We start from the raw sequence: 144,179 nt of genomic DNA, 5'->3' as shown, positions 1-144,179 counted from the left end.
GCTCAATGCAGGCCCATTTTATGTCTAGGCACAATGTTGTATTAAGGAACACTAGTTTGAAAGTAAAGACTAGTCTATCTTGTTTCAGGAGAGCAAAGGCTTTGATAGGGGATATAGGCAATGTAATATCATTCATTCAGTAAGGAAAATGGGATCTTTAAAATTGAATTATTAGCTTTAAAGCAAATATATAGCTTTATACAAATATGAGGAATTATTACTCATATCTAGACTGATGAGTTCAACTAACTATTTCTACCTAATAATAGAATTTCATTTCAAGTACCCAATAATTAACCTCTTACTTCCATGTCACTTTTATTTAGCAAAACTTTATCCAGGCATCATTTGCATGTCAAGTATTTTCAGGAAAATGAGGACTGTGATACTGTATAAAATTAATAGTGTCAGATATAGGTTTGTTTTTCACATAGAGACTATATGAAAGATGCCTACAGGGGCATAAATAGATTTAAATAGATTCAAGTGTTACACTTCTCTTACTCAGAACCATCTTGCTCTCATTACACTCTTTGCAAAAAACTCCCAAATAAGAATAGCTAATTCTTAAAGCCTACACTGTGCCATACTCTATACAATATAGATTAATTATATTCATTGAGAAGGTGAAGAAGGAAATGTAGATAAATTAATAAGGTAACTATCTAGAGTAACTCTCCTCCAAGCAGAGGTTGGGTCCAAGATGATTTATCTTCCAGCTCCATTTCTCAACAAAAGGCCTTCTTCAGGCTGCTTATAGGGAAGAGAAATTGAGTCTTGGGTTTTCACTGCCTTAGGCTGGAAGTGAACGGAGTCACATCGGCTCATGGCCCATTGCTCAAAAGTTACAAGGCCTGACCAAACTTTAAAGGAGCTGAGAAGTGTGGGTCTTTTATGTGCCCAGGAGAACACAACAACTAGAGTGACATCCACTACCACATCCACAGACTGTTCTACAAATGTTTCTGGTTGTCCCAGGAAAAGTAAGAAACCTTTCCTGAGTGATCTAGCAGTCTTGTCAGTCTCCTGAAGAGGTATACCATGGGAAAATGTGTAGTTTAGGAAAGAAATTGTGCTGAAAACAGGTTGAAGTAAGTATATTTGAATGTCCAGAGAAAAAGATCAGGTTCTGCTAAGATGACCAATGAAGATTTTAAGGGGGAACTGGCACTTGAGAATTTAAAAAGTAATGGTAAAAATGGAAATAAAACCAAGTTAACATTATTGAAAACCTAATTATACCAGAAATTTTCCTAAATACTCTGTATGTGATAAAACTGTCAGGGATTAGAATAAGTCCAAGAGATTTTTGTTCACTCAACACTATTTACCAAATCCCTGTTGCACAGCAAGCCAAAGTCTACGAGTTGAGTTTACAGCAGAAAGGAAGACAGAAAATGTCATTGCTCTCTGAGGATTACTTTTTACTAAGAATAAAAATTCTATTCTCTGAGAAACTGAGACACGAAGAAGTAAAGTACCCTGTCAAAAGTCACATACATTATCCAAGCCAAGGTTTGATTACAGGAAGTAAGGCATAGAGCAACCCAACATGGGGTGATACAGTGATAACAATAAAGATAACAGTAGTGTCAGAAAACATTTTATGGGCATTTAGTATATCACAAGTACTGTGCAATTTCCCATGGGCTATTTAATTTATTCTGCAAAATACCATGAGTATAACGACTGGAATGAATCTATCAGATGTACTTTTTAATCATACCATCATATTTTAAATCTTTGTACCTTCTGTGCTTGGCTAGCCACTTTTCCCATTCATCAATTTTCTCATATGTAAGCCAACTAATATAACTAGCCAGTACCAAAGAAAACTGAGGTTTTGACACTAGTAATTTTACACGTCTCTGTCTTCTTTTTTTCTTTTTTTTTTTTTTTTTTTTTGGTACCCAGGATGGATCTCAGGACCTCATGCTTGCCAGGCAGGCACTATGCCACTGAGCTAAATCCCCACCCCACCCCTGTCTTCTGTAAGTGTTTCAGAGTCAGTGGCATGTCTGAAACCTTGTTCTGTCCCAGTGCCCCAAACATTGGAACTCTACAATGAATGGTTGATCAATAAATACAGAATTGGTGGAATGAAGGACCCTTATTTTGTTAAAGCATTTTCATGAATCAGGCCATATGATATGTGCTGTATGACTCGGGGAACTTCCCAGCAGCTTAGAAGCCACCATCCATTTGAAGAATTATCCTCTGTTATATTAATTAATATGGGACTATATTATATTATGGGCTCACCATAAGCCAAGGTGAGTGCCTGTGGCTGCAAGGAAGACCTGTGTACACCAAGGGACATAGCTGTGTAGTGCAGCCCAAGGGAGGCAATTTTCTCTGTTTCCCTATTGACTTTGGGCCCAGTTACAAAGAAAGAGGCTCAGAAAGTAATTTCAACATGCAAAAATTTTCCTAGCATAAGAAAAAGTGCCTTGCAGTAGAAATCCAACCAGACATTGTACTTGTGCATCATAATGCAAGCCATATCCTGGTATTCTAAACACATTATTGAATCCTCAGTAATTGCAAGAATCCATTGCTAAGAGTTACAGCTAGGCCATTTTCAAAGTTGGCGTGGAACAGAGAAATGATGAACTCAAGCTCCATCCATTTTCTTTCCACTAATGAATACTCCTTTTGTTCCAAAGTCTCCCCAGTGACTCTCTCTGACAGTATAGGTAATTAATGGACCATTCTTCTTCATTCAGACTCTGTGAAATATGGGAAAGGGCTTGATAATTGAATCTGTATCCAAACTTTCCCATTATCTAAATGACTAATAAGTGTACGTTAAATTAATAATATTTTGGGAACTTTTTTACAGCTTGTTGATAACATTCTTTGGACAACACAGAAAACGTCAGTAGAGGAGCTCTGCCAAATAAGACTGGAGCAGAAATTCCTTGTGAGATGAGATTTGTGATTAGAACTGACTAAAGTAAAAACATTCAACATCCTCGAAAAGCCTCACAAAATGCTAGAATTAAGTTATTAAGTAATACAGCTTGGTTCAAAAGATTTTTTTAGACATTTTAATGAATATGCTTAAGGTTTTGTAAACTTTTGGAATGAAAAATTTGGGATTGGATAATTTCTCAGGTCAATAACAACATTTAATACTCGTGATATAAAACAGTATTCAAAATCAATTATTTTGAAGACTGCTCAATAATAGGTACTAAAATCTACTTGGCTCTGATACATTTTGGTGTAGGTAGCACAAAATGAGACTCTACATATTAAAAATGTTTGAACTATACAGAAATCTACCTAGAATTGGTCTTAGTGAGTGTTAGCTCACATATCCCAAATGCACAGGACAGAATAAGTGCTAACTTAGAAAATACTCTAGGTTAAGAATTATTCTGATTAAAGTTTCTCATAATGAGGAATCTGGGGACATTTTCTTTCATTTAAGGCAATGTGCAACATACAGAGAAATAATAGATTTTACAATTGTTTTAAAGCTATTCACAATAAAAATATCCCAAGCATTGTATTAATCACTTGAGGAGACACAAGATGAACAATAAATAATTGCTCATAAAGAAAATGTTATTTGTCATTTCATGTTTTTCTGTAGTATTGTGGGAAACACATGGAATAAAGTAGCTAAGAAAATTATTTTTGACTATGTTTTAGCAGTAATCACTGAGACATACTTCTCAGGCGAAAGAAAGAAAACTGAAGAAACTAGAAAGGAAAGGATGTATTTGAGAAATAGGAAGTTTACTGATAATTTGAAATGCCATTATTCAAGGGTTCAGTAACTGTGGCAAAATGAGAAGGACTGTAAATATGTTGATGCTGAGTAAGTGCAGTACAGCAGCTTTTCCTACCCATCACTGTCTCACATGATATTAATTGAAATTCCTCAGAAAGGTACACTTTGTGGTCACATAAGCTTGTAAGATAGCGTGTGCTAATCCACCCTGGAGATCCAAAATGCACACTAGAAGGTAAAATTTGTATGAATCTTGGAGGAATTAAATCTATTTAGTATATTTTAATCTAACATTTTCTAACTATTTTATTATGGAATAAATCTGTCATTTCACACACACATGTACACACAAACACATGCTTGCTTGCACATACATACATTCTTGCTTTCCTTTAGCTATCTTTTCCTGAATATCAACTAATATTTACTACTATTCACAACTGTGAGTTTATTGCAGGCTTTTACTAAGGAGAATGACCATCAAGCTTGCATCAGGAATATGACATCAAAAGTGGATCCAGTCTAGACCAGAGAGACTAAATTGGAAGTGACAGCATTATTTGTGACTAGAATTGATAGAGCATTTGTTGTTTGGCACCATGAGGTAGCCATAAGAAAAAGAGAGAACAATAATAACTCCAAATCTGCCATGTATAACGGGTACTGACTTTAAGCAAAAATGTGTATTAGTCACTTTTCTCTCATTGCTGAGACAAAAATACCTGTCATCCAAAGTTGAAGGGGAAGGGGCTTATTTGGCTTACAGTTCATAGAGGTTTCAGTCCATAGTCGGCTGGCTCCAAGATAGGGATGGCAAACAAATATCACAAAGGAGAAACAACATGGTGCACATAATAGCAAAGACAACAAGAGGACTTAACAGTATCTTTCTGCCCCTTTTATCTTATTCAGACTACCAGGATTAGGGTGGTGCTAATCATTCACCTGTAGTGGTTTAGTAATCACATGCCCTTAACCTCAGCATCACATATTCTAGATTCAACTATCTCAGAAAAATAAGTCCCACCTCACCTTCTTGAGGATTTAGGGGGACATCTGAACATCAACCATAAAACATAGAAAGACCAGGTTCATGAGTTGAACCTTGTTCACTATTTAGCTCTGGAAATTTATGGTTTCTCTTGCATAGTTCTGGGGAATTGCCAAAGAACCCAGCTAGGATGTTCAGAAATGATTCAAAAATTCACTTGGGTTAGGAAACATTAACATTTCATTGATACGTGAGTCACTACAAATATTAAACTTGTAAATCAGCATATCATTGGCATGAATTTTAACGTACTGCAAACCAAAACCTGCAGAGTCTATTAACTTGTAATAACATTCCAAGGAAGCCAACTGACCATGGAAGCATATAGGATAGCCAGATACTAGGCATTATTTAAATAAAAACCAAAAGGGGTATGAATAAGTCTTAATTTGTCAAAATTATAAACCCTATCAATTTTAATAGAAGTCTTGATCTTTTCCAAAGTATCCCATTTCTGTGAAATCACCACAACTCATTTGTGTTCCAGAGTAAAATCATTTTTATTTCTCTATTTAGACCAAAATCTATTATTTCTCTGTATGTTGCACATTGCCCTAAGTAAAAGAAAATGTCCCTGGATTCCACAGTACAAGAGACTTTAATTAAAAGAATTTTGAAGCTAGAGCATTTTCTTAGCCCTTTTTCTGTGGGCTAACTTCATTCATTTGGGATATGTGAGCTAACATTCACTAAGGCCAATTCTAGTCTGGTAAAACTAAATCATCTTTGGGTTCAAGCTTCCAGCTTCGTTACCTCCTTGAAAGCCTTCCTTTTCAGAGCTGCAATACTTCACACTACTTCCGTTACAGCATGCCATACACTACCTTATTATTAATTGGGTTTATGTCTTTCCTCCAGTTGTGTCTTTCTTCAAGTTCAAGATCTTGTCTTATTTATCTATTATTCTCCCACTTCACCATCTTTCCCTTGTGGCTGGCAAAGTCATTCAATTCCTGTTGAATGCATAATAAATATCTGATGACCAAACCAAATAATGCATGCACTATGAAATGTATGAAGGCAGGAATAAAAAACTGAATGTGTGTGAGAACTAGCAAATGAATGAAGATCTATAATGGCCAACACTACCAGAACACTTAATTTGGTCCACTTGGATCATGCAATTTGCTCTTTGGGAAAACTAGACAGTCAAGGATTCTGAAGCTCCATGCATGGGATTTTAGGAAATGAGGAACAATCCCTGCTCATAGGGGTGCAGGGGGACCCCACTTACTTCATTATAAACAATGAGTTTCTGGTTGGAAAACTTAAGAGCAAGTCATGTTGTACAAGTTTTAGATGAAGACAAGGGGGAAAGGTTATTTACATGGTAATAACTTTTGCTCAGAATATCGCACTGAATGTGGAAAGGCCAAAATCAGTGGAAAATGCCAGAGACTAGCAAAAAATATTATGAAAGCTGAATATATAAACCTTGTTTTGTTTGATGGGCAAAGACTGTAATTCACAGCTCAGGTTCAGATTTCCTGTTTAAATATTGTTAGTTTGAATATTAATCTGAGTTCCATATTTGATTGTAGGATCAGGGCTGCAAATATTGATTACCATAAAGATGAAGAGTGAGATTCTTTGCTGAAAAGGAAGCTGAGAAATACACTTATGTGAACCCAAGTAACAAATACTACCTTGGGATTCTGTTTCATTCCCAAACTAAAGTGTAGTTATTTCCTCTTTTATGCTGCTTCTTCAGCCTCTTTTCACTTGAATGCACATCCCATATCTGGGCACATGTACAAAAGCTAAAATAAATAAGTCAAGTAGCCAAATACCATGACAGCAAAATCAAACTTGAAACCACTAACTCACAAAAATAAATCTCCACTGATTTAAGAGCCACTACCAGGTCTCCTGCTTTGTCCTTGCATTATGAAGCCCCACTTTCCTAATGAACTACAGGGAATCACTACTTCATGCCATACCTCCTAATAATTGACAAATCCAGCTTGTGATACATAGCAAAGGAGAGTGCTCTCAACAGAGAATCCCAGCTGAGAAAATCCTGCTACCTCAAATGTGATTTGCTTTTGCAAACAATCAAAGAGTTCAGGTTGGAGGGGGGAGATGTAATCTTGCAGAATGTTAATGGGCTAAAAACTTCAAGGTGTGAGAGATGACAATAGAGCAAACTCTGACATTATTCTTCCTTCAATAAATCCCTTGTACACTAAATGCTTTGATTTGCTACATATTTTGTATGATCTGGTTGGGCCTATCATATTTGCGTGTAGAACTTTTATATGTGATTGAGGTATTGAACTTGAGAGGATATAGAGAAATGAGGAATAAACTTTGATGTGGTTCAATAGACAAACAATTCCATGTGAACAACAAACAAAATTCAAGCCAGTTGCACACCTCATGTTTTCCTTGAAGCATTCAATTTTCCTAAATTCTGCTCTTTTGCTTTGTCTATTGGAAAAGAGCCCAAATGTTGCATAGATGCAGCAGAAGTGTATTAATGAGCTTAGCATATCCATATTAGTGAGTTCCAAATGTTAATTAAGGTACAGAATATGACAAAAATTCTCACCACCCCAAGGAAAAGTAGTAGAAAATAACAACAGTAAATAAGCTCTTCAAAAACTAAATGAATAGCCTTAATTCTTTTTTCAAAATGTTATTTTTATTAGTACGTTGGTAGTATTTGATTATACCAAAAATATTCCTTTGGACTTCATTGATATGAAAATGTCCTCATTTCTATGCCACAAAAGTAGGAACCAAAAGCATTATAGCTTTGTTTGTTTTTGTATTTGTTTATCTTACTTGACAAAATAATGAAAGCAACTCTGCAACAAATCCTCAAATTAAAAACACATCATTTTGTAAAATAAAAATATAGAAATACATTGAAAAAATATAATAAATATTCACAGTATTCAAAATTTTAATTCACAATTATCAACAATGGTTAATCTGGTATTGTTTTTGATTTTTACATAATTAGGTGAAACAGAGTCTTCAGCTGCCAATCTCAGTGGACAATGAGTCTAGGTAACATAACCTGGACTACCTTCCTGGTCTTTATTGACCTACTCAAACTCAAGGAGGCTCTTGGCACAAGTTGTAATTGATGCACAAAAGAAACATGGGTGTTCTGAGGAAATGCAAAGTGCCAGAAGAAAATGTGAAAGTAAGAAACATAATTGAGCATTGTGTCATGTATTAGGGCCTCTGCTCCATCAAAGACTTGCAGTTCCAAGATTTTCTTGAGCAGTGAAAGCTCAAGGACAAATTTTAACATTTCTACCCTCATAACCCCCAAAAGCATCATTTTTGACAATTATACAAGACAGCACAATTTTTGGAGATCGAGAGTCAGGAAAAGAAGTTTCAGCACACAGCTGATGAAAAAAAATCCAAGAATAGATACACTGATGAAGGTAAGAATAATTTTACTTTACCTACGTCACCTCTCCCCAAAAGTGGCATGGCTCAATGCCAAGAAAGATCCCTTCAGTCTGCAATTTCTCCCACAGAGAGCATGGAGAGTGTAGTGCATGAGAACCCAACTCCTTCAGCTGTGTGGGACACTGCTCAAGTAGGCTTACTTCCTTTTTGCCCCACTGTGATGGTTGATCTTGGTGTCAGCTTGACTAGATAGAAAGACACCCAGGAAATTGGTACCAAGAAGTGGGGTCATTGCAATGATGACACCTGAGATGGGAAGCCTTTTGGAATTGACTTGTAAGAGAAGCTTGGAGATGCAAGCCAGACAGAGACCAGAATTCTCATAAAAATGAGGACAGTAGAGTTATGCTCATGATATTTCAGATGGAAATAAGGATGCTACGGAGAGTCAGACTAGAGGCTACCTTTTTAACGTCATGTCAAAGAATTTAAATGCATTTTGTTCATACCTAAGATTTTGGGGGAAGCCAAGTTTAAAGATAACAGACTAGTTAATCTGGCAGAGGAAATTTCAAGGCAACATAGCAAAGCCCTTCATGGAATGAATCCATCAAAGGGTTAATATATTGAGGAGATAAGTACCCTCATGAGCCAATCACATCTGAAAGGCACTGCCTCTGAACTCTGCCACATTGGGGAACAAGCCTTCAACACATGAGATTTTGGGGGACACTTAAGATTCAAGCCATAACAAGAATCTTGAATGAAACAAAGCTGGAGGCAGCACACTTTCTTATTTCAAATTACATTACAAAGCTCTAGCAGTCAAAATCTTATAGTTAATGGCATACAAACAAATGTATAGATCAGTGGAGAATAGAAATCTGAGACATAAACCATGCATGTAGGGTTTTCAAGATGCCAAGAATACTCAATAAAGAAAAGATAATATATTCAATACCTGGTATTGGGAAAACTAGATATCCACACATGAAAAAGTAAAATCATGTCCTTATCTTGCAGCATACCCAAAAATCAGCACAAATGGATTCAAACTTTAAACATAAGACCAGAAATCATAAAACTGTTACAGGAACACAGGGGACAAAGCTCCATGACTTACTCTCAGCAATGACTTTTTGGATATGACAGAAAAAGTACCAGTAACGAAAGCAAAAGTAAAAAAATACAATCACATCAAATTCAAAACACTTCTCCATATCAAAGAAAACAATCAATACAATCAAAAGGCAATCTATAGAATGGGAGGGAATATGTGCAAACCATATACTCAATTAAGAGTTAATATCCACAATAATTAAAGAACTCACAAACTGAATAGCAAAGATCAAGTAACCTGATTTAAAAATGAGCAAAGGACTTGAATAGACACTATTTGTAAGAAATTATACTGCATTCAACAGGTATATGAAAGATGTTCAATACTTCCAGTTACCAGGAAAATGCAAATAATAACCACAGTGAGGAATTACTTATTCCTTTCACAATAGCTATTATCAAAATTTCAAAAAATAGTAAGTGTTAGTGAGGATGTGAAGAATAAAGAACTTTTATACATTATTGACAGAAATGTAAAGCAGTACGATCATTAAGAACAAGAGTGTAGGGCCCGGGATTTAGCTCAGTGGTTCCGGCGCCATCCTCGAAAGCTCAAGGTCCTGAGTTCAATCCCTGGTACCCAAAAGAAAAAAGAAAAAGAAAAGAACAAGAGTATAGAGTTGCCTAAAATAAATTTAAAATAGAACTACCAAAGAATCAGCACTCACGCTTCTGGGTATATACCACAAAGAAAATCAGTATGTCAAACCTATGTGTTCACTCCCCTGTTCATTGCAATATTATTCACAAATAGCCAGGATATGTAAACAATCTTAGTGTCTGCTGATAAATGAATAAAGAAACTGTGGTATACACCTTTACATACACACAGGACACACCACACACCATGAAATACACTTCATCCTTTAACAAGAAAAAATCCTGCTCTTTGTGATGGTATCAATGAACCTGCAGAACAATATGCTAAGTGAAATCAACCAGAGACAGAAAGACAAATATGGTATGATCTCGCATATATGTTCTCTTAGTCACTTTCCTATTATTGGAAAAAGTAACTGACACCCACAATTTAAAGAAGAGGTTTAGTTTGGCTCGCAGTCCATTGTTGGTGGCTCCAAGGCAGAAACAGGATGGCAGAAGGCATGATGGAGGAAAACAAACATGGCAAGCAGAAAGAGAAGGGACGAGCCGGGTGAAGAATATATAGTTCCTTTCAGGTCATTTCCCCAGTGAGCACCGCCAGCCAGGCCCCTGCTTCTACCAGAACATTCAGCCATTGGACTTATCAATAGATGAATCCACTGGTAGTGTACTGCCCATGACCCAATCAACTGCCACAAACATGAAAGTTTTGGGGGACATTTTAGACCATAGTATACGTAGAAATGTTTAAGTAGAACTCATAGAAACAGAGTGGAAGGCTAGTTACCAACAGTCAAGGTCAGGGAAAAATGGGGAAATATTGGTCAAAGGGTACAAACATTGTTGTAACAGTACATTTTGGAGGCCCAAAATTGGAGGGCCAAAATGAATGATGACTAAAATTGATTGTAATATATCGGTTCTTGAAATTTGCTAATAGTAGATCTTAAGTAGTCTCTTCTCTGTCTCTCTCTTTTTCTCTCACCCCCATACACACACCCCCATATGTGATGGATATGCTAATTAGCTTGATTATTTTAATTATTATGGAATGTATATCAAAATATATTATATAATCTAAATGCAAGCAATGTGATTCATCAATTATAAATCCATAAAACGGGAAAAAGTAAATTCACTGTTGAAGAATTAAATGAGACAACATATGCAAAGCATTTAGAAAATTACTCAATAGATGCTACCAATTATTTCTGCTATCATGTGTTTTCCTTCACCAAGTTTGTACAGGAATTTTTACTCTAAAGTTTACATTCTTCAACTGCTGAGCTCATTTTCCTTGCTTCTGTCAAGTCTCCTAACATAAACCAGCCCTTAGCAATCTGTCCTAACTGATCATTTAGTATGATTTAGCAAAAATTTTGACATGTGCAGTCTTATAACCCAAACGCACCTTCATTTATTGTGGATGATTCCTTGGACTGAGGTTTACCTTGAAAGTCAAGGTATACTTAATTTAATATATCATCTAAGGGAAAACTATATAAATGCTCAATATACAAAATTTAATATAAAAATGCAGAGAATTAAGGTATTTTTTGATAAGGGTCATCTAAATAGTGTGAGCAATATCCTTTGCTTTCAGCATGATAATGAGAGTTCTGTTGGCTGGAGAACTGCGGGATATTTCATAACGGAGAGGGGCCACAGTGGGGCCACTAGGGATGAATAGGATAAATAGGATGAGTTTGGCCAAGATGGGGTAGCTACAGAGCAAAATGAATGAACAAACAATGGTAGCAAACCAGAAAAACTATAGCACAATGGTGTCAAGCAACATGAGTAGAAATAAATCTAGATGTTATGTAGTTAGACTGAGGCCAAGGCAGTAGAGGTGTCAAATCTCCTAAACACCTAGGACTGGGAAAAGCCATCATTGGGCAGAGATTTCCTAAACTCTGCCTTGTGAAGCACTTCACACTCACTCCAATTAGTTCCCCTTAGTATAATCATAATACTCTTTTCCAAATATTTTGCTGTAGATATATTTTTTTTAACTTCTCGTATCTGCCACTTTTTCCTTCGCTGCTGTAGCCTCTAACCTGCCTCCACCCTATTCCAGTGCAATGCTTCCTCATCACAGTTGAACTATGCCCAACGTGACACTTCCCTCCTTCCTCTCTCTGTAGATCCATAGAAGATCAAGACTCTGATTTCATAAACCTGTTCCTGGGAATGTAAGGGTCTGTGCAAGCCCAATCACCAAACCGAGACTTGATTTGCAAGAGAGCCACTCAAGCATGAAAGAGAGGATTCAAGGTTGAAAAACTGTTGTTGATTTCTTCATGTTGCAGGACTTCAAATACTTAGAATTCTGCTGCCCACCTAGACCAAGGATCCAAAGCATCATGAACAAAATCAGAAAATATTTAGTTCAATCATACCCTCAGTCCATGAGCTCTTGCACTACCTTCCATTCATTGCATCACCATTTAGCGCTGACTTGTTGGGGCATGTTTTTTGTTTTAGTCAGTCTTTACTTGCAACATGAAGTTCTCACACATTTACTTGGACCCCTTCTATTGTTATGTCTCCCTTCTGCCGCAGTTGTTCCCCATGAATTGTTTAGCCACGGCTTACATTTCCCACTTGACATAGAGAGAGCCTATAGCAATTGGTGCACAGGCCTGTGAAAACAACCTGTGTTAAATACACCTGAAATTTGGCTGCTCACCTGTGAAAATTTGAGGCTTGTTTATGTTCCATGACAATTCACTGGAAAGACACTTAGACAGAGTCCTAAAACAATCCACACATGGACTCCTACCAAACTCAACACCAATAATGTTCATATGGCCTCTAAATATTTCTAGATAGTTTCTCACAAACCATATTTGAGAAATTAGATTTCTAAAAATTTTCTCCTTGTATTGACTCATTGCTTTCCAGTGTTTTCCAATTATCTAATCTTGTTTTTCAGAATCAACAGAATATTACCCAGGACTGGTAGATAGGAAAGTTTAACAGAAATAGTAAAGAGGATCTGAGCACATAAGAATGAAGACCAAACATCTACTACTTTGATACCCCTCTTCCTTATAAGAGCCCATCTTTCTATTGTAGACAGCCCTTACTTCTCCAAGGGCTCTTCTTACCACTACACTTGCCTAGTTCTTTTACAACACCAAATGTGAACTCAAACCTTGCCAGACATGAATAAAACCCTGCTGTTGCTGGTCTATTATCTGTTGAATAAAGATCTCTGTTTGGAAGATCACCTTTAGGTTTACCTAGATAAACCTAGGAATAACAGTGAAGTGAAACTTTCAAAGAAAAACGTTCAAATGATTATGCATTATTCTTCAATTCTCCATCTGTCAGCTGCAGAAAGAAAAGATGGTGCCAAAGGATTTTCAGAGCTGCTCTCTGGCAAGGCCACACTGTCCACAGGGAAACATTTCCCCAGTCCAAACCTTGAGCTGTTTTAACTTAGAGAGTTGAAGTTTGGGCTATAATAGTTTTCAACTGAAACATGTTTATGAAAACAGCAACTTGGAACTTGAGGAGATTTTTGACACCAAAAATGGTTCAATAAAGGCTGAAGAGTACATTTCTAGCCTTCGGAAAGGTCACCCTTCCTGTTTTCAGGTTTATGAGCTGCAATGTTTGTTGTGGCTCTGTTTCATCTCTTGTTTCTTTTTCCTGCAGGGCATTTCTGTGTAAATGTCACTTTCTCTAGCCAGTGTGTAGAAGAAATAAAGAAGACCTTTGTACAGATATTCAAAGTCCTGTTCACCTGGTATGGCTGTGGGGGATTGTTCCCCATGTGTTTTAATTAATCTTACTTATATAGTGCTGTTTGCAAAAGGATCTATAATCACAAAAGAAGATTAAAACACTATCAAAAATATGAGAAAAGGAAAAACATTGAAACAAAGTCTTTGTAAATAGAGAAGGGTGGAGGGGGTGAAAGGAGGGCAGGGGAATGGGAAAAAAACATGAACCAAGATACATCAAGCAAAGGTACAAGATCCCAATGATGAATGTAACAGTATTGTATACCTAAAATGTACCAGTAAACTAAATGGAAAAAAAAAGAAAACAAACATAAAACAGTACCACAGCACCATGTCTACACAAGCCAATACCCAACTTAGGGGCTTACGTTAGTAATCAATCATATTTTTTTTTGCACTTTATTAAATTCTTTTATTGGTACACTGTAGGTATACAGCACAATTACATTTCTCATTGGGAATTGTACCTTTACATAATGCATCTTGGTTCTTATTTTTTCCCCATTCCTAGCCCTCTCTTCACCCCCTCCACCCTTCCCTATTTACAAAGACTTTATTTCCATTTTTTCCATTTCTCATCATTTTTCCTTTCCCTTCTTTCCTTTCCCCACCCCCTCCCACTACCCCTACCCCTGTGCACCTTTTCTTCCTATTTTGCATTATCGATTATTCATTCTAATCATAGGTACATTTTAGGTATACAATATAATGACATTTATCATTGGAAATTTGCACCTTTACACAGTCTCTCTTGGTTTTTATTTTTTACCCTTGCCCAGCCTTCCCTCAACCCCACCATTCCTCACTATTTACAGAGATTTTGTTCCTATTTTTCCATTTTCTCACATTAATCCCACTCCCTTCTATCCTTTCCCCTAGCCCTCCCATTTCCTTCCCCTTTGCCCCTTTTCTTCCTATTTCACAATACCTATTATACATTTAGTCCTTATTTACACTTTCAGTTTCTCACACCAGAGAAACTATACGGTATTTATACATGTGTGTCCTATTTACTTCACGTAAGAGTATCGATTCAATGTGCATCCACTTAGGTATAAATGTCTCTAATTTCTCATTTTTTATGGCTGAGTAGTACTCCATTTTATTAAAAAACCACATTTTCTTTATCCAGTCTCCAGTTGATGGGCATTTGGGCTGTTTCCAAGTTTTAGCTATCACAAACTGTGCTGCTATGAACATGGGCACACATATATCACTGTGGTATGATTCTTTTAATTCTGTGGGGAAGATCCCCAGCAGTGGAACAGCGGGGTCAAATGGGACTACCAGTTCTAGTTATTTGAGGTATCTCCATACTGATTTCCACAGTGGTTGCACCAGTCTACACTCCCACCAGCAGTGGAGCAGGGTTCCTCTTTCCCCACAGCCCCAACAGCATTTGTTATTGGTTGATTTCATGATAGCAGCCATTCTTGCTGGAGTGAAGTAGAATCTCAGCATTGTTCTCATTTGCATCTCTCGAATGACCAGTGATGTTGAACATTTTTTCATGTATTTATTTGCTATTTCTACTTCTTTGTCTGAGAAATATCTGTTCATTTCAGATGCCCATTTTTGGATTGGGTCTTCAAATTTGGGAGGTCTGATCTTTTTAAGTTCTTTATAGATTCGAGATAGTAGACATTTGTCTGAGGAAGAGCAGGTGAAGATTTTTTCCCACATTGGGTGTTGTCTCTTCACACTGCTGGTGGTTTCTCTTGCTGTGTAGAAGGCTTTTAATAAGAAGAGATCCCATTTGTTAATTGTTTGTGCTAGTTCACGGGAAACTGAGGTTTTGTTCATAAAATCTTTTCTTACACCGATGTCTTCAAGGGTTCTACCTAACCTCTGTTCCAACTGGTTCAGGGTTTCTATTTTAATATTTAGATCTTTAATCCATTTTGATTTTAGTTTAGTGCATGGCAAGAGATATAGGTCTAGTTTTAATCTTTGGCAAATTGAAGCCCAATTTTTCCAGCACCGTTTATGAAAGAGGCTATCTTTCCTCCACTGAGGGTGTTTGGCTCCTTTATCGAGGATGAGATGGCTGAGTGTGTCTGGTGTTGTTTCTGCATCTTCTAATCTGTTCCACTGGTCCTCAGGTCTGTTTCTTTGCCAGTACCCTGCTCTTTTTAACACAGTAGCTTTGTAGTAGAGTTACAGGTTGGGGATTGTGATACCCCCTCCCATGTCTTTGTTACATAGAATTGCTTTTGCTATTCTGGGTCTCTTCTTGTTCCAAATGAATTTTTGGATTGTTTTCTCAAGGTCTGTGAAGTATGCTGCTGGGATCCCAACTGGAATTGCATTGAATCTATATAGCAGTTTTGGAAGTATGGCCATTTTCACTATATTAATCCTTCCTACCCAGGAGCAGGGGATGTCTGTCCATTTTCTGATATCATCTTCAATATCTCTTTTCAGAGTGCCATGGTTTTCAGAGAAGAGGTCTTTGATTTCTTTCATTAGGTTGATTCCTCGGTATTTCAGTTTTTTGGATGCTATTGTGAAAGGAATTATTTGCCCTATTTCTCTCTCAGTGTGTCTGTCATTTGTGTAGAGGAAAGCTATTGATTTTTGTGTGTTGACCTTGTAACCAGCTACTTGACTGAATTTGGTTATTAAGTCTAGAAGACTTTTGGTGGAGTTCTTGGGTCTTCTATATGCAGTATCATGTCATCTGCAAATAATGACAGTTTGACTTCTTTGTTTCCTATCTTTATTCCTTTTATTTCTTTCTCTTGTCTAATTGCCGTGGCTAATGTTTCCAGAACTATATTGAACAAGAGTGTTGATAGTGGACATCCATGTCTTGTTCCTGATTTTAGTGTGAAGGATTTCAGTTTTTGACCATTTAGTATGATATTGGCTGTTGGTTTTTCATAGATGGCTTCTATCAGTTTGAGATGGGGCCATCTATTCCAATTTTTTGTAGGGTTTTTGTCATAAATGCATGTTGGATTTTGTCAAATGCTTTTTCTGCATCTATGGAGATAATCACATGGATTTTGTCCTTGGCTCTATTGATATAGTGTATTACATTCATTGATTTGCATATATTGAACCATCCCTGCATCCCTGGGATGAATCCCTCTTGGTCAGGGTGTATGATCTTCTTGATGATCTTTTGCATTGTTTGCCATTATCTTATTAAGGATTTTTGCATCTATGTTCATTAGTGAGATTGGCCTATAGTTCTCATTTTCACTTGGGTCTTTCTCTGCTTTGGGGATCAAGGTGATGCTTGCTTCCAGGAATGAATTGGGGAGTATTGCTTCCTTTTCAATTTCATTGAAGAGTTCAAACAGTAGTGGCAGTAGTTCCTCTCTAAATGTCTTGTAGAATTCAGCAGTGAAGCCATCAGGGCCTGGGCTTTTCTTAGTTGATAAATTTTTAATTACATTTTCAATTTCATTGGTTGATATTGGGTTGTTCAGAATTTTTAGGTCTTCTTCGTTCAACTTTGGTAATTCATATGTATCTAGGAATCTGTCCATTTCTTCTGTGTTTTTCATCTTATTGGCATGTAGGTTCTGGAAGTAGGTATTGATGATCCTCTGGATTTCTGCTCGGTCTGTTGTCATTTCGCCCTTTTCATACCTAATTGCATGGATTTGGGCCTTTTCTTTCCTTTTTCTGATAAGGTTGGCTAAAGGTTTGTCAATTTTGTTGATTCTTTCGAAGAACCAATTCTTGGCTTCATTGATTTTTTGTATCGTTCTCTTAGTCTCCATTGCATTGATTTCTCCTCTGATCTTTATAATTTCCTCCCTTGCATGAACTTTCAGGTTGTCCTGCTCTTTTTTTTCTAGAAGCTTGAGATTCAGCATCAGGTTGTTTAATTGGACTCGTTCTGTTTTCCTAATATGCATATTCACTGCTATGAATTTCCCTCGTAAGACTGCTTTCATTGTGTCCCATAGATTCTGATATGTTGTATTGTCATTGTCATTTAATTGAAGGAACTGTCCGATTTCTTCTTTAATTTCCTCTGTCACCCATTGGTTATTCAGAAGTGTTTTGTTCAATTTCCATGTGTTTATGAAATTTTTCCAGTTTCTTTTCCTATGGCTCTCCAATATCATTGCACTATGGTCTGATAATATACAGGGAATAACTTCAATTCCTTTGCACTTACTTAAACATGTTCTATGTGTGAGTATGTGGTCTATTTTGGAGAATGACCCATGTGCAGCTCAGAAGAATGTGTATTCTGATTTTGTGGGGTGGAAGACTCTGTAAACATCTGTGAAGTTCATTTGTTCAAGAGTTCAATTGAGTTCTAGTATTTCATTACTTATTTTTAGTCTAGTTGATCTATCTATTTGTGACAGTGGGGTACTGAGGTCCCCCACTACAATTGTATTGGTGCATATATGACTATTCATGTCCATTAGTATTTGTTTTATATAGTTGGGTGCACTAGTGTTTGGTGCATAGATATTTATGATTGTTGTCTCTTCCTCTTGGATTGTTCCCTTTAAAAGGATGTAGTATCCTTCTTTGTCTCTCTTAATCAGTGTTGGTTTGAAATCTACTTGATCTGCAAAGAGGATAGCTACTCTTGCCTATTTTCGGGTTCCTGTAGCATGGGGTATTGTTTTCCACTCTTTAACTTTCAGTCTATGGGTTTCCTTTTGAATTAAGTGTGTTTCTTGTATGCAGCATATTGTTGGATTTTGCTTCTTGACCCATTCTGCCAGTCTATTTCTTTTGATTGGTGAATTGAGACCATTAACATTGATGGTTATAACTGAAACATATTGACTTATCATTGTCATGACTTTTTCTTTTTGTTGGGTTCTCCCCCTTTTACATTTAATTTCTTGTCATGCCAGATGGGTTCATTCTGCTTTGCTTCCTGGGGTTGTGATCCTCAATGTCTGTTCCTAGGATATTGTGTAAAATTCTTTGGAGTGCTGGTTTGGTATTCACGAAATTCCTAAGGTGCTCTTTGTCATGAAAGTATCTTATTTCTCCATCCATTTTGAAAGATAGTTTTGCAGGGTACATCAATCTTGATTGGAGGCTGTTTTCTTTTATTGCTTGGAATATGTCACTCCAAGCTCTTCTTGCCTTGATGGTTTATGTTGAGAAGTCTGCTCTGATTCTGATAGGCTTTCCTTTGTATGTGATTTGTTTCTTTTCTCTAACTGCTTGTAGAACTTTGTTCTTCTGTTGAGTGTCTGGAATCTTAACAATTATATGCCTATGTGTAGATTTTTATTGATCAAGGCTATTTGGAGTCCTATTTGGCTCACTTATCTGTATGTCAAGCTCTTTTTCCCTGCTTGGGAAGTTTTCTGCTATTATTTCTGTGAAGAGATTTTTTATGTCATCTCCCCTCTCTCCTGTTTCTTCATTGACTCCAATCAGTCTTATTTTACTCTTCTTTGCATCATGTAGCAGCTGCTGGATTGATTTTTCATGTTCCCTTATAATTTTGAAGCAATTTTTCTTTTCCTGGTCACTAATTGCAATCTTATCTTCTATATCTGAAATTCTGTCCTCACTTTGGCTCATTCTGTGACTTTCAATGGAGTTTTTCATGTCCTGGAAATCTATTTGCAACTGTTTTATGGATTCCATTTGTTTCCTATGTTGGGATTCCATCATGTTCCTGAGCTCCTCTCTAGATTTATTAGTCATGCCTTGCACTAGGGGCCCAATTTCTCCTGTTATCTGAGAAATTATTTCTGAGTTCATTTTTTCCAGATCCCCTTTTGTTGCCAGTTCAGTGGGTCCAGGTGGTTGAGTATTAGAAGAGTGTTCCATCTCATTTCCCTTTGGGGTTGCTGTAGGTGATCTGGAAGTCTGGTTTTGAGACTTATTTACATGTTTTCTCATTTTGACTGGGGCGGGACATGTTGGTGCCTTCACAGATTACCTCCTCTGAGCTGGGAGAGGTGGGACACGGGCCAGGAGCAGCAATAGGGATGGTGGCCCAAAAGCCCTTCTTGTGGGCTGGGAGCAGCGGGAGGGTTGGTGGCCAGGAAGCCCCTTCCTCTGGTCCAGGAGCAGTGGGATGACGGCTCAGAAGCCCCTACCTCTGGGCCGGGAGCGGTGGGAGTTATGGTGGCCTGGAAGCCCCTTCCTCTGGACCAGGAGCAGTGGGACGGTGGCTCAGAAGCCCCCACCTCTGCGCCAGGAGCAGCGGGACTCAGTACCATGGTCTGGTGGTCCAATGTCCTCTGCGTCTTTGTAGTGTGGAACCAGGTGGCTGTACAGAGGAGCGGGGGCGGGGGGGGGGTGTCCAGTGGATTGTTGCTGGGATGTGGGCTGATTCGGCATGTTCTGCACTGGAGACCTCAGTAGGGCATGCACAGAACTGCCTGTCTGCAGCAGGCTGATTCGGTGTTTCTTTTTTTTCTTGAATTTAGCATCTATTAGGATTAGACATAGGAGCTAATGGTGGAGAACAATGCATTACATTTTTTAGAAAACATGGTGAAATTAGTGTGATTTGGACCCAAAGATACTGGTATTCCTAATTCTCTTTCCATAGAGCTGCAGCATTGTGGGTGGCTTCTTCTATGTGATGACAAATTCCTAAAGTAGAATAATTTTCTAGGGGATAGAGAGAGAAAGAACAAAAAGAAAACCAAGATTAAGACACTTTAGCTAGTAAACTTGGAGCTCTGTGATTTTAAATAAATTACTGTCATCCTTAGTCTCCTCATTCATAAAATGAGCCTTCTGAGATTTAAATGAGATGATCAATGTATTATGTTTTGCACATATTGAGAATTCCATAAAAAGTAGTTTCCGTTGTTCAGAATATCAGTGTTTTACTGATATTCCCATCTTCAGCCTACAGATCCTTAGGACTCAAGGATTTCTTCTTGCTCATACCTTGGCCACTGAGTTCCATAGAAAGATCAGATGGCCCAATTCTAAGTGTGCTCAAAAGGAATATTCTTGACATTATTTGGTCATGTAAAATTTAAGGGATACCTCTTCCCTATTAGGCACAGTATCAAGCACAAAAAAGATCTGGAATTTGGAAAGAGATTTTCCATAGAAATAGTAGAATGAATGATGGGGGTGTGTATTATGGTGAGGAGATATTACTTTCTCTATATCCTTTGCTAAATTGTTTATGTGACAAAGTATCAAGTTCCAAATAGTCAATAATAAAATGAAACTTGAAGGCCTTAAACTATCCCATGTTCACAGGATATGCCAACCCTAAAAAGGTTATACATTATAACACGAAATTTAACTAATATAGTAGTTTACTTCTTTTTATCCACATTATAATAGAAATTTTAAAACTTATAAGTTATAAAAGTAGTTTCCAAGGCTTTCTGAGACCTGGGGAAGGAAACAAACTATATTTAGGTTGTTCATCTTTCCTAAATTCAGTAAACCAGATAGAGGGGCACAATACAAACTAACTCTACACACTGTTCCTTAGGGATCTACTTGTGAATAATTAATGGTCGGCAGCATTGGATGAAGATAGAACATCAAATAAAGTCTTTTTGTTCAGAAAAATCATTACCCTCTGCAAAGATCACATTAAATACATTTTAAACATTTAGTTCATGCTTAAGGGTCATGTTTGTCCTATCCATCCTGGCACATTTAAAAACATTAAATTACAGCCTCTTTTCCCTATTATACTTTATGTAATTAAAATGGCAGAGATGATGTGAAAATATTAGGATCGAAGTAATTGGGAGACTGACAATTAGCAATGATAAAATTGACAGTACATTTATATCTTCATTAACTCTAAGAGAATTACATTTCACAAAGAAATATTTACCTGTCAAGGTAACATATTCAGTAATGAAATCAAGATGGCTGACTTCTATAGTGACTACTTAAGAAGCTGAGTATTTAAATGGTGACTTAATCACAAGTCAGACTTCTGGAAATGTCATTAATTATTTCATTCATTTATTTACTCATTTGTCACAGAAACATTTGTGCCAACAGTATGTCAAATGTTTGAGAAACAGATGTGATCAAAACAGAAGATTTCTTCCAATCTGGTGGTAGGCATAGCTTTGGCTAAAAAAGTAAATTTGAGAATTCCAGTAACAGATCTAGCACTTTTTAAATTTTTTTCCAGCTCTTTTTAATGTATGAGAATCATTCAATCTACATGTAGATATCATTAACTCAATTTACTAACAAAAATAACAAGTCTGTTTTATTTCCTAATCATCGGCCTTTTTTAAGCAGACACTCTTAGTTCCATTATTTTTCAAAACAAATAACCAATAACATTACTTGCTACCATTTACTAGATTCTAACTTACACCCAAGCACTGGTATTCATATTTTACATATTCTAACACATTTAACTTCACATACAGGGGCCAAATGGAGTAAAATTGTTTAATGTTTCCTTTCTTTGTTCTGATTACGCACTGTAGTTAATTATATAAATAACTGGGAAAGAGAAGAACTAAGGATAAACATTAGATGATCATCTCCTGTTAATACTATCATTTGGTTAGGAAAATATTCCCATCTTACTCATCAAAAGCAAGCCTACTGCATTCTTTTATTGTTGTACATTAAGGCCTGAACTTAGATAAGTAAATGGTTTTGAACATCTTTGTTCCAAAACACCGTATGGCAATGAAACTTCTTTGTGCAGAATTGGGTCACTTAAATCATCAATATTACTAAGGCAGCATAGAAACACTTCAAATTTTCATAAAAATTAGGTAAGCAACTTGGCATGACAACTTCATACCTTTCCGGCCTTGGGAAAACAAGTCATTAGAGTGTTACAATCCACAGTTACCTGTAAATTTGTATGCTCTCTATACTGCCAAGCACATAAAAGTATTGTTAAAACTGTAAAATGACTTGAGAGTTGTGAAAGTGCTTTATGAACTCTGGATAGATTCATTTTTATTCAATTCATGATCATTTGTTGAGTCTCTTCTATGTGATAAGACTATAGTAAGCTCTGAGGTTGCAAAATCAATAGGATCTAATCTAAAGCTTTAAAGGATTATTATTGCTAGCATGTTATTTTAAAACCCTATCTATGACAAAATAGAGCCATGTTTTATGTGTAATATATACAATTTACTGTACATGTGGACCTCTTGTTTCATAAGTATTTACTGTGAAGTATATGTTCACTTTCTAGAACATAAGGCATAATTTTACACTTTAAATCATTGTTGTAGCTTTATGTTTTCATAACATACTAATCATCATTTCTGTGATTTATTTGTTGACAAATCCTTGGTTGAAAATATGAATGTCAACATTGCTTCCATAAGAAGCACACTCCAGTTTATAACATGTGTCCTTAGGAACACATTTCACTCTGATGTGGAGACTGCCTATATTTTGAATTCACTTCTCAAGTCAAAGCCCTATCACTGAAAAATGAATATTTTCTTGGGTAGAACAAAATATGACATCTTTAGCAAGAAATACTGGATATTCTTCAATTCTGTTCTTCAATTCAAGACTTTAAGACTGCATTTGTTATAATTAGATATACATTTTTACTCTTTTCCTCCAAGGGAGAGATTATCTTATTTATTTATTTATCAATCATTCATTTAAGAAGTATTTGGGGCATAATCACTATGTTCCAAGCACTATTTTATATGCCCTAAGGAATACAAACAACTATAAAAACACTAAATGAATTAATGAAAGAACTCCACCCTTGAGGAGCTGCTAAAAATAAACATTCCTTGGACTAGGATGTTAAGAATATCTCATCAGAAATAGAAGGAGCCTGGTCTCCAGAAGAGACTCCATACCAGCCCTGGAATGTCAACCTGAAAACAACACATTTAAAAAGAAAAATAAAATTCCTTTGAATTGACTGTTTGGGGAGGGTTCTTGTTATTCATAGCTATATGCAAGTCATAACATATGCCGATCTTATTCACATGGATCCCAAAAGAGAAAATGCCCCCAGTAACCCTCCAGGCTGAACCAAATGTACAGAAAGATGCTACCTTGAAAATATTATAGGAAGCTGGGAAACAATATAACATTTCCTCAAAAAATTAAAAGTAGAACTACCATATAATTCAGAGATCTTGCTACTTTACTATTAAGGCAATAAAAATATCTAAGAGATAACTGCACTTGCATGTTCATTGTTGAATTATATGTAATAGCCAAGATATGGAATCAATCAACTGTCCATCAGAAAATAGACAAAGAAAGCACACTGGAATACTTTTTTGTCTTGAAAAAGAGAAGGAAATCCTGTCATTTGTGACAACATACATGAATCTCAAGGACATTAAGTAAAATAAGCTAGGCACAGAAAGACAAATATATGATCTATCTTAAGCATGATTTACCTCATATGGAGTTAAAAAGGATGAAATTCATGGAAGCAGACAGAAGACTGGTTAGAAGGATTTGGGAAAGACTAGGAAGGGCCAGTGTTGGTGAAGGAACACAAAGGTAAAAGGAATAAGTTCAAGATACTTATTGTACCACATGGTGACTAAAGTTAATAACAATGTATTGTATTTTTGAAAGTTGCTAAAAAATTTCTACTTCCACAGAAAAATGATACATGTGTGAATCGATGAACATATAAATTGGTTTTGGCCATTCTACCAGATATACATATTTCAAAATATCATTTGCATACCATAAATATATACAATTTTAATTTGTTGAAAGAAAGAAGCAGGGAGAAAGTAAAAGAGTTCGGGAGGGAGGAAGGACAGAGCTAGAGAAACTTTTACAGAGCATTAAAAACTTTTAAAATTCAAGTTGTGAGTATGCATAGGATCTTACTAGAAGCAAACTAAGGAGAAAAGCAATCAGATAAAGATAAAGGCACAAGCAAAGTAGTGAAAGTAGGAAAGAATAAGGCAAATTTAAAAGCGGATATGTCCTTGATGTGGCTGGGATTTGGTAACTATGAGAAGAGCTAGGATATGTAAGTGGCAGCAAGTTTATGAATTGCCTAGCATGCCATGTTAAGGAGTTGCAGATTTAATCCTCAGCCTTCTAGGAAGGATACCAAGTTTCCTCACAGTTAGAGATAGATACATGAACACAATGGAAAAGCACTAGGCTGGACTATGGCTCCTGGAACGCTTATTACAAGAGTGCACACGTCCTAATAAGGGGAAAAGGCGGGCAGGCCCTTGTGTTTCAGCAGTACATCACTTGCCATTAGCCTTCCCAGAGGCTGCACATGAAAGCCTAAAGAGGTAGGTTTAATTTTATCTACACTATTGTGAAACTGTGAGTTACTTTCTCTTCTTTAAAACTTGAGCCTCCATTTTCTCCTCTATAAAATCCACGTAACATAAACCTCATAGAGCTTTCAAAAAGCTTAAAATAATCATACATCAAAAACATTCAACCTATGCTATGTGCTCAATAAATAGTAGCATTGAGCAATGATAATGATGGCAAAGATAAGAGTCCCTGGTTTTAGATTAGCTCCCTGTTTCAAGGTAATCATGTAGAAAATAAGTGGCCTTTACGAGTTCTATCAAAGAAAGCCTGTGAGACACTAAGTTGCCCTTTCTAAGTTATGGATTTTTTGATTCATTCCAAAATGTGACCAAAGCCATGAAGGTGATACTTGTCACATTCTTATAGCATCAGCTAACCTGATGGTCTCTGATATTTATTAAGGTTCAGTTCAACAATAGCTAAAAGAGTCGACAGGAAAAAAACTACGAGAGCTCAATAAATACAATGTGGAAATTTCAAAGGTATCAAAAAAATTACCGTGAAGGGCTCGAAAAGTAAACTTTTGGTAGATAACTTATCTCTAGAAGTTAGGGTCCCAATGCTTCAACTCATTCCTTATCAAAGGTCACCACCAATGTCCACTGGGGAAGGTTTCCTGAATAGGAAAAAAAATCTGTGATATTAGCACATTAGTCCATTAGAAGACTGGGATCAACATTTTGGAATTGTTTTAGCCAAATTATTTAGGAGTGAATCCATTTTCACATATGAAGCATGGTACTGTATGCATTTATTGAAATTGAACTAGAATTTTACATTAGGCCATGTAAATTAAGCCTTAAGTAAATTCACAAAATGGTGGGCAGATATTTTATTTCAATTTTGTGTTTAAGTTTTTGCATTTTGAGTATGCTTTCTCCCGTACTTAAAAATATAATACCTATAATTCATGTGTAGCTTCCACAAAGACTTATCATTAATTACCTCTGACTTAAAGGAATGGTTTTTTAAAAATGGTTGAAAGGAATTCTCCAATAGGGATAAATGTCACTTGCTACTTTATAAGGCTTGAAGACTACCCAAGAGCTTGAAGGGAGGCCCAAAAGTTTCCATAGTGGTACTGGGAGGTCTTTCCACTTGGAGAAACTGGAAAGTGAAGTGAGGAGACTATGATTTTACTTCTTGTTTTGGAAATCATTTATTTTAGCACTTGTGAAGGTTATTTAACTCTCTGGGCCTTGGTTTCCTCTATTTTAAAGTTGAATATTTGTACTTCATGATTTCTAAGGACTTGCAGGCTTACTCATAAAGGAAGAGAATCTGCACTATGAAGGATATTAGGAAAGCTTACCAGAACCTCCTTATGTGTTTTCTTTTCTTTTCTACTGGTACAAAAATACCTCAAAATCCACAATTTAAGGAGAAGAGGTTTATTTTGGCTTAGACTTCAGAAATTCTAAGTGGATAGTTGTCTGGCCCAAGTGTGGAACTGGTGGAGGGGCAAGAGCTGCTGTGAAGGAAAGCTGCTCACGTCATGGAGCCAGGAAGCAGGGAGTGAAGGGAGGAGGTGAAGAGTATGGGGTTCCCACCATCCTATCACTTTTCAAACACATGAGGCTTTCAGGGGACACCCCACCACAGCACTGTGTAACAGGCCTCTTCCGCTAGACTGCATTTTCCTACTGCACCCACAATTTGATGCATTCGACAAGGTGACAAAACAGCATTTCTGTAGCTAGTTAGTCTGACTTGTAATCACTGAGGAATAATTTATGACAGAGCCACAGAGGTAGACATCAAGTTGGCCAGCAAGAGATCCTAGGAAGGCTGTCTCTTGCCCCAAGAGCACTATTTACTCAGTTGTATAAATTTAAAAAACCTGTTATTTTTTTCAGTGTTTTCTAGGTGCTGTGGACTCTGTTAAGTGGTGTATGTGTATTACTTGACCTCATCTTTATTAATTCAATAGTTGTCTTTAGATGCTAGCTTTATTCCCATTTACAAGACAGTAAAATAAATCAGAAAAAGAATTAAACTGCTAAAGGTTATATACTGTATTTAGGAGCAAGTTTCAAAACCAACCTGTCAGATTCCAATCTATGTGCATAAATGTTACTCTGCTATTAGTTCACTTCAGGCTAATGCCATTAAATGACTGAATTACACTCCATTTTGTCTTTACAGATTGTGTATGTACGTGCTTTTGTGGACAGAATGTCCAGGTTGCAGAAACCGGAAGACTCTGAGTATGTTGCGTTTATGTAATAATTTCTAAAAATGGTACAAAATGGGAGCATTGAAAAATGTTGTTTTCTAGGCTGGCAAATAGAGTCAAGTCTTAGTTCATAAAGTTATGGGTAGGTCAAGGCAACTAGCTATCTACAGACCTTCTGTACATAATCACATATTATGTGGGCCTCGTTTATTTCAAATTTATATAAGTGCTTTGGTTGTGCACAAAAGAAGCATGAATAAATCATCCAAATTTAAGTTATTCAGCTATTACAAAACAAGAAAGTCTCAGTTTTACTGACTTGAGATGTCAGTGGAGTTCAATAGTGAGAATGGCAAAAAATTGGGAGGAGGAATCCTAGTATCATTTCTTGACTCTGAACTTCATGTATTCAGGTTCCTATTCATGTTTGTCAGTAAAAAATGCTATAAAAGAATACTATAGCTTGGGTGGCTTAAGCAATGTAAATTTATTTTTCATATCTTCGGAAGTTTGGAACCCTAAGTTTTAGATGTTTGCATGGATGGTACTGGTGACATTCACTTCCTGGTTTAAAAAGGACCATTTTCTAATTTTTAACTTAAATTTGACAGATATACAAACATTTAATCTATATCTCAGCCAAGTGACAAATGGAAAGCTGAAAGAACTAGGCAAGTATTTTAGCTGCTAATCATTGCAATAGAAACAAATTTTGACATTTGAGTTCTGTCATGTTAGATGGATTTGCTAAACATTCCAGTCTTTCTACAGAGTTGCACTATCCAGGATTAAAATAAAATATATGTAGAAGTTTGGTAGCCATCCACCAATTTCCATGCTTGTAGAAACAATGCACAAACTTCTTTAGAGGATATAACAGAATTAGAGACTCTAGCAAGTAGCAGCCACAATATCCTCTACAAAGAAAAAGTCATCAGGCACATGAAGGACAAAAAATGTAGTATATAATTAAGAAAAAAGTAGTAGTGAATAGGAACACACTTTGGGATGACTCAGAAAAGTACTTTAAATCAGGTATTATAAATCTACTCAAAGACTTAAAGGAAAGGACAATCATAATGAATAAATAGATGGGAACTCTCACTAGTAAAATGGAGCTACAAGACAATATCAAATTTAAATTAGAGAATTGAAAAAGAGAATCCATAATTTTCAAACAGCTATTGATGAGCTTAACAGTGTCTTGGTAATGTGAGAAAAAAGATCAATGTGCTTCAAAGTAGGTTAATGTAAATTATCCAATCTCAAGAAGATAGAAATATTTTAGAAAACAATGGAAAGAGCTCCAGTGACTTGTGGGAAAAGATCATGTTCAATAAGTTTCAGGACACCTACCGATAACTGTCAATACTTTCCATCATTTCATTTCATTTTTGTCCTTTTAATTTTAACCACATTTACAATGATCTCACATAATAATATGTTTACACTTTATTATTTTTATGCGTAATACATATGTGAGGTCGCATTTGACAATTTACAGGTTTTCTGTGGCTGTTCACTTTTATGGGGTTAGGAAATCACACAGGCTTGCCTTCTTCTAATATTAAGACTAAAAAGTGATGTAGACAGAGTATTGGACTTTAAAAACTTTATTTTTCAAAGCACATTTAATTTTCCTTAACCAATTGTTTCCTAAATAATTATACATAAGAAAAACAAATAAGTGATAGTTCTTCTACAGAACACTATTAAAAAATGGAAAGTAGGTATCCAGACAGGGTCCCTCACCTGTTTCAGATCTGAGATTAAGAAGAAATTGAGTATTTTGGTTCACCTTTGAATTTGCCTGTAGTTTTTTGTTTTTGGTATCGGGGGTCAAACTCAGGATCTTGCACTTGCAAGGCAGGCAGCAGAACCACTGAGCTCAATCCCTGGCCCTACCTGTAGTTTTTGATTGACATGTTTTGCCTAATCTGCCTCTAATGAATAGCATTAGCAGTTTGAATATACTGAAGGCTACCAATTATTCATTCATTCATATATTCATTAAATTATTTGATCAAATATGTTTTTCATTTGTTATGCAATTTTAAGTTCTTACCAGGTGACAGGTATGTATGTATGTATGTTTTGGTTTATACCAGTGTGCAAAGTTCCTTCTTGTGGAGTTTGTGTTCTCATAGTAACAGGAAATAAAATGAATTATTTAAGATAGTGCCAAGTGTTTATAAAAATTTCAGACAAATTAGGGGACAATTAGGCATGTTAGGCATAAAAGTTGCAATAGATTAGTCAAAAAAGGACTGATTAAGAAAATATTTCAGCACAACCTTAAAGTGTGTGGAGGTGGTAAAAATACTGAAGGAAAATAGTCTTGTTAGGTAGAATCAGTGTGAGTCCCTGAAGTGGAAGATGTTTGACATATTCAAGGAAGACTGAAGAGGCCAACCAGTAGAACATAATGCAAGCAGTTTGGGAGAGAAAGCCAGCAAGCTCACTAGGTCTTATTGAGCATGATGAAATCTTTGAGTTTTACACTAAAGAAAGTGGGAAGGCAGAGGAATGACATTAGCTAGGTTGAATTTTGAAAAAGGGTCACTATTACTTCTCTTTTAAGAATGGTCTATTTGGGACCTAAGAATAGATGGAAAGATTATTAGAAATCTATTGCAATAGCAAAAGAAAGACAGAATTTTAATCTTTTGACACTAATCAACTAAGGGTACTTTTGCTTATTTCAGGTGGAAGCCATTACATTAGCATGTCTCTGGATAGGGTCTAAGGAGGTCACCCACATAGGATACTGGGATTGGAACTGAACTGGACACTCCCTCCCCATGGGAAATAAATTTCAAAATGTGTAAGTGAGAGGCATAGGCAGGTAGGTTTATTTGGTATAAGTAGAAAGTAAGAGAAGATAGACAAGGAGTTGTAATTTGAAGATCAGAAGTACAGCTCTGATAAAGAGGAATGGACTCTCCTTTTAACAAAAGAATCAAATTAGCTTTTATTGATTCACTGGGGTAGGTTCAGGGCTGGTAGCACCCCATAGGTTATGGTTATGGTTTTGTGCTTTAGGAAATTTCCTTCTAGTGTAATGTGGGGATCAGTGACCATTCTTACCACTGCCAATATCTGGGCACACCCTCTGCTACTATAGAGCATCTGACACTTGTAATAACAGTAGAAGAGTAGGGAATGGTCATATCCCACACATTCACTGTTGAGAAGGAAAGGCAAAGAAAAAGAGAATCCATTTTTCCTATCCCATGAAGGTATCAGTCTTATTTCATCTCCCCTCTAAGAGACTTTATCCTCCTTAATTTTAAAAGAACTAATCTGAAGTCTCCTATCTTCTACAAGATATGTATATATAGATATGCTAGGCAAATATAGATATAGCTATGCATGTCTAGATACAGTCTTCACATATCAAATGGAAACTGTTGACAGTGTAGGCACTTAGTGTGGAATGAGTTGAAAACCATGGGAGGATCATCAGGTTTACTTGAAAATAGTGATGTCTGGAGTGTGCACACTTGACAATCATGCTATAAACAAGCAGGGGCCAAATATTAATAGTAGAATAAAGGAGAACAGTGGCTCCCAAAAGTGATATAAGTCTGATGAACTTTGAAAGCATTTAGCATGAACCTTTTATTCTTAACATTGGCCTCTATTTCAATTGTGCTTGCTTTTCTGGGCTATAATACAGCCAACAGTCCTGAGTGTTTACCCAACTAGAACAGAGAGAGTTTAGGGGCATACACATCTCCCCAACTTGTCATGAAGGAACCTAATCTCCTCCTATTTTTATTATAATAATGGTGAAGAATAAACCTGTGTTTTGTGTTATCACCATTACTCTGTTTTCTGGCCCTAATTTCCTTCTGGATGTTTAAGAATGAAGAGATAGCCCTTATAAAGGTCAAAAATTAGCCTTTTTCTTGTTAAGGTCAGTCCAGATTCCTTAGGGGTTACTTTTGGACCTTGTGAGAAGCCTTTCGGTGCCCTCAGTCCTTTTCCCTCTACCAGCTGCCAGGAAGGGTCAGTGTCTTGGTGATTATGTGACTTTCCTTGGAAGCTTTGGGGATTCTTTTAAAATAACATGGTGACAGTCAAATTGTGTTTGCTTCTCTGAATTACAATATAGGCTTTTTAGGCAATTTCTTACTTTTTTATTCTGTATAAAGACTAAAAATTGATTCATGTGTCAATAATCTTCCAAATGTTTAGGGTGAACCATTTGGGATAGGCTAGATTGAGGGAGAAACACCCTTGAATTATCTTTCTTTCTGAACTGATGACAATTTCAAGGTCTTTGGAGGGAGGCTGATATGTTTCATTTAATTTTAATATATAGCAAAATTTCCTCTTTTCCATTTTCAAAAATGGTGAAGGCTTTCATTCTTTTTAACCTGAAGTTATGGCACTTTTAAAAAATTAGTTTTGTGGGGTTTTTTTGCTTTTCAAATACAACTAGAAGCACTATTTTAGTTAGAGAATGAACACAATCTTTAAGCATCTGGATGTCTCATCACTCATCTTTCATAAGCATATCACAAAGTCATGCTAATGTGGTTTATATTCTTTAAAAAATAAAGTTATAATTTCACCTACTTATGCTTTTGAAAATGAAACAATGTTTGATAGTTACTTTGTAGGACTACAAATTTTCAATCAGAGCAGTAAAGTTGTGTAAACAAAGTCCTGCAAAGATACAAGCATATTAGTTAGGAACATTAGAAAATACACGTACATGAACACACATACCAATCACACCAATATCCCCATCATCATGCATTATAATGGAAAATGAAGTTGGCTTCTTTATTTCTGCTACTAGATATTTTCAGGTAATTAATTATTAGGCAAAAAATGATTTCAAATGTAAAATGCTACTAGATCTTGACATCAGGATAGGAACTGAGATAATTTTGTTAATGCATATATAAATTCAAATTAAAGTTTTATACTCAGTATATGTGCAAACTTGGAAAAATAATTAACCTCATGAAACTTTAATTTCCTCCACTCTAAAATGGATATAATTTTAGTCTCTATTTCTTTGACATGAAGAAACTTAAATGAAATTGTATACATGAAGAGCTTTGTCCAGCAGATATTCAACAAAGAATAGCCATCATCATTGTTATTTTCACTAATGTAGCCCTTCATATTAAGATTGTATCCAGTACTGGGAGTGGCATTTTAACCACATGAGAGAAAACAGCATCAGTGTCTCTTAATAAAGATGCTTGAGCTTGAAATAAGTATGTATATTATAAGCAGAAGATAGAGACAATTTTAAGGAGTTATATGAAATTATAAAAATTATACCAGTTGAAATCAAAGTATGTCTTCTTTCTTTTTTTAATTTAAAAATCACTTTATTATCAATCACACACACACAGAAATTAAAACCATTCAAAGAAGAACAATACGAGGGAAGAAAAACTACAATAATATTCAAATTCAGTAGAACTCAACCAAAACAAAACTGAAAAGCACTTAAACATTTTTCCATATAACTTAAGAAAACATCTCAAGCACCAACAAGACATCAGAGGATATGAATTGTTTCAGAAAGATCCCCAAAACCAACATTGAACAAATAGTGGTCTGGGAAAAATACTCCAATTAGCTAGAAGACTCCACATAAGCCAAACTTCTCCCTAATTTAAATTTCAATAGAGTCATATGACACATAATGGAAACACAATCCAAGAAATATGTTATTAGGTCATTTCATATGTGTGTATCCTTAACTACACTTTCAGTTTCTCACACTAGAGAAACTATTCGGTATTTACACACGTGTGTCCTATTTATTTCACTTAAGAGGATGGCCTCAATATGCATCCATTTAGCTATAAATGTCTATAGTTTCTGGTTCTTTATGGCTGAGTAATATTCCATTTTATTAAAAAAAAAAACCCACATCTTTTTTATCCAGGCTCCAGTTGATGGGCACTTGGGTTGTTTCTAAACTTTAGCTATTTCAAACTGTACCTTTATAAACATGGGTGCACATATATCACTGTGGTATGATTTTTTAAAATTCTTTTGGGAAGATACCCGCAGAGGGATAGCTGAGTGGAATGGGACCTCCAAGCCTAGTTCTTTGAGGTATCTCAATACTGATTTCTACAGAGGTTGCACCAGTCTGCACTCCCACCAACAATGGAGAAGGATTTCTTTCTCCCCACACCCCCACCAGCATTTGTTATTGGATGATTTCTTTATAACAGCCATTCTTTCTGGGGTGAGCTGGAATCTCAGTGTTGTTTTCATCTGCATTTCTCAAATAAACAATGATGTTGAACATTTTTTCATATATTTACTTGCTGCATTTACTTCTTTGTCTGAGAAATGTCTGTTCATTTCAGATGCCCATTTTTGAATTGGGTCTTTGAATTTCGGGGAGTCTGATTTTTTTCAGTTCTTTGTATATTCTAGATAGTAGTTCTTTGTCTAAGGTATAGTTGCTGAAAATTTTTTCCCACATTGTAGGTTGTCTCTTAGCTCTGTTGGTGGTTTCTCTTCCAGTGCAGAAGCTTTTTAATAAGATGAGATCCCAGCTGTTGATTCTTTGTCCAAGTTTCTGTGCCACTGAGCTTTTGTTCATACAGTCTTTTCCTATGCCAGTGTCTTCAAGAGTTCTACCTATCTTCCAGCAAATTTAGGGTTTCTGTCATGATATTTAAATCTTTAACCCACTTCGATTTTAGTTTAGTGCTTGGTTATAAGTATGGGTCTAGTTTTAATCTTTGTCAGGTTGAAATTCAGTTTTTCCAACACCATTTATTAAATAGGCTATCTTTCCTCCAATGAGGATGGTTGGCTGCTTTGTCAAAGATGAGGTGGCTGAGCATGTCTGGAGTTGTTTCTGCATCTTCTAATCTATTCCACTGATCCCTAAGTCTATTTCTTTGCTAGTACCATGCTGTTTTTATGACAGTAGCTTTGTAGTATAGTTTCAAGTTGAGGATTGTAATACCCCAGCCATATATCTGTTGCCTAAAATTTCTTTTGCTATTCTAGGTCTCTTCTGGTTCAAAATGAATTTTTGGATTGCTTTCTCAAGTTCTGTGAAATATATTGTTGGAATTTCAATCGGCATTGCATTAAACCGATATAATAGTTTTGGAAGTATGGCCATTTTCACTATATTGGTTCTTCCTATCCAGGAACAAGGGATGTCTTTCCATTTTCTTATATTCTGCTCAATCTCCTTTTTCAGAGTGCTATAGTTTTCAGTGTAGAAGTCTTTTGCTTCCTTTGTTAGATTGACTCCTAGATATTTCATTTTTTTGGATGCAATTGTAAAAGGAATCATTTCCCTAATTTCTCTCTTAGTTTATTATTTGCATATAAAAAGGCTATTGTTTTTTGAGTGTTGAACTTATATCCAGCTACTCTACTGAATCTGTCAATTAAGTCTAGAAGTCTTTTGGCAGAGTATTTTGGGTCTTCTATGAAAAGTATTATATCATCAGCAAATAATGACAGTTTAACTGCTTCCTTTCCTGCTTTTATTCCTTTTATTTCTTTCTCTTTTCTAATTTGTGTGCCTAATGTTTTGAGAACAGTATTAATCAGGAGTGGTGATAGTGGGCATCCTTGTCTTCCTGATTTTAGCATAAAAGTTTTCAGCTTTTGACCATTAAGTATGATGTGGGCTGTCGGTTTTTCACAAATAGGCTTAGTCAAGTTGAGATAAAGACATTCTATTCCAATTTTCTGTAGGGTTTTTATCATGAATGGGTGTTGGATTTTGATGAATGCCTTTTCTGCATCTATTGAGATGATCATATGGTTTTTGTCCTTCACTCTGTTAAAATAATGTATTACATTCATTGATTTATGAATGTTGAACCACCTTGCATCCCTGGGATAAACCCGACTTAATCAGGGTGTATGACCTTCTTGATGACCCTTTGTATTCTGTCTGCCAGTATCTTGTTGAGGATTTTTGCATCTATGTCATTAGGGAGATTGGCCTGTAGTTCTCTTTTTGGGTTGTGTCTTTCCCTGGTGTTGGAATCAAAATAATACTTGCTTCCAGGAATGAATTTGGAAGTATTGTTTCCCTTTCAATTTCCTTAATGAGTTTAAAGAGTAATGGCTATAGTTCTTCTTTAAATGTCTTGTAGAATTCAGCAGTGAAGCCATCAGAACCTGGGCTTTTCTTTGTTTGTAAATTTTTTATTACATTTTCAATTGCACTCATTGTAATTGGAGTGTTTAGAATTTCTGTATCTTCTTCATTTAACTTTGGCAATTCATATGTATCTAGGAATCTGTCCATTTCTCTGTGCTTTCCATTTTATTAGAGTACAGGTTCTCGAAGTAGGTATTGATGATACTCTGGATTTCTGATGGATCTGTTGTGACTTCACCTTTTTCATTCTTGATTGAATAGATTTGAGCCTTTTCTTTCTTTTTTTGATAAGGTTGGCTAAGAATTTATCAATTTTATTTTTTCTTTTCAAAAAGCAACTCTTTCCTTCATTAATTTTTTTGTATCGTTCTCTTAGTCTCCATTGCATTGATTTCTCCTCTAATCTTTATAATTTCCTCTCTTATACAAGCTTTGGGTTTGTTATGCTCTTCTTTTTCTAGGAGCTTGAGGTTCTACCTTAGGTTATTTATTTGAGTTCTCTCTGTTTTCCTAATATGGGCATTCAGTGTTATGAATTTCCCACCTAGAACTGCTTTCTTTGTGCCCCATAGATTCCTGTATGTTGTACTGGTATTATCATTTACTTTAGAAACTGTCTAATTTCTTCTTTAATTTCCTCTGTGACCCATTGGTTGTTCAGGAGGGTGTTATTCATTTTCCATGTGTTTGTGGGGGTTTTGCAGTTTCTTATGTTACTGATCTCTAATTTTATTGTACTATGGTTTGATAATATACAGGGGGTAACTTCAATTCTTTTACATTTACTTAGACATGTCCTATGAGCTAGAATGTGGTCTGTCTTGGAGAATGACCTTTGTGCAGTCAAAAAGAATGTGTATTCTGATTTTGTGTGGTGGAACACTCCGTAAAACATCTATCAAGTCCATCTGTTCAATAGCTTGGTTCATTTCTAGAATTTCATTGTTAAATTTTTGTCTAGATGTTCTGTTTATTTGTGATAGTGAGGTATTGAGGTCCCCCACTTCAATTGTATTAGTGCTTATTTGCTTTTTCATGTCTCTTAATATTTATTTTGTATAGTTGTGGGCATTCATATTTGGTGCATATGTACTTATGATTGTCATCTCTTCCTCTTGGATTGTTCCCTTCACAAGGATGTAGTGACCATCTTTGTCTCTCCTTATTAGTTTTTGTTTGAAATCTACTTTGTGTACAAATAAGATTGCTACCCCTGCTTTTTGCTGGGTTCCTGTGTCATGGAGAACTGTTTTCCATCCTTTTACTTTCAGTCTATGAATTTCTTTTTGAGTTAGGTGTGTTTCTTGTATACAGAATATTGCTGGATTTTGCTTCTTAATCCATTCTGCCAGTCTATTTCTTTTGATTGATTAATTGAGGCCATTAACATTGATGGTTATAATTGATAGATATTGATTCATCCTTGTCATGATGTTTTATTTTTGTTGGCTCTTTTATTTCTTATTCTTCCCCCTTTTCCTTTAGTTTCTTGCCTTGCCTGGTGGGTTTCCTCTGCTGGGCCTCATGGACCTGTGACCTTCATTGTCTTTTTCTAGGATATTGATTCGAATTATTTGGAGTGCTGGTTTGGTGTTCATGAAATCTTTCAGGTGTTCTTTGTTGTGGAAGTATATAATTTCCCCATTGATTTTGAAAAATAATTTTGCAGGATACAACAGTCTAGGTTGGAATTTATTTTCTTTTAGGGCTTGAAATACTTCACTCCAGGCTCTCCTTGAGTAGAGGGTTTGTGTTAAGATGTCTGCTGTGATTCTGATGAGCTTTCCTTTGAAGGTGATTTGTTTCTTTTCTCTAACTGCTCGTAGAATTTTGTTCTTCTGATGGGTTACTTCTGTGAACATTTCTTTGTGTGTCAGTTGTAATTTCTCTTGTTTTTTCATTGACTTCTATCAGTCTTATGTTATTCTTCTTTGCATCATCTAGCAGCTGCTAGATTGATTTCTCAAGGTCCTTTACTATTTTTAAGAAATCTCTGTTTTCATGGTGTTTAACTGCCATCCTGTCTTCTATATCTGATATTCTATCTTCAGATTCCCTTAATCTGCTCTGCATGCTTTCAATGCAGTTTTTAATCTCCTGAATATGTTTGAATCTGTTTCATGGATTCCATTTGTTTCTTATGTTGGGTGATCCTGGTTTCCCTTTCTTTTTTATGCTGGGCATTCATGGCCTCCAGCATGGTTCTGAGCTCTTCTATTTTTTTTTTTTTTTATCTGTTTCTGTTCTAGAGCCTCTAATCATGTCTTTCACTCTGCTCACCATCTTTGTAGTTATCTGGGAGATTATTTCTGTTTTGAATTTTTCTAGAGCCTCATTCATCTGTTTTGTTACTTCCTGTCCTAACAGTTCAGGGTGTCCAGTTGGTAGATTATCAGACTTTTCCACCTCGTTTCCCCCAGAATTTGCCTTTCGTGGGGTGGAAGTCTGAGTTTAAATGTCTTCTCATTTTTGTTTTTGGTACTGTCCTTGGTTTAACTCCTGGGTTGACACTTTGAAATTGCTTATTGTAAGTATCTTTGTTGCTTGTAATTAGAACCCTTATAGAATGATTGCTTCTCAGAGGTGTCTTCCAGATATAGCTGGCCTTTAAGTTTTGAGTCTCTAATGACTCTGAGGCTATCTCATTTTCATTATACCTGGAAGGATCACTGACTAGATCAATCACAACACCTTAGCCCAAGTGATACAATCAGCAACACCATTGCATCAAGTGTATCTTAAAAAATGAGATTTTGTAGTAGTTATTAATCTGTCACCTTTAACTGTGTGAATTAAATCAAGATCTAGGACCAACCCAACATATGTTTATAGTGAATAAACTCTTCAATGTAACAACTTTACCCTTCGGGATGGGGAGTTAGAAGGAGTTGGGGAGGGAGGGATAGATAGGTAAAAGGATAGGGGAAGGTTAGCAGTGAGGCCAGAGGACACAGGCAAGAAGGAAAAAGAGAATAATAGAAAAATAAAGAACTCTGAATGAGGGCCAGAACAGGGACAAAAAGGGAGATGAACAATGTGGAATAATAAGAGAGTGAGTGTAAGAGAGAGAGAAAGGAAAGAGAAAAGAAAGAAAAACAAAAGGAGAGAAAAACAAAAATTTGCAAAGAGTAGGAAAAGTATTAAAGATAAGAGGAGAAAAAGAAAAGAAAAGAGAAAAAAAACCAATAATACTAATTTTGGAAATAAAAAATAAAAATGAAAATGAAAGGCTTCTTTCAGGGTATGTCTCTGTTGTCACAATAGACAACGTGGGTAGCAGTGTGCACATATAAGTCAATGAGTCTCAGCACGCCAGTCACAGACCTGTGAGATTCAGGCAGATTTCTGGCTGCAAGTCCCAAGTTGAGCTCCTTGTCCTCTTGTAGGGTTGAACTCTGGAGGGTTGTACTGCAGGTTCCACTTGCCCTTCCCCTGAAGATAGTCCCAGTTCAGATGGGCAGTGATGATCATTCCAACTTACCCAGTACAGTGGTCTGCTGGTCCAATGTCCTCTGTGTCTTTGTAGTGTGGAACCAGGGGGCAGTACAGCCAAGAGGCCAGAGGTGGTGGTCGTGGCAGGGGTCCAGTGGATCAGCATGTTCCCCACGGCTGGAGACCCTGCTATGGAGACCGCAGGGGTTAATAAATTTTTTTTTAAAACAATGTTGGCACCAGTGTCCCTCGTCCAAGTCTGGAAATCGTCCTGGGAGATCTATGTGCTGTCTCTTTTACTCTGAGTTTGTCTCACAGGCAAGTTCATTTATGGATCCGATTCACATCCACTTTGGGTGCCAAATATAGAGAACAGGGAAAGGGGACATTACTGGAACCTCTGCAGTAAGTCCTAGTCTCCTGCTAGCCACAGCAGCACAAGGCGAATTAACTTATTATACAGGAAAAGTAGAAAAAATGAGACTTGAAGAAGCTGAGCTTTGAGCCTGATCAGTGCTGCTCTGGGCAGCAAAGACTTAGTATATCTTCTTACATGCTTTATATGTTCTTTGGCCTATTAGTAAGGTTTTAAATTTATATATACGATAATTTGTAATATGATACGATAATATATATATGTTTTAATTTGTATATATGATATATATGATAACTTTATAGGGTCGTATAAGATAACTAAATGAATCTGATGCTGGAAAAATAAAAGGAGGTAGAAGGAAGGGGGAAAAATAATTGAAATGTATTATATACACGTACCAATTCCCTACAGTGAAGGTATTCATTACATACTGCAAATCTGCACTAATGAAAGTCAAAGAAAGAAGTGATCACAAAAATGTACTTTAATTATTAAATGACAATTGTACATATTTATGGAGTACATTGTAAAGTTTTGATATATGTATACTTTGTAAAGTTATTAAATCAAACAAGTTAACAAAAAATAAATGACAAAAACACCAGTCATGTTGACTAATATTTCTTCTCTGGAACATCTGAACAATGCTACAGGATATTAATCTGATATAAAAGAAATGACAACTGTGAATGATAAGCAAAAATATAATTAATTAAGATATACTTATATATATAAATCTCAATAAACCAATTTAGAGACTTGTAGAATTGTAATAAAAATTTTAAATAAGGTAGCTGATACAAAGAAATGTTCAAAAATTGAGAGGATTGTGTCTTATCTAACAAATGCTGCCTCTGTAGGCTCTTATTGATCTGTCATCTCTTGCTCATAACCCCTATAATTTATTTTCCACAGTATAGGTTGAATACTTACTTTAAAGCAAATTGGTTATGACACTAGCCTGCATAATGTCCTTCAATAATTTCCTATTACATCCTAAATTAAACGCCTAACCCAGCCTTAGCATCCTGTTCAGCATCATCTCCTTTCTCTACCTCTCACTTGTGATGATTCAGGGACCTTTTGTTATTTAAGATTCTCAAACATTCATAAGTATTTTCACCTCAGGAGTTTTGCATGTCCTGTTCTGATTGCTTTGTATACTCCTTCCATGTTGGTTGGGTGATTGGGTCCTTCTCATCCTACAGACCTTAGCTTAAAAGGCTTCTTAGAGAGTCTTAGACTTCTTGAAACACTCAGGTTGGTAGGGTAGCATTCTTCTTAGACTTCCCACATCTCAGGTATTCTTACTTCCAATCAAGAAATATTTATGGCTTTCTATGTATATATGCCTATCAGAAACCATGAATTTATCTCTTTGTTTCTATGTTTACTGTTTCCCTCCCTTCATAGATTATATTTCACTATTGTGGAAAATGTACTGCTTCCATGCAATTCCAGTAAAATTCCTTAAGAATATTAACAAGATGTTTTGACATTTGTGAGAAATTATAAATAGATAATGATGACAATGATAATTTGATAAAGTGTAATAAGAAAGGTGCGTGAAGTTTTACATACTAAACAAAATTGCAATGCTGAAATCATTAAGGTAATTAAAACAACAAACCTGAGATAATTGCTAGTAAATGCATTATTTAATATAAAAGAGGTATCACTCAATAAGTAAAGAAATGGATTATTAAGCCAATATTACTAAAGAATTTGCCTATAGGAAAACATTGAGGACTCTTTATTATCTATTACAAACAGAACCTAGAATAAACAAAATCTAGAATAATTTATCTGCTAAATGTAAAAAAATAAGAAACAGAAGGTAGTATTGGAAAGATCTTTAACATCTTATAATAGATAAAAGCTTTCTAAGTTTAATTGTAATGAATGAAACATGACATCTCCATATCAAACATAATAATGGAAAGTTTCAAATTACAGTTACTTACCAGAGAAACTATTCACAAGTAACTGACAATAGCATAAAATTGGTAATGTATTGGTAATGCTTATAAATCAATTAAAAATCATTCATATCCTAAAAAAAATAGAGGAAGGTCATTAGTACATAATTTATATAAATAAAATGGCAAATGTGGTTATATACTAGAAATTATTAATATCAGTAAACAAATAGAAATTTAGTGAACTAATATTTTTCAAGTATCAAAGCAATAAAAGATTTTTAAATATAATCCTAATGTAGACAGGGATGCATTAGATACAGGCACTCACCCACATATTAGATAAGTAAGGGTAAATTAGCACAACTTAATAAGCAATTTGGCGATGTGAATTGAGTCTTTAGAAAGTTTATATCTGGATAGTCAGTAATCTTCTAGAAAAATATCCTGAATTCATGAATACACAGATTTATTCACAAGAATGATCAATTATAAGGCTCCATACAACAGTGGTGGTTCCTAACCAGAGATGATTTTGCTCACCTCTCCTCCCCACCCCAAGAGACATTTGGCAGTGAAGGGAAAAACTTTTTATTTCAGAATTAGTGTTTAAATGCTGTTGGTACCTAGTACAATCTATGCAGGGATGGTGCAAAATATCCTATAATGCACAAAAAAATCCCTCACAACAATTAGCTAGCCCAGAAGTCAATAGTACCGACTTGGAGAAACCCAGACCTCAAAGGATGGTTTTAGGAAAGATACTCAGCTAAATTCTGAGACTCAGAAGCTGTATTTCTAAAATAATGGTAGTAAAACTTGCCTTAGATGCTTGAGGAAATTAGAGGAGTTGTAGGTGTTACACAAACCAGGTGTTCAGTCGCATAGGCACTCTTAAATCTGAGTTTTATCTTCACTTAAGCAATTACTCCCTTGGGCTCTGTCTGTCTCAGTTTTGCCAAATAACTGTCTACATTCAGTCAACCACCAGACATCAACATCCAGCTAACATTGAACAACTTGTCTACCAATCAACTTCACCCACTAATATTTGAGTTGAACCAATATTTGTGTTATAAACCAATAATAAAAAAGTAAAATGCTAAGGTAGTACTTAGGACACAGGAATATATTTCACTTCTAGATTGTGTGGCTTCTAAGACAAAGATCATGAACATGGCCAAGGATTTATCTACAAAGATGTTTTTTACAGAGATTTTTATGGTAGAAGAAAAATAGCAACAGCATAAACATGCAATAGTAGCAATAGGTTAAGTAAGTGCTAGAAAGCCCATTTTATGACATAAAAAATAAAAAGCAAACTACAATATAGTATACAAGACACAAATCTTAATTATACCATACCATTAAATGCCAAAATACCTGACAAGACAGCCATCAAAGTAGAATTAGTATTTTTCACAGAGTGGTGAAGAGACACCTAGCTTTTTGAGTATATTTACTATAAGTTTCAAATTTTCTAAAATTAACTTATACCATTGCTTCAAACAAAATGAGAAAAATAAACAGTATATAATTTGGGAGCTAAGTGTATACTTTAATTAGGTTCAAAAACAGTTGCACTTTATTTGAATAAAAAAATTCAAAGAAAATCTGAAAACATGAGTCTGGATTTTCTTAAGAAAAAAAAATGAGAAAAAAGTTACTGAACCAATGAGAGAGACACTGTCTCTCTGGGAAGTTGCCAAATTAATTGGTTGCAACCAAACAGTGAGTAGGAAGATTTTAGCTCTCATAGAGGAAGCCAGATTCCCTTCCCAAATGCAACATTGTTCCTAGCTAGATTTATTTATTTTTCTCCTTTATAGCCTCAAATGGCCATTTGCCTTATCACAATTGAGAAACTGGCATGTCTGTGTCTAAATTCTCCAAGTTATTGTGTACAAATAATCTTAAAGTCTAAATGTAAAATGCCTCTGCCTTTCTTAGGCTTCCTTCATTTATGTGTGGTGACTAGTTTTCCATAATATTTTTAAGTATACCACCACATAAGAATTAAAGAGTGAAAACTGTGAAGTGTTCCAAGAGCTTTCAGGAAATGCTTCTAATCTGTAAGTACTTCAATGTGGAACTTATGTAAATTGGGGAAATAGCAGTTTTGCAGTGGATCCAACCAGCAAAAACATTCACAGCTCTCCTCCCACAGTTAGGCAGCTTCTATACCATATATGTTTCAAAGCAGAATTCCTAAATCCTCCCCCAAATTTTCCATACCAACAGATTCCTATAATTCCAGATGTATTGATCAAACCATCGTGAAGTAAAGACCAACAACATGTGCAACCCAGTGCAACTTAACATGGAAGTCCTAACATTCTCACCTTTTGGCTTTTGTTTCTTGGTGTGTACTATATTCCTATGCTACTTAGATCCTTATCCTTAGCGTTCCTCTTATTTTTAGCTCCCTATTTGCCTATGGGACATGACAACAGATGTGCCTTCTTTAGTCACAACCAAGAAACCTCTCTTGATACGGTTTCATACTTGCCTTCTGAAGCCTTCCCTCCCTGTTGCTTTGGGTTGGGTGGCTACCTGAACCTATGCTATATGCCTGGCATAGATCCATATAAAAAATACACCTTACCCCCTCCACCAGAGAATGGACATCTGCACTTTTAAAGGACATTTTCAAGACCCTACCATACAAGAATTGAGGAGTACAGATTACATAACTGGCAATGCCCTCCCAATCATCATGAGAAGTAATTCCATTAACAGTTAATATTTTGGTTACCAAAAAACCCAAGTAGTACATGTGAGTGATTAATTTCACATATTGTCTAGGTCTTAGTACTGGACAGATAGGTTCCCATGTCTGATACTAAGTGACTGGGTAATCTTGAACAAATGATTAAATTTTCTATGCTGTAGATTTCTTACCAGCAAAATAAAAAATTTGGATAAAAGCAAAAAACTTTGAAGCTCTCTGTATATAGACAAGACTGAGGTCAAGTAACTGGATTTGAATAGTGACTTTATCTCTAAATCTTTGTGTGACATTGTACAATTTATGTAATTTCTCTGACCTTCCTTCTACTCTTTACTTAAAAATCAATAATTTATATTATTGAGTAGATTTAAAAAAACATGAAAAGTGTTTGATACTTTAAAATCACTATATAGCACTAAACGTTACTCTAACTATATAACATAAACATACCACATATTTACCATGCCATAATCAATGAATGGCTGATATTATGTAGTCTAGAAAATTACAAGAAAAAGGTTAATCCTGTATATAATTTATTGCAATTCAAAACTGTGAGTATAAACATATGCCCTCCTGTTATTTAGACACAGTAATAAAGAATATTATAGACCCAGGAGACTAAAATGTCATGTACTAAAATTCGGTAAAGAAGAAAAAAATCTTATACAAAATGTCTTAGTTACTTTCTCATTGCTGGAACAAAATACCTGACACCTAGGACAAACTAACTGATAAATTAAAGGAGGAAAGATTTATTTTCGCTGAGAGTTTATAGAGGTTTCAGTCCATAGTCAGCTGGCTCCAAAACAGGGTGGCATGGCAGATGTGAAACAATTCATGGTGTGGCAGTCAGGAAGCAGAGCACACTGCTGGGGGTAAGAGGTACACATATATTCAGGCTATAACACAGTAACCCACCTCTTCCCACCAGGCTTCTCCTTCCAACATCAAACACAACTATAAACCCTTCAGTGGACTAATCCAGTGATGAGTATCACATGCTCATGATCCACTATCACACACCCATGATCGAGTCATGTCCCCAACCCCCGCTATGAGTACACAAAACTTTGGGTGGATATCTAGGTATAGACATAAAACTGCAGTGAAGTCTTCTGAGTTATTTCTTTTTGACCCTATCACTAACTAGAATTGTGACCTTTCAGAAGAATGACAAATGTATCAGTCTCTTTCAGGTAAATAAAAAAACTTAGTTTAAGATTTAAAGATTGTTATTAACAGGGAAGGTTAGATTTAATCTTCCATGCAAGTGTGCCTAAGATAAAGGATTCAAATTATATAGTGGGTATATATATATATATATATATATATTTATCTCTCATAGATTTTCCATATAATTCGTAATCCAAGACTCATGTCCCATCCACCAATGGAAATGTATCTTCCCATAAGGCTGTGGCTACAAGAAAACAATCACAGTACAAGTTTCAATTGGCTTTTCTTGGGCCATGTTCCTATTGGTGGACAAATAACATTGTGGACTAGGCAAAAAAGAGGGTGGTAGTTTATATGAAGCCAAGGTCCCTCATAGTTTATTTTCTCTGTTTTACTATTCTAGGTCTTTTTGCAAATAAATAGCTGAAAAACAATTTGAAATCTGAAGCAAAGAGACATTAACATGACAAAAGAGTGGAAATATGATATTCTGGCAAAACCAGAAATGTTACACCTGTTTACATCTGTCTGAGCCATCATGCTGCTTGATGCTTAGTGCTCTACTAGGCTCTATTGTGAAGACATGTGTGTTTGAGTTGGAAATGCAGAGATAAGGAAAGAATGCAGAAACAATATGGTACAGCTCTATAATGAAACTGGCTGGGTTTCCAATCATTAAACTTACCTCCTAGGGACATAACCTCATGTAATTCTCTGAAGTTCCCTGTATCGGATCTGTGTAACTGCTGCAGTAGCACCAATACCTAACTCTCCAAAAAAATTCAAATACCAAATGAGATGACTGTGAAAGCATTTAAAAATGTAATAGAGTAGAGATCTAACTATTTTCGCAAAACATTTTAAATAGGTGCCATATTTTATGGTACAACATTCATGTAAAACAGCAGGCAGTGGATAACAATCTGATCATAAATGGAGATGTGATTAGAATAGGGCCTGAAAACATGGGTGTGGTTTGGAAAACAGAGAAGACAAGAAGTCTACTGTAATACATGAAGTTTTACAACTCGACTGGGAACTATGAGAAACTTCCAGCTTCATAGTTTTCTACCTCATGCTAGTTCACGGTCAAGTTCACAGTTCTCCTTTTATCTGTTCATTGTATTTTGCTTTGAAAACATGGACAAAATCCACAAGCTGTTGACGAAGAAAGCATTATATGAAAAGTGTATACTAGAAAGAAAGTATCTCAAATGTTTACAGAAAAGAGCAGAGATTTGCCAGATAATCTGCAAACAATTTGGAGTCTGGTATCAAGGACTTCTTGGAAAAAAGCTTCAAAGAACCAAATATTTAATCTAATCCTTGGCATTTCAAGAGACAAATGTTACATGGAGAAACTAGGGAAATTGGGCAATAGATCTTGCATTTGCAAGAAACATTAGCAATGTTTCTTTTCTCTATGCTTTTATATCTTTCCTACTCTTGTACTCTACTGCTCAACAATGATTTAATATGTCCCTCTTTGTTCCAAGAATTTTCTGGGTTCAAAGGAAAAAAGATGAAGTCACTGTACCTAACATCAAGGATATTCCGTCTGATGACTCAGGCTAGAATGACAGTTGAAGAAAGATAACAAAGGAGAAGGATGAATTCCATTTTAGTAACCTTACTTTTTTGAACAGGGATTACAAACCCAAACCACATATTAATTTGTAACTTGAATTGTATCCATTTTACTGATGAGAATTACAAAGCCCCAGGGACTTGTATCAAATAACATAATGAAGAGGTGAATTTTCTGATTATAAATGTTGTAACCTTTCCACTGTACTTCCTTGTATGATTCTACGTTGTTTATGTGTTTGTCATGCCCTCACTATCTTACCATTTTGATTTCGTGAGGGGAAATGTGTGAATTAATTGGTCAAATTAATATTGAGCACATATTATCAACAGGGTGCTGTGCCAGATAATGAGGTACCAAGATGAAAACAATATGGCTCTTTTCAACTTCAAACAACATACAATTTCACATTACACACAGCACTGTAATATGGTATATAAGAGCTATATTTTAGAATAGTGATAAAGTAAAGAAATATTCAAGAGGTAGCAATCATTAAGTCTTATTAATTGATTAGTGCTTTAATCCATTTTCTCAATTTTTCTGATTTTATTTTTATTGATTTAATCATTTATTACTTCTTTACTCATTATTATTTTTACTTTATTTGTTCTTTTTCTATCTTATAGGGTAACATAAGGGTCACTGACTATAAACTTTCTAACATCAGCACTTAAAAGTTCAAAAATTAAAAAAGACTTGGGTATACATTATTTTTCAAGGAATATTATGTAAAAGGCCACAAAGCACATGAAAATACGCTCAGTGTTACTAATAAAGAAATACAAATCAAAACCATAATGAGACATCACTTCATACCTATTCAGATGGCTATTATCAACAGAAAATAAATGTTGATAAGGCTGTAGAGAAATTGTTGTCCTTGTGCATTGTTAGTGAGAATGTAAAATGTTACAACTGCTATGTAAAATAGTATGGAACATCATTAGAATCTATATAATATAGATAAATGTTATAGAAATGTATAGATATTATATAGATAGATATTATAGATATATTATATAGATACAGATCTATCATATGATCCAGAAATTCCACTTCTCTATCAAAAGAATTTAAATCAGGGACTCTAACTGATGCCTGTACATTAATGTTCATAGAATCATTATTCATATTAGCCAAAAATTGGACATACCCCAAATATCCAACAGTGCATGAATGGATAAACAAAATTAGTTATGTACATACAATTGGTACTATTCAACCTTAAAAAGGAATGAAACTTTGCTGAAATATGAATGAACTTTGAAAACATTGTAGTGAATAAAATAAGCCAGATACAATAGCATAAATATTATATGATTCCACTTGTATGAGGTTCCTAGAATCTTCAAATTCCTGAGACAGAGAGTAGAACAACGTTTGCCAGGAACTGGGGTGCAGAGGGGAAGGGGAATAGGGAGTTAGAGTTTAATGTGTATTCAGTTTGAATGTGGAATGATAAAAGAGTCTGGACAACTGTTTTGTTTTTGTGTTAGTTCAAAAACTAAGCCATATCAAGGATGGAATATTTTGGTACCTGCCCCCATCTCACCAGATTCATACAGCAAAGGCTTAATTCCCAAAATGATGGTATCTAGAGATGGAGTTTGGGTGATAGCTAGATTAGGTCATGAGGGTCAGTATTAGAGGGTTAGGGTTAGGGTTAGGGTTAGGGTTAGAGGACTAGGGTTAGGATTAGGGTTTATGATGCAATTACTGGGCTTATAAAAAGAAGAAATATTCTCTCTTACTCTATCCATCCTTCCCGCCTTTCTTTGTTCCCTCCCTTCCTCTTCTTCAACCCTATCACACAAGCAAGCCAGAAAGAAAGGCCTCACTAAGAAACAAATCAGCTGGCACCTTGGTTTTGAACTTGAGCTTCTCAGCTTCCAGAAGGTGAGAAACAAACCTTTTGTTACTTATGCAGCACAATCTATGGAATTTTGTTACGGTAGTCCAAATAAACTAAGACACTGCATCCCACAATTTAATGGTCTTTATATACATAAGTTACAATGTTTTTAATTTCTCCTGTAATTTCTTCTTTGATCCATGCATCATTTAAGAACACATATGGTATGGTCGAAAACTAAGGTAAATGTTCAAATGTTTAAAAATAATTTACAGTAAAAGCCATATTACTATTAATTCCCCTCAAAATAGTCCCCTTCTCTTTGAATGAATACTCCCCTTTATTCTTCCACATTCTGAAGCAGCTCTGGATGTCTTCTTTTGTGAGTCTCTTTAGCTATACTGTTGCAGTTGCATGGATGTTCTCAATTCAATTCAAATTCATCAATTCAAATTGAATCAATTCAAAACATTTACTTTTTGTAGTCACTTTGACTTCGAGGAAGACATAGAAATCCCATGGTGCCAGATGCAGTGAATAAAATGGATTAGGACACACTGTAATGATTTTGAGACTGCCTTTCTGTTGGCTGACACTTGGCAGCAGCATTCACCGTATTTTTGAACAAACCTCATAATGACACTCAGTAAAGAGGACTTTCAGAAACTGCTTCAGAAGGCATCAAGCATAACATGTTCAAAGGAGGGGAGAGTGTTTGAAGGAGGATTAATGGTAATTATTTTACTGTAATAAATTTTTTTTTCAATTCTTCATTTGTATATGTTTGTAGTACATAATGTTTAAATTACTTGTGTGAAATTGGTACATGTACATAATTCATTTTAATTACTTTTTTCATCCTCTTCCCTTTCCTTCCTCCCCCTTGCATCCATCTCTTGATCCTTTTTATTATTTTTTATTCATGTTTGCAATATGTAATGTTTACATTCCTTGCATGGAGTCTTAATTTCTTTTCTCAGTGCCTTTCCCTCCCTCCCCTCCCCCCAAAATGTTCACCAAATATTTCAATCACCTCCTGTATTGTTTCATTTCCAGATAAGTGGGGATTCTCTATGCATTTTTATTGTTGATTTCTTAGTGAATTCGTGTGTATCAGAAAATATAGTCTGTATGATTTCAATCTTTTAAGTCTATTGAGATTTGTTTTGTTTAAAAAATGGTATATCCTTGTAAATAAGAGTCTGTATTCTTGAGCTTATGAATAAAGAGTTCTATAAATATCAATCAGGTAAAGTTGGTTGATAAATTTTACAGCTCTATTATTTTCTTTCTTACTGTTATACAAATTACCGAAAAAGGAGTGGTACAATTTCCAACTATGTATATGAATTTCCCTTTCTTCTTTCAGTTTTGTCAATTTCTTTTTCATGTATCTTAAATATTTGTTATGAGGTTCAAACAAATTTAATTTGATTATGTCTTTAGAGTGAATCCATATTTTTATTATTATAAAAGATTTTTTCATCATCTCTGGTAATAGTGCACAGAAGTTTACTGTATCTAATATTAATATTACCATCCCAACTTTCATATGACTGATATTATCATGGAATATCTTATTTTTATTATTTTAAAATACATTTTATTTTTGGAAATATTTTTAGAGTCATAAAACAATTTACTTTCTAGTACATAAATTGTTTTTATTTTATTTAATGTTTCGTCTCTGCTCTTTATAGTTTTTATTAATATATTTCAAGTTAATTCATCTTTTCTTCTGAAACATTTAATTTCTTCTAAGAGTATTCAATGACATTTTTTATTTCAGAGATTATTTTTCATCTCTAGAGGCTCCATTTGTTCTTGAAACATTTCTCCCATGTGTCCTCTTTAGGTTCCTGTTTCTTTAGTCATGAGCGTATTTATAAACAGCCTTTTAAGATCCTTATTTTCTGATGGTTTCATATCTGTTATTTATGGACCTGTTTCTACTGCCTTATTCTTTTCCTGGCTATGGATGACATGCTTTTGCTCCTTCATATGTCTGCTGTTTTTTGATTAAATGCCAGACATAGTGAATTTTACATAGTTGAATGTTAAATTGTGGTATAGTCTTTGAGAGTTTTGGACTTTGTTAAAGCAAGCAATCAGTTTACTTGGTTAATGGTTTGTTCCTTTTAAACATTGTTTTCAAGCTATTTTCTGTTTAGTCTATGGCAGATTCACCTTATAGGGAGAATTTAGTGCCATTAAGACGTTACTCTTCCAGGTTTTCGCATAATTGTCTCATAGGTTTAGCACGATCTCCACATTCTAGTGTGAAAGTTAAATGACTCCCAGTCCTTTGCAATTCTGGGAATTTTCAGCTTACAGATGTTAGGTAATTTTTTCCTTCTAAAGTCATTTTATGTCCCTATTTGTGGAATTTCATCCAATACATAAATACACCAAAGACGCATGCTTTTTTTTTTTTTAACTTCTTCTTTGCTTAAGCTCAGTTCTGTCCAGAATTCTGGCCTGCAAGTTCTTCAACAATGGGTTTCCCCAATCTGTAGATCTCTGTGTTTACAAGGACACCAGGGGGCTCTGCTTGAGTTCTCTTTGACTGTATACATTTGTACTGAACATTCCCTCTAGGCAGAAAGTAGGAGCACAGTAGAGCTCATTTCACAGGTTTTTCTTCTTTGATGGATGCAGATTTTATGCTGCCTGTTGTTTAGTGCCTAAAAATAGCTGTTTTTGTCCAATTTTTCTAGTACAAATATAGACCTTCTTACTTTTTTACAATTGGTCAGATAGAAGGAGAGATGGATAGAGGCAAACAGGCACAGAAAGGGAAAACTCATGCTGAAAATTATTAGAGGAAGCATTGAAGCGCCCCAAATCATGTGACCAAAAGCCAAACATATTTTGGCTATCTCAACAAAGAACACATGGGAATGAGGTAGAGGGAGATAACTTGACAGCCAAGAACAACAACAAAAAAAAATAGCGCACCGCAGCAGATGCCAGCTCGGGACCAAAGCCAACATATATCAGTTCCCTTCCTGTAGACTTTTTCAGCGTGAGATCTTATAATAGGTCCCTGTTTCTTGCACCGGTTAGGGAGAAAAAGGATGAAGGAAATATGTAAAATGAAAGAGAAAAGCCCTAAGTGACTGAGAATATATAAGATAGTCAGAACGATCAAGATTTCTGACACTAGATAAAAGAAATTCAGTTGTAGAAACAGAAATCACACCACCAGCCACCAGAAGATTCCTTAGGGGCACATCATAGGGCCCTCTAGTTACCCTTGGACACATAGTTCACTGATTGCTTTAGGTATGCTCATCTTGCTTCCTTCTTGAAGATAATTTTTCACCTTGTGTTCCTCTCTAAATACTCCACATCCTGCAATGCAGAGACCACAAAAGATGTGCCATGGCCATGTGAGTGTTTACCTGCAAAGCACCTGCCTGTGTTTCTTTATAGTTCTTCCACAAAGTTGCTTCAGAACTTACAAACATCTCATTTTTTCTCCAATAAGAAAATTATCTATATTTTCCTGGACCACTCTGCTGGCCATAATATGAACGTTTTCCTCATTGCCAGACAATATGACAATTTTTCTTCATATTTTATTCAGAAAAATATGAACATCATGTTTTAAATCACTATGAAAACTAGAATCTTACAAAATTTTTAAATTCTTAAAAAAAAACCCTACCACGTTAATGAAATTACCCCATGCACCCCTCACTAGAGAAGCACTAGATAATTTGTCAAGTAAAATATAAGAAAAGGAAGTTTAAAATAATTTTCAATTTTCTTTTTTTTAATTCTGAAATTTCATTACACAGCATTAGCAATACATGAAACATTCTGATTGACCAAAGGAATATCATGTATTGGAATACAATTTTATTTAAAAGACACGATTGTGGGCCAGGGATTTAGCTCAGTGGCACACCACCTGCCTGGCAAGCATGAGGTCCTGAGTTTGATCCCCAGCACCAAAAGCAAAAAAGAAAACAAAAGACACGACTGTGTATTATTTTTCTCAGTTGCATACAAAAACCATGCCATAGGACCTCTTCAAGAGAAAACAGGGTGGTAAAAGCACTTACTGGCTGAGGACCTTAGTGTTGTAGGAAGAAGATACCTCAAAGCTGCTTCATTTACATTGACAACAATCAGCAAAGGTTGTGCAATTGATTACACTTTTTTAAATAGTAGCAGCAGATCATTGGTGAGTAGACTTTGCTGTGAAATAAAACTTTTAAAAGATGAAGTTTTCTGGCTTTCATACAGGGCCAAAGGAGAAGTTAAGCAGTCCTTGGGAGTCAGTGGTTACCATAGAAACATTATAAGTTGATCTTTCTGTGCTTAGAGGTGCTTTGCATTCAGGCCATCTAAGGTGAGGCAAATCCTCGAGAGACAGATGCAGGCAATGCCAGCTAATTAGAACACCGCCGAAGAACCAGAAGGGAAGAAAGGAGGGAGAGTAGAATAATGGCCATTGTACTATGAATTAGTTCATTTGATACAAAGGGTATTGTCTTAACCATAGTAAAGACTCAGATATGCTTTACCATATAATATGTTAGTTTCCAAACTCAAAAAGTTCTACATGCCATTTAGTAGATATTTACCCTAAACAACAAATCTAATTTCTCTGAATATTCCTTTCATCATCTGTAAAATGAGGATACTCATGCCAACTCTGCAGGGTATTTGCAGATTTAAAAGGGAAAATACATGTAAAATGCCTAATATACTTCCCATAATATTGCAGGTGTCCAATGTTGTTAGATCTTTTCAATAGCTCAATGAAATCCTGTAAGACTTAGCATGCTCCTGAAAAAAAAGTTTATGTGGTGAGTCTCCCTACTCCATTTTTGTTTGTAATTTCTACTAAATATTCATAAAATATTAAAATGTATCTGATTTCTATGTGGCCTCTCACCTAGTCAAACAATTAATTATATCAACATACAGAGATCACGATAGTTGAGAAATAGTATGTCCTACTCAATAAAATATTCTCATATACAGACAGAAACAACATTCCAAATAACTTTATACAGCTAATATATCATTCATACATGGGTTGAGTATAATTGAATTGTTTTGATGATTTAGAGGTTGCTTTGCTTCTTTTAGGTCAGGGATTGAGAAATAATCATTTCACAGAAGAGCTGAAGCCCAATTAGCCAAATTGGTTTGAGGAGACCGATGGAAAAAATGCATTTGTAAATAATTTTTGAGAATTTGTGCTCCATAATGTGCAGCTATCTCCTCTATCAGGCAATATGTAGAAGGCTGAGGTAGGAAAATAAATCTGGCTGGTTACAGTCCAGGATAAGCTCATTAGAGGGAATGAGGGAAACACAAAACAGATGTGAGCACCCAAAAGTTTTCGATGCAATTATCAAGAGGAGCACAGAGATTAGGCACAGAGTAGGGGCATTGTAACCTAGCTTGCAGAGGCATCAGGAAAAGCCAGATTCATCTACCTAAGGCATAGTTTGGAACATAAGACAACAATCTTGCTCAAAAGTTTTCATTTTGTCTGCACGATCTAAAAATTAAAATGGCATTCTTTAGCCTGACAGGTAAAGTTTGCCTCTGTAAAATTAAAACATCAGCTACCCTTCAGCCTTCTCTGTTTTGACTTTTGAAAAGATACTTTCCATAAGTGTTGTCCAGAACACTTGAAACTTTTTGAAAAAGCATCAGGGACCCTGGCTTCCAAACTTTTTTTGACTCTACCTTCCACCTTCACTAAGCACATAAATATAATGGAGCTCAGAGAGATACAATAGCTGAGCAGAGACATGAGCAGGAAGTGGGAACCAATCAAGACTGTCTGCTGTCTCCACAACTATCTTGACAAACTGACAAGCTGAAATATGAATTCCTGTCTTTCATACTCTTTACTGGAGAAGATATATTATACTGTATTAATTTATGGCTCTGAGAGTGTATCACTCCCCAGTTCACTGTCTCATGATACCTTGTTAATCAAATTTGCTGGTAATCAGGATTCCCATATAGATATCCTGGAAATTGTTATGGCAGAGACAATGTTAGGTGTTCAACACATTTTGTTTTTCTGGTTCAGTAAGAATTATGGTATTTCTCAAACTTCCTTGGCCATTACAATGAGGTAATATAAATAAGGTCTGGCCAATGAGCTGTAGCAAAGATGACATAAGCCCAACCTGTCTATTTATAAGTTTGCTGAAATTATCCAACCCTCTCTGTTCTCCACATGCAAACTTAGAGACCACGTGTCTCAGCAGGCCTATAAGATGGAAGAGGGCTCCTTAGCTTACATTAGAGTTCATGCAAAGGAAAACAAACACAGTCAAATCACTTTCAGCAAGTGTTAACTACCCTGACAAGCTCAGCCAGTAAAAATATCTGTTCTTCAACTTCAAATAAAATTTTCTGCTTCTGATCTTTTCTTCTACTTTCTGGTATGCTAAATATTCCTAGTTCTTGAAGAATTAGCTGAATCTTTACCAATTGACTAAGTCTTCTGGCTTTAGATTTTAATTTCTCACAATTATTATGTGTGAAGCACATAGAGGACTGTGATATCTAAAGAGAAATAAGGCAGAGTATTAGCTTTGCAAACTATTTCACTCTATGGAACATGCAGTAAATAAAAATATTTTGTGTGGCTCTATAAAGCAGATGGATGAGGCTGGTTTTGAATGATGATAACCATCCAGGGAACTTCATCCACCCCCAAGATCTATTCAGCTCCCTGGGGGTAAAAGAGATTTGATAACCCAGTACATCTTTCATCCATTCACAGAATAACAATATACCATGGTCCATTGCCTAGGAAGTTTTGAAAAAGAAGAAACTTTTTCAAGCAGAGTTTTACATGGTAGAATTATTTTGGTTCTACCACTGTACTTCAGAATACTAAACTTTTTTGTAGCCTCTTCGTATACTTCATCATATTGCCATGCTAGGAGATTCTGCTGAGTACATTATGCATCAAATTGCCTTATCAATCCTCACAACATATAAAAGTACTCTTCATCATTTGCAGTTAGATGAGGGAACTGAAGCTCAGAGAGGCTGAGTAATTTTCCCATGGCCAAGCAATTTTGTGAGACTCTCCACTGGAACTTAAGTAGGTCCAACTCCAAAGCCACATAGCCTTTGTCAAAATGCTTCTCTTTATCAGCAAATTCAGAGCAGTTACACCACTCTAACTTAATGAAAGGTATTCCATAAATTAGAGTACTGATTTCAACTTCTCATTATATTCTATCTCCTCTCAGTTCTCAGAAGATAAAAATTGGAGGCCACTGAAATGTAATACCCTACACGGTAGCATAGTTTTGCCTGTATTGCAGTAAAAAGGGCCAAGGTAAACTCTGTGGAGCAAAGTCTCAGAACAAACAAGAGTAGAACTGAATAGGCCATCTCATAAGAAGTGCTCAATGGAGAGAAAAGCAAAACGAAAGTCCATGTAGAAGGCCAAACATGAAGAAATGAAAGAGTAATGAGGAGAGAATGTTCGATTCAGGTGGAGAGCCCTAACTCGCGTAGTCAGCTAAACTGGTGGGCAAAAGAAGGTAAGAGTCTCTGAAAACAAACACAAATCACAAATCACAATCTCTCCCTTTCAGAAAGGACAACGTGGGAACCAAATATTCCAGAAGACAGAGGCTTGATGAGTATAGAATCTCAACAAAGATGAGAGGAGAAGCATTACATTAGTCATCAAGTTAGCTTGATGGAAGCTTCCTAATAAAGACAGACTTATAGAACACATCAGATGATACAACACAAGTCATTTGTCTTTCAGTAACATCATCTATCAATAATGACAGAGCCAGGCTGACTATATGGCCCTAGCCTCTGCACCTTTGTTCCTGTCTTCAGCATGGCTCCATTCTGCTCATTCCCTGACTAGAAGTCAGAAGAATTGAAAAAACCCTGGCACAGTCATTGTTTGTCTTAGACCTTTTGTCATTAATTTCATGTTTTTCTGGTAAAGCACAGTTATTTTCTCCTTAGAACCACCACTCTAGCTGGGAAAGAACTCACTCTCTGGTTAACAAACTTATAATATTCATCCTGAGAAAATAAATAGTAAAATCACATGAGGAAATTTTTAATATTATTGAGAATGAGACCCCCTTACTCCAGAAGCATAGAGAGCTAGAACTGATAATGAATAGTATGATGTGATGAACTTAAAAACTTCCTGAGAATCAACTAGAAAAAGAAGGGAGCCCAAAGTGAGAGTACATGCCTATAATCCCAGCACTCAGGAGGCTGAGCCAAGAGGCTCACAAGTTTGAGGCCAGCCTGGGCTATATAATGAGTTCAAGATCAGACTTGTATATGTAGCAAGACCCTGGCTTAAAAAACAAAAGCAAAAAACAATAAAGAAAATGAAGTGAATAAAAAGATGAACAAAATAGATTGAGGATAAATCTTAAGCACCTAAATCCGACCACACTCATTACTTTTAACTTTTAGCTGTGAGCTGTAAGCGTCTTCTAATTTTCTCAAGTGAACCTGAGTAAAGATAGAGGTTATCATTCACGTTGTGATTAGATCAACCTCAGAACTGTTGACCAAGACGGCCTTAGCTTTCCTCTCAGCTTGACTAAATATTAGGCATGATTTCTCCTGACTAAAAGTCCCAAATTCCCTATTAAAAGAACATTTATTTTTGAAATCTAGCAATTATAAATTCTTTGCCTGCCTTTTTGAGATATAAATGTGCTCCATATTAGTTTTATAACTCATGACTGTCTTTCTCCAGGACCTGGGAGCCATTCCTCTGAAATGTAATCATCAAGGACAAGTCCCTTGTCTCCCTATCTCTGTGGAAGACTAGAGGCCTAACTCTGATATATATACTTTCATTAGTGCACATTAATTTTACAAAATACTAGGTTTATTATGGCATTGCCATTCATGCATATGCCACATTTTAAATTTCCTCTCTCCATTTCCCTGTTCCTTTTCTCTTGTCTAAAGGATCTTAACTTTTTCTCTCTTTTTTTTTTTTGATGATAGTGGCAATGGAGATTAAACTCGGGGGCACTCTACCACTAAGCTATCTCTCCAACTCTTTTCACATTTTATTTCAAGGCAGAGTCTCTCTAAGCTGCCCAGACTGACCTCAAACTTGTAATCTTCCTCCCTCAGCCTCCTGGATTATACATCAAAGAACCCAACTAATGGGTGAAAATTAGCAAACTCAGATGACCTAATCATATTGACCAACATCTCCCAGTGTCCTCCAACACTTTTCCATGAGTTCAACCCAGAGGTTAAAAAGCCTCCACCTTCGTGCTTCAGCAAAGCTGAGTTAAATTTCTCTCCTCTGTTTTAACAGTCTTTTTTATGATTACATGTTTGCAGTACCTAATGTTTACATTCCTTTTCTGGAGTTGGTACATGCACATAACACATGTTAAAAGATTTTTCCCTGTCTGTTTTACTCCAACTTTTCTTTGACACTTGGTTTATGTTGGAACTTCCTTTTGTGTATGATCTTGCTTCTCTTTATTTAAGCAAATTGAGTTACATTTTTCTGTTACAACTAAAAATAACATACAGAATTTTCAACATTTATTTTCTTATAAATTCTTAACAGTTTTTAAAGGACCCAGAGGTCTTCCTTCTACATAACCTTTTATTAGAATTTTGTGCCTAGCCCTGCTTTCCTTTTCATGTCAGCGGGAGTCAAAGTAGCTTTCTGTTACACCCTTTTTAAATTGTCTTGTTCATTTCAAGTGCTTCCCCATATACACAGCTGTATGTATAGTGTATATATTGTATAGATATGTATATGTGTATTTTTAGTATATATGTATATATAATATTTATAGTACATAATATATATGTGCATATATGTGTGTATATATTTACTCCATAACTGGAATAAAAGATTTTGCTATTGACTATAATTTCTTTAAAATCTTCTGTTGCTTTTGTCAAAAGAGGGAGATGCATGGAAGAGGAGGAGGAGGATGAAGAAGGAAAAGAGGAAGGGGGAAAAACAAGGGAACTAAGAAGGAGAAGGAAGAAAAAGGGGAAGAGAAGAAGACAGAAGGAAGAAAAAGAGAAAGGGATGAAGGAAAGGAAGGAAGAGACAGTGGAAAGCAGGAGAGATAGAAGTCAGAAAAGGATATAGAGGAAGTAGTGAAAGCAAAGAAGATATGGAAAGAAGAAAAAAAGAAAGAAGAATGCTAACAAATAGTGGGTCAATATGGCAACAGTTTGAGCTCTGTGACTGAATTAATCAGATTTCCTGTTGCTCAGACAAATTGCTCAACACTCACAACGTAGGAGGAGGAGTTTCTTTAGTTCACAGTTTCAGAGGATTCAGTCCATGGTTGTCTGGCTCTAAGGTAGGAATGTCACGGTAGAAGGGCATGCTATAACAAGGCTTCTTAGTTCACTGCAGCCAGGAAGCAGAACAGAGGAACAGTGCCAAGAAGAAGAGGCCAAAGACCAGACTTAGACCCCAAAGTCATTCCTCCACAAACCACCCACACAAACTCAGAAATGTGCCTTACTAATTCTCTGGGCAGCTCCCCAGGTGATCAAGTTGACAATCCACTTTAACCGTCACTCACTATGACTATTTTCTTGTAAACAATTCTCAGAGAAAAGTAGAGTGTTCTATTTCAAAAAGAAATAATGATCTAATGTAGGGCAAGGATCAACCACAGAGAACGGTCTCTAAAGTAGCCATACACAGCCCACCTAATGAAGCACTGATGCCTAAGAACATTTCTCAAATCTACTAGCATCAGAAATACCTGGAACATTTTGAAAGTAACCATGAAGAGTTCACACTTCAGTTGGGCCCTGGAGTATGTCAGTTGCAAGGTGAAGGTGAGGAACTAAGGGAAGGAAGGGAAGGGGAAGGGGAAGGGGAAGGAAAAGGGAAAGGAAAAGGGAAAGGGAAAAGGAAAGGGAAAGGGAAATGGAGGGAAGAGGAGGGTACCCTGAGGACCACAGGCCCTAGAAACAAAATAAGACTCAATGTAGATTTCATGATTGGAGTTGGAATTCCATAACAAGCTTTCTAACTATTCAGTAAAGTTATAAAAATCAATCAATCATGATGGTTTCTATCTCTGGACTTCATCAAATTTCAGTAAAAGTAATTTCTTTTTATGGTTCACAAAGTCTTCCATATATATTCTATGTGAATTTCTCAATATTTCCTCAAGAAGTAAATCACATATTAAATTTGCTACTTTACAGATAAATATACTGAGGTTCAGAGATATTAAATGATTCATCCAATCTAGTAATTAGGAGAGTTGGTTTATAAGTCTTGTGATTTCAATTCCAGCCATCTCTTTTGGATTTTATATGCTACTGCTTCTTAGGAAGCTTGGCCACCATAATAATACTGCCAACCAATAGCTTAAAACCCACCATCATGTCAGCACAGTATTCCAAACACGATGATGACGGTGTTTGTTTATGAAATATAAAGGCATATGTTGGCCTTACTCAAATGCTTATCATACTGCCCAGACAACATTAATAGGCTTCTAACACTTATATAAAGCAACTTATTTTCAAAGCATTTTATTTTCTTGTATTCATCAGTACTTATTTCATCAGATATAAGTTCCTTCATGGTAGGACTCTTTCTATCCCCTGTATTTGACACTAACTCTGCCACTAAGTTGGAAACCGAATATGGTTCACTCTCTGGTTTACTATGGAGCATTCAAAAAATGTGGCTTTACTCAAGACCAGAGTGAGATGACTTTTTTCTAATCCAAATCTCGAACTTTCAGAAGAGTCTCCGTATCCAGCCAGCTTCATATATGGATAACACAGGCCTGCCTTACACATTGCCACATTTAGGACAGATAAATCCAGTTGGGAGACCAAGTGCAGATGGACACTGGGAATACTGATTGGTCTGAGTCAGACAGGAATAGGATAAAATGGAATTTTCTGTACGTGGAGGCAGGGAGAAAGGGCAGGCAAAAGGACAGAATTCTTCCTGCACCCTGTAGGGGAAATCAAAGAGAAGTATGTGCCTGCATCCAGCTTCAGGACACATCAGTGGCCATAGCTAGGAAGATAGTCCCATTGGAGATCTGGCTTTCACTGAAAGAATTAACTACTCCTCATTTGGGGGAAAAAAGTAAATGGAAAAATTGCACTGCACTTCAGTGGGAGTAGAACAGCAGCATCCTCATGGGCCAAGGTCAAGATGCACAGAGTGGAGGAGAGAGAATCCACCTCCACTTCCAAAACCAAGGTACCTAGTCAACCTAGGTTTTCTCACCCATCCCATCTCCCTTAATTTCTAAACTACAGTCTTTGTTTTAGCACTGTAGGAGGTATAGATACTGGTAGGGGCTAGATAAGAGAATAAAGATGGATCCAAGATGAGAAGATGACTTCAAACATAAGTTTATGTTGAATATTTTTCAAACTGATTTAGGGATGTTGTTATCTTCATTGGCTCATCAAGGAATTGATAAGGCAGGTGAAATCAGAAAGCAAATAGTAAATGTGAAAGGAGAGCTTCCATAAGATGTAATTTTAATCTATTTTCCCTCTCTTTTGGACAAAGTATCTTTTGAACAAAATAAAAACTAACATAATACAAAACAAAGAAGTAAGCTTTCTAAACAGACCATTGCTAGTGGAAAAAATAAAATGCTTATGATCACTCCAGTCCCCCTTGAAAGTTGACCTGTCATTTGGAGTAAGCTTGCTTTGTTTAAGCTAGAATTTGCATCTTAGTAGAAGCTAACAAGCATGTAACCTGTGAGAGGATGGTTGCCATGACAACATTAATGAGCCTGTCCTATGACCAGAGATATCTTACAGAGAATGTTTGTGCTCCTACTTATTATCAAATTGGTCTCTGTTTTCTGGACAGGAAGAGCTGAGAAATCACTTTAACAGAAGGAAACATTTATTAATGGTCTCATTGCAAGGCATTTTAAACTTTGAATAAGAGTAGAACTTTACAACATTAAAAACAAAGGTCTGCCTAAAAATCAATTAGATAAAAAGTGTCTCGTGTTTATAATAGGCTTCTGCAATAAAACCGGGAACTATTCTGTAACAAATAGTGTTGAATTTCATGTTAGTCTAATTTGCACTGATATGTATGCTTATAGAATCTTCCTCATTGAAAGATTTTAAAGTATTTTTATTTGATAATTAAATTGGTAATTTTCATATGCCTCTTCACTAAACAGTAAATATTTATTAGGAACTATGTATTTAACACATAGTATGTTCCTGTGACATACGGGCTCTTCACAACAACACAAGGCTTTTCAGCTTTAGGTCGAAATCCCAGAAAAGTGATTTGCAGTTAGTCTCTTGGGTCACACAGCTGAAAATGCCCCGAAAGGTAAAGGTAGCCCATTTGGAACTGTTACACCTTTTCTCACCAGCACCATTGCCTACCCCGCCAAGGTGCTGAGCAAAGTGTGAGTTAGACAAAAAGCACAAGAGGAAGTTCCCATCCTCAAAAACCTCTTAATCCAGTCAGATCATAAGTATAATTAAGTTAGAAAAATTCTAACTGAGTCTTGAGACCAGGATTCATGGACCAAATTATACCCTAACTTGCTAGACATTCTTCCACAACATGTACATTATTGTCCTGCTTAGTTGTCAGAAATAACAACCTAATAAAATCCAAGTAGTTATACAAGAACACTCTGAAGCTGGATTCCCCCAGTTCAGAAGACCAATGAGCATCTTGTCATAAAAACTACTGAACAACCCCACATAGCCTGAGGCTGAGAAATAAAATTCAGGTGTAAGAGATGGACAACCAAACTCAGTTTAAACCACTTCAGTCAGCCAGTCAATGAAGAAGGCCCTGACCTAACAGTGAGCAACTGGGAACTGACAGATACTTTCTTGGTGCAGTTACTCTTTAACAAGGGCTTCAGTGCCCTCAAACCCATCCACAATACAGTGATGTACTCACGCATAACATGCAAGCAGATTGTTTTCTACTTTCCCTTTAAATATTATGTCCCATGAACCAAACGCTGCCACATTTTGTAATTTAAGTGACACAGACATTTTGTGTGAGACTTCAAACACAGTGCCTATATTTGAGAGGTCTATATGACTTATTGAGAAGACCCGAACCAGTTCCCTGCTGTGGGGAAGCTGATTCTTAGCCAGTGGTGGTGTTGTGACCACTGAATTCACTCCAACCAACAGATTCAAAATGAGAATGAATGTTTTTCCTTTATAGGATTGTCTGGATTTTTTTTAAGTAATTGCATCAGTTCAACCACCTCATCATTAATAAGTGAAGGATACATTAGAAAATAAAATAATTCACTCTCCACTAGGAACTTTTGTAAAACAATGCCATGAACAAATTCTTTAGTACTCAATGTTTCTGGACATTCTCTTTGATAACAAAAAATAAATGTTAAAAAGGAAAAAACATTATTGAACAAGAAGCTGAGTGAGCATGTCACAGTTAATTCTACACTGAAAAATGTATTTAAGCAGAGTAGTGTGTGGATTTTAAATCAATGATTAAGAGAAATATATTACAATATCAGTTATGACTGCATATTTGTTTCTTTCAGTTCTATTAATTTTGTCTCACATAATTTAAGGCTATATTAATGATGTATATAAATTTTGATGCTGTTATACTATTGGATTAACTGCATTTTTATTTTGAAATATTCTTATCACTAGTATTGATTCTTGCCTCTAGCTTAATATTTTTATAACTATTCTGCCTTTCTTTTAGGTAGTGTTTGTATGTTCTATAGCTTTTTGTCATTTTACTTTCAATCTCTTTGTCTTTGTATAAGGAAAATGCATTTTAAAAAACTTTTTCTGCTAATTCATTCTCTATCTCACTCTCTTGCTCTCTCTCCCACCTTTCAAATATGTCATCAAATTCAGCCAAGCACTGATCAAAAATATTCAAAAACAAGCTTCTGTACAAAACATGTAAAGACCTTTTTCTTGCAATTATTACTTACACAATGTAGCATAACAACCGTTTATGTAACATCTGCAATTAAGAAATGACTATTTATGACATCTCTTTTTTTTTTTTTTTTTGGTACTGGGGATCGAACTTGGGTCTTTGTGCTTGCTCAGCAGGTGGCAAATGGCAAAACCGCTGAGCTAAATCCCCAGCCCGACATCTCGAATAAAGCAAAAGTAACACCTATTTCATCCATAAACTAAGAGGGACTTGTCTGTGGCACCCACACCCAGAATCTACTGTCCACTGGACTCACACAGACATTTTTCTTGTTATTGAAATGACATGCTTATCGGATATAGTGTACTTGTTCCTAATTTACAGCTGTATTTATTATTTCAAATTGCATAATTTATTCAAATATTTGTATAAACTGAAAAAGAGAATGTGATAAGAGGCAAGGTAATAAAAAAGTTGTCCATCAAAACAACTGTAAAAGACTGGACAGAAGGGGGTATAAAACATATGGATTCAAATTGCTAAAGCAGCATCTTTGGGTTGTTAGTCTACTTTGGAGACAGTGAAATGGAAAATCATAGAGGATGCATGATTAGTTCACCATGTGAAGCTAGTTGTGCTCAGAAATAACCAAAACACTCCAAAATATGGGAGCTGATTGAATAACTCCTGGTATTTCGGGGCTATTACACCATGAATTCAATAATCCATCATTTAAATTAAAATGGGAAAACAATTATATGAGATGGTCACTCTACATATATAATGTAATTTTAAAAAATATAGGTGACAATCTTATATTATCAAATATGTATGAATCTCTGGACAATCACTGTGTTCGCCAGAACAATATCTGGAAAGTAAGAATCAGTGAATATTTATTGACTAAAATGACTGATGTATGCATGAATAAATGGAGAGCAGGAGAGAATGGGCAAAATGGTAATTGTAGCTATCACTTGGCAGTGTTGTTTTGCTACAATTTTCTTTTATTTTTGTTCTTACTTGCTGTCTTAGTTACTTTTTCTTTTGCTGAGACAAAATACCTGGCACCCAAAGTTAGAAGAAGGAAGGTTTATTTTGGTAGACAGTTTGTAGAGTTTTCAGTTCATGGTTGGCTGGGTCCAAGGCAAGGTGGCATAGCAGAGGAGAATTGCAGAAGAAACAGTCTGTGGTAGACAGAAGGCAGGAATGCAGCAAAGCAGTGAAGTAGCAAGCAGTAAGAAAAAGCAATGACAGCAAGCCTCTTTCTGTACCTTATGTCCTATATAGGCTACATAGCCTTAGGATGTGTAGCACTCACACCCAAGATGAGCCTTCTCATTATCCACATCCAGAACTGTGCCAAACCAAACAGTGGCCTAAATTTATTGTTAAATTCTTTTCTTGGTACATTTTAGGTATACAACACAATTACATTTCTCATTGGGAACTTGTAACTTTACATGATGCATCTTGGTTCTTATTTTTTTCCCATTTCTCCCTTCACTTCCTCCACCCTTCCCTATTAACAAAGACTTTATTTCCATTTTTTCCATTTCTCAGCATTTTTCCTTTACCTTCTTTCCTTTCCTCTGCCCCTCCCACTACCCCTAACCCTTTGGACCTTTTCTTAATATTTTGTATTATTGATTATTCAATCTAATCACTGGTACATTTTAGGTATAAAATATAACAACATTCATCATTGGAAATTTGCACCTTTACATAATCTCTCTTGGATCTTATTTTTCACCCTTGTGTAGCCCTCCCTTCAACCCCTCCAGTCCTCCCTATTTACAAAGATTCTGTTCCTATTTTTCCATTTTCTCATATTAATTCCATTCCCTTCTATCCTTTCCCCTAGCCCTCCCACTTCCTTCCCCTTTGCCCCTTTTCTTCCTATTTCACATTACCTATTATATGTTTTTTTCCTTATTTACACTGTCAGTTTCTCACACCAGAGAAACTATATGGTATTTATACATGTGTGTCCTATTTATTTCACTTAAGAGTATCACCTCAATGTGCATCCACTTAGCTATAAATGTATCTAATTTCTCTTTTTTATGGCTGAGTAGTACTCCATTTTAGAAAAAAAAAAAAGCCACATTTTCTTTATCCAGTCTCCAGTTGATGGGCATTTGGGCTGTTTCCAAGTTTTAGCTATCACAAACTGTGCTGCTATGAACTTGGGCACACATATATCACTGTGGTATGATTCTTTTAATTCTTTGGGGAAGATCCCCAGCAGTGGAATAGCTGGGTCAAATGGGATTTCCAGTTCTAGTTCTTTGAGGTATCTCCATACTGATTTCCACAGTGGTTGCACCAGTCTACACTCCCACCAGCAGTGGAGCAGGGTTCCTCTTTCCCCACAGCCCCAACAGCATTTGTTATTGGTTGATTTCATGATAGCAGCCATTCTTTCTGGAGTGAAGTGGAATCTCAGCGTTGTTTTCATTTGCATCTCTCGAATGACCAGTGATGTTGAACATTGTTTCATGTATTTATTTGCTATTTCTACTTCTTTGTCTGAGAAATGTCTGTTCATTTCAGATGCCCATTTTTGGATTGGGTCTTCAAATTTGGGAGGTCTGATCTTTTTAAGTTCTTTATAGATTCGAGATAGTAGACATTTGTCTGAGGAAGAGCAGGTGAAGATTTTTTCCCACATTGGGTATTGTCTCTTCACACTGCTGGTGGTTACTCTTGCTGTGCAGAAGCTTTTTAATAAGAAGAGATTCCACCTGTTGATTGTTTGTACTAGTTCACGGGAAACTGAGGTTTTGTTCATAAAATCTTTTCCTACACCCATGTCTTCAAGAGTTCTACCTAGCCTCTGTTCCTACTGGTTCAGAGTTTCTATTTTAATATTTAGATCTTTAATCCATTTTGATTTTAGTTTAGTGCATGGCAAGAGATATAGGTCTAGTTTTAATCTTTGGCAAATTGAAGCCCAATTTTTCCAGCACCATTTATTAAAGAGGCTGTCTTTCCTCCAGTGAGGGTGTTTGGCTCCTTTGACGAAGATGAGATGGCTGAGTGTGTCTGGCATTGTTTCTGCATCTTCTAATCTGTTCCACTGGTCCTCAGGTCTGTTTCTTTGCCAGTACCATGCTGTTTTTAGCACAGTAGCTTTGTAGTAGAGTTGCAGGTTGGGGATTGTGATATCCCCTGCCATGTCTCTGTTACCTAGAATTGCTTTTGCTATTCTAGGTCTCTTCTTGTTCCAAATGAATTTTTGGATTGTTTTCTCAAGGTCTGTGAAGTATGCTGCTGGGATCCCAACTGGAATTGCATTGAATCTATATAGCAGTTTTGGAAGTATGGCCATTTTCACTATATTAATCCTTCCTACCCAGGAGCAGGGGATGTCTGTCCATTTTCTGATATCATCTTCAATCTCTCTTTTCAGAGTGCTATAGTTTTCAGAGAAGAGGTCTTTGATTTTTTTCGTTAGCTAGATTCCTCGGTATTTCAGTTTTTTGGATGCTATTGTGAAAGGAATTATTTGCCCTATTTCTCTCTCAGTGTGTCTGTCATTTGTGTAGAGGAAAGCTATTGATTTTTGTGTGTTGACCTTGTAACCAGGTACTTGACTGAATTTGATTATTAAGTCTAGAAGACTTTGGGTGGAGTTCTTGGGGTCTTCTATATAGAGTATCATGTCATCTGCAAATAATGACAGTTTGACTTCTTTGTTTCCTATCTTTATTCCTTTTATTTCTTTCTCTTGTTTAATTGCCATGGCTAATGTTTCCAGAACTATATTGAACAAGAGTGGTGATAGTGGACATCCTTGTCTTGTTCCTGATTTGAGTGTGAAGGATTTCAGTTTTTGACCATTTAGTATGATATTAGCTGTTGGTTTTTCATAGAGGACTTTTATCAGTTTGAGGTAGAGACCATCTATCCCAATTTTTTGTAGGGTTTTTATCATAAATGCATGTTGGATTTTGTCAAATGCTTTTTTTGCATCTATGGAGATAATCATATGGTTTTTGTCCTTGACTCTGTTGATATAGTGTATTACATTGATTGATTTGTGTATGTTGAACCATCCCTGCATCCCTGGGATGAATCCCACTTGATCAGGGTGTATGATCTTCTTGATGATCTTCTGCATTCTGTTTGCCAGTATCTTATGAAGGATTTTTGCATCTGTGTTCATTAGTGAGATTGGCCTATAGTTCTCTTTTTCAGTTGGGTCTTTCTCTGCTTTGGGGATCAAGGTGATGTTTGCTTCCAGGAATGAATTGGGGAGAATTGCTTCCCTTTCAATTTCATTGAAGAGTTTAAACAGTAGTGGCATCAGTTCCTCTCTAAATGTCTTGTAGAATTCAGCAGTGAAGCCATCAGGGCCCAGGATTTTCTTAGTTGATAAGTTTTTAATTACATTTTCAATTTCTTTGATTGATATTGGGTTGTTTAGAATATTTAGGTCTTTTTCATTCAACTTTGGTAATTCATATGTATCTAGGAATCTGTCCATTTCTTCTGTGTTGTCCACCTTATTGGCATATAGGTTCTGGAAGTAGGTATTGATGATCCTCTGGATTTCTGCCAGGTATGTTGTAATTTCACCCTTTTCATTCCTAATTGCATGGATTTGGGCCTTTTCTTTTCTTTTTCTGATAAGGTTGGCTAAGGGTTTGTCAATTTTGTTGATTCTTTTGAAGAACCAACTCTTGGCTTCATTGATTTTTTGTATTGTTCTCTTAATCTCCATTGCATTGATTTCTCCTCTGATCTTTATAATTTCCTCACTTGTATGATCTTTCGGGTTGTCCTGCTCTTCTTTTTCTAGAAGCTTGAGGTTCAGCATCAGGTTGCTTAATTGGGCTCATTCTGTTTTCCTAATGTGGGTATTCATTGCTATGAATTTCCCTCATAAGACCGCTTTCATTGTGTCCCATAGATTCCAATATGTTGCATTATCATTTAATTGAAGGAAATGTCTGATTTCTTCTTTAATTTCCTCTGTCACCCATTGGTTATTCAGAAGTGTGTTGTTCAATTTCCATGTGTTTATGAAATTTTTTGAGTTTCTTTTGCTATGGATCTCCAATTTCATCACACTATGGTCTGATAATATGCAGGGGATAACTTCAATTCCTTTGCACTTACTTAAACATGTTCTATGTGTGAGTATGTGGTCTATTTTGGAGAATGACCCATGTGCAGCTCAGAAGAATGTGTATTCTGATTTTGTGGGGTGGAAGACTCTGTAAACATCTGCTAAGTTCATTTGTTCAAGAGTTCGATTGAGTTCTAGTATTTCATTACTTATTTTTAGTCTAGTTGATTTATCTATTTGTGACAGTGGGGTGTTGAGGTCCCCCACTGCAATTGTATTAGTGCATATATGACTTTTCATGTCCATTAGTATTTGTTTTATATAGTTGGGTGCACTAGTGTTTGGTGCATAGATATTTATGATTGTCATCTCTTCCTCTTGGATTGTTCCCTTTACAAGGATGTAGTGTCCTTCTTCATCTCTCTTCATAAGTGTTGCTTTTAAATCTACATGATCTTCTAAGAGGATAGCTACTCCTGCCTTTTTTTGGGTTCCTGCCGCATGAAGTATTGTTTTCCACCCTTTCAGTTTCAGTCTAGGAGTTTCCTTTTGAATGAAGTGTGTTTCTTGTATGCAGCATATTATTGGATTTTGCTTCTTGACCCATTCTGCCAGTCTATTTCTTTTGATTGGTGAATTGAGACCATTAACGTTGATGGTTATAACTGAAACGTATTGACTTGTCATTACCATGACTTGTTCTTTTTGTTGGGCTCTCCCCCTTTACATTTAATTTCTTGTCATGCCAGATGGGTTCATTCTGCTTTGCTTCCTGGCATTGTGATCCTCAATGTCTGTTCCTAGGATATTGTGTAAAATTCTTTGGAGTGCTGGTTTGGTATTCATGAAGTTCCTAAGGTGCTCTTTGTCATGAAAGTATCATATTTCTCCATCAATTTTGAAAGATAGTTTTGCAGGGTACATCAATCTGGGTTGGAGGCTGTTTTCCTTTAGGGCTTGGAATATGTCACTCCAAGCTCTTCTTGCCTTGATGGTTTGTGTTGAGAAGTCTGCTGTGATTCTGATGTGCTTTCCTTTGTATGTGATTTGTTTCTTTTCTCTAACTGCTTGTAGAACTTTGTTCTTCTGTTGAGTTTCTGAAATCTTAACTATTATATGCCTATGTGTAGATTTTTTTTTTGATCAAGGCTATTTGGAGTCCAATATGCCTCACTTATCTGTATGTCAAGTTCTTTTCCCCTGCTTGGGAAGTTTTCTGCCAGCACTTCCGTGAATATTTTTTTTATGTCATCTCCACTCTCTCCTGTTTCTTCATTGACTCCGATCAGTCTTATGTTATTCTTCTTTGCATTGTCTAGCAGGTGCTAGACAATTTTGAAGCAATTTTTCTTTTCCTGGCCATTATTTGCAGTCTTATCGTCCATATCTAAAATTCTGTCCTCACATTGACTCATTCTGCTGTGTAGACTTTCAGTGGAGTTTTTCATCTGCTGGAAATCTATTTGCATCTGTTTTATGGATTCCATTTGTTTCCTATGTTGGGATTCCATCATGTTCCTGAGCTCCTCTCTAGATTTATTAATCATGTCTTGCACTAGGAGCACAATTTCTCCTGTTATCTGAGAAATTATTTCTGATTTCATTTTTTCCAGGTCCCCTTTTGTTGCCAATTGAGTGGATCCAGGTGGTTGAGTATCAGAGTGTTCCATCTCATTTCACTTTGGGGTTGCTGTAGGTGATCTGGAAGTCTGGTTTTGAGACTTATTTATGTGTTTTCTCATTTCAACTGGGGGGAGGCGGGGGTGCTGTTGGTACCCACGCAGCTCACCTCCTCTGAGCTGGGAGAAATGGGACAGGGGCCGGGAGTAATGGCAGGTATGGTGGCCCAGAAGCCCCTTCCTCTAGACCAGGAGCAGTGGGATGGCAGCCCAGAAGGCCCTACCTCTGGAACAGTGGCCTAATTTAGCAATCACACACCCTTAATCCTAGCATCACACACTTTAGATCTAGCCACTTCTGAAAAGCCCCACCTATGTCTACATAAGGCTTTGAGGGGACATCTAGACACAAGCCACAGCGCTTGCAATTTCTTAATATTGTATGTACATATATACATATATATGTGTGTTTAATTTTAATAAAACTAAATAACAGTTTCAAATGTATTTAAAAGGAATTCAAAACTGTATATGAATAAATTAGCAGGTACAATACTTTCAGTTGTACTATGGGGAATTAGCAGAGGCACAAGGAAAATGTTATGCAATAAATGCCTTAGAATGTCATAAGGATAAGAGGATTTGAGGTTTGAAATTCCAGTGCTCCAAAAAAGGCTTTGAATGACACTTTCTGGAACTGCTTCATGCTTAGAAAGTTGAGCAAGAGCCCCACATTGAGAGAAAATCAAGAATTAGACATGTCACTTTTTTATTTTTCTACTATATGTTATCTCTAAACTATGAACAAACATTCAAACTATATCTCAGGATTTTCTGAGAACACAAAGAGAAAACATATTTATTAATTCACTCAATAAATATGATTAAATCACTGTTCACTATCTGGTCTTATTGTAGATATAAACTGAAGGGCCCAAAAGTCTTCCAACATGAAGCCAACACTCCAGACAGAGGGGACTGATCACAAACACAATAAAAAGTAACTGGCAAAATATATTATAACACAGTACCTGTTATGGAGAAATGGAGAAAGGGCAAAGAAGTGGTAAGTGGAGAAATTTTCTAACTTTCAAAGAAGGCCAATGAAAGGACTCGCAAAGGTGACCTTACCAAAGTCTTGAAATAGGTAAAAGGATTACTTTGTGGACATTGAAGGGAAGCACATTTTAAGTAAGGAAGATATATGTGAGAAACCACTAAGATTAAAAAGTGCTATACAAATATACATTCAAGTGCAGCACCTGAAAAACCATTTAAACATAAATACTGCCAAGGCATAAAGCAGGAGCCAGAAATGGATCAATGACCCAAACACATTGTATGACTATAATTGTAGCTATCTTGTAAAATTCATTCCCCCACTGTTGATGGAGGTCTGAGCATCATAAAACTACACCTCTAAGGAGAGAGCAGAGTGTATTCTAATAAATAACATCTTCTTTGGGCATAAAACCTATGTAGAGAGACCGCTACAATGCTTAGTTTCATTCCCTAGAAGCTACAGATATTTCTACTCTCAATGCTTCGACCTCACTAAATATTGACATCTCCTAGGGTCAAAGCATCATAAGCTCTGGAAAGCCCCATATCCCTGGGGAGAAAATACCCCATTTTCTAGAAGTTAATATGGAACAGATAAACACTTTATGTGGAATGGTGGACATTTTCGATTTACTCTGGCAAAAACATTTCAGTAGAATTGCACTTGTAGCTTCACTAAATTATATAAAAATTATCTCCTTCCTACTTGAAGAGGTATGTTAAATGGGGAAAGGGAAAACAGAAGGAAATATTCACTGTTGTCCCTGTAAGACATGTGTGGTCCTTAATTCCCACAACAATCCTCTGATGAGGGTCTTATTTGCCTTTTCCCATTCCACAGCAAGAAAATTAAGATGCTTCAAGTTTGTGTAGTTAGCCTAAGTCACATGAGTAAGAAATAGTGAAACATGGCCCAAAATTCGGGCCCTTCAAACTTCAGAACTCAAACTTTTTCTACCACCCCATGTTACATTATGTTGAAATGTCAAAAACGTGGTGCCTTGACATCACAGCTGTTGTACGCCCCCTTTACAGACCTTCGCTAGTTCTTCTGCAGGAGATGCAGGAAGTATGTTCCTCTGTCCATGAATTTGTCCCTCAATATTATAATTAATTATTTACACATCTCCCACCACCAATAAATAAGGTACTTCTCCTGGGTCAGAACAACATTGCATTATTCATATTTGCAAACACTTTACCAGGTGATACATCCAGAAATGTTTGAGTTTTGAGCTATCATCTATCCACAAAAAAGTATATGGAGCAGGTAAGAATTTATGTCCACAAGGTTATCAATGGCTATTATAGAGTCACACTCACCATCTGTTATGAATTAAATTTTATGAATACTTGGACTGACTTATTTGTTGACTCAAGGAAAATTTCTTAACAATTACTAATTTTCAATCCCTATTGAGACAGTGGAGATACACTTAGGGATAGAGGAAAAAGCAACATGCCTTCCCTCACTGAGCTTTCATTATAGACTGTATTATGGACTTCTTTAGATAGAGAGCAAAAAATAGCCTCTGTAATGAGATGATAATTAAACTTGAGCATAAAACAAGGGAAGTGCAAGACTCCTTGACAGTAGGATGTTCATGTGTTATAGGAATTGTGAGAAAACTATAAAGCTTGTGCACAGTGAGCAAAGCCAGAGGGTCTGAAATGATGTTAGAGAGATAATCACACCAGATTTTGCATGACTACAGAAACCTTAATAAGGTTATGGATTCTATTATATCAACCTTTATGTCTGCATGTTGAAAAGAGATAGCATCCTCATAGAGCAATCAGAAAAATTTGACAAAATAGGTGGTTAATACATGGCCTGAAGTGGAAGAATTATGGTGAAAGATGGGTATCATTAGACTCACACATAATAAGTACATTTCTTGACTGAGGTCCCAAGTGGTAAAAAGACTCCTCTTGCAAGATGCTATGAACCTGGGGAAGGAAAAAGGAGAGAAGAGAACATCAACCAGACCAGACAATTGTGACTGTAGTACCAAACCGGATCAGCAGACATGCAAAGTTTATTTTTTAAAAAAAGAAGAAGACACTGCAATAACACAGTAAAAACAGAAATGTGTGTGTTGGAGAAAGAAGTGAGGGGAAACATTTTCACTGCCTTAATTCCTATATAGAATACATATAAAAATGGAACTTCTCCAAAGTCTTTACAAAAATATCACCAGAAAATATTTTATGATTTCACTCTAGAATCATATACCAAATACAGTGGACCCTTGAGTTACAATTGGCCTGACATACAAACAACTTGAGTTATGATGGGAATTTTAGTTTTAATTTATGACTAAAGCCTTGAGTTATGACCTGAATGCTGGCTGCTTATGCTTCCAGATGGTCTCAGATACAGATTTAACCCTTAAAGAGTTCTGGAAGGAACATTACAACATCCTTTCCTATGTGGGACTAATTGAGAAATCTTGGGCCAGTGTCTCTCTAAGGACACTGAGATCTGCCTGGAAACAAATGTGGCCTAAAATTATATAGAAGAGAGAACTTTGAAGGCAATTGACCATCTTGAGTTACAACCAGCCCTCAGGAACAAATTGATTTCATAAGTCAAGGGTCCACTGTATAATACCACTAGCCACATACACATATTTAAATTTAAATTTAAATTAAGTAAAATGAAAGTGTTAAATTAATTTGGTCACTCCAACTCCTACAGTCTTCAAGTGCTCTGTAACCACCTGTGTCTAGTGGCTGCCATATTGGATTCATAGTTTTCTCTCGCTATGGAAAGGTCTATTAAATACAACTGAGGTAGAGTCTTCTTGCAAGATCCAGAAGTTATGAATTCACAAAACCTAACATGGTCTTTCACAGATTTTAGATGCTCAATAAGTATTTTCATACTGTTGGATGAAGCTAAATTCAAGTAAGAGGAAAGATAGGTGGGAAACTCATTTGTAGGAATCAAATGGGCAAAATGAACCACTGAAATTTCAGTAAATCTATTTATAATTGAAGGCCCTGGTCAATGGATTTGGCAATACTAAATCTTTCTTCCTAAATTCTCAATATATGGTATTTGTGGAATTTCTTTTTCAGTCATGTTGTGATTTATGTAATTTCAAAAATATTTCTTTGAAAATAAGACAAAGTCTAGTAAGTATGTTCAGCTGCTTGCTCTTCTTATGTCCTACTTGGATCAAGGATACAATGCCTGCTCTTTCTACAGAAAGCCCACCAGATATCTGTCTTCCATATGAAGTCAATTAAATCTCTGCCCAGATTCACCTCTCTTTGCACATGTTACAAAATTGCTATGAAAAATAAGTAAAATAGGTATTTAAAATTGCTTTTAAAAGCATAATAATCATATTTTGAAAAAATATTGTTGCAATTTGGGGGAGCAGACAAGTTGCATACAATTTAGCTGTTGAAGGCTGGCGTTTATCAAAATATAAAAAACCATTCCCAGGCTAATAATTAACTTACCTGTTCGCTGCTGATCAAATTGAAGCACCTGTTTTTTCTGTTAATGTTTAAAATCATTTGAAAGACTTCATTTGTGTTTGTTTGGGGCCTGGATCCATTATCTCTTGTCCTCCTCACCTGTTTTTGCATCTTCTGTTCTCTGCTTGAGTTTGAAAATTAGGCTGTCCTCACCTCCTCCCATCTTTACAAGCAATCAAAGTAAGTCAAAAGATGGATAAAGACATCCAAATCCACAAGAAAATCTCATTTGTTAAAAGATTCATTTGACAAAGAACAATAGTAAAAGAAAAGAGAGAGATGCTATCATCTCTGTAATGTTCAGTTTCAAGATCATTTTCCTGACAAGTTAACATCATCATTACTATTGCTAAATCATTCTATTTAGGTATCACATTGGCACCACTAATGTATTTACATTTAAATTTCACTTTAATTCTTCCCTTCTTCTTTTCAAAACAATTTATATTTAATTAAACATTCTCTCATTTATTATCCACCCATTTATTATCTCTCACTACCTCCTAAATTTGGTCAGGCAAGTGCTTCTATTTCAGTCTTTCCCAAGGTTCAGAGAAGTGACGTGATTTACCCAAAGTCACACTCCTGGTGAGTGGCAGAATCAGTTGCACTTATATTATCCAAGCAAACATTCAAATGAGTCAATTTCTGGAAACCAGTACACATGTGTTTTCTTGCCAGTTGCCTTAAACTGTCAGGTGTTATTTCTTGGTTAAGTCCATGTAAATATTCTTTTTTGTTATAAATTTTACAACATTATGGAAACATTTTTAAATATTTTCTCTAGGCCACATATTCTCCATGCCATTCACACGTTGTAAAAGATCTCATACAAGCCAACCAGAAATAGGAAGTCACAAGAGCCCCACCTCAATACAAAGATTTTGTTTAAAAGCCTTCACAGAAACTTAAAATTAAACCAGCCTGTGGTGTGACAGTATGATTTGCTATGATGATTTCTTGCTGTACAGGCTAAAAAGATCAAAACATGTAGCAAAGATAAATGTTCAGCAAATGGAAGTAGGGTCACCAACTGACCCTGCACAGAAATGCCAGAAGCCCCCTCAGCACACATACAAAAATGGAATTATTCATAAGGTTGACTTTTCAAGCACCTTCTTATCGATTTTGGCAGGAAAGAGCCTTTCAGCTACCAGAAAAAAAATAGCACAAAAATAGCACAAATAAGCTGATCTGAGAGGGGCTTTGGTTTGACAATATTCTCTTTGCCCTTGTAGCCCCACAAACATGGAATGCTAAAAGTAGGCAGAACGCCTACTCGTTCACGAGATGAAACAATGCAGCAGACTGTGCTGAGAATGAGATTTGGGAGTCAGAAGGACTGGCTCTTACAAACGTTGAAAAATGAACTGTTTTAGTGCTTGTACAGAACCAAGAACAGCTACACAAAGGAACAACATAGACAGCAAAACATTTGAAGGTTCAGAAAATGGATTTGATGGATGGAATTAAACTCCTATTGAAACAAACTCCAAAACTATAACCTGACTCTTTTGAATTCATGCTTAATGTTTTTATTGTTCCAACTAAGAGAAAATAGTTTATAACCTGACAGATTAAACAGTTCAGCTCAGCAACTGTTAGCACAGATGAATTTGGTCACTAATATCCCTCCAGGGGAAATTTGTTACTTTGCTACACACAAAGATATTTTCCCATGACTTTAAATAATCCATAATTTTGCAGATTTTCTTTGACATGATTTAAGGAATAATTCCAAGTTTTCTCAAGCTCTTTTGCACTTAGATTTGCCTCCTAGCTAATGTCTTGTTTGTTGCAGCAAGAACGCACATTTTAAAAAGTGTAAGAATGATTGCTGTGGGCCTGGGTTTGAGAGCTAATGTTGAAATTAACTTCCCAGGCACTATTTCGCTTTATTGGCTCACTGGGTTACTAACAATAGATACAAAGCAGACTCCTTCGTCTGTAGCCTTAGTTGGCCCCAACCTGGGATAACTTCTAAGACTGCCACAGTGATACCATTGTAATTGAAATTATAATATGAAATATAAAATGGCTACTTTTCTAATTTTGAAAGTTGTATTATTGCCATATTCAACCCACAATGGGAATTTCTCCACTCCTCCCACTTCATTCATTTCTGCTCTCTAATTTTGTACACATCGCCCACCCTCAATAAAGTTCTAAGTTAGTGTTTATACAAGGAGAATCAGACTATGTTTTATTCTTCTTTGCCTACATTATTTCAATGATCTGCACTATCCTTTGCAAATAATATTTGTATTGTATATTCATCAAGTATATAAATAGATGGCGTATTGCTAGAGCATTGAATAACTTAGTCTCTACCTCATTGCTTCTTCCCTATGTATTTAACATAAAGATATAGGATTTAGAGAGATGATATAATACAATGATTAGGAGTCTAAAATTTTGCAACAAGGAAAAAAGGCTCAATTGCTAATCTGTAATATGACCTGGGAAAAATAACTCAACCTCTGTGAGCCTCAATATTCTCATCTATAAAATAGGAGTAATACCTGATCCAATTGCTTCAAAAATTAAGTGCAACCATGAAATTACAGTGTGTAGTATAGAGCACTTTCTTAGTGAGTGGTTGTAATAATAATAATTTATTTTGCCTAACATACCATAAATCTATATTTTCTAGGATGGAGGATGCTCCATTAATGACTAAAAACACAAGGAAACCACAAAATTCCTCCCTTCTGTTCATTAAATCTTTTTACACCTTGTCACTTTCTGACTACAGTAAGAAGAGAGATATAAGGAAAAGGACTTTATTGTGCTATTCTCCAGCCTAAACTAAATGGGGGTGGTGAAGGGGGCACTAAAGGGCAGAAGAGAAAAGCAATTACTGTTAATTAGACACAGTAACTTTGAAAAGGGGAATACAGGATCCCATTATAATAGAGCAATATTACAATATGATTAGCATTGACATGCAAAACTCATCTATCTCATTGGCATTCCAGTCAAAGTCATTACCTTATTCAGTCAGAAGCCCTGCCTCAGCATCTGGAGGAAATTTTTTCTGATAAAAGAGGGTGCACATATATATGGGCATTATATACCACCAATCATGTGTGCATACAGCTAGTCAAATAGGTAACTTCTCTGAAGTAAAAGTAGACAGGCTTGAATAACAATGGAGCCTGTTTAATAACAAACAATCTGACAAGTGTGGCTAATGCTAAAGCTTTTGCAAAGTAAATTGTAAAATATTTTTTAAACTGGAGGAAATGTAAGGGTAGGTAATATAAGGGATGGATGTAAGCAAAATACATTAAACACATTGAACCCCCACCCCCTAAAATGTGAAATGGGGTGGTCAGGGCAAGGTAGAGATAGGAGAAGAAAGTGATCAAGATGTATTATATGCAGGTATCAACTTGCCAAAATAAATCCACTCATCTGTGGAGTTAGAAAAGTGAAAAATGTTTAAAAAGTAAAGAAAACAAAAATAAACAACAAAAAAGTAAAGAAAACATATTCAAAAATATTTTGATGAGGTAGGTAAGTAGTTATTTCTGCTGCTTTTGTTTAAGGGGGGTTCAGTTGCTTGTATAATAAAAATAAACCTAAATATTGAATACTGGCTGATTTGGGAGCCTCCAACTTTGGTGGAGCTGAGTTTGTTCCTTGTACAATTTCCACACATCTAAGTAAAGGCATTTTTAAGCCACTCAATTTCAATCAAATAATTTTTATGTTGCCTGAAAGTGTCTCCCTTTATTTTATTTTATTTTTTTTACCCCTGATCATCAGTTTTTTGGCTTGCTACATCTGCATACTCCATTGCTTCAGAGGAGATAACTGCTTGTGTGCTGTGGCCCGCTCATAGTCAGGAAATAGTTATCAAAAGTTTGATGATGTACTTTGATGAATACATGATGTACATTGTACTAGAACAGAGATAGACAGTAATAGATAAAAAAGTAATAGACAAATAAAAGAAAAAGTAATTTTAGGTGGCTATAAGTACTTCAAATCACATCAGTTTTCCTCTAAAAATGTCATTGTTTCAGCTTTTATATTTAGAGTATTTTGAGTTCACTTTAGCATATGTTGTGAAGTTTATTTTTATTAAATTGTACTTATTCACTTGTTTTGAATATGAATATCAAGTTGTTCTCTTACCACTTGTTAAAAGATTTTCATGCATTGAAATGCCTCTGGAAAAATGGCAAAAGTTTGTTGCCTTTATATGTATGACCATCAGTTTTCAGACTCTCCTCTCTGTTCTATGGCTGATGTGTCGGTTTTGATGCCAACGCTATCCTGGCCTCACTGTCATTATTACTGTAACTTCTTAGGTCCAAAAACCAAGCGCTACTAGACTTATAACTTTTCCCTTTTGAAAGAAAAATTATTCTAGATTCTTCCATATGAATTTTAAAATCAGCTTGTTGATTATTACAAAGGAAGGAAGTGAGGAAGGAGGGAGAAAGGGAAAGAAGAAAAAGAAAGAAGGAATAGAGGAAGGTAGGAAGAAGAAAACCTACTGAAATTTCACTGAATCTGTAGGTTTCTGTGGGGAGAATTTATATCTTAAAAATATTGAATCTTGGTTAACAAGGTATTTCTTCATTTATTGAAGTCTTTAATTTCTCTCAGCAATATTTTGTAATTTCCAGTTTACAGATATTACACATCTTAGATTGGTCATGAAGCAGTCTACATTTTAATTATATTTTAAATGGTATTTTAAATTTTATTACCTGTTTTAGATTGAATTTAGAAATATAATTTAATTTTGCATATTGACCATGTACCTTTGAATTTTGCTAAACTTGCTAGTTATAGCAGCTTTTTAATAGATTCTATCATAATTTCTGCATAGACAATCTTGTCATCTGTAATTAAGGACAGTTTCTCTTCTTCCTTTTGAATATAGATGATGTTCTTTATTTCTTTTTGTTGTCTTGTTGCAAGAAATCTAAAATAAATCTGCTAACAGCCAAATCATTTCAGTAGTTTTTCTGATCTTTTGATCAAAGTTATCAATGAGTGCTTTTAGCCTTAAAAGCTAAAAAAAAGATAAAAAATAATTACTATATTATAATTGAAAGTACTTAATATAAAGTTTATAATATAATGATAGTATTCTTGTTCTAAAATCTGGATGGCTCCAAAATCTAGAATGGGATAAAACGTAGCACATGTAGATCTTCAATGAATAATTGTGGGATAATGAAAGAATAAATCTATGCTTTGTTCTGTATATTATACAAAGAACCCCGTAGATGTGGTCATTCTTTGCCTGGCACTCTTTCCTTCTTTCTTTCTCTAATAATAGACCACAATCTCAATATTTTCATTATTCTGCAAAAGTAACTAGTCAAAGGATGAAAATATTTATTCACTCAAGACAATAAGTATCTCTTGGGATTTTTCTGGCTTTACAACTTTAACACTGAATGTTCAGAACTTTTTGTAGTTATGCTGCACATTTGTGAGAGAAAGCCTGTGTGCCTCAGGAGAGTGTGGTGCTGACCAAAAGAAACCCATGAGAGATGGTGGGCAGGGCAAGGTGGAAGCCAGTGAGAGATAAGATAAGACAGAATGAAGACAGGAATGAAAGGAGGAGTAGGCCACAGCAATCAGGCCCCTGGGTCTGGTAAATCTTGAGGCTGACGCTATCCTTGCCCTTCTACTTATGTTTCTGGAGTTAGTTTGATTTCGTTTCAATATGCAATCAGAAGAGTCATGTCTCAAATGGAAGGAAATTTAAAAACCCATTTTTCTTGACTACTATAGTTGATGAAATACAGATTTTAAAATTGTAAGCATAAGTAAAATTTTAAATAGCATGAACACTTCATGTTGATGGAGGCCATAAGGAGAGACAAAAACCAAAACAAACTAACAAACAAAATGCTTGAGAGAAAAAACATCACCACGAAATCAGAAAAAACTGAAGGGACAGAGAAAACATATCAACAGTATATGAAACATATGAAAATAATTCGAAAATATAATAAGAAGATTGATTATATCATATCTAAATACAAATGTAAATGCTATTTATATGACACTAAAATATGAAGAAAATCTAAAAATAAAAACATGCACAGAAATTGATCAAGCAAAATGGGGTAGCTCCAGTATCTTCAGGTAATAGACTCTAAATAAAAAGCACAATAAGAAACAACAAAAATAAATGCCAGACACAGGGTAGACAAAAGATTCTCCCTATGTTATCAGCATCCCTGTAGACTAGTAGAGAAAACTGATACATAAACAGATATTTCTAATGCAAGGTACATTTGAAAGGCAAGAATACACAATGGCTAGGGTGTCCTAGAAGCATAGGAGAAGGTTTTTCTGTTCTGACTGAGGATTCAGGAAGAAGAGGTGATATTTCAGCAGAAAATTTAAAAAATGCTTAGAAGTTAAGAAGTAGAGGAGCAACACAAGTAAGAAACCGCATAATCTGAGGCAGAAAAGAGCTACATATGGTGAGAAGGAAACTTTCAAGAACCCAGTTTTGGGCATGAAAAACAAATTAGGAAAATTGTGCTTCTAAGAACATTCTTCTACCAAGTACAACTAAAAGCTCTGAGCATTATGCATAAGGCAAACATTAACAGGGACCCAGTGAGTCTCCATGAATATAATTTTGTCTCATATATTCCTGATTTTAAGATTAAGAAATTTGTAACCAAATAATGCCAATAGGTGAAGACAATAAATTCTCCAAGAAACCTGCTCTTTCTAGCCAAAGAACCAAGAATAGGAGTAGAAAGAGGATTAGCAGACAGAAACTTTTAGAAAATAAAGTTTTTACTCCACAAAACGCTGTAGGAAAAACTGTAGCTTGGCAAAAACTAAGTTGGGATCCTAGATTTCCACCACATGGCTGTAACAAGTACCTCAACCACCCTACAGGGGAGGTAGCAGAGAAGACTAGGTTGGGAGCCAGGGTTTTGGTCCCTGCAGGGTTTATAAACATCCCCAGAAGTGTTCGTGGAGATCCTGTACTTCCACTCTTCCCTGCAGTAACAAGGGCTTCCCCCTCCTCCCTATTGAAGGGATAACTTCAAAAACTGTAAGGATTTTCAGTATAAGTTAATCATAGGGTCACATGAGGCACTCCTGACTTGTATATGGATTAGATCTGCAATATTCCCCCAAAGTCCCATGGTTCAGACATGGGCTTTTCAAAGGTGATGGATCATGGGGGTGCTATAGCTATGCATAGATTAACCCATTGCTGAGTTCATGGCTGAATGTGCTATTATGGGGCCTGCTCCAAGGACCTAGATCACTGAGAGCATGACCTGGAAGGATATATTCTTATCACTGGCTCCTCCTTTCTCTCTCTCTTTCCAGCCACCATATTCTTCTGCCAGGCCATTTCTACCTTGGACTAAACCCTCATCTGAGTTCCAAAAGAAGAGGAGAAAGAGAGGAGAAGTAAAAAAAAATTACTTTGAAAATACTGGCTGAAACTAACCAAATTTAGAGAAAGATGTAAAACTACAAATTCAAGAATCTGAGCACATCCCAAAAAGAAAAAGAAACATTCAAAGAAATCTACACTATGACACATCACAGTCAGAATTTTATAATTTAAATATAAAGAAAAAATATTGAAAGCAGCAAAAACTAAATGACAACTTACTTAAAAGGGCAAAGTAACTGAAACAACAACAGATTTCTCATAAACAACCATGGAGGCCAGAGAAAATGACACAATATTTTTCAAATGCTGAATGATAAAAACTGTGAAATGACAATTATATATTTAGCACAAATATCCTTTAGAAATGAAAAGGAAATCAGATACCCTCAGATAAAGGAAAATTAAGGGCATAAAAGAAGGAATTGGGGAACATCAAGAACAAAATGGTGGAAGAGAGGGAAGGAGGAAGGAAAGAGGGAAAAATCTTTTTTCTCTCTTCTAAATTATGCTTGATGTTTGAAGCAAAAGTTGGAATATATATGTGATTCTAAATATATGCAGGTGACTATTTAAGGAATTATACTATAGGGCCGGGGATTTAACTCAGTGGTGCCACCCCCTGCCTCTCAAGCGGAAAGTCCTGAGTTTGATCCCCAGTACCAAAAAAAAAAAAGAGAGAGAGAGAGAGAGAATTATACTATTAAAAAGGAGAGAGTAAATTTACATACAGGGTGTAAGATTTCTGTACTCCATTAAAAATGATAATATTAATAAACATATATTATGGGTATATAATAACTGCTATTGAAAGAACTATTCAAAGAGACAACATTCAAAAACACAATAGATGACTCAAAATGATACTGTAAAAATTGTTTCAAGTAAACCACAAGAAAGAAGGAAAAATACAATAAAGAAACAAAAAACAGAATAAATAGAAAACAAAATCAAAGAACCCATGGCTTCACACATGCTAAACATTTATTGTACCACAGAGCTACACTCCTAACTCTGGCTGGAATATTTCTAAATGAACCCAAACTTGATAGTGTGTAAAAGAATTTCACTTCAAATATAAAGGTAAAGGTAGGTCAAAAGTAAAATGATGAGAATAGATATGTCATGAAAACATTAATCAGTGAAAACAAGAGGAGCTGTATTAATATCATGTGTGGTAGACTTCAGACCAAAGAAAATTACCAGGGACAGAAAGGTACATTATATAATGGCAAAAGGATCATTACACAAAGAAGAAATAACAATTCTAAATGTGTATTCATTAAATAATAGAGCTACACATGATGAAAGGATAACTAAAGAAATTTTCAATTACAGTTGAATTATTCTACACTTCTCTCAGCAACTGGCAAACTAACTACATGAAAATCAGCAAGGATATAGAGAACTTAGTATCACTAACTCACAGGACACAATGAACATTTATAGAACACTCTTTTCAATGATAGCAAATTATGCGTTTTTTCAAGTGCCTACAGAGCGTATACCAAAATAGACCATGTATTGGACCATAAATTAAGTCTCAATGCATTTAAAATAATTAAATCAGACAGGATGTGTTTGCTGACCACAAATTATAAAAAGAGAAAAGAAAATCTGTGAACACATGAAAACTAAATAACATAATTTTAAATAATCCAGAGGTCAAAGAAAGTCTAAAGGGATATGAAAAGTATATTGAGTAGAATGAAAATTAAAATATAATATGTCAAAATTTGTGAAATGCAACTTATGCTGAGAGAGATGATTATGGCTTTAAATTCATACACTAGACAAGCATAAAAGTCTCAAATTAGTAATCTAAGCTTCTCCCTCATTGTCCTACGAAAAGAAAAGAAAAATAAACCCAAAGCAAGCAGAAGGATCAATAAACACAAGAAAATACATCAACTGCATTGAAAACAAGAGATAATAAAAAATTCAATAACAGCAAGAGCTAGAATTTGTAAGATCAATAAAATTACCAAATCTTTAACAATGCTGACAAAGGAAAAAACAGAGAGACATAAATTATAATGTCAAAAATTTAGAATATCACTAAAGAGTCTGCACACAAAAAAGGAAAATTATGGATAACTCTACACACATGATTTCAATAATTTCAACAAAACAGACTAATTCCTCAAAAAATACAATACACCACAACTCAGCCAAGTAATTTTTATAATTATAGCATAATTTTTATAATTATAGCATAATTATTGAGAAGATTGAATTCATAATTTTAAGATAGTCACAAAAGAAATCTCCCAGCCTAGATGGTTTTACTGAGAAAATTTCACAAACTTTTAAAGAATTGACAATAACTGCCACACAATCTCTAACAGAAAATAGGAGAGGAAATATCACTTGTATTTTATTTTTATGAAGCTAGTGCTACCCTGTACCAGACTGGCAGTACTTAAAAAAAAAAGCTATAGACAAATATCCCTAAGAAATATGGATGTAAAATTCCTTAACAAAATATTAGTAAATAAAATTAAGTAATATATAAAATACAGACTATCTCTAACTTAACTTGTTTGACTTAGGAACTTTCTTTACTTTATAATGATGAAAAAATTATACAGATTCATTAGAAATCATACTTCAAATTTTGAACTTTTCACAGGCTAGTGATAAGTGGTACCATACTTGAGATATTGAGCAGCAGCTTCAAGCCACTGATCCCAGTGACCCAGACAATCACAGGAATCAACAACTGATACTCAATCATGTGCTGTGTTATGAGAGATTTTTGGATACCCATATTCAATACATTAAATAGCATATTCAGCATTATATTGTATAATAGATTTTATGATAAACAGGCTTGCCCACCTATAGGGTAATATAAACCTTCTGAGCATGTTGAATATAGGTTAGGCTAAGCTACCATGCTTAGTAGGTTGAGTGTATTAAGTGTATACTTAATGATATTTTCTATTTACCCTGGGTTTATCAGAATATAACCCCATCATAAATAAATTTTAATTATAATTCCAACAATTATAAACAATTATCGCATGAGATTTATTCAAGGGATGTAAGGCTAGTTCAATATTGAAAAATCAGTCAATTAACAGGCCAAGGAAGAAAATTACATAATTATATGAAGGAATGCAGAAAAAGTAGTTGACATAACTCAACGGCCATTTACTTCACAAGTTTTCAGAAAAATAGATGTAGAGATCCCCTTCTTCAACATGATAAAGAACATTTTTAGGAATAACTGATTGAATCTTTCCTTTTAAGATGCAGAACAAATAAGGAAAATCAGTTCTCATGACCATTATTCAACATAGTCCTAGAAGTTCCACCTAGGACAATAAAGCAAGAAAATAAAATGAGTACATATCAAAAAGGAAAAAACAAATGGTCCCTGTTTAGAGATAACATGATTGTTTGCATAGAACATCAAAGAAATCTACCAAGAAAAGCCCCCAGGACTAATAAAAAGGCTCATGAAGAAAAATATAAAAAATTAATTGTATTTTTAAACACTGCCAATGAGGACCAAAATTTGAAATGTAACAATATTACTTACAGTTCCTAAGAAATGAGATATCCACATGAATATCTATCAAAATGTATAGCGTTTGTTTGCTAAAAACTACAAAATATAAAGGAAATAAAAGATAATATAAATAAATGGATAGACATGTTCATGGTCTGGAAGATTCAATATTGTATTTTTGTTTTTTTGGTTTTTTTGGTACTGGGGATCGAACTTGGGTCCTTGCACTTGCGCAGCAGATGGCGAAATCATTGAGCTAAATCCCCGGCCCAAGATTCAATATTGTAAAGATGTCAATTGTCATCAAGTTGATATCCAAATTTAATACAACTCCTATTAAATTTCCTATTTTTTCCCAATTTTCCTATTAAATTTAGATAATAGTTAATATTACTCTAAAATTTATGTGGGAAGGCAAGGGAACTAGAATATTTACATTGTTTTGAAAAATCAATGAAGTAGAAGAAATCAATCTACTAGGTATCAAGACTTACCACATAGCTAGAGTTAACTAGACTGTGATACTGATGGAAGAATAGACAGATCAATGGAACAGAATATAGAGCTCAGAAATCAGCCCCACTAACTTGATACCAAAATAAAAGCAATTTAGTGGAGAGAAGATAACCTTTTCAACAAATGGTATTAAAGCACTAGCCATCCATAAGACAAAGCAATAAAATTCAAACTGTCTCACACCTTATAAAAAATCTAACAAAATCAATGAACCCCCTTCATGTAACACGATCATAGAAACATAATGGATGTTCCCTGTGGAATTCCTCGCGACACCCAGTGGGTCCATGTCTGCTCAGGTTGCCCAAGGTGGAGGTTCTCAAAAAATATCTGTAGAGAAAATAAATTAATCTGTCTCACAATGCTAAGGGAGGCTTGTGAAATAAGCCTCCTCAAGTCTGATTGTAAAGAAAGAACACTGCAGTTGTCAAGTGGGTTTGGGTATCTGGCTCCTCCACTTAATGATTTAGTTAACTAGAATAAATTATTTGTAAATTATTTAAACTTTTTGAACCACCAGAGCTTGCTGTAGGTAGTGAATAAAATCATAAAGTTTACATAGTATGCATTCCATAAAATGTTTCACCCCTTCTTGAGTTGAGTTGACTTCTCTTTGACCTCTACATACAACAGAATGACTATCTATGCAAAACTCTAAATTCCTGCATTCATTTGAAATTCATATAACTGCTTCATTTCAGAACATCTGTGGTTATTTGCAAAAGAGAATTATTAGTCCCAAAACAGAAATAAAAGAAATGATTTTCCCTCAATTACATGATACCTTATAGGCTTTGGAAAGATGAGAATTTTAAATGACCCACTTTTCTTTAAATTATATACATTTTATCTTCAGCACAGTAGTTCTTAGTTTTTTATATTTATCTTGGGGAAAATGATGACCTAGGTCAAGGGAGGGAAAATACTATCCAACAAAGCCTAGCTCTACCTACTTCTTAGGGAAAAAAAAGTTTAATAAGAGCAAAGCACGTCCTTGAAGTATTCCTATGGCTTTTATAGAGTCAATTACTTCTCAGGATTTCATTTCTTCTGGATGATTCTATTCTAAAGAAACTAATAGTGGTCTTTGAAATTAACTGGAAAAGGGTTTTTACAAATTTTTCCAATCTGTTCCAAAGAGGAAAATTTGCTTCCTGAACTTGGTAAGAGCATCATTTCTATTTGTTCAATCCCAATATACCCAGAGCTGAAGAAAGTGGCAGCCATTTGGTAGGCAATTCACAACTATCTATCAGATTAAAAAATGAGTGACTGAAGAATGAACATGGGTCATATAAATGAATTGCCAACTGAGTAAAGACTGCTGCAGCATAGCCAGAGAAACACCATTCCAGTCTTCTATTCTGTATGCCACCTACTTAGCCATGTGTGACACATCTGAAAAAAGGTTCTCTGTTTAACTTTTCCAAATATGAAAAGTAAACTCCAAACAGGCCATTTCATTTGTATCCCATAATACAGCTATTCTCCAAGAGAACCAAAGTCTACCTTCCTTTCACTTCCATCTATAGGCCCTACTTCTTATCTTTCTTCTAAAAATAGCTTTTGGGAGTTTGAAGAGTTGTCATAACTCTGATATTCTGAAGTTAATCTGAACTCTTATTAGTTTACTGGAGTAGTTTCTGGATAAAAATACTTGATTCACATTTAGTGACACAGCTGGCAAGAGTAAGTTGTCAGGGCAGGGTGAGAAAATCCTAGTCTAACTTTTTAAGTTTTCTAAATTGTACATTATATATGCTTAATTCTTTAAGCACTGCTAGCTGGTCCTTCAGAAAGACTACAGTCTTGAGAGGCAGGCGGCGGCACCATTGAGCTAAACCCTGGGCCCTCTTCTGCTATTTTCTATCTTCTAGATACGTGTGTGTGTGTGTGTGTGTGTGTGTGTGTGTGTGTGCGCGTGTGTGTTTTGTAGTTTGGATCTTGGAATATGCCCAAAGGCCCATGTGTTAAGGATTTAGTCCACGTTGCCTTTCAAAAGCAGGACTTACTGAGAGTTTATAAGGAAACCTGGCCCTTCCCTCTTCTTCTTTTTTTTTTTTTTTTTTTGAGGGGAGGGGAGGTCAGGGGCATTAAATAAGCTGTTTTGCTGCACTGCACTCTCTTGCCTTGTACTGCCTCACCACAGGCGCAGAAGAAGTAGAACCTGTGACTCATGGACTGGAATCTCCAGAATGGTGAACTAAAATAAACCTTTTATCTTTATACATGATTATCTCAGGTAGTCATTATCATGATAGAAAGCTGACTAATGATCTCTGATTCTGAAAGTTCATTTTGGTAGCTGTTGACATTTCTATTCAATCTCCTAGTCTTTTTTATCCTTCCCATTAATTTATCTATGTGTTCCAGGAGAGTTCCCTGACCTGATCTTCCAGCTCACTTGTTTATTCTTCAGCAGTAATCGCTCCTTGGCCTTTTGGCTAAGATCAAGTGTCGCATCTGTTCTTCAGCTGTATTAGTTCTATGATTTAACACATTCATGCAAAAATTTAGTTTTGGATTATTTTTCAGATGTAATACCGCCAGTCTTCCATTCATAACTACCTGATCTACTTCATGTTTCTTTTATTCTTACTTCTCCCCACAATGACATAGAACGTGTTTATTTTAAAGTCTTTGTCCATCAATCCTATAACCTTTTTGTTAAATTGCATATTCTATTTCTGGCTTTCTGTCTAGGACTTGTTCTCCCTCTTGCTTCATGATTTCTCTGTGATACCATTTTATTTCTTACTCCTATGGACTGAATCACACTTTAGTCAACTGGTTCCCCCTGGGAGTTGGGGTACAATATAGACACTCCAGGGAAACTCAGGGTGAAGATCCACTAGTACACCAGTGATCTAATAATCTTCAACTATTCTTCTTTTGCACATATCATAAAGTCTTGGCATCTATTTACAGGAACTGAGGATTGATATATAAATATCATAGTACTTTATATGGCTTACTTTTTGGGTAAAAGATTTGAATAATGAATGAAAACTAGAAAGAAGGAAATAAAATGAACTCATTTGTTATTTTTACTACTTTACTGATGACTTCAGCTTTGAGATTGGTTCTGAATGAATGCGTTCTGTGACTGTTAACATAAGACACTGGATTATGGCAAAGATGATTAATTTAATTTCATTATAAAAGACCTGTCTTTCATTTTAAATTTGTTTACATATCTTCCTAATAGTTCCCAGTGTCATTCCTAATTTTCTGGAAAAAACAGAAGAACATTTTCCCCTAGACAACAATAAGAAGTACTCCAAAGCTTTGTCTAATTGACCAAAATAACTACTAGCATAAACAAAATGTATAGGCTACACTAATCTATGAAAATTGGTTTCCTACCATCTTACAGCTTTCATAGAAGGAGGAAATGGGAGGGCAGTTATTCAATTATGAATATTGGACATCAGACTAGAGCATCCAGAGGATTCAATTTCCTATCAGTAAAATGATGATAGTATTTGATCCATTTATGCCCCCATATCAATGGCAAGATGGCCATTTAAAAAGTAGTAAATGTCATTGTAAATTTACACCCAAATAGTTAAGAGCAGAGACATTCTTGTCTGAACTAAAGATCACCACTGACAGTTCACAGCTATACAGCCTTGGGTGAGTGACTTTTGTCCTCATGTTTTTCTCATCTATAAAATAAAATTGACACTAACACATAACCCTATAGGGATACTATGGAAATTCAAGTAGAAAGTTTATATAAAATAAATGGTACATTGTTACTATCCTCAAAATATTGATGATTATTATCTAAGATGAATAAAAATATCCAATGGGATGTATAGTATTTTTAATATACTGACTACTGAGGGTTTGAGCAGCTTAAAGAAACATTTTCTTCCCTTTAGGAAATTGAGTAAGCATTTTAACTTAGAGTCAGGAGATAGAATGTAATTTAAAGCCAATTTAGTACTTGGAGCAGAGAAGTGATGTGGTCAAAGTGAACACACACAAAGAGGTATAAAATAGTTTTAAAAGCAAAATCTTAACTATCATAGTCTTAGAAATAACACTGACAACATGAGCCAGGAAACACTTCTGGAATTTTTATTTTTTAAATGTGATTTGAGATAGCATTTAACCTAGAATTTGTTCTTACAGCCTCAAAACTATGGCACTGCAGAGGGAATATAGTCCATATTTTTAACAATAAAATATAATTCCTGATAGTAGAAGTTTTGCATAAATTTATTTAGATCATAATACTGTCAATATAGAACAATAATCAAAAGAAACTGGGGCTGAACCAAGAGAGGAATTCATGGGTAAGCCTTGTATCCATGTTATAGGCTAAGATTTTCATCCATATGTTAAATTAAAGATTAGTTTATGAAATTAATATTTGTGATATTATGAACCAAGCACTACATAATATGTATATCACATAACATATATGTGTGTGTGTGTCCTTGTCTCTAGACCCTCTCCAGAGCTCCTAAAACCCTTATAATTTCCTAAGTAATAAAAGCAAATATGTCTTTTGTTGTAATATTTGATTTTTTTCCTTAATACCTGAAATATCTCCAGAGCCATAGAAGTGAAAGGAGTGTATTTTGTGTTCTGCTGTTGTTAACAAACCCTTTACAATCACATCTGAGCTGTTTCTGAATTGAATCCTTTATAATAAGCTGAGAGTCATAAGTAAATATTTCCCTAAGTTTTGTAGATGACCTAACGAGTAATCAAACCCCAGGAAGAGGTCATAGGAGTCTCTGGTTCACCTGAAGTCAGAAAGGAGATAGAGGAACAAGATTAGCATCTGAAGCAGAGGCAGTCTTGAAGAATTTAACTCATAGGAACTGATGCAAACTCCAGGTCCTGATGGTGTCAGGACTGAATTGAATTTTAGAACTCCCACTCAGTGTCTGCACAGAATTAGAGAATACTTAAGAGTGTGAGGGGAAAACTCACATAGTTGATATCAGAAGTGTTCTGTGTACAAGAGAAGGAAAAAACAAGGCTTTTATTTCCTTTTTAATAATTTAATTAACTGAAAAAGTGCCAAAAGGAAAAATGAATGTGAGCCAGTTATATGGTCTGCATTGGGAGAATAATGACTCCTCAAAATAGCCACATCCTATTTTCCCAAATTATGAAAATACTATGTTGTGTAGCAAAAATTTTATTACATAATTCTGTTTTTTCAATCGCAGATAGAATTAGTGTTGCTAACCAGCCAATCACTGAAAGGGCAAGATTACCCTATATTATTTGATTGAGTCTCATCTAATTGCATGAGTCCTTAAAAGCAATAAAATTTTCCATAGTGGATCAGAGATATGATTTGAGAAGTATTTGACCTGCTACCATATTGATGTTCTTGTAAAAGGATAGGAGGAAATGGGATGGCCTCTAAAATCTGGGACCACCATCCCAAAACTACAAGGAGCACAATTCTTCCAACAACTTCATTCTGTAGGTTATCTCTTCACTCTGTTCATTGTTTCCTTTGTTTTTTTAACTTAATATGATCTTATTTGTTGATTCTTAATGTCATTTCTTGTGCAACTTGGGTTTTATTCAAAGTTCTTGCCTGTGTCTATGTCTTTAAGGGTTTTACCTATTTTATCTCCCAGCAGAATCATTGTTTCTATTTTAACATTTAGATCTTTGATCCATTTGGAATTTAGTTTAGTACATGGTAAGAAAAATTCAATCTTCTGCATGTGGATAGTTAGTTTTCCCAGCACCATTTTTAAAAAGAAGCTGTCTTCCAGCATATGTTTTTGGGCCCTTTGTCAAAGATTAGATGGCTGAATTTGCCTGGGATTGTTTCTGCACCCTCTGTTTTGTTCTATTGATCTGCACATCTGTTTTTGTGCCAGCACTTGTTTCATTTTTGTTTCTGTTTTAATCACTGCAGCTTTGAAATATAACTTGAAGTCCAGGATTGTGATGCTTCCTCCTTTGCTCTTTTTGCCCAGGATAGCATTTGCTATTCTGAGTCTCTTCTGCTTCCATATGAATTTTAAGATTGCTTTATCTATTTCTGTGAGGAATGCTGTTGGTATTTCTATTGGGACTGCATTAAATCTGTATATTAGTTTTGGAATTAAGGCTATTTTGACAATATTTGTTCTGCCTATCCAAGAACAGTGGATATCTCTCCATTATCTGATGTCTTCTTCAATCTCTTTCTTCAGATTACTGTAGATTTTGTTGTAGAGGTTTTTCACTTCTTTGGTTAGGTTAATTTCCAAGTATTTAATTTTTCTTGATGCTATTGTGAATAGTATGGTTTACCTAATTTCCTCCGGGGTAATTTTATTATTGGGATACAGGAATGCTATTGATTTTTTTGTGTGTTGATTTTGTATCCTGCTATGTTACGGAACTTGGTTATTAATTCTAGGAGTCTTCTGGTGGAATTTTTAGGTCTTCTATGTAGAGGATCGTGTCATCTGCAAATAATGATAATTTATCTTCTTTTCCTACACATAGCCCTTTTATTTCTTTCTTTTGACTTTATTTCAAGTACTATATTTAACAAGGGTGGTGACAGTGGATATCCTTATCTTGTTCCTGATATTAGAGGGAAAGTATTCAACTTTTCCCAATTTATTATGATGTTAGCAGTAGCTTCCTCATAAATGACTTTTATCAGATTGAGATAGATATCTTCTATACCTATTTTTTCAGAGTTTTCATCATGACTGGATGTTGCATTTTGTTAAAGACTTTTACTGATTTTACTGATTTTTAAAATGATCATGTAAGTTTTATCCTTATCCTTTATCCGTTTAATGTGATGTATTACATTTATTGATTTGCGTATGTTGAACCACCTTTGTATTCCTTGCATGAAGCCTACTTGGTCATGATATATGACTTTTTGATGATTTATTGCATTCTATTTGTCGGTATCTTATTGAGGGCTTTTGCATCTATGTTCACTAAAGAGATTGGCTTGTATTTACCTCTTTTTTAGTTAGGTTCTTGCTGGATTTCAAAATCAGGGTAATGTTAGCTTCCAGGAATGATTTTGGGAGTACTCCCTCCCTTTCAATATCATTAAAGAGTTTGAGGATTATTGGTATTAGATCTTCCCAAAATTTCTTATAGATTTTCATGGTGACCCACTGGGTCCTGGGCTTTTCTTAGTTGGCAGATTTTTAGTATTGCTTCAATTTAATTGCTTGTTATGGGGTTCTTCAGGGTTTTTACATCCTCTTGGTTCACTTTTTGATTCATTTGTATTTATGTATTTGAGTACAGGTTTTCAAAGTTTGGTAGTTCCTATGTATCATGTATATTGAGTACAGGTTTTCAAAGTAGTTACTAATAATCTTCTGGATTTTGGTGGTGTTCACTGTGATCAACTCTTTCATTTCTAATGCATTAATTTGGGTCTTTTCTTGCTTGCTTGCTAAAGATGGCTCAGGGTTTGTCTATTTTGTTTATTCTTTTGAAGAAGCTGAACTTCAATTCATTGATTCTTTGTATTTTTTGTCTGAATTTCATTAAATTCTGCTCTGATATTTATAATTTTCTTCCTTGAACTGGCTTTGGATTTGGATTGGTTTTTTTTTTCTGGGATTATGAGGTGTATCATTCAATTTCTTATTTGGGCTCATTCTGTTTTTCTGATGTGGGCATTCACAGCTATGAATTTCCTTCTTTGGATTGCTTTCACAGTGCCCAACATGTTCTGATCTGGCATTATTGTTTGATTCTTGGAAGTGTCTAATTTCTTGCTGGATTTCTTATATGAACCATTGATTATTCAACAGTGTATTGTTTAATTTCCAAGTTTTTGCATAATTTCTGTGGTTTCTTTTGACTTGACTTATATTGTGCTATGATTGATAATATTCAAGATATAATTTTGATTCTTTCACATTTACTTAATCTTCCTTCATGGGCTACTATGTGGTCTAATTTGGAGAATGTTTCATGTGCTGCTGAGAAGAATGTGTGTTCTATTGTTGCTGGGTGGAACACTGTCAATGACTATTAAGTTCATTTGTTTATAGATTTGTTTCAACTTAGATATTCCTTTGTTAATCGTTTGACTAGCTGATCTGTCCATTTGTGACAGTGGGGTATTTAGGTCCTCCACTACAATTGTGTTGGTATTTGTCTGATCTTTTAGGTCCATTAGTGTTTGTTTTATAAAATTAGGTACTCTGGTGTTCGGTGCACATACGTTTGTATTTATTTTCCTTTCCTGTTGAATTGCTCCATTAACCAATATGTTACGACCGTCTTCTGGCCTCAAATCAATTTTGACTTGAAGTCCAATTTATTTGAAAACAGATAGCTGCCCCTGCTTGTTTGGGGGTTGCTATTGCATGGAATAGTTTTCCACCATTTGATTCTTAGTCTATGAATTTATTTCTAGACTAAATATGTTTCTTGCATACAGGATATTGGCATGTTTTGTTTTTTGATTCAATCTGTGTATTTTGATTGGAGAGTTGAAGCCATTCACACTGAGAGTAATTACTGAAAAGCATTGACTTTTCCTGTTATTGCAGTATTTTCCTGTTGTTAATCCCCCCCACACCCCGTTTAACTGTTCTACATACTTGGTGTATTCATTGCATTGGACTTTTTGGTATTATTGGCTTCGTTTTCTCTTTCTAGGATAACCTTGAGAAGATTTTCTAGTTTTGGTTTGGTGGCCATGAACTTCTTAAAGTTCTGTTTGTCATGGAAATATCTTATTTATCCATCAGTTTTGAAAGATTATTTTGCAGGATATAACACTCTGGGTTGGAAGTTGTTTTCTTTTAGAGTTTGAAACACTGCACTGCAAGCTTTCCTGGCCTTTAAGTTTTGTGTTGAGAAGTCTGCTGTTATTCCAATGGGTTCACCTTTATGAGTGATTTGTTGCTTTTCTGTAACAGCTTTTAAAATTCTGTCCTTATGCTGGACTTCTGGGATTTTGATTATCATATGTTGTGGAGTTCTTTTTTTATTGTGCCTATTTGAGGTTCTATATGCCTCACTTATCTGTTTGTTAAATTCTTTTCCCGTACTTGGAAAGTTTTCTGTTATTGTTTCTGTAAACAAGTTTTTTATGCCATTTATGCTGTCTTCTGATTTCTCACTAATTTCAATTAATTTTAGGCTATTCCTCTTTAAATCACTGAGCAGATTTTAGAACCATTTTTTCACATTCTCTTATTGTTTTTTTTTTCTCTTTTTTATTGTATCTCTGTGTATATACTCACGGGCATCAATCCTATCTTCCATTTCTGACACTCTGTCCTCACATTGGTCATTTCTGTTGCTCATACTTTCAATAGAATTTTTAATCTCTTGGATTAATGTTAGGTGTCTTTTGATGAATTTCCATTCTTTGCTAAATTGGTCATTTGTGTTCTGTATCATTTTGTTTAGCTCAGCTAGCTTTTTATTAGTTTCTTTTGTAAACTCACTGATTATTTTGTTGATTAAATCTGTTATCTATATAGTTATATCTTATATTAGGTCCCTGAGCACTTTGCCCCTTATTAAACTTTTTATCTTGTCTTTTATCATTTCAAATAATTCAGCTGTGTGGCTTTTGATTTCCTCTTCATTGATGCACCATGGATCAGTAGTGAGGGAGACTATATAGTGAAAATTATGCCAAAATTCTTTCTTAAGCCGCCCATATAACACAGTATTATTTTATATATTAAATTCACCAAAGTAATATGTACATTTGAATAAATAAAATTGTACTTTATATAAGAAATGTGTAAAAATTTTATTTCACATGTTTTATTTCACCTACCAAATATAGCTGCATTAGTGTCAGTTCAATGCAAACCCATTCTATATTCATATGTATGCACATTTACTCAGATAGGATGTGTAGTAGTTAGGTGGGTAAGGGGTAAATTATAAGTCCACTTGAAGATGTCAATACAGTCTTAATTCTCTTGACTCCCTTTCTCTCACAATCTATATGAAATTTTTCATTCTGCCTTCAAATAAATGCATTTTAATACCTCTACTGCTGGCTCAAGTCATTATAATCCCTCACCTGCATATACATCAGTCTACTTATTGATCTCCCCTTGTCAACCTTCACTTCCTTTCATCTACTCTTAACATCACCACTCAGTGATAACCACTCCAAGTCCTTGTTGTACCTACCGTAAACCCACAAAGCACATCTTAATTCAGACCTTTCATTTGCTCTTTTCTGTACCTGAGACACTTAGCCCAAATATCTTTAGGATTGCTTCTCTAATTTCTTCAGGGCTTTCCTCACATTTGACATTCTTAGAGATGCCTCCCCTGCTCAATCTCTCTAAAATCTCAAACTCACAACCTTATCATATACCACTGATAAAATAACAATATATTTTTATACACTCACGAGTATATATTACTTTAGTGAATTTAATATATAAAATAATATATACTGTGTTGTATGAGCAATTTAAGAAATTATTCTGGCATTTTATATACTATATAGATTCTCCCAAAGCTAGTTCATTGTCCATCAATGAGAAGGAAATCAAAAGCCACACAGCTGAATTATTTAAAATAATAATTCATCATATTAGTTGGCTGTTTGCCCTTCTAACATATAAGAGTCTTTAGAGCAGAGAATATTTTAAATCTTTTTTTATGTGCTGCAATACCTTAGCATCGAAATAATCCCTGTCTCATAGTTAGTGATCAGTAAGCATTTGTTAAATGATTGCACAAATGAATACAAACAGTTACTTAGTGGGTTTCATTTACTTAAGTCTATATAAAAGTGAGGAAAGTACTAATTAATAATAAAGCTTTTGTATATGTCATTCACAAGATATAGTTATTTAGTAAAATAACAAAAAACATACAGTTTTTTAAATGAAATTATATAAATGTAAAGAATACGCAGGAATTCTTATGCCTACTTCCAAATAAATCACCAATAAACTTCAACACATTTGGTTATTGTGGGACAGGTTCATACCCTATATAATTCCTTTCTTCTAGCTATGGGTAGGATTTATGATTTGCTTCTAACTCAGGCAATATGGCAAAGATGATGAGACGTCACTCCCTTGGATAGGTTATGTTGTATAGCAATGGTGAAGTATTATGTTATATAGCAAAGGGAATTATAGATGTAATTAGAGACGAGTTTGAGTTACCCAAAGGGAGAGTATCATGGGTGGCCCTGACAAGTTAGTAAAAGCCTTAAAAGAGAGGCTGGGTGCTCCCTCAGGTGAGAGACTTTCCTCACTGGTTTGATGAAGTAAGAAGTCATATTGAGAAAGTACAACAGGGCTGGAAATGGTGGGAATCCTCTAGGAACTGAGAGAGGTCTCCAACCTACAGCCAGCAAAAACTGGGTCCTCCTTCAAGAAAATGAATTCTGCTAACAACATAAATGAGACGGGCAGTGGATTCTTCCCATATGAGCTTCACATTAGAACACAGCTGACTGACAACTTGGAGGCAGTCTTGGGAGATCCTGAGAAGAACACCCAGCTAAGAATTGACCATGGAAACCTCAAAATAATAAATGTGTGCTGTCTTAAGTTATTCTGTTTGTAGTAATTTCTAACATAGACATAGAAAGCTAAAGTAATGATTTGGGGGATAATTGTAGTCCAGGCTTCATCTTGTCCAACTGTCATTTGCTGAGGTGTCTACATTTTCCTTTAGTTATTATTAAGGGCAGAAACTCTATGATTTTGATCATGATCTTACTGAAAATAATCTTTGAGGTCTGAGTTTTTAAATTTCTGTGGAAGAATTTGCCTCCTTCCAATATGCACTAGTTAATGCTGGTCACCTTCACTTCTTAGCAATAATGGCTGTAAGAATCATTGTTCTACTTAAACCTATAATTTTCTTTGCTTTGTTTTGTTTTCAATTTTATTAGTACAATGTTTGCAATTCATACCACCTTCCTCTTTCTCCATCCCCCAAGGGTTCCCCTATCCTCTTTTTCATATTTGATACTATTTGTCTTAGCTCATCCTATAGCATATAGTGTTTACATTCATTGAGGTAATTAGGTTCCTGTACATGGCATATCTTTGTTCTTCTTATATCCCCTTACCCTCTTCCTCACCCCTCAACCTAGTTCTCTTGGACTGCTTCTATATTGCTAGAGATCCATTCCCTATAACTTGATCTGTCTTTTTCCTGGTGCTACTTGTATTAGTATACCTTCATGATTAGAGGAATGATGCTTTAAATGTCCTTCTCCAGGGATACTTGCTTCTTACTAGGAGAGCAAGTTGAGACTAAATCCACCACAGCACAGAACTCTGAGGACTGGGTCCTGTAGGACTTATGATCTCTCTTTTCAGGTCTAAAAGACCAAAAGGACAGCATTATTTAAGAAGTCAATTTCCAAGGTTATTCCAGTCTTGTCAAACTAAAACTCATTTCTCCTCCTACATTTTTCTTCTCTCTGCTCTGAAACATGTGTTAAAGGAAAGCCACAGAGAGGAACAAAAAAGAGAGAGAGACGGAGAGAGAAAAATATATAGAATTGAATGGAAGGAAGGGAGGGAGAAGGGAGGGGCAAAAGTTGAATAAAGCTCCTACTTTAAGTCATTAATATTACCTTGCTTAATGTTTTTATGTAGTTAATTTCATTTAATCTTTGCTAACTGAGAATTATTTCCTCCATTTTACGGAGGAAAAATACAGGCTGGAAGAGGCTGAATGAATTATCCAGAATTATAATGAGAATAAATGATACCATAGATCTTTCTGTAAATTTTTTAAGTAAGCTAGGTTCTTAATTGTTTGCATTGTCTGTGTTGTTCTGTTATCGGCTTTAGTATATTTTAGGAAATTATCATATATGATGAAGTCATGCATTTTTCAAAAATCCTTATTAAATTCCAACAAAGAAAAAGTGCTAAAACTACAAATATTCACAAACACAATTAAATAATTTTTAGAGGAAAAGTATGGGCAGTACTGAAATATAATGAAATATAATAACCCTAACTACAATAATTTAAATGCATAGTACTTCTAATGTTTTCTTCCCATTTCTAGGTTAAAAATCATTATGAGAATTTTCAAGTTCTGTGTTCTGCTTCTATTATGAGATGTTTATTCCAAAATGCAAGCCATTTAAAGGTATCTTTTGTAGCCAAGACTTCAAAAACAATGCAAAAGAGAAGGGAGCTATCATATTACCCTCTAAAAGTTTGTTCCAATGAAGCATTCACAAGAATAAATTGTTGAGAATTTTTCAGTGAAACACATAAATGAAACACAAGAGAGAAAGGAAATTCAGTGTGTTGTTGGGGAATAAAGATATTTTTACTGAAAAAGGTGACTCTGGAGTTGGAATTCTATTTATACTTCAGCAATTATCATGAGCATCAGTACATGAAGAGAAAATTATTCTGGAACAGAAAGTAGCCAACACTTGTACCCTTTCTAAATGACCTAGAAGAAAGAAGCAAAGGCATAGAACCCTTACTTCCTGCTTTCAAAGGAATTTTCTGCTATTCATGGCCAGAAAAATCTTGTTCCTTAACTACTGAGAGGACATCTGCTTCAGCAGCCAGTCCCTAGCACTGCATCCAAGTCTGTCTGAGTCCTGACACAGTTCCTGGCTCTGTTTGTTATGAAATGTATTTCTTTCCTATATGTACAATGTGAATAATAATAGTACCTACTCTTGGCATGATTTGACCATTGAAGACAATACTTGTAGTAAACTTACAACAATGTCTGGCTTATTTGTTGTTGCTTGGTGCCATTATTAATAAGTACAAGCAATACCGCATAGCCAAGCAGTGACGTGCTTGAAAGCTAAAGTTAAACAAATCCTATTCCTAACACTTCCTAGATATACAATCTTGAGAAAGGTGTAATCTTAAACTCTTGAAGCCTTCATTTCCTCATCTTTAAAATGAGGATAATATTAAGTACCTCAAAAAGTATTGATGAGTATTAAGTATAGTTAATATTTATAAAATGATGAGGACAGTTCCTGAACTATGAGCATTTTGATATTTAAAAAATAAATTATTCTAAGAATGAACTTAAACTCTTATCTCTCATCATATTCAAAATCCAAGTCAAATGGTTTTTTAAAAGCTTAAATATAAGATCTCAAACTGAAATTGCTCAAAGAAAACAAAGGAGAACAGTTCCATGACATTAACCTTGGCAATAAGTGTCTGAATTAACCCAAAAGCATAGGCAACAAAAACAAAAAAAGGTGGGGGAGGATTATATCAAACTAAAAAGCTTCTGTGGAGCAAAGGAATCAACAGAATAAAAACCCACCTACAGAATGTGAAAAAATGTTTGGAAACTACGCATGTGGTGAGGGGTTAATTTTTAAAATATATGAGGAGCTTAAACAACTCAGTAGCAGAAAAACAAACTTGATCTTAAAATAGACAAAAGATCTGAATAGATACTTTTCAAAGGAAGACATACAAATGAACAACAAGTATATGAGAAATACTCAACATCACCAATCATCAGGGAAATGCAAATTAAAACCACACTGAAATATAACTTCACTCTTATTAGAATGGTTACTATCAAAAAGATAAAATACAGTAAGTATTGGTGAAGATGTGTGGAGAACTCTTTCACACTGTTGGTGGAAATGTAACTTACTATCACCATTATGGACAACCATATGGAAATTCTTCAAAAAATTGGAAACAGGACTACCATATGATCTAGTAATTTTACTACTTACTACTGGGTATATTTAAAGGAAATGAGATTGGTAAAGAGGTCTCATCACTTTCAGCACTATTCACAATAACCAAGATATGGAATCAATCTAAGTGCCATCTGAGGATGAATGAATACATAAATGTGGTACATATACCCAGTGGAATACTATTAAGATATAAAAACAAGGAAATTTAATGACCCTTGTGACAACATGGGTGAACTTGGAGGACATTATGTTAAGAAAAATAACCCAAGCACAGAAAGACAAATACAGCATAATCTCACTCATATGTGAAATCCAAAAGAAGTTGGTCTCACAGAAGTAAAAGGGAGATAGGTCATTACCAGACACTGTGATGCTTTGGGGTGAAGATTTATAGAAATGCTGATCAACAAATACATGCTTGTAATTACAAGGAATAAATTCAACAAATGTGTTATACAGCATAGTGGCTGTAATTAATAATACATGGATAAAAAGTCACAAGATCCCAATGATGAATGTAACTGTATTGTATACCTAAAATGTACCAAAAACTTAATGGAAAAAAATAATAATACTTGGATATATAGTATTCTTGAAAATTACTAAGACAGTCAATGCCAAGAGTTCTTAACACAAAACTGATAACTATGTGAGGTAATACATTTGTTAATTAGTTAGATTTAACCTTTCACGGTGTTTCAAAACAATCATATTGTGCACAGTAAATACATCCAATTTAGTCTTTCTTTCATTGAAAAAAAGCTGAAACTTTCTTGAAACAAAAACTGAATACCCTAAACTAGACACATCTTATACCATCCAATTGCTATGACAGCAGGTCTGCCCCAGTGAAATAGTCTCACTGCCAGCACACTTAAGATTGTGCCTTGTGCATAAATATCTTTGGGAAAAATAAATAAGAACTAGATCAAATACAAGTTGCCAAATCCCAGATTTTTTTATTCTATCCTAAGTTTACTTCAGTTCCAAAGTACAGATATAATTGCAGAGGTGCTCTGTCTCATACCCTTCCTTTTCAGTTTCCATCTCCATATAATAATTTTCACCTAACTCCCTTTGACATGAAAGTGAATATATGTATAAGAAACCTAAAGTATGGATAATTGAAAGAGCAAAATAAAAGATAGACAATAGGAAATAGGGAGGTAGGACTGTCACAGATGAGAAAGTCATCTAGGAATGGAAAGAGAAGGGAAGAAAAAGAGGGGAAGGGAAGCAAAAAGGACTAAGACACAATATCAGCTCCCCATGATGAGTGTATTCAATATGCATCATAAATCTGTACTAATAAAAAATCTATTTAAGAAAGAAAGAGAACTTTTAAATTTCCTGAGCTCCTTTCTGAAACAAGGCCACAGAGATTAATTCATATGCAAATCTTTTCTTAGTTTTAACATCCTTTTTCCTATTTCAATAACAGAAGCTTTGGAAAAATCCAGAGGAAAAAAGTAAAAATGAAAGTGAATGGAATCTTTTAAGACTTACTATACACACTTGTTTTTACCGAAAACATCTCATTATTCACCAGACTAAGGAAGGCACTCTCCTTGGTGATAGCACATTGGGAAAAATTTTCAGTGATAGGCAAATCCATTGTTTTAAAATCATGTGTAGAATGTAGTAGTTTATTCTTTAGTAATAAACAAACTCAGATTTCAGTGGCTTAGTAAAGCTGTTTTCCTTCTCACTCAAATTGCAATCCAACAAAGATTGGCTGGCTCTCCTGTGCAGCTCACATCCTTCCAGACAATGACTCAGGGATGCAGGTGCCTCCCATCACGTGAGTTCATCCTAATAGGATCACCTACATGAACTGTCACGACAGAGCTATGCTTTAAGACCAGAAATCCTTTCTGCTGATATTTCCCTGGCCAGAACTAGCCACATGGTCCTAACCCAGCAATGCAAAGAAACCTGAGAACTGTTATTTCTTTATTTGTCCAGAAACACAAGTGAAACTGCCAAGCACCTAGGCAACCTCTGCCCTGTTTTGCTCACTCTATTCTCAGGTCCTTGTGGAAAGGTACTGCCTTATCAGCCTGACCAACATATGCCCAACAATAGTTATAGGTATCAACAAATGTTTGAATAAATTAATAAAAAAATCACCCCTGCTTATATCCTTGCCCTTTTGATGAGTATATGCTCTTGGCAATTCTTGCTAAAACCTCTGAGAATATATTTGTTGATTTGTGTTTTGACTTAATAGAAAACTTAACCATTTTGTCATTGTAGCCCTCTCAACTGCTCGGCCCAGGACCGTGGCCATTCCCACCCTAGTCGGTGGTTAGTCTGTGAAGCAGTGCTGCAGCAGCTGTCTAGGTCAAGTTAGAAACAAAGCACAAGCTGTTGTTATAGGGCAGAGTGATGTATCAGCAGTGTGAGAACATGGGCTGGGAGTAAAGAGTGAAACACGTCAGATATCAGAAGGGAGGCAATATTCCAATTGATACATAGTAGCAGTCATGAATCTATGCAATCATCTGACCTCAAAGCAGACACAAAAGATGCAAAACATTTACTAAACTTAGAATATAACCTACTGAAAATAGTTTTCCTTAATAATGGCTGTTGATGTCTTAGGGAGACAATCAACATACTTGAGAGTATGTTGATACTGTGAGCCAAAACATAACCACACCTGGCATGTTTTGGCAAAGTCAACTTATTAAACAGTGTTTTTTCTTTCTTTTGCCTATTGTCAAAAAAAGACCTGAAGTATTCATTATCTATCTATTTCATATTACACAGCACTACTTCATATTACATATTTAACCCTAAGACTAGAGTATGTCATAAAATAAATCCTATGGTATAGTCTGTCTTGAAGCATTGTGTTAGACCTTATCAGAAAAAGGAAAGAAAAGACTAAATTTTGTGCAGTTAGGAATGAAAAGGGTGAAATCACAATGGATATTGTGGAAATCCAGAAAATCATCAATGCCTACTTCAAGAACCTGTACTCTAATAAAATTGAAAATACAGAAAAAATGGACAGATTCCTAGATACATATGAATTACCAAAGTTTAATCAAGAAGATATAAAAATTCTGTAATGACCCAATATCAGTCAACGAAATTGAGAATGTAATTAAAATCTTGCCAACAAAGAAAAGCCCAGGTTCTGATGGTTTCACTACTGAATTCTAGGAACAATTTAGAGAAGATCTAATGCCACTACTCTTCAAACTCTTTAATGGAATTGAAAGGGAAGCAATACTCCCAAAATCATTCCTGGAAGCAAGTATTGTCTTGATAATGAGCCAACCATAAAAGAGAATTATAGGCCAATCTCCCCAATGAATACAGATGCGAAACTCCTCAATAAGATATTAGCAAACAGAATGCAGCAAATCATCAAGAAGGTCTTACATCATGACCAAGTAGGATTCATCCCAAGGATGCAGGGATGGCTTAATATACACAAATCAATAAATGTAATACACTTATATCAATAGGGCCATTGACAAAAATCACATGACCATCTTAATAGTCACAGAAAAAGCATTTGACAAAGTCCAACACCCATTCATGATAAAAAAAAAAACCTACAGAAAATTGGAGTAGATGGTCTGTAGCTCAATCTGATAAAAGCCATCTATGACAAACCAATAGACAATATCTTACTAAACGGTCAAAAACTGAAAGTTTTCACTCTAAAATCAGGAACAAGACAAAGATGCCCACAGTCACCACTCCTATTCAATATAGCTCTAGAAACATTAGCCAGAGCAATTAGAAAAGTGAAATAAATAAAAGGAATAAAGATAGGAAAGGAAGAAATTAAATTACCATTATTTGCAGATGACATAATATTCTATAGAGAAGATCCCAAAACCCCCACCAAAAGACTTCTAGATTTAATAACCAAATTCAGTAGCATAGTCCTATACAAAGCCAACACTCAAAAATCAATAGCTTTCCTGGACATAAATAATAAACTCACTGACAGAGAAATTAGGGCAAAAACAACTTTCATAATAGCATAAACAATGAAATACTTAGGATCAAAACACCAAAGGAAGTGGAAGATCTTTACATTGAAAATTAAAGTATTCTGAAAAAGGAGATCAAAGAGACTGTTAGAAAATGAAAAGATATCCCTTGCTTTTGTGTAGGAAGAATCAACAGTGAAAATGGCCATACTCCCAAAATTGTTAAACAGATTTAATGCAATCCCAATTGAAATACCATTAACATACCTTACAGAACTAAAGAAAACATTCCTAAGATTCATTTGGAACCAGAAGAAACCTAGAATAACAAAAACAGTTCTGGGCTACAAAGGCAAGCCAGGGCGCATCACAATCCCTGACTTGAAATTATACTACAGAGCTACTGTGATAAAAACACCATGGTACTGGGAAAAAATACAGACTTGAGGATCAATGGAACAGATTAGAAAATGAAGAAACAGCACCAAACATATTAGCCACCTTATCTTTGACAAAGGCGCCAAACACATTCACTGGAAGAAAGATAGCCTCTTTAATAAATGATGCTGGAAAAACTGGCTTTCTACATGCCAAAGTCTAAAATTAGACCATGCACTAAACTAAAATAAAAATGGATCAAAGATCTAAATATTAAAACAGAAACACTAAATCTGCTGGAAGAGAGAAAAGTTGGAACTCTTGAGGAAAAGGTGAGGGCAAAGACTTTATGAATAAAACCTAGATTGCATACCACAAAGAATCAACAACTGGGATCTCATCTTATTAAAAAGCTTTTGCACAGCTAAAGAAGTCACCAACAATTGAAACACGACACACAGAGTGGGAAAAAAATTTGGCCAGTGGTTTCTTAGACAAAGGATTAATATATAGAACATACAAAGAACTGAAAAAAATCAGACCCCCAAAATTTAAAGACCCAGTCCAAAAATAGGCATCTGAAATGAAGACACTTCTCAGATTAAGAAGTACAAATGGCAAATAAATATATAAAAAATATGTTCAACATCACCGGTCATTTGAGGTGCAAATTAAAAAAAAAACAATTCTGAAATTTCATTTTATTCCAGAAAGAATGGCTGCTATCAAAAAATCAACCAACTACAACTGCTAGCAGGGCTTTGGGGTAAAAGGAACACTTCTCCACTGCTGGTGGGAGTGTAGACTGGTACAACCACTGTGGAAATCAATGTGGAGATTTCTCAAAAAAGTAGGATTAGAGTTCCAATTTGACCCAGCTAGTCCCCTTCTGGGTATCTTCCCAAAAGGATTAAAAGCATCATACCACAGTGATATATGCACACTAATGTTTATAGCAGCACAGTTTGTAACAGGTAAATCTTGGAAACAGCCCAAATTCCCATCAACCAATGAATGGGTAAAAAAGATGTAGGTTTTAAAAAAATATATAATGGAGTATTAATCAGCCATAAAGAAGGATAAACTTGAGACATTTCCTTAGAAATGGATGCACCTTGAGACCATACTCTTAAGTGAAATAAACAGACACAAATGTGTAAATGTCACATTGTCTCTCTGGTGTGAGGAACTGAAAGTGTAAATAAGGACCAAAATGCATCATAGATATTGTGAAATAGGAAGAAATTGTTCAAAATAATACCAAGTGTCAGATACTTTGTTAATAATTAAAATGTTTTATGCAAAAAAATATAGGCGATGAGTTGAGAGATAGGAGGTGAGTTTAGAGATAGATCAGCAATTGAAAATATATTCTTTTATGATCATGATACATAGTGTATTTACCATTATTATTCTCTAATTATTTTGTTTTGACATTTTATTTTTTCATAGAAGTGTTTTTATATTTTCTTTATTAATACCTAGTTGTATTACATTAAAAAAAAATAGGTTTTTTAAAAGTATTGTGTCAGGGACCGGGGATTTAGCTCAGTGGTTTTGCTGCCTGCTGCACAAGCTCAAGGACCCGAGTTCAATCCCCGGTACCAAAAAAAAAAGAAAAAGTATTGTGTCAGCTGGTCATGGAGAGGAGGTATTGGTTATTATAAAAAACTAAGACACAAGGAAAAATACACATAATTAACTGTATATATAAGTCAGAGTGAGTCACTTATTTTTTGTGAACTTCATGTCCTAGTCGACAAAATGAAAATATTAAACCAGATTTCTCAGTTCCCATTCAGTTGTCCAAGGATATAGGACATTGTGTTCTGTGTTGCATAAAATGATTTAAAATTGTAGAGTCCCGTTTAGGTACAATAAGACCAAGAGAGCTTACTAATGAGCACATGAGATTAATTTCTACTAAGGATAATGGAATCTATGCTCATTTATTTGGTAGTTTGTCTTTTTAACTTATTCTTGAAAGGTTAGTGCCTCCCGTAAAACAAACGAAAGCACTAGTCAATAAAGCTCAGAATCTTTGCATTTACAAAGTGTTAAGTCCCCCAGGGTGACATCACTTGATTTCTGTGTACCTTGTGACTGTTCTGAGCTCCAACCAGGAGACTCAGTGGCTTGTGTTTCCAGTCTCTTCCCTTTTGAGATGACCCAACACATGTAGAAAGATTTTCCTCCATGCTGGAAGTGTTTCCAAATGTGAATGGTTCTTATGTATTTCAAATAGAGTAATGAAAATTGATTTTGACCTTTGGAGTCAAGCAGATCCAGGTTTGAATCCCCAAAATGCAGATGACCAGCTATACAACCTCTCAGAACTTCAGGTTTTAAAATATGTATATAGATAATACAAATTTGATGCAATTTTTCTGAGATAATTTATGTGGGGCATATATCCAACATGCAAAGCACTTAAAGAGCGGCAGCTGGGTTTATCTGTCATTTGTTTTAAAAGAAAGAACCCTTTGGGTTGTGACAAACAGCAAAATCTTTTGTTTAGTGAAAAGATAGAAAGCAACCTGAACCTCAAATTTTTGAGTCAAAGGAGAAGTGGGATAACATGCTCCAGCCAAGATGAATAATGAAAGAAAGGCAAACAGGTGGTAGGTAGAATGATGTCTTGTCAGGAAGGAGACTACCGTGGTTTTAGTAAAGTTTCATATAGGGACAGCAGAAGAGAAAGCAGTGTTGGGCCCTATGACTGGAATTTTCCATCCTATCTCATTTATAGCTCATAACAGTCCTATAAGGAAAAGTATCATTAGCTCCACTTTGCAGATAATGAAACAATTATGGAGATTAAATAAGTTTTAAAAGTCTGAATCCATACAGCTGGTCCATGGCATAGACTTCAAAAGTCCATTTTCTTTCTTTTTTTTTTAAATTCTTTTATTGGTACATTTTAGGTATACAACACATTTACATTTCTCATTGGGAACTTGTAGCTTTACATGATGTATCTTGGTTGTTATTTTTTCCCCATTCCTAGCCCTTCCTTCACCCCTTCCACCCTTCACTATTTACAAAGACTTTGTTTCCAGTTTTTCCATTTCTCATAATTTTTCCTTTCCCTTCTTTCCTTTCCCCTGCCCCTCCCACTACCCCTAACCCTTTGGACCTTTTCTTCCTATTTCTCATTATCAATTATTCATTCTAAACATTGGTACATTTTAGGTACACAATATAATGACATTCATCATTGGAAATTTGCACCTTTACATAGTCTCTCTTGGTTCTTATTTTTCATCCTTCCCCTGCCCTCCCTTCAACCCCTCCATCCCTCCCTATTTACAAAGACTTTGTTTCCATTTTTCCATTTTCTCATATTAATTCCATTCCCTTCTTTCCTTTCCCCTACCCCTCCCACTTCCCCTTCCCCTTTGCCCCTTTTCTTCCTATTTCACATTATCTAATATACCTTTTAGTCCTTATTTACACTTTCAGTTTCTCACACTAGAGAAACTATTCGGTATTTATACATGTCTGTCCTATTTATTTCACTTAAGAGTATCGCCTCAATGTCCAGCCATTTAGCTATAAATGTCTCTAATTGCTCATTTTTTATGGCTGAGTAGTACTCCATTTTATTTTTAAAAACACATTTTCTTTATCCAGTCTCCAGTTGATGAGCAATTGGGCTGTTTGCAAGTTTTAGCTATTACAAATAGTGCTGCTGTGAACATGGGTGCACATATATCACTGTGGTATGATTCTTTTAATTCTTTGGGGAAGATCCCCAGCAAGGGAATATCTGGGTCAAATGGGACTTCCAGTCCTAGTTCTTTGAGGTATCTACCATCCTGCCTCCCTCAGTGGCACTGCACTGTTGGACAATATTCTTTGTACTTTATTCAGGTCAGTATTTTAGACTGATGCAAGACAATGGTTTATTCTAAGATCTAGTTCTCCAAATTTCATTAGACTAAATAGTTACAATTTTCCCACGATGATGGGGCTGCTAAAGGGCAGGATTTGTTTGTTTATTTGTTTGTATTTTGTCTCAAAATTCAATTATCTTTTTTTCCAATTAAGTTTATGGATACATTTTAGGTATACAATAGAGTTACATTCATCATTGGGATCTTGTACCTTTACATGATGTATCTTGGTTCTTATTTTTTCCCCATTCCCCTGCCTTCCCTTCACACCCCCCCACCCTTCCCTATTTACAAAGACTTTGTTTCCATTTTTTTCCTTTTCTCAAATAAGGATTAAAATGTATAATTGATATTGTGAAATAGGAAGAAAAGGTCTAAAGGAGTAGGGGAAGCAGGAGGGGTAGGGGAAAGGAAAGAAGGGTTAAGAAAAAATATGAGAAAAGGAAAAATCAATTGTCTTTTTGCTAAGCAGAGGTAAATATTTAAAATATTGAAGACTTTGTCACATAATCAATGACTTGATCACAATATTGTTGTAAACAGTGAATTCTTCCAGTCACGATACATAATCTATTTTGTAACAGTGAGCATACTTACATTTTTAAGAATGTAATGAGGGCTGGGGGTGTACTTGAGAAGTAGAGACTAGCTAGCATACAGGAGGCCTTGAGTTCAATCCCCAGTACTGCAAAAAGAAGAAAAAAGAATGCAATAATCACTTAATAATGTGTTTGTGTTACAAAAAAATGTTTAAATTACATGCAAACTTACAAAAACAAGTTTACAAAGACAAGTAAATTTATAGAGCGATCTGGCCATAAATCCAGCACAAAAGCTATTTTGAAATGTTTCCCAACATTGGAAATGTAAATTTAGTTCTTTTTTTCAGAATAAAAAAGTTAATTTTCTCAAATGCAGAAGTTAAAGTGATACTTCCCTGAACTTTTGCCCCTCTCTGTTCAGATTTCAGTATGACTGACCCTGAGCAATGTAACCTGACTGTCAATGAGAATCATTTCTATCACATTATTTTTAATCAAGGAAACTTATTTCCAAAGACATTGCTTTGTATTAACAGCTTTACCAAAGACTGGAGCCAAAAGCACTTGCGAAGCTGCAGAACGTACACTGTAATAAAACTGGCCATTCACACTGTGTTCAAGGTTGAGTGCAGCTTCTCAGGGTCTATATTTTGCTACTTTCCCTTCAGGATATGAGAAACAAATTGGCCTAAGACAAGTTAGATGTTTTCAATATTAAAATCAGGGACAAACAGGTTTTGAGTATATAGGTTTCCTCAAGAGGCTCTTTTGCTCAAGTGGTTAAGAACTGCTGAAAGCTCCATAGAAACTGAACCTGTTGTTAGGAGTTAAAAGATAACATAAATAAGTGGAAGGTGAAATGCAGCCCTACAAATCATCAGCATCTTGCTGTGGATCTAAGCAAAAAGGAAGTGACTATGGTATAGAACAATCATCATTAATGCATGACCATTCCCCAGGCTTCCCTTCCAAGTAAACTTAAAGGGTATCTGTCCCTCTCCGCCCAATTCTTTCCCTACCTTCTCAGAAAGATCATTTTTGCCAAGAGGCTTCTCTTGGACTTCATACTGCAATGATCAGATAGGAATGGGGTTGTGTTGGGTAGTAGTTAGAATATATAAGCTAAGGTTGGGCAAAAATTCCTTAGGGTATTTTAGGGAACTCAAAAAAGAAGGCAGTTGGTATTTGTGAGGAGAAGTAGGAGAAAGATAAAACGCAATGTTCAGAGTTACTCCTAGCTGATTTATGGGTGTTGAGGAATCCATTTATGAATCAGAGTGTCTTTAAAATGTTTGCCTTGGTTTCTGAATCATGCTCCTTTGGCCATATTGCCACTCTGAGAATGAATCAGGAGAATGTGGCCCTTTTTAGCTGCCCAGAAATTCAACTAAGGAAGTTTTAAAAATTAACACCTAGTAAAGTTTAATGTATTGGTCAGGGTCTCTGAGCTGGACATTTTTAGTGCACAATATCAGAAAAGGTCATATAAAGAAGTTAGCAAGGACTAATTCGTTCATGTTCAATGCCATAGATTCATGGGAAGATTGTACTTCATTCCTTTGGGGTGATCAGGGTTACATAATTGGGTAAGAGTTCCACAGTATGAGACCATCATGGTGAGACTTAGGAGGAGAGAAATGGAACTCCCCAGGAGGAAAAAATGACACATCACACTGAGAGCTTTAACAAGCATGCTTCATATTAAAGCAGAAAAGTTTCTGGTCAGAGTTCCAGCTTGTAGGATTGAGTGGAGTTTGGAGCCTTATACAGTCAAGGCCCCATCTTATCAATAGATAACAGCTATTAGGTGAAATTTTATCAGTTATGAAAAACACATAGGATAAAGTTGTGCTGTTTGGGTTATATTTCTAAAATACTGGGTATGTTAAGTTTGGAGCTAGTGGTATTCAAGACTAACAGACTTCAATCTGCAGTAAAGAAATAACCTAGAAACCAAAACACAAAGACTATTTATGTAAAAACTAATGACCTGACTTAAAAATATGAGCAATTTGGAGCAAAAGCATATCTGGGCGAGGTCCAGAGTCCTGCGGAAGACACCGAATCACCCCGCTGCAGACAAGCAGGTCTGCCCACGCCCTACAGAGGTCCTGAGTAGCACGGAACACGCCGAATCACCCCGCTGCAGACAGGCAGCCACCTGGTTCCACACTACAAAGACACAGAGGACACCAGAACACCAGACCACTGTACTGAGTCCTGCTGCTCCCAGCCCAGAGGTGGGGGCTTCTGAGCCACTGTCCCACTGCTCCTGGTCCAGAGGAAGGGGTTTCCTGGCCACCATCCCTCCTGCTGCTCCCAGCCCAGAAGAAAGGGCTTTTGGGTCACCATCCCTACCGCTGCTCTGGGCCCCGGTCCCACCTCTCCTAGCTCAGAGGAGGTAATCCGTGCAGGCACTAACAGCCCCCCACCACAGTCAAAATGAGAAAACATGTAAATAAGTCTCAAAACCAGACTTCCAGATCACCTACAGCAACCCCAAAGGGAAATGAGATGGAACACTCTGATACTAAACCACCTGGACCCACTGAACTGGCAACAAAAGGGCACCTGGAAAAAATGAAATCAGAAATAATTTCTCAGATAACAGGAGAAGTTGTGCCCCTAGTGCAAGACATGATTACTAAATCTAGAGAGGAGCTCAGGAACATGATGGAATCCCAACATAGGAAACAAATGGAATCCATTAAACAGATGCAAACAGATTTCCAGGAGATTAAAAACTCCATTGAAAGTCTACACACCAGAATGAGCCAATGTGAGGACAGAATTTCAGATATAGAAGATAAGATTGCAATTAATGACCAGGAAAAGAAAAATTGCTTCAAAATTATAAGGGAACATGAGAAATCAATCCAGCAGCTGCTAAATGATGCAAAGAAGAATAACATAAGACTGATTGGGCTCAATGAAGAAACAGGTGAGACTGCAGATGACATAAAAAATCTCTTCACAGAAATAAGGGCAAAAAACTCCCCAAGCAGGGGAAAGGAGCTGGACATACAGATAAGTGAGGCATATAGGACTCCAAATAGCCTTGATCAAAAAAAATCTACACATAGGCATATAATTGTTAAGATTCCAGAAACACAACAGAAGAACAAAGTTCTACAAGGAGTGAGAGAAAAGAAAGAAATCACCTACAAAGGAAAGCCCATCAGAATCACAGCAGACTTCTCAACACAAACCATCAAGGCAAGAAGAGCTTGGAGTGACATATTCCAAGCTCTAAAAGAAAACAGCCTCCAACCCAGATTGATGTACCCTGCAAAACTATCTTTCAAAATGGATGGAGAAATAAGATACTTTCATGACAAAGAGCACCTTAGGAACTTCATGAATACCAAACCAGCACTCCAAAGAATTTTACACAATATCCTAGGAACAGACATTGAGGATCACAACCCCAGGAAGCAAAGCAGAATGAACCCATCTGGCATGACAAGAAATTAAATGTAAAGGGGGAGTGCCCAACAAAAAGAAAAAGTCATGTCAATGACAAGTCAATACGTTTCAGTTATAACCACCAATGTTAATGGTCTCAATTCACCAATCAAAAGAAATAGACTGGCAGAATGGGTCAAGAAGCAAACTCCAACAATATGCTGCATACAAGAAACACACTTAATTCAAAAGGAAACTCATAGACTGAAACTGAAAGAGTGGAAAACAATACTTCATGCGACAGGAACCTGAAAAAAGGCAGGAGTAGCTATCCTCTTTGCAGATCAAGTAGATTTCAAATGAACATTGATTAAGAGAGAAGAAGGACACTACATCCTTGTAAAGGGAAGAATCCAAGAGGAAGAGATGACAATCATAAATATCTATGCACCAAACACTAGTGCACCCAACTATATAAAACAAATACTAATGTACATGAAAAGTCATACATGCACTAATACAATTGTAGTGGGGGACCTCAACACCCTACTGTCACAAATAGATAGATCAACTAGACAAAAAATAAGTAATGAAATGCTAGAACTCAATCGAACTCTTGAACAAATGAACTTCACAGATGTTTACAGAGTCTTCCACCCCACAAAATCAGAATACACATTCTTCTGAGCTGCACATGAGTCATTCTCCAAAATAGACCACATACTCACACATAGAACATGTTTAAGTAAGTGCAAAGGAATTGAAGTTATCCCCTGTATATTATCAGACCATAGTGCAATGAAATTGGAGATCCATAGCAAAAGAAACTCAAAAAATTTCATAAACACATGGAAATTGAACAACACACTTCTGAATATCCAATGGGTCACAGAGGAAATTAAAGAAGAAATCAGAGAGTTCCTTCAAATAAATGACAATGACAATACAACATATTGGAATCTATGGGACACAATGAAAGCAGTCTTACGAGGGAAATTCATAGCAATGAATACCCACATTAGGAAAACAGAACCAGCCCAGTTAAACAACCTGATGCTGAACCTCAAGCTTCTAGAAAAAGAAGAGCAGGACAACCCCAAAGCTCATACAAGGGAGGAAATTATAAAGATCAGAGGAGAAATCAATGCAATGGAGATTAAGAGAACAATACAAAAAATCAATGAAGCCAAAAGTTGGTTCTTTGAAAGAATCAACAAAATTGACAATCCTTTGGCCAACCTTGTCAGAAAAAGGAAAGAAAAGGCCCAAATCCATGCAATTAGGAATGAAAAGGGTGAAATTACAACAGACCCAGCAGAAATCCAGAGGATCATCAATACCTACTTCCAGAACCTATACGCCAATAAGATGGACAATACAGAAGAAATGGACAGATTCCTAGATACATATGAATTACCAAAGTTGAACGAAGAAGACCTAAAATTTCTGAACAACCCAATATCAACCAGTGAAATTGAAAATGTAACTAAAAACTTATCAACTAAGAAAAGCCCAGGCCCTGATGGCTTCACTGCTGAATTCTATAAGACATTTAGAGAGGAACTGATGCCACTACTGTTTAAACTCTTCAATGAAATTGAAAGGGAAGCAATACTCCCCAATTCATTCCTGGAAGCAAACATCACCTTGATCCCCAAAGCAGAGAAAGACCCAACTGAAAAAGAGAACTATAGGCCAATCTCACTAATGAACATAGATGCAAAAATCCTTCATAAGATACTGGCAAACAGAATGCAGAAGATCATCAAGAAGATCATACACCCTGATCAACTGGGATTCATCCCAGGGATGCAAGGATGGTTCAATATATGAAAATCAATTAATATAATACACTATATCAAAAGAGCCAAGGACAAAAACCATATGATTATCTCCATAGATGCAGAAAAAGCATTTGACAAAATCCAACATGCATTTATGATAAAAACCCTACAAAAAATTGGAATAGACGGTCTCTACCTCAAACAAACAGAAGCCACCTATGAAAAACCAACAGCCAATATCATGCTAAATGGTCAAAAACTGAAATCCTTCACACTCAAATCAGGAACAAGACAAGGATGTCCACTATCACAACTCTTGTTCAATATAGTGCTGGAAACATTAGCCATGGCAATTAGACAAGAGAAAGAAATAAAAGGAATAAAGATAGGTAATGAAGAAATCAAATTGTCATTATTTGCAGATGACATGATACTCTATATAGAAGACCCCAAGAACTCCACCAAAAGTCTTCTAGACTTTATAACCAAATTCAGTCAAGTAGCTGGTTACAAGGTCAACACACAAAAATCAATAGCTTTCTTCTACACCAATGAGAGACTCACTGAGAGAGAAATAGGGCAAATAATTCCTTTCACAATAGCATCCAAAAAACTGAAATACCTAGGAATCAACCTAAAGAAATAAATAAAAGACCTCTTCTCTGAAAACTATGGCACTCTGAAAGGAGAGATTGAAGATGATATCAGAAAATGGACAGACATCCCCTGCTCCTGGGTAGGAAGGTTTAATATAGTGAAAATGGCCATACTTCCAAAACTGCTATATAGATTTAATGCAATTCCAATTGAGATCCCAGCAGCATGCTTCATGGACCTTGAGAAAACAATCCAAAAATACATTTGGAACAAGAAGAGACCTAGAATAGCAAAAGCAATTCTAGGTAACAGAGACATGCCAGGGGATATCACAATCCCCAACCTGCAACTCTACTACAAAGCTACTATGATAAAAACAGCATGATACTGGCAAAGAAATAGACTTGAGGACCAGTGGAACAGATTAGAAGATGCAGAAACAACACCAGCCACACTCAGCCATCTCATCTTTGATAAAGGAGCCAAACACCCTCACTGGAGGAAAGATAGCCTCTTTAATAAATGGTGCTGGAAATATTGGGCTTCAACTTGCCAAAGATTAAAACTAGACCTATATCTCTTGCCATGCACGAAACTAAAATCAAAATGGATTAAACATCTAAATATTAAAATAGAAACTCTGAACCAGTTGGAACAGAGGTTAAGTAGAACCCTTGAAGACATTGGTGTAGGAAAAGATTTTATGAACAAAACCTCAGTTTCCCGTGAACTAGCACAAACAATCAAGAAGTGGGATCTCTTCTTATTAAAAGGCTTCTGCACAGCAAGAGAAACCACCAGCAGTGTGAAGAGACAATGCACAATGTGGGAAAAAATCTTCACCTGCTCTTCCTCAGACAAAGGTCTACTATCTCGAATCTATAAAGAACTTAAAAAGATCAGACCTCCCAAATTTGAAGACCCAATCCAAAAACGGGCATCTGAAATGAACAGACATTTCTCAGACAAAGAAGTAGAAATAGCAAATAAATACATGAAACAATGTTCAACATCACTGGTCATTCGAGAGATGCAAATGAAAACAACGCTGAGATTCCACTTCACTCCAGAAAGAATGGCTGCTATCATGAAATCAACCAATAACAAATGCTGGTGGGGCTGTGGGGAAAGAGGAACCCTGCCCCACTGGTGGTGGGAGTGTAGACTGGTGCAACCACTGTGGAAATCAGTATGGAGATACCTCAAAGAACTAGGACTGGAAATCCCATTTGACCCGGCTATTCCACTGCTGGGGATCTTCCCCAAAGAATTAAAAGAATCATACCACAGTGATATATGTGTGCCCATGTTCGTAGCAGCACAGTTTGTAATAGCTAAAACTTGGAAACAGCCCAAATGCCCATCAACTGGAGACTGGATAAAGAAAATGTGATTTTTTAATAAAATGGAGTAATAGTCAGCATAAAAAATGAGAAATTAGATACATTTATAGCTAAGTGGATGCACATTGAGGTGATACTCTTCAGTGAAATAAATAGGACACACATGAGTAAATACTGAATAGTTTCTCTGGTGTGAGAAACTGAAAGTGTAAATAAGGACTAAATGGATAATGGATAATGTGAAATAGGAAGAAAAGGGGCAAAGGGGAAGGAAGTGGGAGGGCTAGGGGAAAGGATAGAAGGGAATGGATTAATATGAGAAAATGGAAAAATAGGAACAAAATCTTTGTAAATAGGGAGGACTGGAGAGGTTGAAGGGAGGGATGGGCAAGGGGGAAAAATAAGAACCAAGTGAGACTATGTAAAGTTGCAAATTTCCAATGATGAATGTCATTATATTGTATACCCAAAATGTACCAATAATTAGAATGAATAGTCTATAATGTAAAATAGGAAGAAAAGGTCCAAAGGGGTAGGGGTATTGGCAGGGGCAGGGGAAAGGAAAGAAGGGAAAGGAAAAATGCTGAGAAATGGAAAAAATGGAAATAAAGTCTTTGTAAATAAGGAAGGGTGGAGGGGGTGAAGGGAGGGCTAGGAATGGGGAAAAAATAAACAAACAAAAAAGAGCGTATCTGGGGAATTCCGACATTTTTTAAGGAATTTACATGAATGTGTGGATAATGTACTAAAAAAGATTTGTTAAAGTCATCATCACTTGAAATCACAAAATTGTTGAACTGTCTCACATGCATATTATGATTTAATATTGATTAGTTAAAGTTATCTATAGGGAAGAAGTGGCAATATAACCTGTTTAGAGTTTGGATCTTCTATGAGTTTTAATTTGACTCTATCTATTGTTCTCTGTCAAATGCCTTGATCTAAGAAGTATTTATTTACACTAATTTACTTCTTTAAATTAAGGCAATTGAAATTGAGAATTTAAGATTGATCCTAAAAAGAGAAACAACATGACACAGTGAAATAGTAGGTTTCAATGAACCAGTCCCAATTCCATCACTTAGAGGCTGTGGGACCTGGTAGTGCATTTCTACTCTCTGGGTCTCTCCTCTCTGTATAAAACTGAAGGTATTGGAAGGAAGCTGTGCTTTTCAGCCTTAGTTCTGATGCTGCATACCTGAGATCTATACCATATTTTCCCCAGAAACAGTGGTTCATTATGAGGCCCATCCTTGGTAGGGAGTAGAGTAGAAAGAAAGTTCAAAAAACTCTTCAAGTCAATTTTAAATTTCTTCTCCCTACCCTCAATGAAAAATTTCTTCACCTGAGAGAATCTGGAATCTCTTTTGATTCTGGAACTTCTATGACAAAAGTTAATTATTTATTTTTAAATCTTTATAATTTCTACTGAAGATATACCCAAATATCTTTTTAAGTGTAAGAAAACAGAGGCTTAGAGCGACTTAGTTTCTGGCCTGAAGTCACACTGCTCCTACACAGAATAGCACAGAGAACTAACTACAAAATCCTGGTCTTCCTGGTGCGGAATGCTGGGCTTCAGTGCTCTCCAGGCACCTTTCTTAGGACATTGTTGTCCTCCTAGATTTCAAGCACAGATCAGTGCTGCAATGAACAATAGCTGAGTGATAATGAAATAGTAATTCCTAATACTAAATAAATGTCTACTGTATTTTGGTCATTGTTATATGTATTTCACATCTCCCCTATGTGATCCTAGGAGAGTTGTTCAATCTTTCTGTGCCTGAGTCTCCTCAGATGTTGCATGCCAATTATTACAGTATTGTGTCAAAGGAGTAAAAGAGTTAATTCCCACTCTCCCCCACTAGCATAGCACCTACATCCCACACACCGGAGCCAAATATTCTTCAGGTCGCTTCTGGAGATGATACTGTTGTCTCCCCTATCAAACAACTCTTATCTATAACAATAAAATTTTCCCAGTAAAACAAATTGTGCAGCAATATGGATCACCCAATACAAGGCTATATGCTGTAACCATGGAGATAGTTTTATATGTTATCTTTAAGAGATGCAGTTTTTAAAATGCCTTCCCATGAGATATGTATCCTTGACTATCCTTAACAGTAGTTCTCCTTTTGTTCATCCAATAAACTGCTGCTTTTATTGAACACTACCCTCCTTTCTTTTTCTCCTAGTTTAGCTCTCATTGTTTCCATCTTGGATTTCTTCAGCTTCATTCCACTGCCTGTAGCCACTAACCCCATTCCAAAATTAATTTCATCCTTCAACATAACTGCTGGTGATACTTACATGTGGCAGTCAGAATTCAACCAGATTAGATCCATCCTTATATTATTCCAGTAGCTTCTCACAGTTCTGGGGATTTTCTCACACTTCTTCGTTTGCTACACACAAATCTTCATCAACTGTTTCTTATTCTCTTCTCCAGCATCACTTCAAACCACTCTCCTAATCTCCAGGGCCTTGACCACACTGCAGTCTGTGACCTTTTCTGTCCCTGGACTTTTCTTGCTGCTTTGCATATCTGTGCTTTGAACATACAGCTCTGTCTTCAAGTGATGTTCTTTTGTAAATCTCCCTCAGTACTTCACTGTGACCCTTAAACTGAACATCTTCTCACTCAAGATACAGCGTAAGCACTGCTGACACCAGAAAGACTCTGTTGACAACTTCCCCAACTCTTTGGAATTTGGTTTGCCATATCGCCATGTGCTAACCTCAATCACTACTCCTGTTAGGTTGACCTGTGACATCTTTGAAAACAGAAACTGTTGTTTTCATCTCTGTATTTCCAAGGCATGCTTGACACATAGTAGACACTAAATTCTCCTATGTTGAATGAGTCGATGGATGGATGGATGGCTAAAGGGATGGATGGGTGGATATCAAATTCTCATGTGACTCACATTTCCATAGAAATACATAAACTAATTCACATGACCTTCCTCCAAAACATAGGAAGCATAGTGTTGTATTTTAGTGCTAACAAATGAAGAAAATTGGTAAACTTTTGCTTTTAACAAGACAGCTATAAGCCTGCATTTATCACGCGTCAATGATTACAATGAGAGAAAGGATGTTAATCCCATTCACACAAAAATACTATAGGAGAGTGTAAGCAACCCACGGTCTGTCTCTATATTTGTTATATCAGAAAAGATCCTGGTACAAATTATTTTTTCTATGAAATTTAAGTGTCATTTAAAAATTATTTTACTTGAAGCAATACATTTATGGATTTATGTTTTAATAATTTTTATATTGTTTTTATTTTTATTACCTTCCCCCATCCCTATATTTTAAGTTCCACACAATGCAGGGATAGATATCATGCCAACAGTAGCATATGTGCTGCTAAATTCAACATATGGGAAGAGGTGAAAGAGGAGCTTTAAAAATGATCAATTTACCATTTTTAGAATTTTTTGAAATATGAGTCCTGGCACCTCAATTTTGACACTTATAAAAAACATGCTTACAAAGCTATATCTGTAAGTGCTAAGGGAAAAAATCAAGAATAAAACATGGTGCTGTGAATGATCTGATCAGGAGTTTAACCATTTCCAATTGTGCTATCTTGTCTGTGCTGGACCAAACTGGGGCAAGGGAGGGTCACAGGACAGACAACAGTAGAGGCTGGAAGGTTGGGTCTGACCACGGAAAAGCCACCCACAGAAGACTTCCTTCATTTGTGTTCTTACAACCACCTGCCCAAATCTACCTGGGCTTTTGAACAAGCTCCAAGCTTAGTCCTGGTCAACACTACCATCTCCTATAAACTACTGACCTGGCTTCAACAGCCCTTCATTTTCTTCCCTGCCATGCTCTTTGAAATTTGAGGCCTTGTTTGCTAATACACAAAATATGTCAAGGATATTGCTACACCCTGTGTTAATTTAATTAAGGATTTTAATGAAGCAGAAAATTAATCAAAAGGTTGTCAGAAGAATATGTCAAAATCACTCTTTACCAATTTCAACATACTGTTTCACGATCTTTCAGCTGTTTCTGGCAGCGCCCTTTATGAAAATACTAGAACAGACTGGATGGAGTAGAAACAGAAATCTTCAAAAAAGGACAAAGAGAAATCCATTTTCTTTGTCCATAAAATGGTATTGTAATCTTTATTTATTTTCAGGCCAATAGTGAAGAATAAGCCATGGTATCTTAAAGAGCTCAGAGACATGGAAGGATTCTGAAAAAAATGCAAATCGTGTTTGCTATCATCTTTTTCTCCAGAGAGTCTTTCAGGATCCCTACTCGTAAATTCCCAATTTCTGTGTCCTTGTAATACTCTAAAACTACTTTAAATATGGCCTTTGCTTTCTCTTTTTGGTAAACAGGAAATTGTCTTAATAATTTGTAACATCTCCACTTCAATGGTGAGTAATTTGATTGAAAAAAATAAAATATAATTTCTATACACAGAATTTATACTTTATTTAATATAGTCCTGAAAATTTTGGCAAATGTATACAGCCATGTAACCATCACCACGAGAAAGATCTATTGTGCCGAAAACTTTCCCAAGTCTCTTTGCAGCTGATCCTTATCACACTCTGCTATTCCTATAAACATTTACCTGTTTTCTGCCCGTTTCTGCTTTTTAAAACAATGTTAAGCAAATAGAATCACAATATGTAGCTTGTTGATCCTGACTTCATTCACTGAGCAGAACACGCTTGAGGTTCATTCATGACGTTACATGTAGTTCCTTAATTTCATTGCTGGAGAGTTGTCCATTTGATAGACATGCCTTTGTTCATCTGAGAGACATTTGGGTTATTTTCAATTTGAGGCTATTATATATAAAGAGGTTCTTGCATGAATATAAATTTTTATTCCACTGGGGCAAATACCTAAGGATGGGATCATTGGACCTCATGGTGAATTTAAGTTATACTTCATCAAAGTTTACTTCATAAAACATTGACTGAACTGGTTTTCAGCATTTCAGAGTGGTTGTACCTTTTCTGCAATCCTACCAACAATAGATTCCTACCAGTACTTGGAATTATTCTTTTCTTTTTAAAATTTTATCCACACCAATATGTCAATAGTGGTATCATATCCTGATTTTAAGTTGCATTTCCCTAGTAATTGATGTTGAGGAGTTTTTCATACCTTATTTTTGTGGTTGTTATCAGGTTGCTGTAACAAAATGCTGGAGTGGTCTATGAATAACAGAAATTTATTTTTCACACTTTAGGAAGGTGGGAAGGCCAAGAAGCCAGAAGATTCTCTCCTGAGGGCCCATTTTCTGAAGCACAGATGATATTTACTGTAATTTTAAAGTTACACAGGAGTTGCAAAGAAGTTCCAAAGGCGTTTCTGAGGACTCTTAGGACACTAAACAGATTCATGAGGGCTCCATGCTCAGGACATAATCACCTCCCAAAGGTTTCCCTTCCAAATACCATCACATTGGGCATTAGGATTAAACAAATTTGGGAGACAGCCACACATTCAATCCACAGGACCGTATTTCTTTCTCTTATTTACTATACCAAGACCTCCAGTATTGTGTGGAATAGGAGCAGCCAAAGCAGATAATCCTTGTTTTTCTTGGGTTTCATAGAGTGAGATGCACTCTAACTTTCCATATTAAGTGAACTGAATCAGGTTAAGGAAATTCTATTCCTACATCATGAATAGAAGTTGATTATGTTAAGTAATTTTTTTGCGTGTCTTGATATCACATGAGTTTTTTCCCCCACCAGTTGATATGGAGTATATGCAATGATTCTAGAATATGGAATCAATGTGACATTCCTGGGTTTAAACTTCACCTGGTCTTGAAGTTATGCTTTCTCTATATCATCGGATACAATTTGTAAAGTATTTTGCATGCCTGATCAGTTTAGCTAGAGTTTATCAATTTTATTCATCTCAAAGACCCACCTTATGGCTTCATCAATTTTTCTGTAATTTTTATCTTAATTTTACTGACTTTTATTTCTAGTTTAGTGGAGTTTTTTCTTCTATTTACTTTCGGCTTAATTTGCTCTTTATTTTGTAATGTCTTAGTGGGAGGCTTAGGTTACTCATTTGAAATCTTTTCTAATGTTAGTATATATTTAGTGCTATAAATGTTCCTATAAACATTTGCTTTCAAATTGTGAAATTTTGTGACTTATTTCCATCCAGTTGAAAATATTTTTAATTGTGCTTATAGGTTATGTAGAAATGTGTTATTTAGTTTTAAAACACATGAGGATCCTCCAAATAATATTATGGTTGTTATTTGTAAGTTCTCTGTTATCAGAAAACATAATTTAAGAAATGAGTATTTTTAAATTCATTAAGACTTAGTTTACAGTCCATAATTTGTTCTATCTAGGTAAATGTTTTATATATACATGAAAGGAATGTATATCCTGAATTTGGATGAAATATTTTATAAATATCACTATAATCATGTCACTGATACTATCGAAAAAAGTCCCTATATGATCACTAATTTGTAGACATATGTCTATTACTAAGACAGGGTATAATGTCCTCCATTACACTTGTAGTTCTATCATTTTTTGCTTCATATATTTTGAATTTGAAGCTCTGTTAATAGATGCAATATTTCTAATATGTCTAAGTTCTCTTAATAAATTGATATTTTTATGTTTATGAAACCATATCCCTGGTCATTTTTTTTTGAAGTCTAATTAGTCTAATATTTACACAAGCACTTCAGCTTTCTTTTGATTATTTTATTATGGCATAAACATTTCCACCTTTATTATTTTAACCTAATTTTGTCTTCATAGTATATACCTTGTAGGTAATACATTGTTAGTCATGCTTTTTACGCAATCTGAAATATTTGTCTTTCAATTGGAGTGTTCAATTCGTTTAAATTTAATATGATTATTGATATAGTTATATTTATAGCTATAGTGCTGATCATTATTTTCTATTTATCCCATCTATTTTTGTACTCCTCTGTTTTTCTGTATCATGTTGATTGTGTAATTGTAATGATTACATTTTTTCAAATTCTTTTTAGCATATGGGCCACACAGTTTCAGTAGTTACTTTGGTGTTTTTTATAAACATTTAACTCATCACCATGTAGCTCTAAATATTATATAACTTCACATATTTTCAATCTTACAATACTATACTTCTATATCCCTGTAGCTTTTCTGAATTTGTAAATATTAAATTTTAATGTCTTCATACATTTTTCTTAACATGTTCAGGGGTTGTTCTACATTCTTGAAAAGGACAAAATTGTAATTAATTTACTAGTTGTAACTAATATACTAATTTACTAATCTTGTCATCCATACAATGTGGAGATGCATTTTGACTCATGGATTTTTTTCTTCACACTATGGTTTATATTTCATATTTCTTCACATCTCATGTAATTTTTTTATTGGATGTCATACTTTGTAAATTTTGCATTGTTAAGTAATGGGTATTCTTTTCTTCTTTAAATTCTTGAAGCTTGCTCTGGGGCACAAATAAGTTACAGTGAAACTCTTTGATCCTTTAAAGTCTTGCTTCAAATTTTATTTCACAACACTAAAGCAGCATTTAATCTAGGGCAAATTTGTTCCCACTACAGTTCCAAAACCTTTTTTAGAACTGCGCACAGCACTGAACTTTTTCTACTCTGGCTGCAACATAAACTATTCCTGACCTCATGTGACTTCTGGGATTATTCCTCTTATTCCATTAAACTAATTTTATTTTGAGTAGATTTTTTTTCCATGTATGTGTGTGCTAGTATTCATCTCAGCACTCAGTGGGGGACCTCTTGCAGATTTCTGCACCTCTCTCTTTATGAAGCTGTCTCCTATGCCTAAATTTTCTCTGTGAGCAGCTATCATTTCTTCTCTAAACTCTGCACTTTTCTTCAGCTAGTGCTTCTCATTGGTATTCTCTCCATTTACTCTAGACTTGAAACTCTCTCTAGTAAGCTTAAGTCCATACTGTTTCTTCTCTAAGTACCACTGCCAGGCACTGCCTATTTTATAATCTCTGAAAAATTGTTGACTTGTACTTTTTATAGAGTTTTACTTTGTTAAGTTTGGCATGACAAATCTGGTATCTAATTTCATCTTTCCTGAGAGCAAAATTCAATAAACAGATTTTGGATAAAGGACGAATGAGTCCAAAAATTTAAAAAGAAAAAAAATGTTAGAATAAAGCATAGTGTTGGTTATTTGGGTTTACAAAATAAGATAATATATAAGCAATATACATATAAAAGCACCTAGTATAGCCTGTTAGTCAGCTTTCTATTACTATAAGGAAATACCTGAGGTCATTAACTTATAAAGAGGAAAGATTTATTTTGGCTCATAGTTTTAGAAGTTCCAGTGAATGATTAGGTGGACTTGCTGATTTTAGGTTTCTAGCAGGAGTACTGGAATGAAATGGTGGGTAGCCCATGACAGCAAACTGCTCACTTCATGACCAGGAAGTACAAAAGAGAAAAAAGAAGAGGCTTGGGTCCCACAATCCCCTTCAAGATTTTCTCCTCAATGACCTAAGAAGCCCCCACAAGGCCTGTCTTCCTAAAGTACTTCCTAATACCACCATACTGGGGGACCAGTTGTTAACATATGGACTTTTGGGAGTCATTCAGTATTCAAATTTTAACAAACACTATCCACCATAAAATTGTCATTCATTGAGTGTTAGTTTAATTCTACTTATCTCTAAGTGGCCAGGAAAATATCCTAGATTTACTGACCTAAACATGCATTTGTTATACTTCAAACACAGTAGAAAATCTCATATACAGCTGTATGATTAAATACACACTAAGAAGACTCAAAAGGACTCAGTTTTATTCTTAGCTTTATTTTGTACTTTGATCTAGACAACTTTTTTTTTTTTGTACCAGAGATCAAACTCGGGTCCTTGTGCTTGCGCAGCAGGTGACAAAACCACTGAGCTAAATCCCCAGCCCTAGACACCTTTTAATATAGACAAAAGACCTGATAAAAGTCTAAAAGGAGATCAAAGAAAATTTTATACTTATAATAATGTAAAACATTTGGTTGATTTACCAGAGTAATGGTATAATGTAGGAAGGCCAAATCTGGGCAACCTAATTTGTTTAATATTACCTGTGAAAGTTTTCACACTATAACACCAGAACTAGTAGGTAAGATAAAGACTATATGTTTTCCAATACTGAAATACTACATTTTCCAATACTGAAATGCTACCTGAAAAATCTACCTATTACTGTAGACTAGGAAATATCTCCATCAAAATTCCCCAAACACATCTCCTACTAGCATTCTTACCAAAATTAATTCATTGTTCTCTATTCATACTCTAGATTGTGTATTTCCCAAGCAGAGAAAACCCTTCATAATTCCTTAACTAGCCCATTTTGCTCCTGCCTTATATCCCACTTCAGGTATCATATTCTCCTATCAGCTTTCTCTGGTATACCAAGTTTGGCTGAGGGCTTCTATCAGTACTTTCTTCTGTCACAACACTTACCACATTACATAAAAGTGTCTACTTACTCTCCAGTCTCTTTCCTAAAATGTTGAGAGCCATCTGGGTAGGGGTAGTGACATAATCATATTCTCAGCCCCTGGTACACTGCTAGAAACATAATAAGCACCCAACAGAGATCTTTGTGGTGTGTACTTTTAAAATCTGGCTGAAAATAAGCTTTAAGAAATGTATTCAGCCTACATCAGAGTTTATCACTATGTTACTACAATAAGGCATCCATTTTCTTTATGAGATCTACTGATAAACTAGTTCATCTTTCCCATCCCATTTGGTTTTCAAATGTCAAGGAGCTGTCCAGTTTCCTGAGTGCTGAAATGTTACCTCATCCCATCATCAAAAGCTTCTGGAACAGGATTTGAAGCATAACAATGGAGCAAATTACATTTATACAGGGGTTCAGGCATTAATAGTGAAGTTCTTAAAGCAAAAAAAAGTAACGGTTCTACTCCTAATGTGAGGCAACACACCTGATCTGTTCCCTGGACTACTGTGCTCAGGTGCATTCAGAAATCCAGCCACTTCTGGGACTTTCTTCATCTACCTCTTAGTCACGCCATTCACTGGTCTATTGACATTGGTACTGAAGGGAACATAGATCAACGGAATGCAAGCTTCTAAAGCTCTACTTACTTCCATATATATTCCATTCATGGCTCTATCTTTTATAGATCCTACAATTCCAATGGGATCACTTTTCTCTTTTAGTAAGCTTGATGGAACTGTCAGAGAACAAATTCAGTTGCTTTCTGTAAAGGTAGAGGGACTAGATTTTAGAGAAATAGCTATCTGTAAAGCCACAACTAGAATGTGACTGTTTTCATTTCTACCTCATTCAACAGAGGTAAAAGGCATTTTGTGGATATAATTTTTTTAGTACCTGTAAAATATGTATTCCAAAGGAACAGTCTTCCCTGAGTAACTCAAAGAAGTTCATCAACCCACCCAAAGTTTACAATGTTAGAAGTGAAAAAGCAGGAATTGACTGGCTCTTCTCCTGCCCTCTGTGAACACCCATTGTGGACTACTCTAAACTACAATATATATAAAACTTTCATTATGAATTTTTGTAGTCCATGGATAGTGATTATTTGTAGTCCAGAGTTTCTTCTGAGAAACATAAACTATTCTGCAGAAATTGTATTCTGATATAAATTATTACTGCTGTAAGACAGATTTTTTAAATTTATTTTTTGCAAGCACTAAACAGTCTAATATATAATAGATATGTTATTTCATTTGATTCTCATACATATGCAATTAGGTGGCTGAAGTGATTATTTTTACTCCCACTTCACAGAAGAGGAAACTAAAGCTTTAAGGAACTTAAGTAATTTGACCAAGATCACATAGCTAATAATTAACGGAGCCAGGAAGCAAAACCAGGTCATCCTAACTCCTGTCTCCCACACAGAGATGCTTGCTTAAATGTCAATAAATTCTTTCTGCAAAAGACTACAGAAATATGCCTCTCACAAAACTTGCAGTGACAGAATCCATGAAAATAAGTTTTTAAATTAGGATTATGCTTTCCTGCTCACAAAGCATTTCCTTATATTTTTTTCTTTTCTCAAAACTTGAGGTTCCAGTGGGTTGCTGAGATTTTCCCTCTAGGACTTGACTTATCCTTGCAAAAACAAAGAGACATTGCTATTGCAACTTAGTTCTTACATCAAATCAAATGAATATGAAGTGTGGGCCCCAACAAAGGGTTCAAGTGGCCCAGATAAATCTTCCTTTAAAAAAAATAAGATTAGTGTCATCAGAAGAATTGGAGTAAATAGCAAATTAAGGTTTTCATTCTCCATGTTCCTTATTTTTTCTTTAAGATAATGTAGAATGTAATTTAAGTTGCTCACTATCACACATCTTAATTGATAGACCTCTTCCTTGTGTTTTGTTCCCCAGAATTAATGTTTGTATTTAATATCATACTGTCATTATCTTGTTTCCTCTACACTGAAAGGAGTTGTCTGTTATTTGCAGGTGTGGAGGGCCAGCTGGAAACACAATTCCCTTCTCTCCTTTCCTCCTCCCACTGATCACTAGTTATTACGCATAATTACATGGAAGCATGTATTAGACTTTATTATAATGCATGACAGTGTGCTTTAAGTAAATTAGAAATTTGCATATAAATTCAGGGGGAAAAACTAAAATGCCATTCAGGACCTTTTGTTTACATCCTGAGGATTTCCAGTTTTTAGGAAATAGCTTCTTTTCTCAGGTTGGTAATCGGAGTCTAAAATTTGAAAGCATAATGAAGCAAGGTGAAGGGGAAGAGACTGAGTCTGTGCTGGTGTTCCTCCTCTCTTTTCTGGTCCCTGTCTTAGTAACCAGCTGGGCAAACTGCACCTTAGTAACCATGCAGGTCATGCATCCACTACCTAGAGCACTTAGCATTTACCTTCCAAGGTTTCAGCCCCTTGTACCAAGTAGGTAGCAGGTGGTGGTTTTTAGTACTTCTATACCTTAAAGAAATCAGAACCTTCCAGAGCAGACACAGTCATGTTCTCTAGCATGTGAATAAATAACAGGTCACAGTGAACTCCATCCTGACCCTCCTCAGCACTTCTGTACAATGCTCCCATCTTCTTTGATCTGGGGAGAGCTGACCCATGCTAAAGAAATGCTTGGGAACTTTTAGACCCTGGAAAAAGGCACTAGAGTGGGTCAGCTGCAATCAGAGAAAGGGGAAAAAGAAATCTTATTTCCTCTTACATTGTCCGTATGGATACTGAATCATTCCTGGTGGATTCCTGGTGGATTCCTTGTGAATTCCTGTCCCTCACTTCACTAAAACAATTTGTGTAACTATATTTTTGCCTCTGGAGACCCCTGGAGGCTATCAGAGGGTGTCATTTTCCACAACAAAATTCTTCACATTTCGTTCTGCAAAGGCTTTGTTTCAGCTCCATCCTATTGTGCATTCATCTCTGCATTTATAAATTCAATGACCAAGAAATCTTTCTGTAAAATTTTTTTTACAGTCTATGTAAACCTGGAGTGATGCTCATGAAATAGAAGATTAAATATTATCTTTGACTTTTAATAAACCTTTGCAAACCAAAAAAGAATTCTATATAGTCTTTTTTGAAAGTACAATTTAAACTTTAGTTTTTTCACCTTTAAAAGGATGGATTTTGAAAAATAGCATTGCCTTAATAGCAATAATAATGTGTCCTTGAATTTTAAAATATCATCTAATAATCAAACACTAATGAAAATATGCGGCTAAAGGGAAACTTCAATTGATATTCCCTTTACAACCAAATATATCTTTGTTGGATAGAATAGAAAATGCTGCTATTAGGTTGAATCATTAATAATTGCCTACAATTAAACATTTTTCACCTAAGTAGCAATTACATGTGGTCCAACCTAAGATATTTAACTGATCAATAATCATTTTGATTCAACCATATATAAAGCAATATTTATACACTTGGGTTATTTATACCTTCACCTTATTCCATAAAGGACTTGAAAGAGGTGATGTCATTTTATTATCATGTTTCCTCTTAAACTAAAAATTATAACAGTTGAGAAGAAATGAAACCAATTTTGTTTGTTTTGTTGTTCTTTCATTTCTTTGTTTTTCTTTTTTTAATAGTTCTCATGCAAGAGTCTTTAGAATCATTCTAGCTGTTAACATCCTCTGAGTGGTTTAGAAAGTGCACAGCGGCTCCTAGTTCTGAAGGGAGGCACTTGTTATTACCCCTGAAGTCCCAGGTGTATTCTACCCTGCGCTTCACAATAGTTGTCCCAGGGCAAACAAAAGAAATCAACTGAAACAGTGAGAAATAGGAAAGAGAGAAAATGCAATTGTCCAAACAATTATTTCCCAGGAACACCAGCATTAATATGGCCAGGTGCCCAAAATTGCCATGAATTTGTCACACCACATATTAAAGGACAAAACTTCAATTGTTCCAGGTCAAGGGTTCCTACAGAAGGTGATGAGTAAAACACAAAAAACACTAAAATAATAAAAATAGAATAAAGTCCCATTATTTGGGATAAAAGTTGACCTTTTTTTTTTGTACCAGAGATCGAACTCAGGACTTTGCACTTGCGAGACACTTGTCAGAACCACTGAGCTAAATCCCTGGCCTGAAAAGTTGACTTCTAATATGAAAAAAGAAAATTATGCCCCACCCTCAGTCTCTCAATGTTTCAACTTTTACAGAGGTTCCTCTGTTTTCATTAAAAGCAAGGAATATGAAAAAGAGAAATATTAATCAATTCACTCCACTAATGCGGTTGTATGTATGCATCTTCTACTCCTATAGAAATAAGTTTTTAAGTTATATATTTATAGAATGCATGACTAACTTTATTGCAAAACCTCAGGAATTAAATAAGGGAATAAGAATTGAAAAAATTCATAGAGGATTTATAATGTAAATTTCTTATTTAAAGCTGAAGATAATGAACCCAAACATATTAACTTGAAATTAGAATCCAGTTATCCAGTAATCATTCCACCACACCACACCACTCCTCAAAATTAGTAACTGACTTTAAATTAAATCAAGTTCTCCACCTTCTCAAAAAATTATTTCAAATCAACCAAAAGTAAGCACTATGGCAGAAGTTACAAACTGTCTCCCAGGATTCATTCTCCCTATTCTCCTTTGCAACAGAAACTTAAGTATTTAGTTGGACAGATTATCATAAAAACCAATTTCACAGTCACCCTTCCAGTTATACTATCTGACTCATTTCTGTCCAATGAAATATAAAGGGGTGGGGTTAGTGAAATGTCTAGGAAATATCCTTTAAAAGAAGTTGTCTACATTTTTTCTTCCCCTGCTCCTTCCTTTTACCAGGAAGGAGCTAATATGTTGGCAGAATGTGTTGGTAATGTTGATAATGTTGGCATGTTGCTAATATGTTGGCAGAAACCCTAGTATCCATTTTGGACCAAGAGATAACCTGCTGGGCATGGTGCAGCAATAGGATAGAAGCAGCCCGGCTGCCTGCTAGCCATGGAGCACCCACCCTGGCTCTACCTACAGCCAATAGGCAGAAAAAAAGACATTTCCCTTTTTCATATGCTTAACCCTCCATTTTTGGTGTTTTTCTGTAGTAACCAGGCAAGTCATTAGACTAATGGAAGTTATCTAATATAAGTATATTCAAAGTTTATCATCTAGAAGACCTTAGAAGGTACCACCACTCCCAGCACAGAGGAAGGGGTCTCCAGGCCACCCTTCCACTGCTCTCAGTGCAGAAGAAGGGGCTTCTGGGCCACTGTACCACCACTCCCAATGCAGAGGAAGGGGTTCTGGGCCACAGTACCACCACTCTCAGTGCAGAGGAAGGGGCCTCCGGGCCACCATTCCACTGCTTCCAGCACAGAGGAAGGAGCTTCCGGGCCACCATACCACTGCTCCCAGCACAGAGGTAGGGGCCTCCTAGCTGCCAATCCACCACTCCCACCCCAGAGGAATGGGCTTCCAGGCCACTATTCAACCACTCCCAGTGCACAGGAAGAGGCTTCTGGACCACTATACCACGGCTCCCAGTGCACAGGAGGTGAGCCGCATGAGTGCCTACAGCATCCCCCTGCCCGTTGAAATGAAAAGATACATAAATAAGTCTCAAAACCAGACTGTCAGATCACCTACAGCAACCCCAAAGGGAAATGAGATGGAACACTCTAATACTCAACCACCTGAATTCCCTGAAAGGGCAACAGAAGAGGATCTGGAAAAAATGAAATCAGAAATAATTTCTCAGATAACAGCAGAAATTGTGCTCATACTGCAAAACATGACTGATAAATGTAGACAGGAGTGAGAAACATGATGGAATCCCAACATAGGAAACAAATGGAATCCATAAAACAGATGCAGACAGATTTCCAGGAGATTAAAAACTCCACTGAAAGTCTACACAGCAGAATGAGCCAAGGTGAGTACAGAATTTGAGATATAGAAGAAAGGATTGCAATTAGTGACCAGGAAAAGAAAAATTGCTTCAAAATTATAAGGGACCATGAGAAATCAATCCAGCAGCTGTTAGACAATGAAATGAAGAATAACATAAGATTAATTGGAGTCAATTAAGAAACAGGAGAGAGTGCAGATGATAAAAAAAAACTCTTCACAGAAGTGATAGCAGAAAACTTTCCAAGCAGGGGGAAAACACTTGACTTACAGATAAGTGAGGCATATAGGACTCCAATTAGCCTTGATCAAAAAAAATCTAAACATAGGCATATAATTGTTAAGATTCCAGAAACCCAATAAAAGAACAAAGTTCTACAAGCAGTTAGAGAAAAGAAACAAATCACATACAAAGGAAAGCCCATCAGAAACACCAGACTTTGCAGTGCAAATCCTGAAGACAAGAAGAGCTTGGAGTGACATATTTCAAGCCCTAAAGTAAAACAGCCTCCAACCCAGATTGATGTACCCTGCAAAAGTATCTTTCAAAATTGATGGAGAAATAAGACACCTTCATGGAAAAGAGCACCTTAGGAATTTCATGAATACCGAACCAGAACTTCAAAATATTTTAGACAATATCTAGGAAAAGACAATGAGGATCACAACCACAGGAAGCACAGCATAATGAGTGCAACAGGTGCAACAAGAATTTAAATGTAAAGGGGGAGAATCCAACAAAAAGAAAAAGTCATGAAAATGATAAGTCAATACCTACCAGTTATAACCATCAATGTTAATGGTCTAAACTCACAAATCAAAAGAAATAGACTGGCAGAATGGGTCACGAATCAGGCCTAACAATATGCTGCATACAAGAAACAAAATTAATTCAAAAAGAAACTCATAGACTGAAACTGAAAGGGTGGAAAACAATACTCCATGAGATGGGCACTGAAAAAAAAGCAGGAGTATTCTCTTGGCAGATGAAGTGGGTTTCAAACCAACATTGCTTAAGAGAGACAAAGAAGGACACTACATCCTTGTAAAGGGAACAATCCAACAGGAAGAGATGACAATCATAAATATCTATGCACCAAACACTAGTGCATCCAACTATATAAAACAAATACTAACAAACATAAAAAGTCATATATGCACTAATACAATAGTAGTGGGGGACCTCAATACCCCACTGTCACAAATAGATAGATCAACTAGACAAAAAATAAGTAATGAAATAGTATAATTCAATCAAATTCTTGAACAAATGAACTTAACAGATGTTTTCAGAGTGTTCCACCCCACAAAATCAGAAAACACATTCTTCTCAGCTGCACATGGGTCATTCTCCAAAATAGACCACATATACGCTCATAGAACACGTTTCAGTAAGTGCAAAGGAATTGAAGTTATCCCTTGTATATTATCAGACCACAGTGCGATAAAATTGGAGATCAATAACAAAATAAACCACAAGAATTTCATAAACACATGGAAATTGAACAACACATTTCTGAATAACCAATAGGTCACAGGAAATTAAAGACAAAATCAGACAGTTTCTTCAATTATGACAATGACAATACAACTTATCGGAATCTATGGTAACAATGAAAGCAGTCTTATGAGGGAAATTTATAGCAGTGAATACTCATATTAGGAAAACACAGTGAGCCCAATTAAACACTCTGATGCTGAACTTCAAGATTCTAGAAAAAGAAGAGCAGGACAACCCCAAAGCTCATACAAGGGAGGAAATTATAAAGATCAGAGCAGAAATCAATTCAGTGGAGACTAAGAGAACAGTACAAAAATTAATGAAGCCAAGAGTTGGTACTTTGAAAGAATCAACAAAATTGACAAACCCTTAGCCAACCTTATCAGAAAAAGGAAAGAAAAAACCCAAATCCATGCAATTAAGAACAAAAAGGGTAAAGTTACAACAGAACCAGCAGAAATCCAGAGTATCATCAATACCTACTTCAAGAACCTATACACCAAACAAACAAATCACATACAAAGGAAAGCCCATCAGAATCACAGCAGACTTCTCAACACAAACCATCAAGGCAAGAAGAGCTTGGAGTGACATATTCCAAGCCCTAAAAGACAACAACTTCCAACCCAGATTTATGTAGCCTGCAAAACTATCTTTCAAAATGGAAGGAGAAATAAGATACTTTCATGACAAAGAGCACCTTAGGAACTTCATGAATACCAAACCAGCACTCCAAAGAATTTTACACAATATCCTAGGAACAGACATTGAGGATCACAATGCCAGGAAGCAAAGCAGAATGAACCCATCTGGCACGACAAGAAATTAAATGTAAAGGGGGAGAACCCAACAAAAAGAAAAAGTCATGGCAATGGCAAGTCAATACATTTCAGTTACAACCATCAATGTTAATGGTCTCAATTCACCAATCAAAAGAGATAGACTGGCAGAATGGGTCAAGAAGCAAAATCCAACAATATGCTGCATACAAGAAACACACTTAATTCAAAAGGAAACTCATAGACTGAAAGTGAAAGAGTGGAAAACAATACTGCATGCGACAGGAACCAAAAAAAAAGCAGGAGTAGCTATCCTCTTAGAAGACCAAGTAGATTTAAAACCAACACTGATAAAGAGAGACAAAGAAGAGCACTGCATCCTTGTAAAGGGAACAATCCAAGAGGAAGAGATGACAATTATAAATATCTATGCACCAAATACTAGTGCACCTAACTATATAAAACAAATACTAAGGGACATGAAAAGTCATACATGCACTAATACAATTGTAGTGGGGGACCTCAACACCCCACTGTCACAAATAGATAAATCAACTAGACAAAAAATAAGTAATGAAATACTAGAACTCAATCAAACTCTTGAACAAATGAACTTCACAGATGTTTACAGGGTCTTCCACCCCACAAAATCAGAATGCACATTCTTCTCAGCTGCACATGGGTCATTCTCCAAAATAGACCACATACTCACACATAGAACATGTTTAAGTAAGTGCAAAGGAATTGAACTTATGCCCTGTATATTATCAGACCATAGTATGATGAAATTGGAGATCCATAGCAAAAGAAACTCAAAAACTTTCATAAACACGTGGAAATTTAACAACACACTTCTGAATAACCAATGGGTCACAGAGGAAATTAAAGACGGAATCAGACAGTTCCTTCAATTGAATGACAATGACAATACAACATATCAGAATCTATGGGACACAATGAAAGCACTCTTATGAGGGAAATTCATAGCAGTGAATATGCATATTAGGAAAACAGAATGAGCCCAATCAAAAAACCTGATGCTGAAACTCAAGCTTCTAGAAAAAGAGGAGCAGGACAAGCCCAAAGCTCATACAAGGGAGGAAATTATAAAGATCAGAGGAGAAATCAATGCAATGGAGATTAAGAGAATGATACAAAAAATCAATGAAGCCAAGAGTTGGTTCTTTCAAAGAATCAACAAAATTGGCAAACTTTTAGCCAACCTTGTCAGAAAAAGGAAAGAAAAGCCCCAAATCCATGCAATTAGGAGTGAAAAGGGGGAATGACAACAGACCCAGCAGAAATCCAAAGGATCATCAATACCTACTTCCAGAACCTATACGCCAATAAGATGGACAACACAGAAGAAATGGACAGATTCCTAGATACATATGAATTACCAAAGTTGAACGAAGAAGACCTAAAAATTCTGAAGAACCCAATATCAACCAATGAAATTGAAAATGTAATTAAAAACTTATCAACTAAGAAAAGCCCAGGCCCTGATGGCTTCACTGCTGAATTCTACAAGACATTTAGAGAGGAACTGGTGCCACTACTGTTTAAACTCTTCAGTGAAATTGAAAAGGAAGCAATACTCCCAAATTCACTCCTGGAAGCAAACATCACCTTGATCCCCAAAGCAGAGAAAGACTCAAGGGAAAACAAGAACTATAGGCCAATCTCACTAATGAACATAGATGCAAAAATCCTTTATAAGATACTGGCAAACAGAATGCAGAAGATCATACACCCTGATCAACTGGGATTCATCTCAAGGATGCAGGGATAGTTCAATATACACAAATCAATTAATGTAATACACTATATCAAAAGAGCCAAGGACAAAAACCATATGATTATTTCCATAGATGCAGAAAAAGCATTTGACAAAATCCAACATGCATTTATGATAAAAACCCTACAAAAAATTGGAATAGATTGTCTCTACCTCAAACAAATAGAAGCCACCTATGAAAAACCAACAGCCAATATCATGCTAAATGGTCAAAAACTGAAATCCTTCACACTCAAATCAGGAACAAGACAAGGATGTCCACTATCACAACTCTTGTTCAATATAGTGCTGGAAACATTAGCCACGGCAATTAGACAAGAGAAAGAAATAAAAGGAATAAAGACAGGTAATGAAGATGTCAAATTGTCATTATTTGCAGATGACATGGTACTCTATATAGAAGACCCCAAGAACTCCACCAAAAGTCTTCTAGACTTTATAACCAAATTCAGTCAAGTAGCTGGTTACAAGGTCAACACACAAAAATCAATAGTTTTCCTCTACACCAATGACAGACTCACTGAGAGAGAAATAGGGCAAATAATTCCTCTCACAATAGCATCCAAAAAGCTGAAATACATGGGAATTATCCTAACAAAAGTAATCAAAGACCTCTTCTCTGAAAACTATGGCACTCTGAAAAGAGAGATTGAAGATGATATCAGAAAATGGACAGACATCCCCTGCTCCTGGGTAGGAAGGATTAATATAGTGAAAATGGCCATACTTCCAAAACTGCTATATAGATTTAATGCAATTCCAATTGAGATCCCAGCAGCATGCTTCATGGGCCTTGAGAAAACAATCCAAAAATTCATTTGGAACAAGAAGAGACCCAGGATAGCAAAAGCAATTCTAGGTAACAGAGATATGGCAGGAGAGGTATCACAATCCCCAACCTGCAACTCTACTAAAAAGCTACTATGATAAAAACAGCATGATACTGGCAAAGAAATAGACTTGAGGACCAGTGGAACAGATTAGAAGATGCAGAAACAACTTCAGACACACTCAGCCATCTCATCTTTATCAAAGGAGACAAACACCCTCACTGGAGGAAAGATAGCCTCTTTAATAAATGGTGCTGGAAATATTGGGCTTCAACTTGCCAAAGATTAAAACTAGACCTATATCTCTTGCCATGCACTAAACTAAAATCAAAATGGATTAAAGATCTAAATATTAAAATAGAAACTCTGAACCAGTTGGAACAGAGGTTAGGTAGAACCCTTGAAGACATCAGTGTAGGAAAAGATTTTTTGAACAAAACCTCAGTTGCCCGTGAACTAGCACAAACAATCAAGAAGTGGGATCTCTTCTTATTAAAAGGCTTCTGCACAGCAAGAGAAACCACCAGCAGTGTGAAGAGACAACACAGAATGTGGGAAAAAATCTTCACCTGCTTTTCCTCAGACAAAGATCTACTATCTCGAATCTATAAAGAACTTAAAAAGATCAGACCTCCCAAATTTGAAGACCCAATCCAAAAATGGGCATCTGAAATGAACAGACATTTCTCAGACAAAGAAGTAGAAATAGCAAATAAATACATGAAAAAATGTTCAACATCACTGGTCATTCGAGAGACGCAAATGAAAATAACGCTGAGATTTCATTTCACTCCAGAAAGAATGGCTGCTATCATGAAATCAACCAATAACAAATGCTGGCAGGGTTGTGGGGAAAGAGGAACCCTGCTCCACTGCTGGTGGGAGTGTAGACTGGTGCAACCACTGTGGAAATCAGTATGGAGATACCTCAAAGAACTAGGACTGGAAGTCCTCTTTAACCCCACTATTCCACTGCTGGGGATCTTCCCCAAAGAAATAAAAGAATCATACCACAGTGATATATGTGTGCCCATGTTCATAGCAGCACAGTTTGTAATAGCTAAAACTTGGAAACAGCCCAAATGCCCATCAACTGGAGACTGGATAAAGAAAATGTGGTTTTTTAATAAAATGGAGTACTACTCAGCCATAAAAAACGAGAAATTAGAGACATTTATAGCTAAGTGGATGCACATTGAGGGGATACTCTTCAGTGAAATAAATAGGACACACATGAGTAAATACTGAATAGTTTTTCTGTTGTGAGAAACTGAAAGTGTAAATAAGGACTAAATGTATAATGGATAATGTGAAATAGGAAGAAAAGGGGCAAAGGGGAAGGAAGTGGGAGGGCTAGGGGAAAGGATAGAAGGAAATGGGATTAATATGAGAAAATGGAAAAATAGGAACAAAATCTTTGTAAATAGGGAGGGATGGAGGGGTTGAAGGGAGGGCAGGGCAAGGGTGAAAATAAGAACCAAGAGAGCATATGTAAAGGTGCAAATTTCCAATGATGAATGTCATTATATTGTATACCTAAAATGTACCAATGATTAGAATGAATAATCGATAATGTAAAATAGGAAGAAAAGGTCCAAAGGGGTAGGAATACTGGGACGGGCAGGGGAAAGGAAAGAAGGGAACGGAAAAAAGATGAGAAATGGAAAAAATGCAAATAAAGTCTTTGTAAATAGGGAATGGCGGAGGGCATGAAGGGAGGGCTAGGAATGGGGAAAAAATAAGAACCAAGGTGCATTATGTAAAGGTACAATTCCCAATGAGAAATGTAATTGTGTTGTATACCTACAATGTACCAATAAAAGAATTTAGTTAAAAAAAAAGAACCTATACACCAATAAGATGGAAAACATAGAAGAAATGGACAGATTCCTAGAGAGGTATGAACTACCAAAGTTGAACGGAGATGACCTAAAAATTCTAAATGACCCAATAACAATCAATGAAATTGAAAATGTAATTAGAAACTTATCAACTAAGAAAAGCCCAGGTCCTGATGGCTGCACTGCTGAATTCTACAAGACATTTAGAGTGGAAGTACTGCCACTACTGTTTAAACTCTTCAGTGAAATTTAAAGGGAAAGAATACTCTCAAATTCATTCCTGCAGGCAAGCATTACCTTGATCCCCAAAGCAGAGAAAGACCCAACCAAAAAGGAGAACTATAGGCCAATCTCACTAATGAACATAGATGCAAAAATCCTTCATAAGATACTCGCAAATAGAATGCAGAAGATCATCAAGAAGATCAAACACCCTGACCAAGTGGGATTCATCCCAGGGATGCAAGGATGGTTCAACATATGCAAATTAATCAATGTAATACACTATATCCACAGAGTCAAGGACAAAAACCATATGATTATCTCAATAGATGCAGAAAAAGCATTTGACAAAATCCAACACACTTTTATGATAAAAACCCTACAATAATTGGAATAGACGGTCTTTACCTCAATCTGATAAAAGCTATCCATGAAAAACCAACAGCCAATATTATACTAAATGGTTAAGAACTGAAATCCTTCACACTAAAATCAGGAACAAGACAAAGATGTCCACTATCACCACTCCTGTTCAGTATAGTTTGGGAAACATTAGCCACTGCAATTAGACAACAGAAAGAAATAAAAGGAATAAAGATAGGAAATGAAGAAGTCATATTGTCATTATTTGCAGATGACATGATACTCTATATAGAAGACCCCAAGAACTCCACCAAAAGTCTTCTAGACTTTATAACCAAAATCAGTAGAGTAGCTGGATACAAGGTCAACAAAAAAAAAAAATCAATAGCTTTCCTTTACATGAATAGACTCACTGAGACAGAAATAGGGCAAACAATTCCTTTCACAATATCTTGCAAGAAACTGAAATACCTAGGAATCAACCTAACAAAAGAAATCAAAGACCTCTTCTCTGAAAACTATACCACTCTGAAAAGAAAGATTGAAGGTGATATCAGAAAATGGAAAGACATCCCTTGCTCCTGGGTAGGAAGGATCAACATAGTGAAAATGGCCATACTTCCAAAACTGCTATATAGATTCAATGCAATTCCAATTGAAATCCCTGCACTACCATACTTCATGGACCTTGAGAAAACAATCCAAAAATTCATTTGGAACAAGAAGAGACCCAGAATAGCAAAAGCAATTCTAGGTAACAGAGGCATAGCAGGGGTTATCACAAGCCCCAACTTGAAACTATACTACAAAGCTACTGTGATAAAAACAGCATGGTACTGGCAAAGAAACAGACCTGTGGACCAGTGCAACAGATTAGAAGATACAGAAACAACTCCAGACACACTCAGTCACCTCATCTTTGACAAAGGACCCAAATACCCTCACTGGAGGAAAGACGGCCTCTTTAATAAATGGTGTTGGAAAAATTGGGTTTCAACTTGCCAAGATTAAACTAGACCTATATCCCTCACCATACACTAAACTAAAATCAAAATAGACTAAAGATCTAAATATTAAAACAGAAACACTAAACCAGCTGGAAGAGAGGTTAGCAAGAACTCTTGAAGACATTGGTGTAGGAAAAGATTTTTTGAACAAAACCTCAGTTGCCCATGTGCAAACATTAAACAAGTGGGATCTCTTCTTATTAAAAAGCATCTGCACAGCAAGAGAAACCACCAGCAGTGTGAAGAGACAACCCACAATGTGGGAAAAAAATCTTTACCTGCTGTTCCTCAAACAAATGTCTACTATCTCAAATCTATAAAGAACTTAAAAAGATCAGACTTCACAAATTTAAAGACCCAATCCAAAACTGACATCTGAAATGAACAGACATTTCTCAGGCAAAGAAGTAGAAATAGCAAATAAACATATGAAAAAATGTTCAACATCAGTGGCCATTCGAGAGATGCAAATGAAAACAACACTGAGATTCCACCTCAGTCCAGAAAGAATGGCTGCTATCATGAAATCAACCAATAAAAAATGCTGCTGGGGCTGTGAGGAAAGAGGAACTCTGCTCCACTGCTGGTGGGAGTGTAGACTGAGTTCAACCACTGTGGAAATCAGTATGGAGATACCTCAAAGAACTAGGACTGGAAGTCCCATTTGACCCTGCTCTTTCCTTGCTGGGTATCTTCCCCAAAGAATTAAAAGAATCATACCACAGTGATATATGTGCACCCATGTTCATAGCAGCACAAGTTGTAATAGCTAAACCTTGGAAACAGCCCAAATGCCCATCAACTGGAGACTGGATAAAGAAAATGTGGGGGTTTTTAAAATAAAATGGGAGTACTACTCAGCCATAAAAAATGAGAACTTGGAAATATTTATAGCTAAATGGATGCACATGGAGGTGATACTCTTAAGTGAAATAGATAGGACACACATGTTTAAATACCGAATAGTTTCTGTGGTGTGAGAAACTTAAAGTGTAAATAAGGACTAAAAGGTATAATAGATAATGTGAAATCGGAAGAAAAGGGACAAAGAAGGAGAATTTGGAGGGGTACAGGAAAGGAAAGAAGGGAATGGAATTAATATGAGAAAAAGAAAAACTGGAAACAAATTCTTTGTAAATAGGGAGGGATGGAGGGGTTGAAGGGAGGGCAGGGGAAGGGAGAAAAATGAGAACCAAGAGAGATTATGTAAAGGTGCAAATTTCCAGTGATGAATGTCATTATATTGTATACTTAAAATTACCAATAAAAAATAGAAGCCTTTAGAATATTTTAATTAATGTGACTTAATAATGGAAAAAAGTTTGATTTAAGCTATGATTTCTTTATCCTAAAGGGATTGAAACATTAATTGAAATTTATAAATTCCATTCTCATTCCTGCCCCCTGGGTATAATGAATGTCTAAATCCTGACAAGGTACAATATCCAAGGCAAGCCCTTTGGTGAGAAGCAGACAGACAACGTTCATCATTTTCTCTTCTAAATCTTAATTTAAAAACATCACAATCTCAGTTATGTAATTTGACTATTTATCACATGCATGGAGGCAGAAGTAAAATAGATGCTTCAAATAATCTGTAGGCTTAGGTCATGTCTGTTTGTGTGTTTGTGTGTGTGTTCACACATGGGTCCACTTGCACATGCCCAAGTTCAGTACACCATCAAATCACCATTCTCAATACCTTTTCCATACAGGCACTTAAAAAAAAACCTATCTGAACACTTACCAAGCAATATTATTTCAAGGAAAATCAGATGTCATACAGTACTCGTTCTTACCTAGCTTTTCTGTTTATCCCTAATTTTCATGATTGCCCAAAGGACTCTTCTTTCTTTTATGACAAAAAGTTCTTACTCTGAATTCCTAGCTCAGAAACACATATCTCATATGAGACTAGGAAAACATAAGATAACAATAATAAAAGTAATAATAATTTCATTTTTTCAACATGCTTTCACACAAAAAGTTCCAAGTGCCTTATAAATTATATATACAGAAATCAATTAACCTCCTACTAAAAGGCTGTTACTTAAAAGGAAATTCTCTAAAGTGTTGTACAGCAGGAAAGAAAGTCTACCATGTCCACATACAGTTGCCGGGAGAGTTTTAGAGAAGTGTAATTCCCTACTCAGCAGCACTAAAAGCTTTGAACAATCCCTTTTAAAAATCATCAAGGGAGCTTTTAATCACCAAAAGTAGTCAATTCTCTGTTTTGGGTCTCATCCAATCAAAGTGAAAACTTTAGCCACAGAACAGTATGCCAAATTGTCAGAGTTTCTGAAGTCAGCGTGACTTCATTAGCAATAGTCTTTTTGCCAGTGACTACAGAGTAAGAAAAATGGAAAAGATCAGAAGGGAGGCAAAACTGTTACTTTTGAATCTGATAAGAACTAGAATGCATTAGATGCAGACATTTTTCCCCTATACCTACATTTTTCAGTCCAGACCCAAAATCTGAGAACCATACTTCAAGACCAGCCACCTACCACAAAGGGTAATGGCAGGGAATTTTCTTTATACCCCTTGTCAACCTGTCAACTCTTCCCAACCTTTGGAGACTGTGATTTGGGTAATTGCTTTCTCCTCTGTGAAGCCTTCTGATTGTCACTACATAAGGTTGATCACTACCTTCTGAGTTGCATCAGCTCATTTTCATGCTGCTAACATAGTATGCAGCAGTCTTGCAAGAGATATTTTCAAATTTTTCTCCTCCACTAAAGGATTCCATCTTCATGTGTAGTGATGATACTTTATCACATTTGAACCCCTAGCAAAAAGCCTGCACATAGTAGGTGCCAAATGTTTTATTAATGACTGAATAGTCTAGCCCACTATCAACTCTAGCCTAAACTATCACAATACATCCTAGGATCATCCTATGATAATTCTTCCCCCCACTCACTTATTCTCGATGCAGCAGCAAAAAGATGATCCCACCAAAACTTCCTACTACAGCTCCCTCGTCCTCCTCACCTGAACCATCATGGTTGCTTAAAATCCCTCCATGGTTCTCTTTCTGAGAACAGGGCCCAAACTCCTTACCACTCCATGTTCTACAACCAGGATTTTTCTCCAAAACAATTTCCCAAATTAATTTCCCAACTCTCTTTCTCTTCTTACTATACTCCAGTCATACTAGCCCCTTCCATTCCTCCTCAAACACACCACATTCTTTCCCTCCCAGAAACTTTCATCTGTATTAATCTCTCCAGTTGAAATGCTCTTCCCAACACAATATTCTCATCTTTCAAATCTCAAGTTCATGTCATGCAGCCTCCAGTGTTAGGAGAAAATTTGGCAACTTCTACTGGTTTTTATGTTAGGCTCCTGGGTTTTTAAATTATATTTTAAAGTTATTTTATTTTTTGTTTACTTTTTTATTGATAGGGTCAAAATACATCATAGGCTCCATTAGGGAAGGGATAATGTCAGTTATCCTTCATTATACCCTCAGCATGTAGTACAGTGCTTGGCACCTTTAAATACTCAGCTACACATAGCATGTACAGCTAACATCACTTGGTTTCTTCCATTAAAGATTCTGCCTCACAAAGATGGTTCCACCAGACTGGAATAAACTTCTGAGGCAGATCAAGTTGACAGAAAAAAAAGTCAACTAAAATGAATATCTGTGAAACTTAGAAAAGATTAGAGAAGTGACACTTCCTATAGTGGATGCTATTTGCCCATGTAAATAAGTGATAATAATTCACTGTGCACATCTCGCAGTGGCAGTCCCAGGATGTCTGCCTGGATACTTCACCATAGCATCACCTTCTCCAGAGATTCTTCTGGTTCTCTCCACTGGGCCCAGATGTCCTTCCCGTGTGCTCTGGAGATATCTAATGTATCTCTCCAAGAACATGAAGTGGCAGATGTTGATGGAAAGAATTGCTGGAAATAGATGATACAAATTTTTATACTACATGCTAAAACATTCCACATTTATCTAATGGAGTAACAGGAAAATAACTGAAAGCATGATCAGGTTTGTAGTTTAGGAAAAAAAGTCTGACTAATCTGCAAGAATAGTGGATTCAAGAA

General features: G+C 35.7%; 1 long non-coding RNA gene and 1 pseudogene across 1 annotated transcript; one reads left to right on the top strand and one right to left on the bottom strand.

The window, feature by feature from the left end:
• Positions 1–69,082: 69,082 nt before the first annotated feature.
• LOC110349663 (uncharacterized) lies at positions 69,083–118,897 on the bottom strand. Its single transcript, XR_002395805.2, has 3 exons — positions 118,683–118,897; positions 109,296–109,383; positions 69,083–72,847 (listed from the first exon to the last, which is right to left on the bottom strand). It is a non-coding gene; the product is annotated as an uncharacterized LOC110349663 (long non-coding RNA).
• On the top strand, positions 88,255–88,363 carry LOC147825071 (U2 spliceosomal RNA; annotated as a pseudogene).
• Positions 118,898–144,179: the final 25,282 nt, after the last annotated feature.

The sequence above is a fragment of the Heterocephalus glaber genome, unplaced genomic scaffold, assembly GCF_053883595.1.
Source record: "Heterocephalus glaber isolate CG9 unplaced genomic scaffold, H.glaber_assembly_v1.0 deba00001509, whole genome shotgun sequence".
NCBI classification, from domain to species: domain Eukaryota; kingdom Metazoa; phylum Chordata; class Mammalia; order Rodentia; family Bathyergidae; genus Heterocephalus; species Heterocephalus glaber.
The sequence above is the reverse complement of the archived record's forward strand: the minus strand, read 5'-3'. Positions and strand labels throughout refer to the sequence as shown.